This window comes from Amaranthus tricolor, chromosome 8 (assembly GCF_026212465.1).
Source record: "Amaranthus tricolor cultivar Red isolate AtriRed21 chromosome 8, ASM2621246v1, whole genome shotgun sequence".
NCBI lineage: Eukaryota > Viridiplantae > Streptophyta > Magnoliopsida > Caryophyllales > Amaranthaceae > Amaranthus > Amaranthus tricolor.
The window spans coordinates 24,486,851-24,631,029 of record NC_080054.1 but is presented as its reverse complement, the minus strand read 5'-3'; the positions used below and the strand labels follow the sequence as shown (position 1 = coordinate 24,631,029).

Below are 144,179 nucleotides of genomic sequence, written 5' to 3'. Positions count from 1 at the left end.
TCACAACACTGAAATAATTTATGAAACACTGAATTGAATAGTGTTTCTTTGCTTATGAGATTGTAAGAAATATTAAATGATGCCAAATAAAAACAAAGTTTATGAAGTCATCAGTCAAGATAAAGATTTATTAAGCATTCTCAAATGAACATCTCTTTCATTAGTTGCAGAATCACACGGCGTGTTTTAGCATGTATAACTATACCAATGTTAAAAAAATTGCTATTTTCCGCAATCTATCCATCCCCATCCTTTTCTTCTTCTTCGTTTTTGCTAAACACAACCTCCCCAAAAATAATTTTAAAAAATCCTATAATAATCTTTTTCTGACATAATGAGGGAGTGTTGCCAAACAAGATTTCTCTCAACATCACCCTACATGCATTTCCTACATTAGCATAGTCTTTCAATAATCATAATATCTCCATCACAGGAGTACTTCTTCCTATAGACGTTAAACACAAAAGAAATCACATATCCAACGACAGCTCATATATTCATGCTTTTATTGGGCATGAAGAGTAGGATTCCTTTACTAGAAAAAAATCGGAATATGACTTGTAGTCTGTATCAGTCCTGCTCCACAACTTAGTTCAAGAATTAATCAACAATTGTTGTATAACAAACATCAAACATGTGTGCAAGATAACTTCCATGATATCACAGTCCCAAACCCCGTGTACACGGGAGTCACTTGGCATGTTGTGGTATAACCTTCCTCCAACACATGTCAACAAGTTTAAGAGCCATGATACCACTTCCCCAAACCTCGACTAGGCGAGAGCCGTTTAGCATGCTGTATAACCTATGATGTGTTTATCTTTATAACTGCAAGAGCACGTTATAGTTGTATACTTGTAGCCTATGGGTTGATCACGCAGAGGATGAAAAATAAGTATTAGTGATCTTTAGATATTGAAAGCTACGCTATCAACTAAAATGATAAGTATGTCTAATAACTATTCCATCAAGCAATGACAAAATATATGAATAAATGCCTAGGGTATAAATCATCCCAATTAGCATGCATAATTCGTTCACTATTCCGAGCAAAGTCAATTATATTAAGATGATAAGTATGATAAGTGTGTCTAATAACTAATTCATCAAGCAATTTTGGTGATGGAGATTTTCGCAATTTTAGAAGGTGCTATGTGGTTCCTTATTGGTTTATTTCTTTCCCCTACTAGAAATCCTCTCTCACATATCTCATCATTAGGGGTGGAGAAATCATGAGGCATCACCACTAATTGCTACATTTATAGAGCTTAGAATGGGGAAGATCATCAAAGGCATCCAATTTCTTTCTAATTTATCTTTTACTTCAAACTTACATTGCAATTTCAATTCAAACACTATCAGTAATCAAGGATTGTATTTGGGTTTATTGATGATCAATTGATGCTTGTATTTTGGATATTAATTCAATCAAATTATTGAAGAATTTCCTCAAACACATGGTGTGCAATTTGGCTATCATCGTAGTGTTGTTAAGTTGAGGGCGAGAGTCAATATCCATCGATAATCCATGCTTAGAAGTCATTGCATCTCCATGAGAATAGGTAGAGGTTGTTTTGGAATTGATGAGTGTGTGCTCCATGTCAAAAGTTGTGTAGGGGCAGACCCAGGGTTTGAAAGAAGGAGTTACGTAACTTAATCTTCTATAGCCTAACACAACAAAAAAATTTTAATGTATATATAAATTTTCAAAGTGATTCTTAAGAATTTGTATTGCACTTGGCACATGCTTTAAGTGTGTTGCTTGATTGAAAGATCTAATTAATCAACAAAAATTCAGGTCAAAGTCACGATTGCAATTTCTGCAATTTATGCAGTCTAGATCTCCAGATATCTTATTGTGTTGCTTGATTGAAAGAACTAATTAATCAACAAAGATTCAGGTCCTTATTGTGTTGCTTGATACATACTTGGAGAAAGCTTAGTTTTTCCAGCAATTTCTGCAGTCTAGATCTCCTGATATCTTCTCCAATCTCCAAATAATTCCCATAATGACCAACAATGAGAAGCTACATTGCATAGTAGTTGGGCAGCATGATGCAACTAAGCCAGTGATATTTGAAGCCTATAACTACTTAAAAACAATTCTAAATTTCTAACCTCGCAATGGCAGGGCATAGCTCAAAAGGTATAGGCAGACGATAATCTAGAGAGTAGCTTTTAAAAGTTTGTAATAGTGAACTCAACCCTATCAAAGAAGTAGACACATGAACACAAAAATTTCTAAAAGTTTACTTGCAATTCTTTCATCTCTGCATCTTTTCTTTTCTTTTTTCGGTACTAAAAATGACAACAGCAGCATCCACTAAAGATGAAAAGCAAGGAATTACCAAGCTTGTCATAGGAGACAACTTCAGAATGCACTGACATAACTAACATGCCAACTCTACATTTCAAGGTAACAAAATGCACACTTATAAGGAAACCTAGAAAGATCAATTATCACCTCTTCAACAAACATATCCAAAGATATAAAATAGAATCACCAAATGAATCAAGCATATGCTTAAATAACTTTCATTCCATTTGACTAGAAATCATGATTGCTCTGCTAGCTAATTTCAAATCATGTTTCACATTTTGATTTTCGGATAGAATCAATCTATTACTAGAGTATAAATACATAGCTATATATCGAGTGTAGGTGCATAGCTCATCATGTTAAATGACAATATGAAGAACTAAAATCTTAGATGAAAGATTCTAGTCAATGAAATCGTGCAAGCATACACATATCTTTGCTGAAGCAGGAAAGACCATGATTTAAAGAACTCACATTGCTGAAAAGAGAATCCAGATTTGTTTGGGCATTAGGAGTTGCTATCACTTTCAAGTTAGGAAACTTAGCTGAAAGTGGCTTCAAGGTCTTTAAATGGCAATGATCATCCAAGCTCTGTGTGATTAGCAGACAGTCCACTTCAGGAAGATCACTAAGCTACCAAACAACATTTTAAGTTCAGTAAACAACTAAAAAAGGGTGGCAGGGCAGGGTAAACAACAAAATCCAGCTTTAAAGTCGATCAAATTTGTCAGGTTAAAAAAAATCTGACAGAACCTGAAAATTCTTCAAGAACTTCTTTGCAGCATCATATAGCCATGGAATGCCAAAATCCAAATTACCCACCAAAATTGGATCAACCAATAGCTTCATACCACCTACTTCCCACAACCAACTATTACCCTGCAGATCAACATTTTCCAGTGAAAAATTCAGACGCTTGAGCAAAATATAAAATGAGAACAAAATATCTAAATCAAACCATACAGGAACAATACAACATTTCATTACCCCAAGTGGCACCCACCTAGGGTGCGGTTGGGGGCGTCGGATGTACGCAATATTATCCCTGTTAGTGATAACACTAACAAAAAGGTTGTTTATGATTAACCCTTGGTAGCAAATGACATGTGCAACTTCACATAAATGAGAATTAAACATAATTTAATAAGTCATTTGACTGTAGTCTATTATAATTCGAAATAAAAGAACTATAAATTTTTGGCTAATCGAAATAAGGACACTTAAATCAAACTATACATACACTAATTTATTCATGAAGGACCTTAGGCTCTATCGTAAAAGAAAAGTAAATGTGGATGTTCAACTATACTAAGTAATGATTTTGTTTTACATTATGAAATGTTCTGATGTGTAGAAAAATTCAATTTCATAGGAAATACAAAAAAAATGTTTGTTAATACATGTTAAAAAAGTGAAAGGTTGGAACATTGAGAAACTTATAAGAATAATAGGTATGCCGAGATGATCACACATGAATGAAGTAAACAATTGCAATTTGCCGAAGCATATTGTCATGAATGATAAAATTCACTCACGAACGGTGAGAGCAATAACCGCAATTGACAAGGAATGACAAATTCACTCATGAATGACATATCTTACAAATATGTTATCTGTACTACTTTTTTCGTGCTACCACCACTAAATTTTGATATCCACATCCTATACAATGGCTACGCTATAAATCTATGCGCATAGTGTAAATTTGTGGGAACAGTACGGTAATGCAGATACCGTAACGCTTAATTATTGATTGAAACCATAAGATATTCCTTCATACAGCCCAAAACGGTTTTTTTAATATCTTTACAACACATGAAATATTGGTTTGTTTATTAAACCTTTACAATGTGACCTATGCGATGCGATGTGACCTTTTTACACTCTATACCTAAGCCCGACACTCACTAACACTCATACCCAGCCTAGTCAACACCACAAAGGTTTACTGCTGGCATTACACACAGGTCAAGAGATATGAACAATTGGAAAAAAAAGAACATAAGGAGATGATCACTTAATTTATTTTTAGTTGTAGATTACATTAGATAGAACCAAATGAATTATAATCTTTTTCACCAAAAAAACCTCTCGTGTTCTTGTAATAAAGGGAACTAAGTAGAATATACTACATGTGGATACGAAAAAAAAAACTCTCGTGTTCTGATAATAAAGGGAACTGAGTAGAATATACTACATGTGGAATGTTCTGGTTAGTGAGTAAATTTCTTTCTCCATTTGTTAGCAATTAGATGTTGCCAAGAAATAAACTAGAGGTTACTACATATTATCAAGCAAACACTATGTCTCTAATTTCAAGGAAGTTCATCTTCTCATACTTTTTTTTTTTGTCAACCAGACAACCACCAAAACGAGAATAGTTTGATAAGTAAATAAACAAGGACAATTGTGAAGAATATCCCATTAATGTAACAACTAGAAATACTTATTAAATTTTATTCTTATATAGATTCTAGGAAATCAAAAAAACTCAAACATACAGTGAATATTTAATTGGTAAACATTTAAACCGACTAATGAATAGTAAGTCTCTCATAGTAATCAAAAAGTACAAAGATGCCTTAGTGAAAATCCCTACAAATATATAGTTCCTTTCGAGTGTTTCGCATACATCCTATGACAAAATCATTTTTAGATTAACCAAAACACTAAAACGAGTCTAATCTACTATGAGGACTACTGCCATTACAAACATTGAAACGATTGAATTTATTCTGATAGCAAAAGAAAATTTATACTTGTGTTAGGATGAGAGTGCTAGTCCTAAAAACTAAAATTTTTAAACATATAGGTGGTTAGGAGTGCCTGCACATTAATGTGCACATCAAAATCAGCAAAAATTGCAATTGGTCCATTGTTTTGTAGGAAATGAGGTTTTTTGTGAAGTGTTCAATTCTAGTAATTGTAAGACATCACTTCAATTTTCAAATATTTTCTTCCAAAATCAACTGAATTGTTGTATTCCATATGAGCTACCTTTGTCCTAAGGAAACAACATCAAGTGATTAGTAACATACTTCTATAATGAACGCTCATAAAGATTAGTAACATACTTCTATAATGAACAAAATATTTTAAATGTATGGTAAGTCTCAACTCACATTATTTATATCCAGAAACATGCTTGTACACCCCTAAATGCCTCCTTTGAATGACACTAGAAATTTCAAATCAAAAACACATGTTTGGAGATGTCATACCATTCAATTTTCATTGGGATGTTGCTTTCTTGACAATAGTATTTCTTTATCTTTTCTTATTGGTAATGACATTAATTTCATCCTTAATCTTGCTTTTACGGTCTCAATTTACCCCATGTATGCAATAACAGCACCAATGGATAGGGAAGGAAAATTCGGCAGGCCAGATGCCATATTCCTCCCTATATCCATACCCACCAAATTTTTTCATACCAACCACCTACTCATCATAGGCGGATAAAATTTTCATACACCAACGGTCTACATGGGTATGTAGACAAAATCATCCCCACCACCTACCATTCAATTGGGTATATGACTATATGTTATGTTGAACCGGACTTATTGTGAATACAAGCAAATAATGGGGAAAACACGAGGTGCACACACTTCATAAGCCAAGGAGATATCATCTTAAACCAAATAGCAATAGGAGTAGAGGTGTTCATTCGTGCCATCGGATCGATTTCGGGTCATGTGATTCGGGTTGGTTTAAAATCGGGTCTTGTGTCCACATTGATTTTTATACAATTGTAAATTCATTTTAAAGTTGGGTCAAGTCGGTTTCGATTACAATGTCAAGTTCGTTTTGAACAACTCTAAATCGGAGGAAGGACTCCCATGACTTATATCTTTAATTCACTCATCGATGAGGGATAAAGTCCATCCCAACAGTATATCCATCAGGTTATATCAATCATGATTTTATTCCCTTTAGACATGGCTAAAATAGGGAAAAGTTTCCAAAAAATAGAAATAAAAGTAAAAGGAAATGAATCCAAAACACTCACCTCAAGATAAGTGAGTTTGAACCCATTAGCAAGTGAAGGCGAAGACAAAGACCCAGTTGAGCTTTCTTCAGAAACAAGAGCAGAAACAGCCGTCCTCAACCTGTTTTCAACCAAAACTAAATAACTCAAAGCTATAACAACTACACAATGAAAGAACATGTTAAGATAACTACCTGTAAGAAGACGGATTGAACAATGACTTACTGGAGTAGTTGCATTTTGAAGATGATGATAATGGTTGTGTGGAGGGTATGAAGGAAGACAAGCAGAGGGAAATTTGCTTAGGAGTTTTATAGGGTTTATAATGATAATGGTAATTGGGGTAAGGAATGAAATTACATCGAAGAGCAACCATGACTGATCACTTTTTGCAGTGCGTTAAAACACAGGGTAGAAGGGATTGTATTTGTGTAGAAAATTGAAGAAATGGAAGACAGGGAAGCAATGGAGTTTTCAATTTTCAAGCTAAAATGCAGAAAAAAATAAAGCGTGGTGCACAAAGAGCCACTTGGCAAATTAGGGAGGAAACTTTTTGAATTTTTTCTTGTAAATAAAATAAAAATATAAAATAGGGCAATTGTTAAGTCTCACGGTGTAGTAAGAGTACACTATAAAACAAGGTAACCCAATGATATGAAAAATTATCTAGAATAATTTAAATTTTTATAATTTAAAATTTTTATAATTTTTCTATAATAATTTTATTTATTAATTAATTATGAATAATTTTAATTTTAGAAGGTATTTGTCTTGGTAAATTCGAATAATTGAATGATTTGCTATAGTAGTGATTTATCAAAAAATTATACTGAAAATTAATGTAAAACTGGAGAAAAATTTTGAAAATTTACATAAAAAATTATAAACAACAAAAAAATTTAGAAAAGAATTTTAACATTTTTTTCGACATTTTATTTTAATTTATCCTTTGCTTTAAAAAAATAGAACTTATTATAGCAAGTCATCTGGTTACCGGGTTTACTCTAGTAAAATACATCCTAAAATTTGTATTATTCATAGTTAATCAATAGGTGAGATTATTGTAAGAAAATCATGAAAATGTTGAATTATTTTAGGTAATTAAAATTTAAAAGTGATTAATTTACTATTTAGAGTATAGTGTAGAAAGATTACGGTATAACTAGGTGATTAATTTCAAGTTTTACGCTATAGTAGGTAGGTAATAGAATTTTTATTTTTTTTAAATAAGGTAGGTAATAGAATTAATACTTATATAATTAAAAGTTTAGTATATATTCTAATTTACAATTTAAATTTGATTTTATCGTTGATAATGAACTTTTTCAGGGGCTTCAACTACCATATTTTCATATACGAGCTAAGTTTGATTCTTAGTTAATTTTTATTCTGTTAAACTATTCTTAATCAAGAAAAGAATACTAACGAAGATTCAAATAACTTCCATGAAGCATAAATTTTCAGGAGAATCAAAAAAGGCAACCAAACAACTAATTATTTATTCTAAGGGGATGTTTGGCATGTGGGATTATAGGATGGGAATGGAAATTTAGTTCCCAAATTTCATAAAATTTCATGTTTGGTAAATGGGCTTGGGATTAGAAATAGGGATTGAAAATGAGATTATTTCCCATGCAGGTGCTTTCTTGAGAGATCGTCTTTTGTAAAGGCAACTCTCAAAAGTCTAACCTAAATCTAATTTATATTAATTTTTTTAAAAAATTGCTACTGAAATTAAAGAGCGGGTGTCAAGTGGAATGTGAAAAGTCATAATATATTTGGGGTTATAAAAACATTTATTTGAAGTTATAACATATTACATTTGGTGTTATACCAACAATATTTAAGGGTTATAACATAATTTATTTGGGGTTATAACATTATATATTTGAAGTTATAACCCCCAAATATATGCTAGTATATCACCAAATGTATTATATTATAACCTCAAATATATTATGTGACTTTTCACATTCCACTTAACACACGTGCTTTAATTTCAACAACAATTTTTTTTAAAATTAACATAGATTAAATTTGGGCTGGATTTTTGAGAGCTATTTTTATAAAAAACGGTCTCAATTAAGAATGTGTGTTCCTTATGAATTCCCAAGGTTTCAATACCAAAAGGGGACAAAAGGGTGGGAATGAAAATTGGGTTTTAGGTCTTAATTATAAAATTTCACATGTTTTTTTTTTAATGAGGTAAAATTACAAATTAATATTTTATTTTCAATATAAATTCATAATTCTCAACTTTTTCCAATATCATACCAAACAAGAAAATAAAAATATATTATACAAATTCTCAACAATTAAATTTTAATTTTACACGATTAAATTTTAATTTTACATTCTTATTCTCAAATTCCCATTCCTCTTAAGCAATGCCAAGGGAAAAGAGGATAAGAAGGTGTTCTCTTCAACTTATTTTTTTGACTTATTACTTATTCTTATTGGAATCATATCAGATCAGATCAGATCAGATTAGAAAGTTTCAGATCAGACCAGACCAGATCAGACAAAACCAGACCAGATCAGATCAGACTAGACCAAATCAGACCAGATCAGATCAGATCAAACCATACCATTATTATTATTATTATTATTATTATTATTATTATTATTATTATTATTATTATTATTGTTATTATTATTATTATTATTATTATTATTATTATTATTAGTATTATTATTATTATTATATTATTATTATTATTATTATTATTATTATTATTATTATATTATTATTATTATTATTATTATTATTATTATTATATTATTATTATTATTATTATTATTATTATTATTATATTATTATTATTATTATTATTATTATTATTATTATTATTATCATTATTATTATTATTATTATTATTATTATTATTATTATTATTATTATTATTATTATTAATCATTATAACTATGTAGTATGTAATATTAATAATAAGACATAATAATAATAATAAATAATAATAATAATAATTATAATAATAATAATAATAATAATAATAATAATAATAATAATAATTATTATTATTATTATTATTATTATTATTATTATAATAATAATAATAATAATAATAATAATAATAATAATTATTATTATTATTATAACTATTCAGATCAGATCAGAAAGTTTCAGATCAGACCAGACCAGACCAGATCAGATCAGATTAGAAAGATTCAGATCAGATCAGACTGAATCAGACCAAATCAGACTAGATCAGATCAGATCAGATCAGACCTTAGTAAATTCAGATCAGATCCAATCAGATCAGACGAAGAGAACATGTCTTAATTGTCCTAATGGAGTTTGCTAAGTAGGAGACACAATGGAAAAAAACTAAAAAGAAAAAAGCATAAGGAAAATTGGTGAGAGGCTCAACTTCACACACGAGCACTGCACTCCCATCACAATTTACAAACAATCTTCGACAGCCCCATAGGCCATCGGTGTATCTATGAGATTCACATTTCAAACCCACAGAAGTAGTATTAGTAAGTAGTAACACAAACCAAAGCATCGTTAATGGAAACTGCAATCATTTCTAGATTATCTCTCTCCCCCAACCAATACCATGTTATTAACCCTAAATCAGGTACTTTCCCCCCCTTTTTTTCTCTTATTTGTTCCTCCAGTTATTGATCTTTTAATTTCGCATTCTTTCTGACATATGAGTTGATTTTTCAATTTTTTTTTGATGGAATTGTATGTTTGACTTTGTTTGGGCAGTTATTGTTCTGTGTTTGATTCTCTGTTTGCCATAATAGATTCTTATTCCTTCTTCGTGTAGATTTTGTTGTTGACGATTCTTACATTTGAGGGTTTATTTTATTGTGGAATTTGATGTTTATTTCCATTCAATTGGTTTCAACTTCGTCAATTTGTCGACTTTTCTGGGTCCTGTGAGCTCTACCTCTTTTTTCTCTGTTCCAAGTTGTGGTGAACAAATACTTGGCACTCTTAATAGCAAGAATTTGTGTTTTTTATTTATTTCCCTGGCATTACAATATTTTTTGCATTGCCCTGATTCTTGTATTTTAGGGAAAATATAGTTCCCTGAATAACCTCACGTGATAGCCGTAGATAGATTGGAAATTAATCTTTATGTTTTATTTATACGGCTATTGGAATACTATGTGATCAAGGTGTGCCCTTAAAAGTCAACAAAAAAAGTGTGCCCTTAAAGTTAAAGTACAAATCTTATCGAACCGTCATTAGACCGACGCTACTATATGGATTAGAATGTTTGACTTTTAGAAAGGATTATATTAGAAAGATGGGAATAGCAAAAATGCAAATGTTTCGATGAATGGGAGGGCATGTCTTGTGTAATAGAAGTCGTAACGAAGATATAAGGGATTTAGGAGTTGCAAATATTGAGAAAAAGATGAAAGATAATTGTTTAAGTTGTTTTGAGCATGTGCAAAAACCTGTATTAGCGAACCATTAAGAAAGATAGAAAGTTTGAGCTCTGGGGACTTAAAAAGAGGGTGAAGAAGACCAAAGATAACTTGGAGGACAAATTTGGAAAAGGATAAGAATGATCTAGACTTATAGATTGAGATGTTAGAAAATCAAAATGTATGGAAAAGAAGAATTCATGTGGATGACTATTGCAACTAATATATTTGTCATGTAGCCGACCTCAATCTTGTAGTATTAAGGCTCCGGCATTATTGTTGTTGTCACAATTTATATACATTTGTACTTCACTTGGAAAACCACCCAAACAAATGTATGGTTCAATTCATCTTATCAAAGGTTGGATAGAAATGAAAAAAGAGCATTTGGAATTTTAACTTTTATATGGAAGTATGCAACAATTAAGCCATACAATCTAAAGCTCAGGATACAGTGCTAATCCTGAAATTCTTGTTTGAAAATTTGGAGGTACTATCAATTTACCTCTTAGGTCCTCTGTTCTTTTTAAACCATACCATTTCTTGTGGGGTTGCGGAAAAAAAGGATTGAGGATAGTGTTTTTAACGGGGTTGGCCATGTGACAAGGTAGGATGGTGATAGGAATTTTCTTTTTGGATAGAAAAACCTAGCTGAATAGGAGAAAAGCACAATCATGTAGAAAACTTTTCAAAGAGAATATTGTACACTTGAAAAATAAGCATGAGAAGTACATACATTTTACTTGAAGGTAAATCAAAAGATAATTTTAAGTCAGATTTTTTTTTCTGTCGTACTGATGCAGATAGTGATCTTTTATGCTTTTGTCTGGTTGTTCCACTTCCCAAAGAGTGTGTTTATAGGAATGGTCTGTTTGATAATTTATTTTCTCTAATCTGTTTGACATTTTGTTCAGTGATTCTAAATTGAATGATATAGATTACTGTCTTGCGTAGTTGCTTAAGTATGCATATACTCTTCATTGTTTGTTCTTTTGGACCTTTATAAATGTTGGTTAGCATCTCTCATAGGAGTTGTAAACTGTGGCTTATCTAAAGAAATGCTTTCATAATTACTGGAATGATCTTTCTGGATTTATGCCCAGGGGATAAGCATTATTTTTGTAGAGGATTGTGCAACCATCGTGGCTTGCTTTTGCCAGTGTCAGCTACTGGATCTAGGGGAGGAGTATTAGAGAGACCCATAATAGAGAAAACCAATCCTGGCCGTGAATCTGAATTTGATCTGAGGTGCTGATACTGATTAACTTTCCTTGTATGTTTGAAAATTCTAGACATGCTTCTATGACTGAAATGGAGTTTATCTGCAAGTTTCACATTTAAAATTGGTATTAATTGGAACGCATATATATATATATATATATATATATATATATATATATATATATATATATATATATATATATATATATATAGAAGTGGGATAGCTGAACCATCAAAATCTTGGCTGGTGATATTTGCAACACTTTAGTTGGACACAATTTGCAATTTGATTGGTAGTGCTATCTTTGTCTAACTATAACTAAGAACAAGCAATATGCATTGATGGTTGAAAAGTATTCTCATCTAGGCGGAGGGAGTGCATTGTCTTCTGCATTTAGGTGATTTTTGGTGTTTCAAATGTTCTTATGGACTTGTATGAAGCATATATTTCATTTTAAATACATTACTTTAGTGCTTAAGTTACACTTTTTTTTGGGTTGGGTGGGTTCTAAAGCATGAACATTTAAATCCCTTTGATACATGACAAGGGTACATTTTCCAATATGTTGTTTTTGAGATATATCGATGCAAGTGTTCTATAGAGAGGGCTCGATGTTCAAAATCTTTAAATGTGATATTGAACTTAAGTCAACTCGGGGGAAAATATATCATATGTTGTGATAAATAATTTGATATTTGAATGATTTATTCAGAGGAAAATGATTGAACTTTAAATATGTGGAGAGGCTGCTTATGAATGTTTAGATGCAGATTTTACAATGTTTTGTCGCCACTTGAGTTTATAGAAAGATGAGATCATGAAGAATAAAATTTGGGGTTTTGACTGCAAGGAAACAATGAATCACTTTGTGAACTTTTCATGCTATCATTGAATGAATAATGATCACTTTGTATGATTATAGTGAGAATGGTTAAATATAAGTCATTGAATCACATCACAAAATTTATTTAGACTAGTAAATGAGACGTTACATATGCGTAAGTAGAGGAAGCATCAACAATATTTGGGAGGGTTCGCTAGATCTATAGTATTCGAACGCGAAAACGGCCGGTTGGGAAGTCTTAAAGTAGATTTTAGAGTATTCATAGAGGTTTGGATATGGAATAAGAAATGAGTTCAATAGTTTATCTTTAAGTTTGCATAAGTATGTGATTTGTAGGTACTTAACACGTTTTTAATAAAGCTTGTAAACCATTTGATGTCTTTTACATAAGAGAGTGATTGGTCTGAGAAAAAGCACCAACATTTTCGAAAACTAATTTGTTAATATGCTAGGACGAGTTATCGTGAATTGATGCGGCAGCAATTTAAGTAGTAGAAAGTAAAAAAAGAATGTATACATGTGTTTTTAATTCATTTGAAGAGAGCGCATGGCTAATCACCAATAAAAAGTACGTTGGTAGGTAGTTACAAAGAAAGATATGTCACTTAAGTGTATTAGTATAGTCCAAGATATTTATGAGGAAATACTAATCAACGTTAGGACGTGCAAACTGGTGACTTAATTTTTTCACTCACGATTGTTGTTTAATTTTTAGTGATCCTAGATGAGATAATGAGAACATTTAGGGAGAAATTTCATGATGCATGTTGTTTATGAATGACATTTTATTAGTGGATGAAACTATATAAGCTGTTAATAATAGGCTAGTGATTTGGAGACGTACATTATGGCCAAAAGGGTTTAAATTAAGTTGAAATAAGGAAAAGTACATGGAATATTATTTTGGCTGGAATAGTCATTGCAAAGGTATTGTAAAGTTAAATACAAAAAATTGCATTTTAAGTTTCAAGTACCATGGATAAACTTTTCACCAAAATGGAGATATCGATCAAGATGTATAGCATAGAATTCAAGGTGGCTCAATGGAAAATTGTACGTGAATATTATGAGATCGAGGTGTACTGATATGGTTTAAGGGAAAATTTTATAGGATTTTCATTAGACATTACTAGGTCACGAGGATGTTGTGCTTTCGAAAGAGATATTGTAGGATGATATGAGTAGCTAAGATGTGTATTTTAATGGAGGTACTCTAAAAGATAGGATTCAATATTGAGATTTAAGACCGAGTTTAGAGTTGTAAATATTGAAGACAAAATAGAAGAAAGTTGTTTACGTTAATTTTCAAAAAAGGCTAGGCCGAAAATTATCCCAGTTAGACAATTAAAAAGTTGAAACTTGTAGGAGTTTAGAAGAAGAGGTAGTCTAAATAACATGATCGAAGAATGTAATGAAGAATATAAGAATGAATGAAGAAGATAAAGATATGTGATAATGATTGAAATTGATTTTATTAGTTTGTAGATGAGTATAACATAGGCTAAATGAAGTATAATTTTTGTTACTAACCATCTCTCAATTTCATCTTTTTTGGTTCATGTAGCCAACCTCATATACTTGTAGGGCTTTGGCATCATTGTAATAAATGGGACAATACAAATCTTGAGTGAATATGTTGTGTGGGACCAAGTAAATTATATATGGTCTTCTAAGTTTGTGTAACTATGTTTGAAATGTAAGATATTCTTTCTTTTCTTTCAATAGTAATTTTTTTGGTGTCATCATGGTGCTTTTTCGTTTAAATTTTTTACATCTTGCGTTAGTAGTGGATTACAATATGTCATAAGGATGCGGCGTAAAAACGGTTTTTAGCATTCTCATTAGTGTTCTTGCATTATGGGGAAATAGCTTAATTGGGAGTGTTTGTGTGGATATAGTTATGTTAAGATATTCTTAAGGATACTAATAGATTTGCTCTTTACTTTTTGCCTTCTTCTAGGTGGTCAATTGAATGTTGTTTCCCTACTCGGTCCTCAACATGTGTTTGCATTGGTTTTCACTTCATCATTCATATCCTTAGTTTTGTTGATATACTTGAACAAAGCACAACCTACCATAGCACTTTTTCATATGTTGTCTTTAAGTTTACAAAGATCACGTGCAAGTCTATTTTCCTTGCTTTGTAATTCTTCATCAATTGTCTTGTAAGATGAATGACTTTGGTGCTAGACCGCTATAGTGTAAAACCATTTTATAGTGTAAAACCAAAATGGTTTTATAATACTCTTGTACATCCCTATAGTTGAATTTCTGTCACGGTATCGCCCCTTGCAAGAAGTTCATTGTATGACTCATAAATTCCATCCCTTGATAATTTGAGTAGTGTTGTGCATCCCTTTTGTACTTATGAACAGGGATTATGGTCTCTGAACAATAAGATGCTTGAACAATATGATGGGTTTATTTTTTATGGTTAAGTAAACTATGGAATGCTCTTCCCTCTGAACAATATGATGTGCCATATGTATTTGCAACTTCCGAGTCTGAACAATAAGATGCTTCTGTCGCTGTTTATCACAATTTAATACCATATTCTTCTTTGGTTGTAGGAAATCAAGGAAAATAGCTCCCCCATATCGTGTAATACTGCACAATGATAACTTCAACAAAAGGGAATACGTTGTACAAGTCCTGATGAAGGTTATACCCGGCATGACAGTCGACAATGCAGTAAATATCATGCAAGAGGCACATTACAACGGTTTGTCAGTGGTGATAATATGTGCTCAGGCTGATGCTGAAGAACACTGTATGCAATTGAGAAGCAATGGGCTTCTGAGCTCAATTGAACCCGCCAGCGGTGGATGCTGAGAGTGAGAAGAGATGCCTTATGGTTACGGAAAGCCCAACGTATTTGTCGATGTTTCATATAAAATATATCTACATTTGTATATATTTGTTCCAGTGACCAATACCCCCGTCAACCATGGTTCTGTTATCAACTATATGGAGTTTGCAATAGCTAATAATGCTATTACTACTTGAACATCTTGGATTGAAATGCTATTGTGATCCCTCAATGCTTCTATTATCTAGTTCTATGATCCTCAAGTTACCAAATATTTGGTTGTCAATGGATTGGAAAGACATTGAAAGCATTCTTTCCTTTGCCTCAATTTTCATACTTTATAACAACCTTTTATTTTTAAGACATTTTCATACTTTATAACAACCTTTTATTTTTAAGACTCTAATTGTTAAATGGCGAGTGGAGTTGGTCAAAAGGGTAGTGCCGAGCCAGGTTGGGACATGGTATCGATGATTTGAATGAATTAAACCATTATTTTAGTACATCTCATTTTGTATCAATTCTCGAAACTGAAATATTATCAACATAATCCAGGATACCATACATTCAAATTTGCTACTTCTTCATATTCAGAACTATAACAGCTCTTTTTATTACAAATGAAACAATAAACAAGTTGAATTATTTGTGCAGCCATGTCCATAAGTTCATTTAATTCGAGCAACTTGCCCCAGTAAGATTAACTTGGGTCTATGATGTTTCATACAGAATAAGTTGACATTAGCGCAATTCTAGGACATAAGAATGTGTAAAATCTAAAAATGCAGTTCTTTACTAAATAACATCCAGCAAAAATGTGTTGCAAAAACTTCACAAATATAGCTGCCAAGCAGCAAGTAGCTTCTTGTCATTTAACAAGAGTCTTCTTGCTCCCCTGAATTTCTATCATTTCCCTTAAATCTGAATAGAATGCAGCAATGTTATTGTTGGATCAGTTTTAAGCTTCCGCCAACCACCTGTCGCTATATCAAGAAATATGTATAGGCACTTACGATTAAATACTAATTCAAACCAGAATAAAACACACAAGATTAAGTTTTAAATTTCTTTTCGTAGGTGATTTTTCCAATGGCACGCTAGTCTGAGACAAACACGAAGAATACATTGAACAAGCAAAGCTCATAATGCAACGGCATTAGTAGAGTTTGACAAGTTTGCATGTTATATAGGCTGGCTCAGTGTAACATAATTTGTCAGCTAATTTGCTCTATGAATTCGTGATTTGCTCAAATTTGCCCAAGAATAGCCCAAAACCAATCATAATTCATTATTTTCGATTCACGTTTGTGAGGAGATTAGCGAATCATGTGATGTGACATTTGGCTCTGGCTTATGAGAATGCCCTGTTTTTAGTTAGTTCTAAGCCATTTCTAAAATGTTAGGAACATCATAAAGATAAGTTTTACAAACCTTGAGAGAATTTTTATAGCAGATTAGTTGACAGGAGAAAGGAAGGACTGAATCCCAAAAATAATAAAAAGAACCCCACCAAAAAGGGCAACCTGCAAGCACAAAGCAATGAATTGTCAAAACAGGAGGTACAGAAAAACAGCATCGGAGCATAGGACACGCTTGAAGGGTTGAACCCATTACCATTTTCTCGGATATTTGAGATGCCAAGCTCTTTCCACCCATGACAGCAGCTGTGGTGCACAATGTTTGTCCTCTAGAGATAGGAAATAATTAATGTCAGTTGATGTAGGTTCTGATACAAGTAAAAAAAAAAAAAAAAAAAAAAACCAAATGATGCTTTTTAAAAATTTTGCACCAAGCTTAGAAAACATTGTAGGTAAACCCTACCTTGGAGAGATAAATCAAGAGATCAAGGAATTTTATTATCCCATAAATTTCAAAGAATACATTGTTTCATATATCCGCCTCTTTTCAAATAATTACAAGTTTGAATTTTTTATAATTGATAAAGTGGCATGCCAGTCGGTCAATTTTTGCTCTTCATGTTCATTTTTCAAGTCTCAAAGTTAGTAGAATCAATGGGGACTGTCAAAATTTTGCTTTCATATTTTACATCCAAATTCAAAACCAAATTCCATCTGAAGCAAGTCTTCACTTCAAGGGAAATTTGTAGACACTAAAAATTGTAGAATAGTGATGTCAATTTTTTTATAAGGATATAATATCACAATTATGTGATGCAATTTCATAGAGTTAGGGATATAAGTATTTCAGTGGGGTGTAAAATTTTTTTAGAAGATAAATTCTTGAATTTCAATAGGATTTCAAATGGACACAAAAGACCTACAGCTTCCTACAACAAACAAGACACCCTATCCTTGGAGTAAAATCAAGAGATTAACAAAAGTTGTAATTTCATATATTAATTTATTAAATTCATATTTTTTGCTCCTTTTTAAATAATTCATTGGTTTAAATTTTTTTCAGTGAGCTCATTCCCCAACATAAATAGTTTAGTTATAGCTTACCTAGACTACCACACCAGTAGACGAATACACTTGCATGTGATCATTAGGTCATCAAAAGAATAATTTCCCAACAATTAAGAGAGAACGATCAATGAAGATGTTACTTACAGAATTCCACCGAGAACAACACCGAATGGGTTCTCATCGGCAGCTAAACCAATGGTAGCTATCTGAATCCATGTAAAACAGAGTGTGAAGGGGAAGAATGCACAGCATATATATCAAAGATGTCATACAGATATATCTTCTATATACATATGATAAAGAGGAAAGGAGGGAAAAAAGCGTTCCAAAAATATGACAGTTGATTAGTGAATCTGAAGCAAAACTCACCTGGCTCTTATCACCCCATTCACCAAAAAACGTAATAGAGAATGCCTGCAAAATTGGAATCACCAAACTGAGTGTTACCAGCAGTGACATCAGGAAATTATTTTACACTAGAAAACAGTAGGGTCTTCACCTGCAAAAGGATTGGTGAGAAAAATTGTGCAAGAAAGGGCCTCATTGTTTTCTTCTTTTCATCATGATCCTGGTACACAAAAACCATCGACTAGTTGAGTACTCCAATGATCAAAAGCATCGAAAAAAAAGGTTTGTACACCTATTCAAGTATAAGAGGCCGTATGACAGAATACCTAAACCTACATTCTAAGCATTCTGTCTATTAGTTCTTTGTCTAATTGTGTCAAATTGTTGTAAAGGAAGAGAAGAGAGAAAGAAGAAGACAATCGAAGAGGAGGAAAGTTCAAGAAGAAAAAAAGAAATAATTGAAAGAAAACCAACAAAAAGAATTAGACTGACAAATAAACAAAAAGGAAAAATGAAAAAAGTAAAAACCAGAAGATCGAAGATTAAAGAAGCCATAAAAGAAGAAAAAAGACGAAAAATCCAGAAAAGAAAAAAAAAAGATGAAGAATCTACAAAAAGAAGATAAAAGAGAAAAAAAAGAGGGTAACCAAGTGGAGGTGGAAGCATTAGAAGACAAGTTCACTAAATTTTAGAACTATAAGCAAATCCTTCTTTTTTCTTTTTTTTTTTCTCTTTTCCTTTCTCTTCAAAAACAAGAGCAAATTAGTTTTATTTATTTTTTTATTTTTTTATTATTATCTTTCTCTCGCTTCAAAGAAAATGACTTTTATGCTAGGAAAAGTTGTTTCAGACAGGAATATTAGCCTTCGAGGTTTATTGGGTTTTACTTCAATAATTGTAGAACTTTGCATACTAATTTCATCCAACTAACTATTTTATTGTTTACCCGATGGAAATGTAAAACTAACTTGTTTTGAAAATCCCTCCAACAAAAAAGTGAAAGTAACCTTCTTCATTTACTTTCACCTTCCCTCTGCCACCTTCCTCATGTAATCTTCTGCAACCTCCATTAAAATTTTGTGATAATTCTATCACATTGATCATGAAATATGTCGTACACTTACTACTACTTCCATCACAACCATATTCAGATGCAAATTATCTTTCTATCAGTTTCAAGGTTCACTATTTTTTTCTAAATGGGTATTGGGTAATCAGTGTAACACACTATAGGATGATGGGTATAGAATGTAGCAACATCATTAACATTCAATGTTGCATCAATTTCAAACCTGTGAACCAACTCTGGATTCAACAGGGATAGCCGGCCACAAGCTATCAGATCACCTTCAGCAAGGACCTCCACTAATTCATGAATGTCCCTTGATATGCTCTCCTCAGTTCTTTCAGAAGTTCAGCTTCTTTCTCCGTAATCCCATCAGTAAATCTTTCTGCTTGAATCTGCAATGCAGCTAAACCTAGTGCAAGCTGGGCTCAATCATGAGGTATCCATTATCTGAGATGACAGCTGACCTGAGAAGTTTTGGACATTAATGGAGATTGGAGAATATGAAAGGATAAGTTTTGGGCGTTACTGAAGATAGATGTAAGGATGACGGTTTCAGGGAAAGGGAAAAGAAGAACAGGGAGGGGGCTGCAGTGGTAGGGGCTGCCCGAAATGGGGAAGGGATGAGAAAGGGGGAGGGGCTACTGGAAAATGGGGAGGAAGGGGGCTGCTATTTTAGTTTTTTTCAAGTAAACTTTGATTGAAAAATAAAAAATAATTCAAAGATTAAAATAAATTATTATTATTATTATTATTATTATTATTATTATTAAAATTAAAACCTTATTCAAAAATAACTAAATAATAAAAATATTAATTTAAATAAAATAAACAAGAAAAAACTAAATGTATGGATGGGACTTAGACGATGGAGGTAAATACATAGAAGGTCATCAAAGGTAATGCAAATGAAAAAAATCTCATATTTCAAATCAGTATCCTCATTTATCAAAGACATCTTAGTTTGAGATGAAAAGCGAAAGGTTCTCCAAAGCACATAACTCACACAGTAAGAATGCACGCAATCAATACCTTGAAAACCTTGATAAAGTCAGCATAGTTGTAAATCAGAAGAAAAATAGAAGGGAGTTGGGTTCACCAAAGAGCTACAAAGAACAAGTCATGTAAAATTGCTAGGATTTAGTTCTCAAATGCAAATAAATCCCACCTTGTTATCTGTTGCTGCGGTGCCCTTGAAATCAGCATCCTATTTAAATTGTAAGAGTTAAGTTATAACCGAAGTCCTAAAGTAATGCAAGTTAAAGGAGTAACAAGGTAAAAACTGACCAGCTGCTTCTCAACTTCAGCCAACTCTCCAGCATCCCTGCACAAATAAAATTTAATGAGCTATGAGTGGATGAGTCTGAATGTCTGATTTCCTTAAATTTCTGCTCTAAATTGTTTTCATCTCAAAAAAAGCTCAACGTGAGGAACACAAAATGGGGTAAAGTTGAATAAAACCAAGAAGAAAATCATTACCCTTCATCTTTAAATGCATCCCATAGTGACCACAATCCAAACCCAAAGAACAAAAACGTTGCAACATGATGAGTCAACTTACGAGATATCTGAAGAAAGCAACAAAACGGCATCATTAGGAAGCAAAATTCTAAAACAGAAACAAGAGTGACAACTTTTTTCCATAACTGAAAGAATGAGAGAAACAATTCATTCAAAACAAATTGTAGTAGTCATTTTCCTAGATCACTCTTAATTTGTGTTTTATTCTTAATCTATAGGTTAAAGATCTTGTTTGATTCGTCTTAATGTAAATTTTATTGATATCAACTTATTATAATTTTTATTCAAACACAATTGGAGATATTTATGATTGAAATAGTGTATTGAAACGTGCTAAAACCAAATGGGACAATAATAACGAATAAGAGGAAGTATATAGTAAGCATCATGGGGTGTACTCTTCTCTATATTAATCTTCTTACCAAATTAGGAGCAGCCCATCCAACAACAACAGAGAGAATGGTCATCACCTAATAAAAATAGGGAATTAGACAACCCAAATAGGCATCACAAGAACAATTTGCATAAGATGAAGATACACACATAAGGAAGAAGGTTGCACTTACAATCAGAGCTGAAAGACATCCAGTAAGGACAAGTCTTCTTGGATGACGCATGGCTAAGATCTTCAAATAAGTATCAAGGAGACACCAAAAGAAAGCTTTTGTTAAACTATAGGCAAAACTGGACAGAGCAATATGAACAAAAAAGTGGGAATTAGGATGGAGTAGGGGTTGTTTGACATTAGATGGTGTCAACGTCAAAGGGCATAAGATCACAAACCCATTCATTTACATCAGTGTCAACAATGATATTTACTCTACACAAACAAATCCACACAAAATTTACATTTCCAAAATTTAGAACTATAGATTTGTAAATTACTTGGTTTACCTAAATCACATTCATGGTACCAAAAATTATCATTGTCCTCTTAAATAGGTACAGCAAGAAGCCAGAGTGTAGAGATTATGACCGAAACTAAATGCCTTAATAGAGGATTCCCTCTATGGCATAGAAAGTAATAAGTAGAGTTGATAATTTGAATATGTGGAATGAATTTATGTTTAGTAATTAGTTCCATGTCAACTACAAGCTGTTAACAAAATACACACGCTCTTTGGCAGCAGACGAAGAATACTAGTAGCAGATAATGGACTACATTAAACGATTGTAGATTGATGGTTTGTATAAATGTTTTTGGAACATTGATTAAATGTTTATTTATTTGAACAAGTAAAATCACATGTAAGAGCTTGACTATCATGTGTATACCAGGGGTGTTCCATTGTATTAAATGTTTTAGGCAAATTGATTAAATGTTTATTTATTTGAACAAGTAAAATAACATGTAAGAACTTGACTATAAATGTAATTGTTTGAGTATACCAGGGACGGTTCTAGGCCCATTCAAGGTGCTCGACTGCATAGGGCCCTCAGAATAAGGGGGCTCATATATTTAATGCTACACCTTTCATCAGTAATAGCGAATAGAATTTTGTTTTGGAAAAAGAAAAAAAATTCATTCATCCAGAACAAAACAGTACAAAGAGTACCTTTACCAAGAAAACCGTCTCCCTATATTGCATCAGCATGAAAGGAGGGCACACCTTCTAGGAAGGGTTTCCCGTCTTTCACTCTTCATGTGCATAAGGGGAAGCAGAACTCTAGAGAAAGACAAAAAAGATTAACTATACAGTATAATCTAGTTACTCGTAATCAAAAGATTCCTAATCCAAGGGCGTTGTATATTGACACCTTTGATTGGAATATTCAAAACTCTACTCTTGACTACAATTTTTACTTGGCAAGTAACCCTATTTACCATAGGAACATTGAAATTCCAAATAGAATCATTCCGAGCCCTCCAAACCTTAGACGTAAGACTGCATAGTGCAATAGTAGCAATCTTACGCTTAGCTGTACCACATTTCCATTTCCGAGATGCAAAATCAGTAAGAGAATCATTAACCATCCTAATACCCAACCATGCCAAGATGTCTTTAAGACATTGACGACTATAGATACAAGCAAAGAAGAGATGAGTATTAGATTATGTTGTCAAACCACATAATGGACAGACGTCGGTTGAGATAATCCCTATTGCAAACAACTTGTCCCTAGACTTCAATCTCTCATTCACAGCTAACCATAATATAAATCTAGCTTTAGGAATAGAACTTCTATTCCATACAAAAGTTGCCCAATCAACTGGTTGCCCAGCCCCTAAAAGCCCATGATAAACTTCTTTAATGGAATAGGATCCATTATGTACCCATTGGTCAAGCCTGTCTTTAATCTTGCAGATCTTCTTGAAAGCCCAACTTATGGTTATTGGAGCATTAAAGTCCCGCCAATTTCCACCCTTTGTGTAAACACCATGCACCCATCTGACCCACATGGAGTCACTCATTGAAGAAATATGCCACACAAGTTTACCCACAGCAGCCAGATTCCAGACTTCCAGATTTCAAATACCCAAACCACCCACCTTCTTAGGGGTACAAACCCTAACCCAATTCATATTTCCAGGAACATTAGAGTCGTCTTTCCCGTGCTAGAGGTATGCTCTACAGATTGCATTTGCTTGCTTTAACACCTTCTTTGGCAACACAAAGATTTGACACCAGAAGTTTGTAATATTCATCAACACTGAAGAAACAAGTTGAAGTCTAGCTGCATAAGAGAGATTCCTGGCTTGCCAAGATCTAACCTTAGAGGTCATTTTCGCAGCAAGATGTTCACACTCAGCTGCAGAGAGTCGTTTGGATGAAAGCGGAACCCCCAAATAACGAAAAGGCATGGAACCCAAAGGAATGTTACAAGAATCCACAATATGCTGTTTCAGAGAGGTAGCGATACCTGCAAGGTACACATCAGATTTTGAAGAGTTGGCAACCAAACCAGAGGATTTCGCAAAAATCTCTAGATGATTTAGAAGGATTCGAGTAGAAGCCAAGTCACCCCTACAAAAAATCATTAAATCATCCGCAAAACACAAGTGGTTCAGTTTGAGTCTATTACACCTTGGATGAAATTTGAAGTTCACATGCTCCCAGCAGCCTTAAGTAATCTAGATAGATACTCCATACAAATCACAAAGATTAAAGGGGACATAGGATCTCCTTGTCTAATTCCTCTCTTTGCCTTAAATAAAGGCGTAGGGCTTCCATTTAGAATCAAAGAGAATTGAGCTGTGCTAATACAAGTCATAACAATATTGATGAAATGAGTAGGAAAATTAAGAGAAATCAGCATATCTTTAATAAAAACCCACTCCAAAGTATCATAAGCCTTCCTTAGATCAATCTTCAGCAGACTACTAGGTGGGCAGTGTTTCCAACCATATTGTTTCACAATGTCCTGGCACATAAGAATATTATGCATGATGTTGCGCCCTTCCACAAAGGCACCCTAGGTGGGACTAATTATATGACCAAGAACCAATTTGAGACTACTACAAATCAGTTTAGTTATGCATTTATATAGGGTGTGATAGCACGCAATTGGTCTATAGTCACCTGGGTTGTCAGGATTAGGGACCTTGGGAATGAGGTGAACAGCAGTAGTGTTCCAAGCCTGAAGAAGCTTACCATTCCTGAAAAATTGTTGAATTGCCTCAACTACATCATTACCAATAATAGCCCAGGAGGCCTTATAGAACCTGCTATTGTATCCATCAAGACCCGGGCTCTTGGTATCAGGGATACTCCATAACGCATTCTTGATTTCCTTCGGCAAGAAAACAAGAGATAGCTGCTTGTGATGATCATTCTCTAACAAAGGCCCTTCTCTAATGATATTCATGTCAATTCGTCTCCGGCATTTAAGATTATTGCACAGAAGTTGATGATAGAAGTTCATAAAAGACTCTTGTATCTTTGTGAGATCAGGTACAGGAGCCTCATTGTCATCAAGGAGAAGAATTCAATTACCAATTTGTCTTTGTTTGATACATTGATGAAAGTAACGTGAATTCTCATCCCCGAATTTCAGCCAACTCAAATTGGCTAGCTGGCTAATGTAAGTACTAAGATCATTCTTGGCCTTCTTAAGCCTATCAGCAGCTGCACACTCTAGTGATGAGAGCATTGGATCATAAGGGTGCATATGTAGCTCATTTTGAACATTACGAAGATCACTTTCTGCTTGCAACACCAACGCTTGCAGATGATTTGCTTGGAATCGATCTTTCAAAATAGGTTTCAGACGCTTGAGATTTGATAACTTCGACAGCCTTGAACAGTGTTACCCCAAACTTCAAAGACACTATCAATAAAACCCTCCTGCTCAGTCTAATGGTTGAAGAACTTAAAAGTCTTTTTTCCCCTTGGATGTTTGAGGAATTGCATCAGCATGGGTGTATGATTGGAAGTCCCTTCGGTTACAAAGACACTTCCACAGAAGGAAAAACATCCTCCCAAGCTTGATTTCCCAGGACGCGGTCAATCTTACTAAACACACGAGCTTCCCCACTTTTCTTATTTGACCAAGTGAAGAAACAACCATTGAATCTCAAATCATGAAGACCACATGTATCCTTTCATCGGCGCAGGGGAATAGTCTCCTGCAAGCGTACAGCATGACCAGTACATTCATCCATACCAGCTAAGCAATTAAAGTCCCCCAGGACTATCCAAGGGCCATTAATGTGAAGAGCCGCCAATTGATGAAACAAAATAGACCGATTACTAGCACTATTATCCCCATACACAAAAGAGCATAAGAAAGACTCCCCTATAGCAGGATTAATCTCTAAATGAACAATTTGATTGCTCATGAAAAGAATAGTAACATTCATCTCGCTACCTTTCCATCCAAGATGATACGACCACCATGATGATAGGCCAGATTGTGAGAGAAACACCAACCAGGACAGAGGTTTTGATATAAGTGACCAAGGTTAGCCCTCTTCACCTTAGTCTCAAGGAAACATCATGAGCATCAAGGAATCTGGACAATTCCTTTTGACGCTTAACCATATTCAGTCCCCTAACATTCCAGCATAAGATGTTATTCATGGGTTATGGATAGGGAAGCCCCCAGCGCCTTTGTTAGGTTCCTCTTCCACTGATTCACTACCTTCTGCAACACTATCAAGAACGTTAAAACCATTACCAGTAGCTAAAATGCCTGCTAAACCTGACTGAGTCGGAATCACTGGTCTCACAGGTGGGCCTTGCTGCACTAAATTGGTTCGAGTTTGAACTAGTTGAAAACCCTCGCTGTCAACTACTGCTACAACCTTTGGGGTAGGCGGAAAACCAGCTTTACAGTGTTCCTCCGTATGCCCTAACCACTTCACCACAGAGGTTTCTAGTCGTACATGACAGCTTGGGTTACAAGTTCGCCATGTTCATTGAAATGATGTTCAATCTAAATTTGACCAAATATCTATTATGATTTTTTGTTTAATTTTTCTACTCTGGCTTTTCTGGGCGCATTTTTTTTAAGTTAGTTTCATTTTCTTAAATTTTATTGCTAATATTATGATATATCCCTATTGTAGCATTACTCAAAAATAGCTTAATTTTTGTGAATGTAAAGATTTATTCTAAAAGTTGCATTCTTGGAAGACCTTTCTCGAGCCGAGGGACTCTTTGACCGCACTTTCCTTTGTACGTATTTTTAGTTATTTATACGTATTTTATTTATCTTTTATCTTTACTTTTATCTTTTATCTTTATTTTTAGTTATTTGTACGTATTCTATTTATTCTATTTGTAAGTTGCAGGTTTCTCTCTCTTTGAAGACCTTTCTCGAACCGAGGGACTCTTTGACCGCACTCTCCTCTATGGGTATGAGCTGCCGTCTTTCTTCCCTCCCCGGACCCTGACTATAGTTTTCTATAAGCAGAATACATTGGGTATGATGATGATGATGATGCATTCTTGGAAGTTATACACAGTGTATTGGGTATGTTCTTCAATTTACAGCATTTCAATTAATCTAGATTAGTTTATTGTGTATTTTAAGGACATTTTATGTTTTTCTCGTTTGAATTTGAGTTGGGTTTCTGAAATTTGTTGTGTTTAAAACTTTGTCTTTATAATTTTTTTTATTTTTATACTTCAATTGAGAATCTAATTACTGAAGTTATACTAATAGTGCATAGGGTATTTTCTTATAGTTCGAACTTGAGTTAGATTATTCATTCAAACTGAAAATAAAGGGCCCCAATTTTGAAAATAAATGTAAAGGCAAACTCGGCCTCTTTAATCTTTGCTCCGCCCCTGGAGTATACATTAATTAGATGTCACAATTTCAACAAATGTGTTTCAAATTTAAAAGTACAATTCATCTATCTCAGAGTGCTCCTATTTGTAACGGATTAGAAGTGATAGGACAATAGGAATATAAGACTTAATCAAATCCTCCATTCCAATCCTCTATTTACCAAACATCCTCAACATTGAATTTGAGCATTAAAACCTCAAAAGTCATCCCCAATCCTCTCTTTTTTTCTTTTTTTTTTTCCAACTCTCTTTAAACCAAAACAAGGACACAACCATGTCCTATATTCAATTAAACAAAACAGGCAACAGGGAGTTTCTGCTTCTCTTTTTATTTTGTTTTTCCTTCCATTTTTAAGGCTGTTATTGCAAAGTATATCTTAGCAAGTGCTACATAAACCCGTCTCTCTCTCTCAGCGAACTCTTCAAACAGCAAAAAGTCATTCCGCAAACCACTAAAACTTTTCTTCCTAGTAAAACAACACAAGGGCCTAAAATACAACCCCTTCTTTCCAACTTTACTAAGCAGGTGATTCCCTCATATAGCTTTAGAATAAAAGTTTCAGACACGTGATTCCACAAGAATTGTATTCTTTTTAAGCACTAAGCCACTAACTATCAATCAAAGAGCACCTTTGGTTCCACCACTTAGAAAAAAAAAAGGTACAAATTTAAAAGAAAAATTCAACAAAAAGTATATTTACTTCAAATTATATTTTTTTTCCATCAATTTATTTTGGTTTATATACTCGATCCAAACCCTGAATTAAGGCTATGTTGATGGTGTTGTTGAAAGAAAAAATACCAATCCTAATAAATTATGATACAAAAAATCTTCTCTTGTGACCAGCACCTCCATGTATTCAACACCACACAATGGACTCCTAACAAGTCAATAATTCCATATTTCTCAAATCAACAATTAACCCAAATTAAAATCACCACATTTGACAAATTCAAACAAAAATTTTAAAAACACAGAAAACAATTTAAACTTAAAAATAAAAACACACCGCAGCAGCAATGAAGGTCTTGTCACCGATCTCAGAGAGTATAGTCATGGCCAATGATTTGGTAAAACCCTAAATTAGCAAAAAAAAATAAAAATTCAGTAATAAGCATAACAAAAACTAAAAATCAAAATCTACAACTGAAAACAGAAAGATTAACAGATTACCTGAACTATAGAAAGAGTCATCTCTACAGTAGAAGTAATAGTATGTGTTCCTGCGAAAAGAGAGAAAAAACGAGAAAGAGAATCTGAAGAAAAAGGGAAGACGAAATTTCAGAGTGTATTTCAATTGTTCGTCTTTTGCAGCAGCGGATGGAGGCGAAAGACGTTAAGAACTTAAGAAAGCTACTACTGTAGAGAGATGGCGACTGGATTATTTAATTAATTAATTAAATTAAGGGTTGAAGAGAAGGCTAAAATTTTTTGTTAAATTGGGTTGCGTCTGCGTATGGGTTACAAATTGACTTGTGTTTAGTTATTAGGTGAAGGCGTGAAGCTTTTTTTTTTTTTTTAGCAAAAAGAGGTGTTCATTCAGATTATCGGATTGATATTAGATTGGGTGTTTTAGGTCGGTTTATTATTTTTGTGTTCACAATAATTTTTACATAATTGTAAATCCTTTTTAAAGTTGGGTTCAGGTTTAGTTAAAAGGTAAAGTGAATATTGGATCGTCAGATCTGTTTTGTACACCTCATTCAACTTAGGATTTAGCTCCAAGGATAGTAGATTGGTAAAATTTCATAAATTATTGTATGAGGTGGTTATGAGAACATAGACTCTTTGTTTTGAGGTCTTATCTTTAAGAAGCGATTTCTCATAAGAGTAGCTACAAAATTTTATAGATTTTGAATTATAGACTTTTGATTAAGGCGATATGCATTCAAATTATATTTTAGGCTTAGAAAGATAGAGAAAATCATTCAATCTAAGGATAGGAATTTATACTTGATAATAATCTTTTTGATGGCTTGATAGTCTATGCACATTCACCACCATTCATTTTTCTTTGGTGCCAAATAGTTGGTATTGCGCAAAAATTAAGGGACTCTCGAACAATTATTTTTCTAATAGTTTTCTAATTTATCTTTGGAACTCTTCATTTGGCAAGCGAGTCTATTAAGTAAAATGGACCTTGGAATAAAATCAATCTTATGTTAAATATCCTTGATGGATTGGAGGTGTGAGAGAATTTCTTTTGTGAAGGCATGTCCATATTACTTAAGGAGAACAATACGTAAAGAGTGAGGCACCTTTAATTCTATTGTTTTATATGTTTGTCTCATCTTCTTCTTGATTAACAAGAATATAAGATTTTGGGTCATCATCCTTGTTTAGAACAAAAAAAATCCTTTTTTTCAAATTTGATACACTATTAAAGAAAATGTTTGTTCTTAAATCATAAAATGAAAGAAGTTACACAAATATCATCTCACACACATTGATTTTAAAACTAAACATACTATAAGACTTCATTCACAATTGTATGTCATTTAATGGCCGAACTCTAATGAAGACTTGCGCGTCACAAGTCAAGCATTGTTGAAAATTTGCTTTTTGGTAGATCTTTGAAGAAGAAATTTGGTGTGACATAATCTCCATAATGCATGTCATGTGCTTCTTGAGAGACAATGGCTATAAGACAATTGTGTACTACATAATGAGTATAAAACTCCTATACTTTTAAAACTAGCTACATAAAAATTAACCCTACCCATACACAACGTAAAACCAAACCTACTAATAGCTACACCATTGACGCCATCATTCAAGCTGAAGCATGATACTCTAACCTTTAATACTTGATAATCAAAAAGATGTTGAGCGAGACGAACCAAAAGAATTAAAATGTCTCACCTTTGCTCATTAATTCCTCAGCTTAAGTAAAATGAACACATCTTACCTAATAAAGCTGCTTATCAAATGCTACGTTAAGAATTAAGGGAGATTTGAAGGCATGTTGAAGTTAGAAAGGGGTTGAATCAAGAGTCCCTTAGTCCTTGCACAATACCGACTCTTTTATCACCAAAAAAATGATAATGTCGCATGTACATAGACAGAAGGACTGTCAACAAGATAACTACCAAATATATATCTCCTATCCCAATATAAAAATAAAATTTTAAAGCTTAAGTCTTTTTCAAAGTAGGAATATCGTTAAATTTGGATCTTCGAAGAAGATGAGTGGAAAGTGACTTGTAAAACGAATGAAGAACTATATGAATGGCTAGTTATGTCGTTTGAACTCTCCAGCACCCCTAGTGCCTTTATGAGATTAATAGATCAAGCATAGAGATCATTCGTTGTCCAATTGTGGTAGTATACTTTGATGATGTATTGGCGTACAATAAAAAATATAGAAAGAGGCAGAACAACGCTTACGACCAGTATTCAAAGAATAGGAAAAAAAAACTCTTCGTCAACGTAGAGAAATTAATGTCAATTTTTACTAATGAAGTCTCGTGATCTAGGGTTTGTACTTGTATTGAGCCAAGGCATTTGAGTGACAAAAAGAAGATACAAACAAATCAAAATTGTTCCATTTCCACAATCACAACCATTATACAAGTATAAATCTTTCATAAACTTGCAAAGTTGTAAGCACAACACGATATGACCCGCTACTATCTAAGCTACTTTAGACTCGGCATCGACATGACAAACCCCAAGGTCCATCAGGCACGGCTCGATCACTTGCTGCCCAGGATGGCCCTCAGGCGTGGGCCGCTCGACCTCTGCGCACTTTTACCGGGAAGCCAGCGTGGCAACATAGACACGTGTCGCACGTGCCATTGAGAGTTGACTGTTGGGACGTGGTGGGCACCCCATCATTTTCACTTTCTTTCTTCCATTCGTCTTTTCTTCACTTCCTATTTCCTACTTCCTGCTAAATTCAAACTTGAAAACCGTAATCAATACCCATTTCCAAGTAATTCCATTTGCCAAAACGTTGTTCTTTGTATTTCTTTCTTAATTTCTTTCGTCTTTTCTGTTTGTTTGTATCTGCTTGAATTTCTGTGAATTATGTAGTTGACTAACTTGTATCAGCCATTTCAGATGCTTTGTAATAACAAATCAATACTCATTTTTGTTGTTTGCGTAGATCAGTAGATCTGGTCTAAATTTATGATATACTCCTATGTTCTTATGGGTACCTCAAATTTTTATTCTGAAAATTTATGTTGGTTCTGGTTCATGATTTATAATTAGTGGTCTGATGCACTGTTTTTTTGACGATGGTTGTGGCCTTTAGTGAAATCCCACCTAATCGCCTTTTCTATTAAAGTATACTTGTATATTTAGGGTTTGAAGAACCAAAAGTTAATTGTTTTAATTGTTTGTTAAATGTTTAAGAATTATTGATGATGGGTTCTTCTAAATTGTTATAATTGTTAAATAACTGGTCATAATTTCTATGAGTGAACACTGGGTATGATGATGATGATTGTAGTTTTTTGGCTGATGCAGCTTTCTGGTGACTGGTGTAAACTAGGGCTGTTAGTATTTTAGTGATAAATTTGACTTTCTTTTTGAAGTGAGGAAAGATGTCAACAGCCGAAGGATCTCGGGATGAGAATGTTTACCTAGCCAAATTGGCCGAACAAGCCGAAAGATATGAGGAAATGGTGGAGTTCATGGAGAAGGTAGCGAAAACTGTTGATGGTGAGGAGTTAACAGTAGAAGAGAGGAACCTTCTTTCTGTAGCTTACAAGAATGTGATTGGTGCTAGGAGAGCTTCTTGGAGAATTATCTCTTCCATTGAACAAAAGGAAGAGAGTCGTGGAAATGACGATCATATAGCTATTATTAAACAGTACAGAGCGAAAATTGAGACTGAACTAAGCAAGATTTGTGATGGGATATTGAAACTTCTTGACTCACATCTTGTCCCATCAGCAACTGCTGCTGAGTCGAAGGTGTTCTATTTAAAGATGAAGGGTGATTACCATAGGTATTTGGCCGAATTTAAGACTGGAACCGAGAGATCGGAAGCTGGTGAGCATACCTTGTTGGCTTACAAGTCTGCTCAGGTGGGTATATGATACTTCGCTAAGAGGTGTTATGTTACATCATAGAAAACATTAACTAACTTATATTACTTGTAGGATGTTGCGCTGGCTGAATTAGCTCCTACTCACCCAATTAGGCTGGGGCTTGCTCTTAACTTTTCAGTATTCTACTATGAAATCTTGAATTCTCCCGATCGTGCTTGTGCTCTTGCTAAGCAGGTTTTATATCTCAATCTTTTCTTTGTTTCTATTGCATATTTCCTCTTTTTAAGCTTTTGATTTCTGGATCAGATACAATTATATCTTGTCTTTTGTTTATGGTTGTTTGTATAGAATGTGCTCTTAATAATGCCTACTATGATATCCATTGACCCATTGTAAACATATTAGCATTGGCTTTTGTGATTGGAAAACTAGATAACCTAACGAAGACCCCTTGAAGTATTTGAAAAGGCATTCTGAACTATTTTTCTTGTTATGCAAATTGCGGCGATTATACAAGGGAAAATCTGGATTCGCCAACTACATACTATGTCATAAGAGATACTTTTGGCAAAGTACCTTTTGAATTGCGCAATCTACCTATATTTTTTATATTTTTTATAATAACTTATTTATCAAGAACAACAATATCAAAAGTTTGATTTCATCAATATGAATTTAACTACATCAACCAAGATAAATCAACATAAGAGAGCATTGCCGACAAAGATTTTACTTTGTACTTTCTCGCACATATCTAGACTATATTAACGGACTTACGTGGCAAATCACTTTTTGTCATTCCCCATCAAAGTACTCCCATTGAAACTTTGTCATACACTTTCTCTTTATGAATACTAATTATATACAAATTCTTTTTATGTACCCTGAACTCCCACAGAACCAAATTGATTTTCGAATATACTTGTGAAACTTTTTAAGCCGTGATGTATTATCCTCTCCCATAAATTTATGGTATGACTCATAAACTTAATTCCCGTGTTTTTGCACATCTTCTCTATTCTTTAGATGGGTATTATAATGTTTAGCCTACAGTTTTTTCGCATTTTGTTTGTTTTTATACCAACAAATTCAATCCTATCCACTTTTAGAAAGCCTCAATAGAAAGTTGATTTTCTTTCGCTTTGTTTTCATCAATGCTTTTCTACCTCTATTTTCCATATTCGTCTCATAAATTCATTTTTTTCCTTTATCGCTTCCATAGTTCATCAAAATGTCTCTTGTTGCCTTTAGCTGCATGAGTGATACAATTCTTCATCTTTGTCCTAGTTAAATGTGGCTTGTCCAATAAATTCTCCAACACCTCTATTAGCAAATACGTTAGCATTACCTTCTTTTAGGTTCCACCATTTGAATTTTCGGATTTTATTCTTGCACGTGCTAAACTGCAAACAAATTTTTAGGACTAGGATTTTTGTTAGATTAATATGCATTCACCTAAATATTACATTACAATTTCAGGAATTTCCCTATCATTAATCCAACATGAAGCAATTGTTTTGGGTGGCATTCATTTCACTAACTAGTCATATGCTTGTGCAAAATCCAAAAAAGAAATCTCCCTCCTTATTTCACGTTCCATATCAAAAGCCTTTATGGACACTCTAAAAGCCACTTTGTGTTAGTGTATCATCCAATATCTCCTAAAATTTTCTTCCGGTGCTTGTTGGAGAACTTGATGTGTAATATTGTGTATGTTATGATTATATTCAATATCTCTTGTAGGGATAGCAATGGGCAGGTGGACCCGGATTTAGATCCGATTCACGATCAAGACCCAGATCTGGATCCGAACCCGGATCCACAGGTCTAGATTTCAGGACCCATATCCGGATTCGTGGATATTGCGGATTCAGTACCGGATTCGGGTCTAAAACGAGTCTGGCTTATTATTTGCATTTTGTGTAATTTTGGTTTGTTGCGATAAAGCTATATTCATTGACTTATGATAATAATATATAAGTTTACATCATTTATTTTATAACCACTTTACCAATTGCAATTAAAAAAGTATGCTAGTACTTGGCAAAAAATCCTTAAACATGCAGTATTGTTTTGGAGGACTAAAATAAACTTGCAAAAGAGCTATTTGTAAAAGATGCTCAAGTAAAAAAATAGTATCCACATAAAGGACATACCAAAATATCGTCATTCCAGTGCTATATATAAGGCATCATCAGTTGTGTATGAGCTGAGCGGCTCAGGATACCATTAGGTAAAATATTGGGAAGGGAATCTGTATTAGGGAAGGAAGGGTTTTAAGTGGGGCAGCAGTTGGGCTTTGGGTATATTGCCCAATAATATTTAGTGTTTATAAAAAGAAAACGGATCCGGGCACTTTTTTAGATCCGCACCCGGACCTGTGAACTACAAACGGATCTAGATCCGACCCAGATCCAACGGGTTTAATTTTTTAGGACCCTGACACGCGAAAACGGATACGGATCCACGGATCTGGATCGGGTCCAATACCCATTGCCATCCCTATCCCTTGTATATGCATAAGATTTGCCCTCATATAGTTCTATTTTTTATTTTACATACCCCCCACATTATTGGTTAACCACTCATTCATTGTGATACCAAATTTGTGTTACTTTCTATCTCAACCTAAATACCACAAATTACATACTTTCTCCTTTCTTTTAAATGTCATGACCTTTTTACTAACCCACTTTATCATGTGCATGTAAAATAATGTTAATATCACTTTGTTGCATAATATTTGCCAACCCTACGTACTTCATGAAAAGGGTTTTAACTAATCAAAATGACAATCTTAATTTACATCCATAATGTTCTTTGGTCTTTTTTTTCCACCTAACAAACCTTTCTCATTTGACACCATATTTGAGAGGTATTGTGCGTCATTCATGGGCAGTGACCTAGTAACCTTTTTATACTCAACACGAAACTCGGTTCTTCTATTGAAGCATGAGGCCCTTCATCATTTGGTGCCACATTGTGTTGGTGGTGACGACTTAGAAAATTTCACTTTCTTTTTATGAAGATGAAAATTTTTTTTTGTATGTGGAACCTTCTTAGCGTTTCCCATTACATACATTAATAGTGCAAAAATAAGGCCGTAACGCATCAGACGTGTTGTAAAAGTTTTATGAAAAGTGAACCAGTATTTTACCGCACTGTAAAGGTAAAAAACCACGTTTGGACCATGTTAAGAAATATGCCATGCTTTTGGCAGATATTTGGCGTTATAATAATCACATCACTCCCGCTACCACATCACCGTGTTGTTTCTCTGATCAGAGGTGGAGAAATGGTTCAAAATGAACTTGAACCCCACAGCCCACTGTGACCTAACCCAACTCCAAAGGACATGTACATAGAAATGAAATACAATTAACATAATGGATAGGGTGTGGGAGAAACCCGAAAACCACCCTACTCAAAACACTTGACCCAATGATTTGAATACCCACCTATTTATTTAAGGGGTTGCCTTTAGTGAAGCTAATGAATTTGGGGGCAAATTTTATGACATAAACAGTATAGGAGAATAAAATAAGGGGATAAAAGTTTTTAAGGTAGTAAAGTATGTGGTTTGGCATAAACACAGAAGAAAATGAAGCAAGGTGTAAGAGCCACATGAAGATAGAGACAAGTTTGAGGGAATAATTACCTTGGGGTGGACCCCTTATTTGGGGTAAAATTTAACGAGCTTAATTATTTACTTGCAATCCAACCCATTTAAATGTCCCTCTACTTTTTCCCCTCTAGTAACCCCAATCCAGGCAGGCCCTAACTGTTAATTACTACCTTGAAAAACTATTAGTTGAAGCATGTTAGTTGTCTTTCTAAAATTGGCATTCACACATTAACGATGGATACTAACTTAATTAGATAAGTATGTTACATGTAAGACAATATATGGTACATTTGATGTAAATATTCCAAAACATCACTAGGATTATAGTGTTCCTTCTCTAATAAGGTTTTCTGAAGTAATTGTGAACAAGAGAATATTGCAAATTTCTTTTCTAATAACCAAATGGTGCACAATAGGCTTTTGACGAAGCCATTTCGGAGCTGGACACCCTTGGTGAGGAATCATACAAAGATAGCACCTTGATTATGCAGCTTCTCCGTGATAATCTGACATTATGGACTTCTGATACTATGGTACTCTCCTTCCCCTTTAGAATAACACTATTTCAAAAGAAATTGGCTATTTCTTACACCATTTTTTTTTGAGCCTAACAGGATGATGTCGGGGATGAGATCAAGGAAACTTCAAAAGACGGAGCAGCTCCCGGGCAAGAATGAAATGGTTACTACTTACTAAACTAAGTAGGAGTTGGATGAAATGAATTTATTTAACCCTAGGCTCTTACTATATTTGATATGTTGGTTTGTCATCGGCAGCGTCAATTAGACGCTTAATATCATACTAAGACACCGTGGCTTCACTTATTGTTGTCTACTTCATCGGTTTAGACTCTTTGCAGTTGAGTGTCCTCGCCTCCAGATGCATCGACTAATACCAATGTAGTCAATTATTTTTCGATTGTATTTTGCACTTTCCACAGTTGGAGTTCTTTTAGTTTATCACTAAAATTCTGTATTTTCGCAATCTAAGATCGAATACTTTTGTCCTTGTATTGTCTGTTTCTGGAGCTTACATTTGCTTTGGTGTTTAGAAAAGAAAAAATTTGTACATTTTCATGCGCATGATTGGTGCATTCTGCGTACCGTGCTTCTTTGGCGAGATTAAAGAAAGTATGATTCAGCTGGAAATACTGAATATCGATGATTTAGTCAATTATCTATACTCTTCTGTCTCATTAAGATTGTTATATTTCAACGTATTACATGGCTATGTATCTTTCAAATTCTCTATAGTTACTCAATCATAGTGAGGTGAAAGAGCGAGACATCCCAATTATAAAAAACATCCATTAATACATCGAAACAAGCGTAAAATTTAGCCCAAAAGAGCCAGAAAATGGCACTTATCAGACTGACTATAGTTCTACTGAGTCTCATGTATTCATACGAGGAACAATACCGATCATCAAATGCAGTACAGGTATATATACAACCCAACAATTGAACCATCGAAACGATATACAACCCACACATACATTAATACATATACAAAGTGATCAAGAATCACATAATATGTCGGATCATGATGGTAGTAGATAAGGAGGTAATGCTAGCAACGAGCCATACGAGTAGTAATCGGTGGCTCTTTAATTCCTTGACGATTCCATTTCTCCAAATTTCCCGGCCAACCTGTTGTGAGTATGTACAATTTATAATCGTTTTCACAATCTAAACATCGATGTGTGCATAAGTAGTAGAATATATACCTAACGAAGGATCAGCTCCGCGGTTCTTGAGCTCACGATACTCTTGGGTAAGGCCACAGACGCAACAACATTGGTGAACGATACAGTCAGTGTGTGGCTCCTCTGGTAGTTTAAACATTTCCCTCAATCTTCTCCTGTATCCAGCTGCATACATTCCTTTCCATCCAGCAGGAAGTATACTGTAACGGATACATGCTTTCTCCTTTGCTGTAATAATCATCCACCATTACATGATTCATTCTAATGTATTACTATTGGGAGATGTTTTATTAGGTGGTAATGGAAATTTATAAATAAAAAACTTTTTTCTGATCAAAGTTTCATTACCACGGGAATGATGTGGAACTTTTAATAAAATTTTACACTATAAATCATTCCCATTACCACTATTTAATACCACTAACCTAACGGACCATAAGAACATTAGGTCTTCTCAACACCGCTAAAGGGCTAAAGTGGCTCTTACCTAAGCGTGACTTTATTAAGAAATGTGGGTTTAAGACATTTAAAGTGTTCGATGTAATAATATGAAGTAAAACAACTCTGTCCGTGAGTGCTTGTTGCTTATAATCAATCCTAAATCTCAATAAATAAAGGCTAAATAATAGATTAACGACAACCTACTCAATTAAACCTAGTCTCACACATTTAACGATAACTATCATTTTTTAAAAACATTAGTTGACCGAGCATGTTTGTGATGAAAATGTAAGTGTAACCAACTTATTTCAAAATTTAAAATGGATACATTAAAATTAATAGTCAAACCCTGGTTAGTACAATATTCCATTTCGAAAACTTAGGTCTCCGTATCGTATCGTATATCGTATACTAAAAGTGCTTCTGACTTAATGGATAAAGCATCTGCATGTAGAGCAGAAGAATTGGAGTTCGATCTCTACTGGATGCAAGTATCAGTTTGGGGTTTCTTGAATACGCGCATCTCTCTTTACTCCCTCCTTGAGGGAACGAGTACGACTTGTTCGCATCTTTCAGGAAAAAGATAAACCCCCCACCCGAACCCTGCCTTGTGCGGAATATTAGAAGTGTCCTTTAACTTTACCTATTTAATCAATTAGTTCGAAAAATATGAAGGGAAGCATATGAAAGAAAACAAAAGGAGCAGGTTTACACTTTCCATTGCTCTAATGCTATTAAGTGACTCTCATTCATGGGCGAAGCCACATCCAGGGCCGGGGGAGGCCCAGTCCTCTTACTAATATGATATACTGCTATAATTTAAAGAGTGCATAAATATAACATAAATTTATTATAACTCAATGGTTGGGGTAACATTTTTTTAATCTAAGGTGAAGGGATCAAACCCGAATTTAAGTTATTATTTTTTAATAGACTAATAAATTTATATTATAATGTCTTTATTCTTTATCTTTTATAATGTCACATTCATCCTTTCAGTGCGTGTGTTTACAATTTTTCTATATTAATTTTAATAATGTTTTTTTGGAGACTTAATAGGGAAATATATAGAGTAAAAAACACTTATTTTTTTCAAAATTGGTAATTATAGAGAAGCTTCTACTCTATTTGTTAAATATAATTTTTGTTGTGATTCAAATTCTTTCCAATTTATGTGATTTTAAAATTTTTAAAATTTATCTAGTTTTTACATAATAATCCTTCCTAATCAGCACATGTGTCCCATTTTCATATTTAGTCAAATCATTTCAAATGTTCCATTTCTATTTTAGGTATTTTTTTTACCATAATTGAACTCTCTCCTACACATGTGGTCGCATTTGAATATAAATTGGACTTATTCTCCTACACATGTATTAAACCCTACTATAAATTAGATTCTCTCTCCTACACATTTGATCCCATATGACTACCTAAAAATTGGTGAAAAGTAGAATGTGACAAATGTGGTAAATAGGAGGGAGTAAAATAATTTGCTAGTATATCGATAATTTGCCCCCCCCAATTCAAAATCCTGACTTCCCCCTGCTCTCATTTAGGGTGAAGTTTAGAAATACTTGTTAATAATAAAACTAATAAAACTAGAAAACATTTTATAAATAAGAATTGCACGTGATTTAAAAAACAGTTAGCGACTAATGCATATATTCAATCAATTCAAATTATGGTATTGGTAAAGCAAGATGAAACATGAAAAGAGAAGCATGGTGTTAGTTAAATTACATGTAGTGCCTCCATCAATGATTTCAGCAATCTCTCCCATAGTCTCACAAGGGCAAAAACATGTTTTCAAGCCTGCAACACCACAATATTAAACTAAATCAACAAAGTAAATGTTATTCAGTTAGAGTATATAACATTTCATGATAAAAATAAAGACCAATTCAACCAAACCTCAATACGCGTTATATAATAAATTTATTATTGGACTTGTATACTACAAGAATCACATAAGAGGAGAATTGACTGCACAAGAACTTAATGAGGTTTCATCTTAAAACCAATTAATAATAAGTGGAATAGCCCATCAAACTTAAAGGTTAGTCAATCTTTCTCTAATATTTCGATGTGAAATCACACGTGAGTTATTTTTTCTAGAATCCTGATGTATCAATCATGCTTTAAGCTAATGGTTGATACCCAAGATATGTTATATAGTTTGATAACAACAATACCCTATTTTTTCATAAAAGAAGTAATAAGAAGAAAAAATTACAAAGAGAACGATCCTGGCAACAATCGTGAAAGCCAGTAGTCCATTGTCCTTCTGGAGGAAGCTGAGATGACTGATAGTTGTAGGAACTCATAATGATTGTAATTCAAGGTGTTTGTTTCTTCTTTATAAATTAGGTGGCTAGGGTTATTTATACAATGAAGAATGAAATTGGATTTGGATGCCTTGTATAAAGCATGACTATGTTATATGTGGATTGGATAATATAATATTCTCTCTGTTCCTTTAAATTTGCCACTGAAAGTGATATTTTTCCTCAACGTACGAGCTCTGTATATTTGCCTCTGTCATTCTATGAGTCTCTTTCTTTTGCGTATGCGGCACTCCCTTTGGTAGTATCCAGTGATTCGAAACTTAATTTTACAACTGTATTTTGATTGACCCGGACGTCTCTAATAACCATTGGATAGCAAGTGTTTTTCCTTGTTTGGATCCGAACTTGATGAGTGGATCCGTTTACGCGTCTTGCTTTTAGTACTATATTGGGAGTTATTTCCCCCGAATTATTTGACGTTATAATAGAAACAAACTCAAAGGGATTGAAAGAGTAATTAATAATATTAAAGTTGGTCAAAACAAGTTAGTATACGTGCAGATTTTGTTGGATTTTAAATAGAATATTTTTTATGGTTTAATGTGTTAGACTAAGCACTTGATATGGACTTGAGCACGTATAGGACAAGAGCAATCACTAAATATATGAACTGGATTTTTAATTACTTTGAATTAGGCTTGCTAATTATTTTATTGATTAAGATTTATACAAATGAACAAAGAAATAACATAAACAAACAAAATTGAAGAAAACTATGACAGCTACTACTACTCAAACTAAAAACAACAAGAATAACTTGATAATTTGATGATTTGATCGAGTGGCATTGAAAGTGATATAATTCCTGCCCATAACTATGCAAACCAATTTACATGTCTCATTTGCTTGAGCACGGTTATTAAGAATGGTGTGAGGTCCATTAAAAAGGGTAAGTAGTAAAGGATAAGTAGTGAAGGGTAAATAGTGAAGGGTAGTTGGGTAAGTAAGGTATATGGGGGTATATTTGTAATTACTTGTGTGAACTAAGGATATTTAGGTAAAAAAAGATTCACAAAAATAGAAATGGGACAACTAAAAAGACTTTGCCAAATAAGAAAATTGAACAACTGAATTGGTTCAGAGAGAGTATAATTTTAATAGAAAAATCTTTTGACAGTTTAATTATCATGTTTTTTCTACTTCAATCATCTTATTTTCTTCACAAAATTCATTTCAACGCATTATGAATTGAAGAATTAGTTTTAGGTGTGGTAATGACAGGTTATGGAAATTTTTTTTTTATTGAAGAATTGTCATGGAAGTTACAATATTAATGCTCTAAAAGAAAGGTTTAATAGTGTATGACCTTTTATCAAATTGTTTATAGGATTCAAATACTTGTGTTTGTTATGGAATTGAAGTAAAAACAAAATATAATTGCAGAGTTAAAAGTAGGCGAAACAATTAAGTTGTTTATGAAGTTCATAACTAATGATTAATCTTTGTCTAGAGTTATTCAATTTTTGGGATTTCAATCTTTATATCTCTTTATTATTTCAGTTCACTTATGAGTCTATAACACCCTAAAAAAAACTTATACTTGTCCCTTATAATAACATAGAAGAAAATACGTTCATCTCTCTAGTTGCACAACACGCTATATATACTATACTCAAAATCCTTTAAAACTAAAAAGATACTAAAATTTAACTTAAATTTCACTAAACTGAACCTCAAAATAATATTAAGAAGTTATTTGATCTTGGTAATTTTAAAAGTAAAGTTTTCAATTGACTCGAATTATAAAAAAATAAAAAATTCTTTATCTAGACTCGAAAAATAACTAAAAGCTTAAATCACCCCATACTTCAAAAATCTAATACTAAAAATTAAAACACCTTTATATATTTTCTCTTGAAAATAATTGCAAACTTGAGGTTGAAAGTTGTGTTATGTCACCATTTCATTATTACTCCTTCATTTATAGCTTGATTCTCCAACTGTTATTTAGTTTTTTTTTTTTTCTTTTTATTTATTTTTTACACAGTTTTCAAATTAATTTTTATATTTAAATATCTTTAATTACGCATTATTAAAAGTTGTAAAAAATATATAATAATAAAGTATAAATTAAAACGAAGCTAACGAGATTTCAAATGAATATATTATTTCTTTGATTTGTCTCTCAAAATCTATAGTCAAATTTCTCTCTTTTAAAATGAAATATTCTAAATGAGAAAAATATTAGATAAGGGAGAGAGTATAGATTATTTTACAACATATTTTATATGATTTCTAACCTAAAATCTTACCATTAATCTAGTCATATTATCAAAACATTTAAACTCTAATCTGATTGATTTTATGACCAATCAAACTTATTTGAATTTCTATATTTTTACCAAAGCATTAGGTTTCTGACCTAATATCTCAAAATTTAAAATTGAATAAGTTGATTAATTTAATTTGATATCTTATTTTATTATATCTTATTTTTTTAACTTATCTAAACATTTTTGACTTTCACCTTCTATTCAAATGTACAAATTTAAACCCAAACTAAGTCAAAGTTTCAGAAATCTTATTAATATTTCATCACGAGAAGAGGGTCAAGGTGTTTGAAAAAAAAATCTAGAAAATTTGGAGTTGTTCTAAAGGGGTGAGTTTAGGCAATGACAATTCATCACATAATTACTTCGTGGACTCACTCGTGTTGACACACATATATAGGGCAACTATGGGTCTGGGTTTACAAACCCACGGATAATGAGTGTTGATTTGCATACACACTTGATGATGTTTACTCTTTTCCAAAACCATATGATGATAGGAAAATTACCAATCAAGCATTATATATAAGACTACAATCTAATATATATTTTAGTGATGAGAGATCTTTCTCACATGTGAAGTATTTCCAACACTCTCCCTCACATGTGTGACACACCATATCTAAGAACCACCTTTGGCTCTGATAAATGTTAGGCCATGAAAATTCGTCACATAATCACCTCGTGGGACCACTCATGTGGACGCACCCATAGAGCACGTAGACTCGAGTCACAAACCCATGGATAATGAGCGTTGACTTGCATACACACCTAATTAGGTTTACTCTTTCCCAAAATCATATAGTAATAGAAAGAATGGAAGATTATACACCAAGCACTTTTGCAAGTCAACAACCTCCTAATTTAATGATGTGGAATAATCCTCACATATAAAGTGTTTTCAATAGTGAAAATATTGATATTCACAAGAATATTTATAAACTAATTTGTTTTGCCACATTTGCAACCCTAATCATAAAAAAATAAAAAGGTAGGCTCGCACCTAGAGTTGGGGTTTGAAAGGATCGGAAGTATACGACCTTACCCTTGTCAATGATAGCAGTTGTTTTCAATTGACCCACTTGATAGCAAATATCATATGTAACTTCACATAAATAAGGAGTGCACATAATTTTAATAGACATTGAGGTATTTGATACATAAAACACAAATCTTGATTTGTTTCGATTGCAATAAAATTTATAGCAGACGGATTGATCGATATGTTTTGTTGGTCAAATAAGCCACCAACTCCAACTGTAATTCTAAAACGTTCCTTGCAAGTTGTTGTAATAGAAGTAAGTAGGGATGGGCATAGACCCGGATTTGTAGGGTCTGAAAATTTTGGACCCGGACCTAGACCCTTAGGGTCTAACGGGTCTAAGGTCTGGATCTAGGTCTAGAACAAATTAATTTTTTTCTTGAAATTTTTTTTAAAATGTATTATGAAGTACAATTTTCGACTATTCGCATAAAATTATTTAAATATTTTCTACTAACGAGGATCTTCTAATACTTTATACCTATTGAGCGAAATATACAAAGTTTCCAACATTTAAGTTCTTATAACAAAATATTTATCAAGTCTTAAATTTTTAAGGTAAAGATACAATGACCACATTTTAAATTACATGAACCGACAAAGTTCAAAATCACGTAATGTTCAAACATATAACAAAATTTCAAATCAAACAATTAAATACAAATGATAGCTAATATATAATTTTTTTTAAAAAAAGATCTAAATGGTCCAAGGGTCAAATCTAGGTCTCAAACGTGTAGATCTGGACCCGAACCCTTAGGTCATAGACTCAAATCCGACCTGAATTCATAGGATCTAAAAATAGGTAGACCCAAATCCTTAAGATTAGAATCGGTTCGAAACTAGACCCTTAGGGTCTAAGACCCATGTCCATCCGTAAAGTAAGTGATAGTGTAAACATCGTCGTAACAGCTGAAAGCGAAAGATTGCTTAGCGTGGTGCTAATCGGTGCCCAACTGCCCATCTTCCCCCGTCCTCAATTTCCCGCGCAACTGCGATTGTACACTTCTACCTTTATACATTTCTCTCTCTTCCATGGCGCCCAAACCAGACAACGCCGAAGGTGTTTCTGCTTTTTGCTTTCTGCTTTCTGCTTTCTGCTTCTCTTTTCTTTTTATATGTTGATTAAGCTGAAATTGCTTTATGTTCTCACTTTATTTATCGAAATTTCTGTGTTTCTTAACCTAACTATATTCATGTTTGTTCCTTTTATGTTCGGGGATGTAAATTTGTGCAGTTATAGTGCTCAACTTCGTCAATGAGGTAATTTCAATTTCCTAAAACTATTTAAAAAAAATTACTTCCTGTAGAATCAGCTTGCGGAAATTCGATTATATAGGTTTTCAGTTTAAATCTTTAGAATTTCAATTCATCTTTTTTGTTTTTAGTGATTTTGACATCTAAGACTTCTGTGAATAAGCATGATTTGCATAGAATTTTTTCCCAATTGTTCCAAATTTTCATAATATAGCACTTGTAAAACGAAGCTCATCCTTGATTAGGGAAATAACTGCTACTCCTATAAGCGCATTTAGTTGGTGGATGACTGATGACACAAGCGGTTTTAAACTGGATTAAAAGAAATACTGAGCGAATGCAATCTTGGAAATTGCAACAATTTTAGCTTTATTTTGGGAAAAGAATCATTAGCAACCGCAAAAGAGCTGATTTTAAGTATGAAAGATTAGTTTAGAGTTATGAAGATCTCATTGTACATCTCATTGTTCTTCACCTTTGCTCTCCATTTCTGCAATAGCAAAATGATAAATCCATGGATTTTAAGTTGGAGTGTATGATTTACACAATTCATAACGAAGCATATTCTGGTGATATTAGGGTAAATTATCTTTAAGTATGTAATTGTTTTAATTTATATATTAGGATTTCAACGATTTTCAAAAGCCATTTTTTAGGTTGAAATGAAAATCAGTCTTTTAACAAGCCTCTCTTTGAGCTTTGGAGGATAACGTGGTTAAAAAGTCTTGAACATTTCTTCTTTTAGTACCTATTCGACATAACATCGACTAGATCTTCTTTTAGTACCTCTCGGAGGGCCTGACTAGGGATAGAGTTAGTTGGAGGTGCCATATCCATGTTTTAGACTACTGATGTCCTCTTAGATTACCTTTTGGTGTTCTTGCCATCTTGCTTCTCTCGTTTCTTTTATTATTAGTTTTTTATTTTCTTTTATTTTGTAGTTGGTTTTACTTATTTATTTTACTTATATGCATTTAATTTATCTTTCCCGTGTAGCTACGTCTTCTTATCTTTCTCGAGCCGGGGGACTCCTTTGGCCAAGCTCTCCTTTATGGGTATGAGTTGCCGCCGTTCTTCCCTCCCCAAACCCTGTTCATAGTTTTTTCTATAAGTGGGATACACTGGGTAGGATGATGATCGACTAAATTTACACAATTATAGCAATTATAGAAAAGAGCAGGCTTTAGATTCTAATATTTTAAGAGCATTTTTCTCTTGATTGAGAAAATTGTTTGAAATAAAAGATGCAAGATCCAAAGATACGTTCGACCTATTAGCTTATTGTGCTTGTTTGTGTTCCTTATTTCAATGATGTTTATTGCATGTGCTCCAGCAAAATAGGCCATTAAATACTCAGAATGTTGCTGATGCATTGCAAAAGTACAATCTCAAAAAGACTGCAGTTCAAAAAGCTCTGGATTCACTTGCTGATAGTGGAAAGATTTCATTCAAAGAGTATGGAAAACAGAAGATCTACATTGCACGTCAGGACCAGTTTGAGATTCCTAACAGTGAAGAGTTGAGTCGTATGAAGGAAGGGAATGCCAAGTTACAAGAACAGTTAAATGAACAGAAGAAAGCAATTAGTGAGGTCGAGGGAGGTACACTAAACATGCACCTTTTTGTAACTTGTTCCGTTCGTGACAAAATGTATACATTCTTTTACCATATTATTTGAAAGGCGGTGGAAAATTGGATGCGAAGTTTGTGATCTTCTGTGATGACTTTATCTTGATTTGTCTGTTATCTTTTTTTTCAGAAATCAAAACGTTGCAGTCGAATCTGACGCTAGAGGACATGCGCAGCAAGCTGGAAAGACTGAGAGTAGAGGTACAGGGCGTAATTTCTGATGAGTTTTATGACAAGTTTTACAATAGCCATGATTCATGAGAATACTAAAACCTTTTTAATTTACTCTGTATATCTCAACTAGGTTGAGGATATGGAGATTAAGCTGACTAAATTGCGTGGAGGAGTCACCCTAGTGAAACCAGAGGAGAGGAAGGCTATTGAAGATATGTACGAAAATGCAATAAGTCAGTGGAGAAAGCGCAGAAGGATGTTTAAGGATGTTTGGGATACCATAACGGAAAATTCCCCCAAGGATTTGAAGGAATTTAAGGTCCTTATTTCTAGACCTTTTATACAACGTTTTAAATTATCTTCCTCGACATTAATTAACCTCTTTAATGTTTCCAGGAAGAACTCGGTCTAGAATATGACGAAGATGTTGGGCTGAGCTTGCAATCGTATTGCGATTTGATGCCAAGAAGTAAAAAACGAGGTAGGGGTCAGTAAACTCACTGCATAACTTGATGTCGGCGAACTGCGCGACAAGGTTCGTGGTGTACATTCGTGCCTCTGAGCAGTGTTAATTAGTATACAATTTCTAGGTACCTCGATGAGCTTTAATCTCTGATTATTAAGGTATAAACTACATTACCTATTGTAGTTTGGTGGGATATTGGTTTAAAGGCCTTTACATGTTTAACTAATCGTTATCAAATTAACACCAACAATTCTTATACATATCTCTTCCAATTGTAGCTTACTGATCTGTTTCTCATAGAGCTGGAAAGTGAAAAGTGGTTATGTTTATCCTGCAGAAATCTCATCAATGCAAGTTACTGAATTACTTCTACTTCATTGGTTGCAACTTGAACTTGCAACTACTCTATAAAATTTATATATCCTATTTTTAAATTTAAAGGCCGAAGACCAATGCGACAATACCTTATTGGTCAATCGAGTAGCTTTACACTTACTAATCTCATTTTATTCATATTAAAATTTAAAAACACTACAATTTCTCTTTCGCATGTCAAATTTTAACTTGTATATATTTATACAAATCTTAATTATTCATGTCACTACTCACTCTTTTTATGTATGTCATCCATTTCCTTTTTAAGCATCTCAATTTTTAACCTTTTAATTTCCTTAACATGTATATTTTTCGAGCTGTTTTACAAATGACCAACTGGTGTATATGATTTTCTTCCATTTTTCTTCAGTAGATGGGACTTTAAGATCCATTTATATGTTTTCATTTTGAATTTTAATCTTTAAAATATATCCACTTATTTATTTTAATATATAAATCTCAGCTTTCCAAAACCTTTCTATTTCGGTCTTTTCTAAAAGCCTAATATTTTAACCAATTTGGTAGAACACTTATGCATAAAACTTTGGCCCTTGCTCCATTTAAGCCACCCACATTGAATCTTATGCTAAACCTTTAGATGATCTGAATGAATATCTTCGTTCTTGTGAAAGTTTAAGCCATGATATAACAAATTAATTTTAGTGTTACTGATAGAGGTGTATTTAACGGTTGTTGGATACACTAAAACCGCTCAATCAAACAAATCCATAATCATATAGCTAACCATCAATAGCTAGTAATGGTGACAAGTGTCGAATCCACTGGGATGCTTTGCATATGTAGCAGAATTTTTGATTGGTTTCAAGCTGGTTGAGGATTAATTTCAAAACAAAAACTAGCTAACTGATAATCAAGGTGAAGATTAGGGTTTGGAGGTTTAGACTCACCAATATATTAGGAGCCTTGGTGAGGAACTAGCAAATATGGATCAAAGTTAAGTCTTTGTGGCACTTACACATATTTGAGGAACTAGTTTTCGGCTAATGCTGAGTTTACAAAAATTGCATAATATGACTATTTACAATACTCCTCATGATATGGAGTCTCATGGAAATATTAATGGAAAAAATCATAATGTGACTATTCTTATTTGGATGGTTGAAGGGGCTGGCGTGGTTACGCATCATGAAAAATTGTAAAAATTATATATGGATTAAAGTTCTTTTCATCAATGCGTATCTAATAAGATTTCACATGAATATATTTTGTATTTAATATATACTTCATAAACAAATTTAGATTTCTCCTTTGATTTTTTTTTCACAAAATTAGCTTCAATACACTTTTATTCTTTCTCCTCATTCAATCTCACTTTTTACGATTCTCTACGTTCCTTTAACAATCACTATTTTTCTCGTTGATTCAATTCTATTTTACCCCAAATACTAATTTCCAAAAAATTAACTACTTTTCTACCATTAATAATGTTGGACAATAAAATACAATGCATTTACTAAAAGAATTTATATTATTTATAGAAAATGAGAATATCAATGTAACAATCAAAATAGCTAATTTCTTGAAATCCATCTTCAAAAAAAAAAATTAAGAGTTGAAGTATTTTAACTCCAAACAAGTTTATATTTCATCTTTATTGATGCAAGTGATAGGATGCTTTTATGAGTTCTTCTCCAAATGTATAATAATTCAAGTGTTTGATGATCCAAACATCCACTTAATTAAAGCAATTTTGTTGAACCCATCTTTTTGACGCTTCATTATATGTTTTTTTGGGGGTTTCAACAACCCCTTACAAGTTATTACCACCTTCTTCTCTAACAAATTCACCACCACAGATTCTGTTTCTGTTTACAAAACAACCATAAACATTGAAGTAGAGATTAACAACACCAGCAATATACACTGTTTTTATATGTTTTTTTCAAATATAATTTACAAATTCCTGCATCAAACTTTCACTATGATTTATCATCGATCTATAAGAAAAAATATATTCATGTCGAATCTTGTTAGATTCGTCTCAATATATACTTTCTAAATATCAACTTTTTAAAATTTTTAAAACTCATAAATAAAATTATTTGATATTAAAATTTACATTGGAAACTGCGAAAAAAATGTTTGGTAAATATGAATGTTGGTTGTAAATGTTTGCGTTTTAGTTGATATGTTTAAGTAGCTGAAAATTTTTAATTATTTTTGTTGGTTAGCTTCAAGCTAGTAGCTTAATAAGATAATCCAATTTAATGAAAAAGTTAAGTATAGTTTTTTAATTTTAGCTTGTTGAAAAACAGTTATCAAACATTTTTAATTGTTTGATGGTTTAACAAGTCAATACAAGAGCCAACTATCAAACATACTGAAATAATTTACAAGTTTAATACCCTATATCTATTATATTTCCTATTTTTCAAAATGAATAAACCAACTTTACCAAAAATTTAAATTTATATTGAAATTCTAAGATATGTTATATATTTTAACACGTCCCCTCACACAAGAGCCCTTTGAGTTAGAAGTGTGAATACAACACAAGCCCTCCTCATACTTGGCGCTTAATATTACACTTTAAATGAGGGGTGGTTGAGATTTGAATCAGTGACCTCTTGTCACGCTGGCTTTTGATACCATATTAAAATATTTAGCTTGCATGATTATTATTATTAATTAAGGTGTATATATAAATACAAGGTAAATCAAAGCTAAGAATTAGAATAGAAATGTAAACTTTATTAGAGTATATAACATATTCGGAATATATAATATATGTTGTATACTCTAAGAGACTAACCTTAACCTAGTTATTTGCTCCACTGATTATGGTAGAACAAAAGTGACATATGACATATCATAAGAAAAAAATGGCATTTTTAAAAGCAAACTCAAAGGTTGAGATGAATCACATAACAAATAACTGACCATTGAAGCGGGAAATCATGTCACCGATTCTCTTCTGACATTCTATGCACCTTACATCTGCTGATAAAACAACTTCCTGAACCTGTTATGTTAATTACCATTAACCAATCAAACATTTTACTGTTTGGCAAACAACTGATAATTATTAATAATAGTTGATTAGAGTGACTAATTTGACCAGTAAATTTAATTAACTGGTTTGACATGTTGATTTTAAACCAGCCACTAGCAACAATTTGTTCGACAACAGCTCATTTATAAAAATAACTTGTCTTTATCGGCTAATTTGCCAATAATACATTAAATAGTTTCAACATTCAACCTGCTTATTATCTCAAAATATGTTAAAATTATTCTATTTAAATTAACACTCCATCATTTTTTAGAGAAAGATGATACTACCTTTATTATGAAATTGTCTCATTTACTTTTTTACGCTATCCAATAGATTTATTCAAATCCTTAATATCTCTTATTATACATAACGAAATATTATAAAAATTGGATATTAATAATCTTTGCATTGAGATGAATTAGACAAGATCTCACTTGACTATGTTTTAATTTATAGATTAAGAATAAAATATAAATTAAAAGTAATAAATGAATAGTATTAAAAAGTAAATGAGACATTTTTAGTGAAATAGACAGAGTAAGAATTTAAATGACTAACTTGGGGCATCGTTAGTGACTCCAAAAAAGCCAGACTATATTGAGGTTGAGGTTGAGATTGAAGACGAGAACGAAGAACAATATTCTCCTTTGTTGATTCTTCATTGACATAGTCAACTTCTATTTCCATCTTTTTTTCTATGTATTGTGGAGATGTAGCAAGTATTAATAGTAATATGAGCAACACTCCAAATACTAAGATTACATGCTGAAAAACATTTTAGATCAGCTTTTCCATCATTGAATTTTTACTTTTCTTTTTATATTTCCCCTTTTTATTTATTGGAAAACTTGTGTTGTAAATATTTTTCTTAATTTATGAATATTGCATAGTCCGTATAAAACAAAGGGCAGTTAAAAGAAGACATCTAAGTCTTGTTGAGACGACCGTCTCATCATAAATGAGCCCATATAATAAGCGCATTTTTTTAATTGATCGTTTGAAAGTTGTAACTTGTAAGTGTACGTTTCACTTTTAACAGTCTTGTTTTTTGTGTTATCTATCAAAAGTTTCAACTTTACAGCATTTTTGATATTAATAGTTGATTTAACATACCATTTAATTATCAAAATACTATTTTTTTTAAAAGGTATGAGTTCAATTTTTACATTGTGTTTTCTTTATCTAAGTCTAATATGTAGTAAAATATGTCAAATAATATCATTAGTCATGAGTTGATGAAATATAAAAGTCAATATTGAAATCATCACATTAGATTGAACAATGAATATGAGGGTAACGTACCAAAGCGGGTTACTCCCTTCGTACCTCAAATTGAGCATCATTTTTAATTTTAAGTTGTTTCTCTGATTTTGTCCGATTTCTTTTTACAAAAATAGATATAATTTTATTTTAATTTTATTTTATATTATAACTCTTTTTTTTTTAATTTATCTCCGTAATTTAATTTTTTACTTTATTTATTATCAGGTATTTACTTTTTAAAAATATTTTATTTTCTTTTTTAATACTAAATTAAAATTTAAAAAGACAAAAAAATTAGATAATTTGATATAGGAATACAACCTCAATGGAAAATTCAAAGTATGTGCATAGTAGATAATAGATGCCTTTGAAAAGAGTTTGGAATTGGATGGCCTACAATGTACAAATGATTGAGAAACCACTATAAAAATCCATTTCGACTATTGGATACTTGTATACTACTCTCTCTTATTCATATTCTTGTTACTTGTGCTATTTATTTTTTTTTATTATTCACTAATTATCTTTAATTTGTATTTTATTTTTAATTTATAAGTTAAAATATAATCAATTGAAATTTTATATTATTCGTCTTAATGCAAAAATTATTAATATCAACTTTTTATAATTTTTAATTATGTATAATTAAAAATATTAAAAGTTAAAATATTACCTCGACAAGTGTTAAAAAGTTAAATGAGATAAATAGACTGAATAGGAGGAAGTACATTTTAGTTTTTAATATCTTGAGTCATGTATAATTACAACTTATAAAAAATTTATATTATGAGAGTATGTAACAGGATGATTCAAATAATATCTCTCTTTCTTTTATAACATTTTGGATAATATTTTCACCACTTTTTTTAAATATTATTTATATAATTTATTTTATTTTTTTATTTTCAATCTTATCCTTAAAATTTAATTTTCTTCGCCATATTTTTATTTATAGTACGTTGCGTGTCGTCGAAAACTCTTGGAGACGAAGGAGTAATTGCTAAACAGCTTCCCCAACTTGGATCATGATTTAAGCTTATTTATATTTATATTTAATAAAAAAGATATTTCAATAAACTTTTTATTTTAAGCTTCAAAAGTGAAAGGGTATTTATTTGTATTCAAATGGAAATTGGTCAATAGTCAAAATTCTACAGAAACTGAAATTTGATGGACAACTTTCTAAACATTATTTTACTCCTTACTTTTAAATTTCTTACTAAAATTGAATTGATTACTATATTTTAATTTCTTAAATTTTCAATATCAGCTCATATCACAAATTTATTATATTTAATACAATTCAAGCAAATGTAATTTATACATGATAATCTTAAATCACTGCATTATGAATATAATGATGATTGAAGTAGTAAGCAAAAAGAAAGGAAATACACGCTTACTTAATGATAATTAAAATTATTTTCTATTATAATCAAATATTCGAATGATTTGCCTTATGGGTGTTGGAAAATAAAAAGAAAATTCAATTTTGGTGTTTTCGAAAACTTAATCTCATAATAGTGTTCTTATAGGTAAAGAATTTTACCAAGCTAAAATATTTGGTTCGGAAATCCTATCCTAACAATTAACTTAATAAATTGTAGTCATGATGTTATTTATCTTGTATTTTTTGTCTTATGTTTTTAGATCTCAATGAATAAGAATGTTATTGTGTGACTTGTATAATCACAAGTTTGTCAATTGGCTCAATGGTAAACGGTTGATGTTACTATGCTATGTCAATAAGAATATTAACATATGCTATGTTGATGTTTAATTTGTTAGCCAATCTGCCAATAAGAATATTACTATATTATGTTGATGTTTACTTTGTTAGTCAATTTATCAATTGACATTGTTAGGCAATTCAACAATTGTCAGTAAACGATGATTACTATTACACTTTATAATTCATTGTCACAGTTTATTGTGATTGACAGTAAACAAAGAAGATGGTAGCATTCACATCAAATTTCTACTGTACTTTATCAAAGCTTATGATTCACATCAAATTGCAAATCAAGGATAGTAGATTCGACAAACATTTTTATTGATTTTGACTTTTGGACTTGAATGAGATTCTAGGTTGTATGTAGAAGTATTTTTTGGACGTTCAGCTCTTTTTGTAAGACTTATGAGATTTTTTTAATTTGTTTAACGCATATATTTGCTTGATATAACAGCATTATCCTCTTACAGGTTTGGAATTACCAAAACAAAAAAATTGTAGCTTAATAAAACTATTATATGAACACCATTTTGGAAAGTTTTAGGGAACACTAAAATTGAAATTTTTTATTTTTCAACCCCAATTAGGCAAATCACTCCAAATATTCAATTTGTTTTTTGGCACTATTTACTAGATTGTTTTTAATTTGTATTTATTTGCTCTTTTTAAGTTAAATATTGTGAAATTAAATTCTATTTGATTCGTTTTAATGTAAATTATTTATCAATATATCAATTTTTTAAAAAATTTACCCAAACAATTAAATTATTCATAACTAAAATAATATATTAACAAGTATGAAAAGCCAAATAAAACATTTACACAAAAGTAGGGTTATAAAGACCATTTAAATTTTCAATACATTCACTGTAAAGGCAACAATCTCGTAGCAGAGTATTAAATATTATATACTAAGTTTCTATAAGTGAGCCAAAAGACAAAGAGAATAAAGCAAAAGCTAGACCCTCATCATATTTTTAACGAATCTTTTCCCATAATATTGCAAAAATGAAAAATATTTCTCACTTAGCATGAAATGAAAAGGTATTTTCCACAATACCGTCCACATGGCAATTTTTTTTTTAATATTCCAGACAAAACCGCCAAATGAGATGGCAGTTTGCATTAACCAGTAAACCGCCACATGAAGTAGCGGTTTGGTTAGGGCAAACCGCCATCTCATTTGGCGGTTTTATCCTTGTAAATCGCCATATCATGTGGCGGTTTGCTCTGTGCTCGTCCAGCGTTTTACTTTTTTCTTTCAATTTCCATATAGTTAGCGCAACCTGCATTAAACTAATTCAATACCATCTATTCCATAATAATCAACTACGAACCAGCTTGATTTGAAAACATTAATTATGAAAATAATGCGAAGATATATTACAATCATGGAAAGTGATACAAGAAGTTCAAATCATATAAGTTGATACAAAGTTTGTTAAACTATAATCCCGAGCGTTTTTTGTTGTGCGCATCGGTGGATTAAAATGGTGTATACTCGTATCTCTACAATGAATTTTTGATATGTGATGAATTTTTGCAGAGGCGATGGCTGTGGAGGAGGAGTTGTCATGGAAGCTGGAGGAACGAATGGCGACATAGCGCCGGATGTCGATAGGGATCTGGAAGACCGACCTCGAGTAGATGAACGCTCGCGACCTCTTGTGGACCGAGTACTTGATCCTCTAGAAGAGCTACCTCGGTGGGCTGAACTCCGTGGAGAAGGAGTGTTGAATGTGTCATTTACCTCGCCAATGATGGGTGGAGTCGGAATGAGGTACTCATACCCCGCCTGACTCAATGTATCGGTCAATGACGTGTTAATGGAGCCAAGGGTCTGAGAACATAGCCGATACCCCACATCAACTGGTGATGTAGCGGCCCTGTGAATCGTGTCATTGCATTGTATGAGCACCGATCGGATGCGCTCAGCCTGTATGTTATCATTATATTGTTAAAAGAATCACATAAAAGTATTACTATATGTTATGAGTGTTAAAAGAAGACGTACCAGTAACGTAGATGTCGGATGTTAATGTGATCCTGGCTGCGCAAATGTGGTGTTCGTTAGGCGTAATATGGAGATACGCATGTACCAATTCATGTACGTACCAGAGCTATGACCGGTGTGGTTATCTCCTCGAACCAATCGAGATGCTCGGTCATTCCATGCATCTACCTGCGATTTATGTCGTACGACGTAGTTCTTGTCCCCAGTCCTCCGATCAATCGCAGGTAGTTGAGGTTGGGAGTCATAGGCATGTGGAATAACCTGCTCTAAACCGAATTGACGCATGACACAATCCGGGAGATGTAGCTCTACGATGTCAAAGCAAATAAGTGGACAACGCGATCTCCAAATCTCGTGGCCCGATGTACATATGTGTGGTAGAGCGTCCATCTTAGCCGTTGTGTAAGACTGCCATGTCATCTGTAATAGAAATCAATATACTTAGTAATATATACAATTTATTCATAACTAATACAAATAGTAAATGTTAATAACCTGCTCGTCCCGTTGTCGATCAAGTGCGTCTCTGTAGTAGACGATAGTATGTGGGGAGTGGGACCTCGAAAGATATACACGAAGCCAGCTGCAAACAAATGAACTTGTTTAATATTTTCATGTATCATAAAATAGTGAAAATTTGAATTTGAATAGTGAATTGAGTGTTGCTAACTTACTGCTAAAGGATCCATCCCACGACGATGCTGTGAACCTAACACCGGTTCAAAATCCTCCGCGTCATCTTCTTGATCATGTTGCCCAGCCGGTCGAATCGTCCGAATTATAGGCCTCCCTATATGAATATGCTCCCACGACCATATTTGTAACAACATCAAGCAGCCTCCAATGCCCTTGGCACCCTTACGAGATGCTCGACATAATTTACGATACAGATACGTTAGGGTAGCACTTCCCCAACTATACTCATCTACCCGCTCCAAGTCTCCTAGTAGAGGGAGATAGATCAACTGCACCGAGTCACCGCTCTTGTCTGGAAACAAGATGCATCCAAACAGGTACAAAATATACGCTCGCACATGTCTATCCACCGTAATATCATCCGCGTCATTCTCTAGTGCGCTAAAATGCTCTTTGAGCCAAGTCAACTTCAACAACGATCTAGTAATGATCTTCGGCTGTGTGGGGTCTTGAGGGTTTTCTGGCCAAACCCCTAGTAGCTCATGAACTAATGATGGCCAATTTCCCTCTCCATGACCTATCACTGCTTGTCCTTCAATGGGTAGTCCCATTATAACTGCCACATCTTGCAACGTGATCGTTGCCTCGCCAACTGTAACATCTCGGAATAACTCGGGTCGTACGAAAAGAGAAGATGACCTTTTAAAAACGAGACAACTATAATCCGAGTCAAACCGGGATGTTAGAAAACAGTTTTAAACGGGTTTGAAGTTAAGGAAAACGTGCGGATCGAGTTCTATTAGCGTTATTATGAACTACTTGATAAGAAATTCTTAGCAGCGGATAAGAACGAAAAGTTAAATCCACTTATTACAACTTGAGAACGATGATCGCCTCATAAAACCAAATGTTCTTTAAACTTAATTTTGAAGTTCTTATCAAGACTTCTCAATCCTAGTAATTTATTTCTTCAAGGGACAATCCTCACTCCCCAGACCTGCAACTTAACTTACTGCTAGTCATTGCCCAGATAGGCAACAACATCATCGCAGGGTCGTTAAGACCAAAAGTACACGTCAGCAATCGTCGCATATCAAATAAATAATAACACAAGAGTAAGTTTTAATTTAATAGCTGACAATTCACAGAACTGTACGCTTCGATCATGCTAATTAAGAATAATTATTTTCATGTAAAGATTAGTCAGCCATACTGCTGTACTATCCAGCCATACTGCCGGTACACTCCAATCTCCATAAGTGAGACAATACATTAGGGGGAGCTAACCCCTAAGCAAGTCTCTACCATAGACACTCGCCTTACTTCGGTGCCTATGGTTAAGTATGCATACCCCCGCGGTGGCTCATAATGCCCCCATATACCGCGAGTAATTCATTTCCACCAATTGACGTCATACTACGTCCACTTTAAGGTTAGTGAGGTCATACTACCTCTGCTTATCAAAACAATATATCAAAATTATTTATTCGAAAAGATAACATTATTCATACTATATATCCCTACTTTACTTTTGTATACCATTATTATATGATACATCGGTCTAAATGCGAACTTCGCTGCGTGTACATACCTTAAGCAAGATAACCAACTCACAAGCGTCTTAATCAATTCCCGGTCACGAATCGACTTCCTACAAGGTTCAATCGTATTCGGGAAATAAGCACACATACACATTTTCCTCAAATCATCCATAACACACACATACAATTACATCCATACCTTTAACATCCATCACATACTAAAACATGGCAAATACACAAAACAGGACAGCCTATACAATCTGTCCAGAAACTCAACTTAAAGCTGTCAAACTGAAAATTCGACTTCACCGTTGCGTCTGGAAGGCATCAAAACCCTCGGGTACCAATTTCCATAATTTATAACATAGTATAAGTATTTTTAACCTAATTTCAAAGCCAAAAATGTTCCAAAAACACTTTATTTTCACCATTTTCCAAACCTACGGGATTTTGTCATTTCATTTTTTTTTATCACAAAAATATAAATTTCAATGCTTTATTTCCTATTTAAATCTAAACGACAATATTTACAAAATTTTCATGACCATCTATGAAATTAATTTTTATTCCTCAAAAATAATTCTTTTTACACAATGTACACACACACACTTCACATATATATATTTATATATATTTCTCTAGCAACATTATAAATTCCTCCTATTAATCAATAAAATAAATATCTAACACCACTTACATTTTTCTATGAGCATCCATTATATATATATATATATATATATATATATATATATATATATATATATATATATATATATATATATATATATATATATATATATATATATATATATATATATATATACTTTACAATCATCCATCAAACAAATCCTTCACACACATATAAACATATCTAAATCCCTAAAAAGAAACATTCTTCATCAATTTAGATAGAAAAATACATCTCAAAATCATACATGAAATTTTAAATTCATAAATTAAATATGAATTATAAGATAAAACATATAATAATCATAGATAGATTAAGAATTACACTTACAATTGTAAAGGAAAACACCAAATGATGAAGTGTAATGGAGTTAGGAATGTGAATTAGGAGAAATTTTGAAAGGATGTTAAAATGAAAATGATTAAGGAATTAAGAAGGGTTAATTATATGGGATTAATGCCTTGATCCTTCATTAACCTAAGGGAGTTACAAGCTCCACCAAAAGTCTCTCTTTTATTTATTTATTTATTTTTTTTTGAAAATAAAAGATGGGTTAAGGAAAGGTTTGGGCCCAAATAATTCTAATTGCCAAAAAGGATTACAAATCTCATGACCAAGCCCAATAATAAATAAAATTTATATATAGAAATATTACTAGTGAATTATTAAATATATCGGGAAGAAAATATCGGGGTGTTACACCAACCGTGAGGTGGAAGGTATGAGTCTCCGGCCTCCACCTCTCCACTAATGCAGTGATAAGAGCTCGATCGAGCTCTAAACCCCCGCCCAACAACCTGTGAATGTAACTAAAACCAGCTAATTCCACTACCTCTAATACTATGTCATCGACCTCCCAATGTAACGTACTCGCCTGGTAGTGCTGACGAGTAACCAACTGGGTAGTGTTTAAAATTCACAAAAATATTATCAGTGCTGACGAGTAAGCACTGATGGATCAATTGGGCCCGGCATCGCCATTATCGTTGTTACATACATAAGTGTTATAAAATTCACAAAAATATTATCAGACTCAACATGATTACAAAATATTAAAAAAAACATACTTTGTTTACCTTTGAGGACATGTTTTCTTATTATGACAACTAAATCCACAAATGCTACATGTGTTACAAGGACGCGTGGACAGTGCATCCATTTCGTTTCGTATACGAGTTGATCGCGGACGACCCTTTCCACTCTTAGTTGAGGGATCTGGAACAACTGTAGGACCATTCCAAGGATCACAGGTGAACATGTCTGGAACAGGCATAAAGGTCTTCTTATATGTGGATACGTATTTTGTACTGTGAAACGAAGGGTCCACAAAAGCATTATACGAAATGTTACAAGCTCGACATACTGCAAGAACATGTGAGCACGGTAACTTGAACATGGTTGGTTTCTGACAGGAGCATGATGTTGCTGTGAGGTTAACCATGTAGCATTTTTCACCTTTTCCTGCTATCCTGCTGCCACAACCAGTGGTGACCTCAAATATCCCACGTACTGTGTCATATATCCTAACATCATGAACGCGTGCTTTTTCACCATTCTTATCAATCATATTAGTTGGTTTCTTGGCATACACATGTCCATTCTCTAATCTGTTTCTCCCTAAATCCCTCCTTGTGGCAAAGTATTCGTTAACCCGGAAGAATGTCATCCTAACCAATGAAGTGATTGGGAGACACTTGGCACCTGTCATTACGCCGTTGAACGCTTTAGACATGTTTGTAGTTTTCACTCCATATCGATGCCCACCATCATGAATCAAAGTCCATTGGCGCTCAAGAATATAACCATCCACTAAGTGCTTATACGCGTCCTCATTAAACTCTTTAAGGCGATTCATGTAGAAATTACATTTCCGAATCTTTGTCTGATCAGAAGCTTTTCCAAATAAGTTTTTAACTGCTATGTTTTTGAACTTCTTATGCACGTTCGAAGCTAGATGATGTTTACAAAACCGATGGAATGCAAATGGCTCTTCCCAACCTTTTCCAACTCTATTCATTGCATGCAAAATTCCCTTGTGACGATCAGATATAACACATAAGCCGTCCCTCTTAGTAACATAATTCCTTATAGGCAAAGGCAAGTGGGAACAACTGAGAATTTGCATCTATCGCCATAGCAATCATAAGTGTGCCTCTTTACTTTCCGTACAAATGTGTACCATCTATGGAAATAAGGGGACGACAATGAGGAAAACCCTTAATGGATAGTCCAAAAGCCCAAAAAATTCTCTGAAACATCACTCTGGTAGGATCCATTGTCTGTTGGACTTTCCATTGCACCACTGTTCCTGGATTAGATTGCATTAATGCCTGCAAGTACCTTGGAAGCTCCTCAAAGGACTTATCCCAATTCCCAAATACTTTTCTTATAGCCTTATTTTTGGCCAACAAAGCTCTTTTATATGTTATAACAAATCCGTATTTATTTTTTATAAAATTAACGATTGACTTCACCTTGAACGCTGGATTAACGCTGATCATATCCACGATAAGATCAACAACAAATTCAGAACTAAGGAGGGGATGGTAGTCACTGTAATGTACTGAGCAATCTTGACTATGACCCTTATATCGCACAATCTTAAATGATCCCGTGGCGATCATAATAGCTCGCATCCTCCATTCACAATCTATATCCTCCGCATTAGTGCATTGGATAACGTACTTTGAAGGCTCCGACTTAATTACACGGAAGTTTCTATTGTTAGAAATCGTCCATGCTTTAACATTCTTCTTAAGGTGGTCTAAGGAGCTAAACTCTTGTCCTATCCTAAAGTCTCCATTTTCATTCATGGAGTTGTCATCGTTCCAGGTCATCCATGCATCAATCAATCTTTGATCAACCTCATCAATTCTAAGCCAATCTTGAGATGGAGCACCATCTCTAGTCGCTGCATCTAGAGCTTCTCTTCTGTCATCATCCTCCTCTGAATCAGAATCAATATGCTCATCCTCCTGATCTAACAGTCAACCTCGTTCACATTACGCCTACCCAAGTGATTCGTGGAAAAGGTGTTCTTTGATGAGTTGGAGAGGTAAACTCATCAAAGTACTCATTAACGTAATTTGGGTTACTTAACATTTCTGTGAATGTATCATGGCGTACACTAGTTACTGATTCTGGAAGTTCTATGCTAGTCATGACTTCCTCGCATTATCCAAATTTGCAACCAATTCAACATAAACCTCCATTATCGTTCCAGGGGCTTATGATGCCGCATAAGTAAGAGCATTTATGCTTTCATCATTCTTAATCGGGACTAACACATTTTTCCCAGTCACCGGATATTTCATCTCCATTTTTAACATAAAAGAGTTGCGATCACAACCAATTACATCACAGATTTTGCTATGAAACACCTCAAAATTAATATTCTGACGATGGATAAACATCACTGTATTTAATCCTTCATTATACACATCGGATCCAGTATAACTTACTTCCTCACCCCAATACACTATAACGGGATAATGATCCATATTCTGCAAACACAAGCATGTTTTTCATGTGATTTCACATACACTTTATTGTTGATTGTGAGTAAGGGAAGTGTAAATGTGAATATAAGAATTTGTGATATTAAGGTATTAGAACACTTATTAAAAGGTTTAATTCAAATATAAAACTAAAAATACCATGAATTTATAACCATTAAACTAACCCTACAAAGTAATAAACTTTCATTGAAGCATTTCATTAAACACTTTATATGCATACAAACCAAATCATAAAATTCAACTACAAATGTGTAAAATGTAAGCTTAAATTATGAAATCAAGAGAATGTAACAAACAATCAATGTATTTATAACTTCAAATGACAACATTAATGAACAAAAAAACAATTTGCAAATTGAAAAAAATTAGGGTTTTATTCATACCTTAAATGAGGATGAAAATGAACAAGTAGAGAAGGAGAAGATGGGAATGTAGTTGATTAGTTTAGTTGAATGAGAAGAATTGTAAATATGAAGTAAATGAGAGTGAAGAAATTTTTTTTTTTTAAGAGAGCAGCGGCAGAAAGAAGCAAAGAAGAAGTGAAATCAAATGAGAAAAACAGCAAACTGGTCACGTTTTGTACAGGTACAAAACCGCCATCTCAAGTGGCGGTTTACTCAAGCTTCAATTTTTTTTATTTTTTTTTAAATGAAACTAATAAAAAATCGTCATTTCATCTAGCGGTTTAGTACAAACTCCTAAACAAAACCGCTAATTGATGTAGCGGTTATATTAAAAAAAAAAAGAAAAAAAATTTTCTCACACCTATCCTACGTAGATAGTATTGTGGGAAATACTTTTCCATTTCATGCAAAGTGGAAAATAATTTTTCCTTTGGCAATATTTTGGGGAAAGGTTTTATTTTTAACTCCAATTTCTTTAAGTGAGTAAAATAAAGGCAATGGGTTTGATTGATAAGGGCAAGGGTACCCAAGTTCTCCCAGTAGTATATACTAAGTTTAAATACAAGAAAAAAATATTATAAATGATGGAGTACAATATTTTGTTAATTCTCAATAATAGTAGCAATTTTTTTTAATTAATCATGAATAATAATAAATTAAAAAATTAATTTTCTAAAATAATACCAACTTTTATGTATTAATATTAACTAATTTATTATTTTTTGTTCACATAACCTACTTTGGTTTTTTAACATGTTGAAAATACTATTCGAAAATACCACTTCTAAGTTGGTATTATTCACAATAGGAGCAGAGCAAAAATTAAAAGACTTTTGAAACGCCCTATGCAATTTCAAAAATTTCGATATTTTTTTTAATAATTGAGTCTTTAGACACTAAATAATAAATATATACTACGTAATTTAAAATTAAAGCTTCTAATTTTTCAAGGTCTTATACGGTCGAACATGCTCAAAATTCACAATGAATAAAAATTAACATAGTAGTAAAATTAGCAAATAATTTTATAATTCACTATAAATTTTGCTAAATATAAGGATGACTAACATAGCCACATCTTGCCTATCAAAATACTACCAAACTTCCAGTCCAGGGCACTGCTTAAAACCATTGCCGAGGAAGAATACTTGAAAAGAATTCTCAAAGTGCAGCATACAATTCTCATACATGAAAAGGAAGTTGCGACCCAGTCGCACGAGCCAAAGGCACAAACTTACGAACAAGAGTCTAAACTCCGGTCTTCAATAGTCCGTTTCTCGCTCGACAGCAGCTTCTCTAATAGTCCCTTTCTCGCTCGACAGCAGCATCTCTTTTGTTGCACCTGCGTTATACATCTGAGACTCTAAAGCAAGAGCTTAGAATAGCTAGAATAGACTAAATCCTCTAATATCAGTCGGAATAATCGACACGACAATAAATTTTATTAGCATATGAAGGAACAAGAAAAAAAAAACCAAATTACAAGACAAATCAATCAAATGCACAAATTTATCACTTCAAAGGAGAAAAACTGATACAAGAAACAATGTGATCTTTTATTCCTACATATTTATACAGAACTTGCAAGCCACCCATAATACAACAGCCTTCAGAGAATAAAGCCCACATCAGAGAATCACGGGAAAAAAAAGAGTAAAAACTAGCATCCTACCTAAATTAAATTTGTTCTAAATCTTACTCAAAACCGATGCCCAACTGTTAAAAAAGCTTTCTGCCACATTTGGGATTTGCCGCAACTTGTGGGATAACAAGGCTTCTTCTTCTCTAACACTTGTGTCAATGAAGAACGAACATTTAAGAAAAAGGTTATGATCTAAAAGCCTGATCGATGATTTCCATGCTTCGCACGAAATCATCGAGACATAACCAATGATCTTGGTACTACCGGCGGGCTGAAAAGAGAATCGGATGCATACTTGCACTTATCATGGTCCACTTTAACAGACATACGATTCTCTTTACCAATTTTGGCAGTAGAAGAAATTAAGTACTCCTGATGGTTCTCAGGAGAATCCTCCCTTTCAAAGTTGATCCCGTAGCTTCTATGTTGCTGCAGCTTCCGAACAACACATTTACGCCTTCTTTTACATGTTGATTCCCACTTCAACTGTGTAAGCACATTGTCATTCAAAAGATCAATTACAGCACCCGTTGAATGTGAATTCCTAGATACCGGAATTACAATCGGGTTACTAGATAAAACTCGAGTATCAAACAAAAGGTCTTTCCCCTCGTCACATTCAAGATGCTGCTCACTGGAAACATGATCTTTCAGACACTTATCACTGCCATGCTTTCCGCTTCGTCCCTCTTTCACAAGGTCGGATAAAATGGATACAATATCTTGCCTTTCGCTCAATTCTTTCCAAGTTCCACCAACCCATTCATGGGAACGTCTCAGATCAGCGTGTGTAAAGCCAGCTACAAGCTTTTCACCTAAAATTGAGCAAGAACGCAAAAGGTATAAACATTTCAGACAATTTCATAGGAAAGAGAGGAGAAAAAGGAACTTATTTCAGAGATTTTACCAAAAAAATTATACCTGGAAAATAAACTTGGAGCTTCCCACAAGATTCTTTTTCAATAACTATACCCTCCCACCAACCATCATGCCACCATGCATCCACTATAGTACTAACACTGATGACTGCCGATACTTTGGCATTGTGTGCACCGGAAGGCCTAATCGTTGTCCTACCATTAAGTCGAACGCCCATCTCATCCTGAACAGCAATTCTCGACGCTAAGACCCATTCCTGAAGAGCAAAAGGAAGACATCTATTACCTTAGCATTCTCATAAAACCAAAATAATAAGCCATGTCATCAGAAATGAGCCAGTAAAGGGTTTTTCCATCAAAAAGAATGTTCAAGATATGTTCATCAGATGTGAAGAGGACAATTTTTAGCTTTGTTTTGAGTGAAAATCTGAAGATTCATAAGTCAAAATAAGTCACATAAATAAAATTTCAATATTAATGTAGCAAGTCAGAAAGGACAAAACACATTCCAAAACATTTTTCACTCTTCTCACAAGCAAAAGATCTTGTTCATTTTCTTATGTTCTCAAAGGGAATCATCTAAACACAAGTTTTTGAAAGAAACATGAATATACACCTTGAGATTTTTAACTTAATTCTTTGCATCCATATTATCGAATCATATTACTCCATGTTCACACTTTTGTATTACAACAATTTTAATCATAATTAGTAACATTGCTCTCTTCTGCTTTTATTAGATCAAATTATGTTTCCGAAACACCAAATAAACGTTTCACAGCTCTCATTTTATTCTCGTATGGAATCAAATTCATTTTTAAGTAACATTAATCTCAACACAAATTTCAAAAAGAAATACAAATGTATACCTCGAGATTCTTTTCTTCATTCTCTGCATCTTTGATGTCACAATAAAGTAGCTTGACTTTACTTTTGTGCTTCTTGATGATAGTTGCTCTAAACCAGCAGCCCCTCAATCCACTATCCTGAGATAGAACTTCAACCATTGAACCCACATTCATGTGTTGAGCTAAACTCTCTATATTGTCCTTTTTACATATAGAGTCAGGGCCAGATACAAGGTGAGGTTTGGTTTGACGGATCGCATCAACATCATCCAAGGCAGGTCTTACTGTAGCACATGGCACATTAACTTTGCGTTCTCTTGATAATCGCAATCTCTTTCTTGGTTTATTCTCAAAGAAACAGTCGACAACTTCCTTTTTCCGGGATGCATCACGTAGACATGCCTTCTCCGTTGTCCTAGCTGAAGGAATAGAAAACATGTATTTGACAACATCCTGTTTCCAATATCCTCTCACTTGAGTTATGTCCAAAGCCGTGGCACCATCGTTGTCATATTGTTGGCAACACACATATGGTTGCAACAGAGTATTCGCAGCTTCAGACACAAACTTAGCATAATGGCTTGGACTCAAAACAGTAGCCAGTCCATCAATGCATTCAACGCTGAGATCTTGAAGACAAAGAGAAAAGAAAATTTCTCTCTCATTATAATTATGAGGCAAATCAATACCAACCTCATCAACTTTATGAAACCAGCGTACCACAACCAACTTTCTTCCTTTGGTATCTTCATACATATCATCCAAGTAAGCCACAAGTCTCTTGTTCTCCTCAGCCAAAACATGAACAAACTGATTCACCTGCAGAAGGACAAGTAAATATGTAAGCTCATTCCAACCACATCAAATTCTTCTAAAAAATGAACAGATTCTAAATAGTTATCCCCACATATCAGCTAAACAGGTCTTACCGAGATTTTAATTCCATTACGAGAAAACGCTTGATAGTGTTTCCGTCTCTTTTTGCACGTCCATTGGGAACCTAGCCAAAGGAATTCTTTTGTGTGGTTACCTAGCTTCCTCAGTTGAGCAGTCTAGAACAAGAAATTTTGAAAAAGAAGAATATAAGCCAGAGGGACAAAAAATTTGCAGAAATGCACATCAAAAATCAACTATAAGGTAATGACAAGTACCTTCATTGTCTCCACATCTGGCTCATGCTTTTCATTTCCATATGTAGAACAACCATTCATCTGCTGCAAGGCAGGGACAGGTGACTCTGTGCCCAAACATAAAGAAAAAACAATCAGCATAAACGTTATAACTCATCATGCACATATAAAAACATAGATGAAAATCACACAACAAACAAAGCTACACAATCCCAAAGAGGGGATAAGTGGAACACTCAACCAACAAAAAGCTTTAGCCAAAAACTAAGAGGCTATATCAATTACAAAATAGTTAAATTTATCAGAAATTTTTATTAGATGCAGACAATTGAATTTGAAATTACATAAAAAGGTTACATAAGAGAGAACATTTACATCGTAACCTACATAAGATGAGGGCATGAAGATGCCAATGCTCTCAACCAGCTCTTAAATCCTGCAGCCCAGATCACGATCAGCCATCGTTAAGTGCCAAGGAATGTGTATAAAAACTATGAAAGCCTATTTTAACTTTCAAAAATCAGTGGCAAAAAAAACAAGCACTATTAACCAGATTTCGCATAAAAACGTTATTGACCAAGGGATCCATTAATTTATCAAATTAGATGAAACGCCAAATTTCAAAACATGACAAAACCCAAGTCAAAGCAAGAATTCTAAACAAGACTTATTTAAAAAAAGTTTAGGTATCATAATCTTTATACAACTAACACAGCCAAAGTTCACAAGAAAAGAATCAAATCATTAAATTAAAGCAAAAGGCACAAAGCTAACAACCAATAGCTACCACCATCAGCACACAACCATCACCCTGAAATTGAATATACAGGACAGGATTTACTTTGTTCAAATAGCATACTCAAAAATTAAATGCTTCAATAGAAAAACAAAGTTCTATATTTTCTTACAAGCTAGAACAATGATCAAAACAACACAAAATAACCATTTATTAAATAAGATATCACCAAAAATGAGTAATGAGATCTTCATAAACACACAAAAAAAAACGTTTATGTATTTTCTCCATGAAATTTATTTTCACCTATTATCACTTGAGAGGGCGATATTATATAGATGGTAATGAGAGGGGTTAGTAGTTGAGAGCTTTCCTTTTCAATGTTATGATAGAGGCTCAATATTCAACCTAACGGGAATTCTCTAGCCTACCCCAAATCAAAAGTAATGAAAATTTGTGAAGAAAAATGTTTCGAGGACAAGTGCTGTATTAGCACATCTCATCAAAATATAACAACCATTGTTATTACCACCATTAAATACCAATAAATAACAATAAACAGGGTGTTAAAAGAGATAAAATTTTCTAAAGATTAAAGGTCAAGTTCAGAAACAACCACATATGATAACAAAAATATCACAGCTCTAACTCTATCAATTAAAGTTTTGAACTTTTGGAAAATGATAAAACCAATAACAGAGAAGAAACAATAGCAAGAAAAATTGGAGTTTCCATCCCGTGAGGCTAAATCAATATTAAAGTACAAGCAAACTTTTCAACAGAAAATAAAAACACGAGTTTTGCAGATTCTCCATAGAAAAAAAAATCGTTTTCCTTTAAAATTTGTCTAAAAAGATATAATTCCTCTAAAAAATAATGCTTATACCTTTTCAGGCCAAGGTTAGAATTCAAATCTAGCAAACAAACTCCACAAAAACCATTAATTAGCTTAAGACCTTATTAGTTGATACCCAAAAATATAACAAAATATACTCAGAAAATATTAAAAATTACATATACATAAGAAATGGAGCTTAACAGATCTGAAATCATAGATCCTTTCGAATCAAATTTAAATCAAAAAAAAATTTCTACAAGAAATTCGTATCCCAAAACATTCAAATACTCCTTATCCCCATATATTTTGAAAAGGTAGATATGGTAAAATTCACCAAACCAAAAACCAATAGCAATTTTAAAACTGTATTGAAAATAATGAAAATTTTCTCAAATATCCAGATCTGAAATTCCCATTAAGCACATCAGAAGACTCAAATTCACATCGTATGAATTGAACCCCCACACCACACAAGAGGGAAGAAATCAAATCAAATTAAGCTCAAACCCACCCAAAAAGCAAAATAAAAGAATCAAATAATGAAAAATACCTGGAATGAAGGAGTTCAACCAATGAATAACCTCCTGCTTTGACTTAGGCTTATCAAACGAAGAAAAATCAAGCAAAAAACGGTAAGTAAAATGACGCAAAGTCTTCTCCTTAGCAACAACAGCAAGATCAGAACCTCCATCAATTCTTTTCAACAAATAGTGAATCTCTCTTCTTCCTTTCTCGGTACACACATACACCTCTTCCCAACCTACATACACCACCTCTTTTTCCATTTTTTTTCTTAAGAAGAATCCAGAAGCTTAGGGAATTAAGGAGGGACTATAGAGAGAGTATAGAGAATTCTGAAAATTGAATAAATGGGGAAGGAGGTAAGAAAATAGAAGGGGTGGCCGATTGGGAGCGTTTTATTTTGGTTTGAAATGGGAAATTAGGGTTTGCAGATTGGGAGTGGGGATAGATGAAAGGAATCTGACGGTTCAGATTTAAGGTTGCACAACGATGACACGCACGAAGCTGCGTAAGAAATTGCGCATCAACCGCCTAAAAATTGAAGTTTAATGGAATTTACTCTTTTCTTATTTCTTAATCTTAAGGAATATATGAAAGAATATTATATTTAATTTATGTAATTTTATAATATTTTTGCCTTGAAAACATAAATATTTAATTATTTTAATATTTATTATTTTCTTAAAGTTAAAGTGGCTATATAAAATATTTATTATTTTTCAATTTCTAGATTAGATTCCCTTAAAAATTTAAAATTATTAATAATAAAAAAAATTTATTGATTTTTATGTACAGCCTAAGGACTGTAAATATTTACCAATAAAATAAATACCTCATTTATTTTGAAAACAAATAGAAAGTCACTATAATAGGAGTACATCTATGATCTATAATAATATATTAATAGTATATAAGTGAATTGGGAAATAAAGGTATTACTAAATAAAGAAATTGAATATTTGATATGAAAAATAGATTATGATGTTTAATTTGATGTTATCTTTGTTTCTATCATTAAGGTTTATTTTTAATTTTGGATTATCACTTTAATCTGTCATTTTTTAATCTTATTCATATATAAAGCGATTATTTATCTTTCAAGAAAAAAAAATGATTAATTAAAAGTTATAAAAAAAATCAATAAAAGATTTCAATTTTGACCGAAAAGCGATTAATTTCAACAATTAAATGCTTCTTACAAGTTCATAACCTTAAATAGATTAATTATTTTGAACTCTTCGATTTCAACGATAACGCGATCAATTCAATTTTGAAAGTGATAAAATTATATATAAAATGATCAATTAAATAATCAGTTATAACTTATAACTTATAAAAAAAATTAATTTTGACCTTAAAGGTAATAATTATGAACTTAAATTGATCAATTTTTTATCGTGTATTGGAAAAAATTATAATTGAACCCATTAGACTATTGGTCTCAATCTAAGATGATCGCTTCCGAAACCTACTGATCTTTTAGTTACATCTATATAATTTATCTTCCGTGTTTATTTACTATCAAATATTTCTATGGTAATACTTACTATCAAATACTTCTATGGTAATGCATAGTATATAAGTGAACAGGGAAATAGTGATATGAATATGTTGAAAAATAAAATATAATATTTAATCTTATGTTACGCATCTTCATTTCTATTAGTAAGTGTTATTTTCTATTTTGATTTAATTCTTTATTCCACAATTTTAATCACATTTATATATGCCTTTTAATTACATGATTATTACATCCATATATCCTTTTCATTTATTATCAAAATTATATATTTTTCTTTAAAATACTTCAATTTCTCTTTATAACAATTGAAGTATCCTATAGGAAAATAGGAACAAGAGGGAGTATTGTTTTATCCTTTCAGATGGAGACCTTCGATTCCTTAATTCTACTATAGTCTTGAGGCTAGTTCTTACTTTTTATTTATCTCTCTCATTTTGCATTAATTTTATTTTAAAAAAATAATTTTCTATATTTTTTAAATCTTATGTATACAATAAAACTCTCATTTAATTTTATTCGTATAATTTATTTTTCCTTTTCATTTATATATCAATTAATTGGATTGAAGTATAATTTCATAGTTTTAAATGTTTTTAATTGATTATAACTAACTTTTATTGATTGTAACTAATTTGTAGTTATACATTATAACTGAATTTTACTGATTAAAATTGATTTTTCTGATTGCAACTGATTAGTGATTATACATTACAGCTGAATTTTACTGATTAAAATTAATGTTTACTGATTGTAATGACTAATTACAACTGATTTTTACCCATTAAAACTTATTTTTATCTAATAACTTATTTTTTTTAAGATGAATTAAACTACACTTTAATGCTAATGAATAATGAAAGAAGACAAAAATGTAAGGATCATTTAAATTTGAATGAAAGTAGATAAATGCAAAATATATCTCAGGTGAAGAACCCAAATCGAATAGGTTTCAACCCATTGACTTAACATTTGATTTAGTTTTTGTAAACTTTACTTGTAAATAAATTTTTACTAGCAACATCATAAGGATAATTCAATTCAATTAACATCTACAATTTTAATTCGATTAACTTAAATCGTTAAAGTTTAATAAAGTCATTTTAATTTAAATTTTATTATAAAATAAAATTTATTGGTGCGATTCAGGTTTTTCGAGCACAACTTGTTAACTATATTTGTTTAGTGTTTTAAATTTTTTAATATTTCTTAAAAAAATAAAAAAAATATGTTTTTTAAATATAATTTGCATGCACCCATATAGGCTCAAATAGAAACTAGATAGCAAGTAATTATTTCAAAGTTATAAATGATTACTTTGAGAATATAAGTATATATAGAGTCAGTTAAATAAAAATAATCAAATTTAATTATAAGATTGTCTCATTTAAGAATTTGTGAGCATAAAAGGAATTAATGGGTGTGACTCATTCTCAAAACATTTGAAAAGCAATGTTTCATAATTTGTAAATTACGACTCATTGTTTCCGGTCAAATCTGGATTGTAATTGTTACTAACTATGACTTAAGATGAAGAGAGACATTACCGGGAAAAAAAATATGATTTTTTTGCCAATTCTTAAAATCTAGTAAAATAGGTAGATCATTTCGAAATGAAAAAGTGTAGCAAAATGATTGAGATGAAGAAACTAGCCAAGAGCCTTCCCCTATTCGCCTCACCCGAGCCCTCCCAAATGATTTTGCAATGGATACCAAGAGCATTTGAGGTAGCCATCCTAGCACACATTCGTGACAATATCGTCGGGTGATATAGATACATTCAGCTTTTTTGGTGGTGTACTATCTTATGTGTTCTTTAATCACAAATTGTAGTTGGGGCTATTTTAGTGTGAGACGCGCCACACAAATGAATTAAATAACCCAATCAATACAAATTATGCGAATATGAACATCTGGTTCACAAAAATTCATGCTAATACACTTATTTACAGAGATGTAGTACCACAATCGGGTATCAGTAAGCTTACGTATACAAGAATGTTCTTAGATGTCTAAATAATTCTCCTATCAACTAAAAATGATCTTCAAAGTAAATTAAATACATTAAGCTTGAATGAGATGGGAGAAAGATATATTGCTGAAGAGAGGAAGGACCCTATATCTGATCTTAAATTTAAAACAACAATGCTACTATCCCTTATCAGCATCTCGATCATTACAATGACTCCACTGACTAAACAAACTAGCTAAGATTTCTCGCGGCTTTTCTGAAGAACGAACTCAAATAAAACCCCGCATTACCAAAATGAATTTTACCAGTCTAAACTTATATTTCTGGAAATATAGAGTTTGTCGATGTATTGTATAACAGGAATTGCAGCTTTCATGTACCGTTTCATTCTGTACTCTGCCGATTCATCTGCAAAAGTTTGAAACTAAATCAGTCCTGTTTTCTGTTGTTGTGAGGACTTTTCTTAAAACTTGCTTGTTTAAAAATGTGATCTTATTGATGCAAATACAATTAGGGGTGTTTGGTACATGACTTTTGGCTTAGCTTTTTGGTTGGTTTTTTTGGCTTTTGGCTTGTTGGTTGGATAAACAGCCAAAAATAGTTTTTGGTGGCTTTAAAACCAGCTGAAATTTTGGCTTTTAAGCCAAAATAAAAAAGCTGCTCCAGTTAGCTTTTTTGGTTGGCTTTTGGCTAGTTGGCCTATTTTTTTTCTAATAAACGGCCAACAGTCAATATTCAAATTTACCAAACTATCTCTACAAATAGCTGGCTTTTTTAGTTGGTCAAACAAGCCAACTAAAAAAGCCAATCGACAACGGCCAATTGCCAAACACCCCCTTAGTTTGAATGAATTTGTAGAAAAAAAATTGATGCCAAACACCTGTTTCATTAAGGCTTGACAGAAGTTGGTCCCTAGAAGGAAGAGCATACATTCCAGCAGTAGCAGCTGCCCTAACTGCCCATGAATGGTATGGCGCACATGTTTGTGCATAAGCTGATGAAGCTGCTTCTCTTAATGAGCAATCACTAAAATTCAGAATATAATTGACATGTTTATAAGTTGTTTCTAAAAAATTTGTCGTGTCAATAAATATCTAGACAGGACACAAACTACAACCATAGAAGAATTCAAGAAAGTGATTGAAAATCAGTTGATGCAGCAATACGGTGTATATGTTTTCAGAATAACGACATAATAAACAAATGAGAGAGATAGAGAGAAAGAAACACGTACTAAGTCGCTAAAAATCCTTCGAATAAGGCCCTGATAAGGTCTAGACCTTGTCTTACTCTACGGAGGTTACGGGAAAGGCTTCCTGGACATTTTACTCTATCATTTCGAACATCAATGTCTAAGATATTATGTAAGGTGGGATATATATTTGCTGCTTCTGAGAGACCACGAACCTGTACCATTGTAATGATTTCAATTCAACAAATAAGCTTCAACCAAATGAATATTCTAGGAAAAAACAAAAACAGAAAGAAAACTACTCTTATTCTCAAAATTGTACACACTACACGCAGGAACACCCAGTAATCTATCCCATGACACTATTGAATTTCATCAAACATTGCAAAGTCATAGTAAAAGAACAATTTTGCTTCCATATTAGGAGGGTGAAGGGAATCCTGTAATACCAATGTGAAAGCGTTAAATATAAGGTAAGTTGAGAAAGAAAGGAAATTTATGGTCCAATCAATGAATTTGGTTAATATGTAAGTAAATGATAAATTAAAGCAATGAAATAAAAGCATTAACCAACTATGACACAAGGAACGTCAAAGCAAATGATAGAAGATGGTTGAATACATCAGCAGCAGTCTGCTCGTTGAGCATTATTGTTGATCGTTCAAGCAGGTGCAGGGCATAAGCCAATGGACGCGTTTTTGCTTCTTCTACGTATCTTCTTGATCCCCACTTGCTCCAAACAACTTCCTAGACTTGTCCTAGCATGATTCCATTGCTCGCCCCTCAAGTATTAGACCTTCCAATCATCATTCTTGAATGTGTACTATCCAAGTCAGAATCTTTACCATGAACAATCTCAAGTCTACCCTTGGGCCCTTCTATCTACCATGAACTATTCTAATTAATTATTAATGCTGGTGCCATAATCCTAACAGGGACTTTCACATCCGACCAAACTTCATAATTCATATTCAACATCCTAACACAGATTTCTATTCAAACTCCTTATTATTGTGTCTTCAGCAGATTCTCAAACTATAGTTTGGATATACCATGGTCAAAAACTCATACCAAAAGTATCCACACACAACCTAACATCATTCTAATGCCAATTGACTCCCACCAAAGGAGGTTTAAAGGGTCCAATATATGAGATCTTACACTTAAAAGAACCAAGGCGTTGTTTTAGATTGGTCTTGGATTGCCAAATAAGAATCCCAAATAATTTTTCAAAAATGAATAAATTTTAGATTACATCAAAAACGTGCACACAACAAAATAGGTCATTATTTATTGCTAAAAAACAATAATGTGATGCATGATAAAGACACGCCCAGCTTTACTCAAACAAAGTTGTTCAAACCTATCAGCATGTTGATTAAAGGATGAAAAATTTGACGAATCGAATGCGGAAACTCTTTTCTACACCCGCACTATGCTAAATTCCTTTTCCTTTACCCATCCATACCTTTGACTTCCCATCCACAAGCTTAATTTGAATTTATTTATGCTTCACCATGCTAGATTTTGTTAATATGGCGAATTCAAAATCAAAATTATGAGTATTTTGAAAGGATCATCATTATAAGAAACAGATTTGAAATATTAAAATAGAAAAGGTACCTTAGCGCAATACTCCAATTCAGCAAATTTAAAAGCGAGACCTAAAGAATTGAAGAGAACGGAAACTAAAGCACAGGCATCACAAAATGCATTTAAGCGGAGTTCTTGTTCGCCATGTTTGATTATGTGAGCCAGATCTTCAAATGCCTCAGCTATCGAGGATAGAGGCGTTGCTTGCATCTCTTCATACGCCATTATTGCTCCTCTTTTTTTTCACCACCGCATTCTTATTCTTACAATATTCCTCCTCTCTGTTTTCTTTCTAGAGAAGGAATTTGAAGATCTATATTTGCTAAAAGGACAATTATATGTTTTATTTATATTTTCAAATGAGTTTTCGAGAGGAAAACGGCCAAAGGTTCGGTAATGTGATTTCATTTGTATTAACACTAATCTTAGTTATTTTTTGACTATTAAATCATTGTTTTATTACAATGATACAACTCTTGGTAATATAACAAATAAAAAATAAAAAATATTATAATCAGAATAAATAAATAAAATAATTAATATAATTATCAACAAAACTTAGTTAATAGAAGTATTTGACTTTGCAAGTATTGCCATCATCATTCGCATATAAATATTCAATTTGAAATTAAAATTACTTAAAATAACTTAAATAGTAGAATTCAAAAGAAAATTTTTTTGTTGTAGTGACACGAGTTTAAGTTTTCTATTACTTCAATATATGGTATGCCCTTCTTGGAACCGTCTCACAGTAAAACGACCTCAAAACAATGAGCACGTAAGCTAAAAGTTTCTATTATTGGGCTATAATTAATCTAAGTATGAAACATGTCTCATGGTGAGACCGTCTCATATAAGAATTTGTGTTAAGTTATTATCTGACTCTTAAATCATTTTTTATCACAAAATTCTCGATAATATAAAAAATAAAAAATATTGTAATCAAAATAAATAGATAAAATAAATAATAAAATTATCAATAAAACTTAGTTAGTTAACAAAAATATTTGACCTAAGTATTCCCACCACATCAAGCGTATGAATTTCCAATCTAAAATCAAAATTAGTTAAAATAAACTAAGTAGTAGAATTAGAAGGCAATTTTTTTGTACTAACACGTGTTTAAATCTTCTCGCTTTAGTATATAGTGTGATATGATGATTGCAAGTATTATCAACCATATGAATTTTCAATCTGAAATTAAAATTACTTAAAATAAAAAGTTTTTCTCGTTGTAGTGACACGTGTCTAAGTCTTGCTTTAGTATATAGTATGATACTAGATGATACCCGTGCGATGCACGACTTTATTAAAATTACCGATATATTATTATCATTTAAAAAAAAATTCAAGAAATAAAATTTAAATCAAAGTTATATCTCATTTCACTCTAAATAGTCATACACATTACATACATTGTATGATTTGTATCATACTTTTTGCATTGTGTGAGCAGATGATTGTGAAAATTCATGATAAAAAAAATTTAACACACGAAAAAAATTTTGATGATATATTTAATATAATTATATTTATACTTTTATTTTTTTATTTTGTATAAAAAAATCAGATGGTTCGTACATAAAATATACAATAAAAAATTCTGAGTATTTTTAATAAAAAAATGACAACCAATTTATGCTAACAAAAATAGATATTACTATAATTTATATAAAGTATTATAACTATTAATAACACACTTCAAAATAAAATTTTACATAAAAATATGTAAAATTATTTTAGAAAAGTTTAAATAAAAAAATTAATTTGTTCGTCATAAAAAATGGAGTATAAGTGACTTGCATAAAGATAGTCACAACCTAAATCATATAAGAATTAATCATTGCATTCAAGTAACCAATAGCAAAATAGAAAAATTTGAGGAAAATTTTGTTGAGGATGTAACACGTAAGCAATATAAATAGTGAAATGTTAGCAGTGATTAGTTTTAGTAATAGTTATAGATAGTTAATACTTAGTCTGTTCTGAAATGCTTGTTACATCACGGTTATTGACACTATTTATCGTTCATGCTTATTTTATATATTGCAGTTAATGTGTAGGAAAAATATAGTCAAGTCATAAGTAAGATTTTTTTTGAATTGTCTATGTAACAACCCGAGATTTTCATGACGTGATTATTTAATATTATAATAACTTTTGGAGATTTTATAATTATATTAAATTATTTTAAGTTAGTTTTAGTAGATTTCTTTCATATATGAATATAAATATTAACACATTATATTAAAAATAAATTGTGATTTCTAAAATAAAGAGGTTCAAATTATATGATTATAATTTTATTAAAAATATATGAACTAACAAAGGTAAGTTGTTCTTAGTTGGGCTTTGTAAGAAAGTTAATCTAGAAAATAAATAAATAAAATAGCAAAATAACTTGGGGTTTTTAAGTGAGACCAAACCCTTTACTAACCTAAACGAACCGCACGCCTCCTCTCCTCCTTTTCTCTCCCTCTTCCTCTTCTCCTTGTGACATTAGAGCATTTGTAATGGTGACCCAATATTGGATCACATGACCAACAAAAAGGAAAAACTTTATTATGGTAATCTAATTTAAGATGGGTCATGGAAAAGGTTGGATGATTGTGTCTTTGGATGACCCGTTCAATAGAACGGTCATCTGAATTTTTTTTCAAATCATTTGCCACGTGTCAGTCCATGATTGGTCGCGAAAAGGAAAATGCATCAGCTTGCCCAGTCAATCCTGCTGCACGCCACTTGTCCTGTTTTGATTGGCTATGAAAAAATAGCCATTTTTTCCTTTAACGGCTATTTTCGCATTAAAATAATTTTTTTTTAAAAAAAATTATACCTACGGTCATATTTTTTCGAGATCTATAAAATGAGACCCATATTGATATATTTTGACATAATTTTTTTTTACATATTTTGTTCTTAAATATTAAAAAATATTTATTAAAATTATATTTATATTTATATTTATTAAAAATATTATTTTTATTAGAAGAATAATTTTTTTTAATTATAAAATAGTAGATGTATTTTAATCAAATAAAAAATTATATTATCTTTGTACATGAAAATATTATTATAAAAAAATAAAAATAAATGTTAGATAAATTAAGGGAGAGAAATTATGGTGTGGTAGAAAAAAAGTAAGAAAGAGAGGATGATGACCTTTTAAAAGAGGTCATTGTTAATAAAATTAGGTTGAAAGATGAAATTTTAGAAGAGAGAAAAATTATGAAATAATTTGATGACCTTTTTTTTGGGTCATGAGTAAGGATGGCCTTATACTCCCCAAACCTTACCTCTGGAACCTCCCCACAGCATCACCAGCCTCCCTCACGGCAACCAGCAACAGGAAAGCTGCGTCTCTCCTCTTTCACGGCAGCCAGCAGCATGAAGGCTGCGTCTCTCTCCCTCACGGCAGCAGCAAGCTGCAGATCTCCCCACCACCAACAGCAGCTTGGCTGTTGTGCCGCCAGCAGGGGACAGTCCACGCGACCCCTTCTCCCTCATTATGCACAGTGAGTCACCACCACCACAAAAACCACCTACCTCCTTGTCCATCTTCTGGTTTCACCCTTGTGAGCCATCTTTTATTTCCCCATTTAATTAGTTTTTTGTTCTAATTAGAATTTACCAAGTTTATGAGTTTTGAGTTGATTATGTATTAATTTTATTAAGTCTTATTGTGGTTAATAGTTAAAGATGTTATTTTTGAACAATGGATTAATTAGAGTTTAATTTAGGGGTGAAATTTTAATGGTGTGTGCTCTTATGTTATATGTTGGTAGTGATATGATTAATTGGATAATTTTACAAATTGTTTTAAAACCTAGTTGTCTTAGCTATGATTATGATAGATTTAATTGGTAGTTGAACTACTTTTGTGTTTTGAGGGTGTTTTATAATTTCATAGATTTGTAGAAGCTTTGAAAATGTGATTTTGTTGTGAATAGGTTATAATAGTTGTTATAATTGAGAGTATTAGTTATAAAAAGTGGTGTTAATTGTCACTTGTATTATAAAGATGATGGTGGATGTTATTTATATTACTAAGTATTATTGTTAGTTAGTTGTGGTGTAGTCATAGTTATTAGAGTTGAATACTATCATTGTTGAAGTAGGTAGAAACCATCGTTGTCATTATTGTCGCAAATTATTAGAGGAAGTGTTTCTTTTCATGCTCTTTGCCATCATGAGTAATTTTGTATGTTGTAGTAGATTATATCACAACTTGAGGTTATCACTAACATAAACATTGTTAAAAATTATTAGTATTAATGTTGTTGTACAAGTGTTATTAGTTGTGACATTTCAGGTGATGTGGTCTTATAACATAAGTGTCATACGTTTAAAGAAATAATCATAAAGTACACTTTGTTGCTGCGAAAGCTCATTTATTCATTGGTTTAGTGGATGTGAAAGCTTCTTTAATTGTTAAATTAATGTCATAACTTATGAGCAAGTATAGATTGAATCTGTGAATTGGTTTAGTATGCATTAGAATAATTGGAAGTTACTTTGAATGGGTGAATGATAGCTTGTTTAAGCATCTAGATGTTTTTAGATGGAGACAAATAGGCTTATTAGTTCTACTCCTAATTTATATAGGTGCCCGTTTGAAAAAAAGGAAGGTAGAACTTTAGTTGCGTGATTTTTTTTGTGACGTGTGGTCGTGCGGTGACGCTTATAGGTACGTACACGTAGTAACTAAACCTTATATGCAATTTATTTTAAGACATTATTGTTTATTGTGATAATATGCATTGTATCGAAACTATGAGGCACTAGCGAGTACACTTTGCATGAAGAGCTATCGATTATGAAATCCTTGCGCCTAGAATAGTTTAGATAATGATAGTGTTAATAGAAGGCGGGGACTATCCCCTTATTTATTTAAGAATTGGTTTATGTCTTACTTGGAGGTAGAATGACTCCTTTATAGGTGAATTTTGTATTTTGTTTGAGTTGCTCAGTGGATTTTGGCGTTCTGCTATCCCAGGGCATTCATTAATAGTAGAAAGTGGGAGTTATTCCCATTTGAGCTGGCGTGACTCAACTGGATTATGTCCGGTTGATTTAATAGTCCCCTAGGTGAGATCCGAAGGGATCACCGTATGGGGAGTATGAACATACTTTTGTCATTGGGCGCCGGGTGGCCGATACCGCCCCTTGACCGAGGTGTTACCATGCGGGCCTTACAAACCCCAATATGGTGGCCTCTTCACTGGATTGGTACCCAGTGTGTTATTTTTTTGAAGGTAGGATCCGAGAGGGTCAGCTGGAGAGGGTATGAGCTCATACTTTGCCATGGGCGCCGGGTGTCCGATAACGCCGTTGGCCTTGTCACTATGCCATGAATAGAGAAAAGATTCAATGAAAGAAAGTTTATTCATTGATAGAAAGCTTACACATTGATAGAATGTTTACTCATTGATAGAAAATTTATTCATTGATAGAATAGTTTATGGTAGTGAAAAGTGCGCCAAAGTTAAGTTACCTTAAGGGAGTTACCAATCCCAAAGATAGACTATGACAACAGTTACTTTAGGATAGACAAACTCTATAAGGTCATGTGTTAGGTAGTTTGTTAATGCCTTGGTTGAGTTGATACTACGCGCGTTTTACAAGAGTTTATGTTTTGAGAAAAGGAGTGTCAAGACTTGCGTTCTACCCGGAATACATGGTTCGGGTTGGAAAGGTTGGATTAAGAAGTATAGGTGGATGATAAATGGTTACCATTTGTGTTTGTGTCTTATGTAATCATCTTATGTTGTTGTATAACATAATGTTATCTAGTAGGTTAGCCTTATTATATTTGATGTTAGATACTGACGTGTGCGTATGCGTGTTTCTGTTTGATTGTTGATGATTTTGCTATGATTGTCCTGCTATGACACATTGGCCTTTGGTCTGATGTTGAACAGCTGGAGGATCATAGACCTGTGTCATACTATTATCTTCTTTTGCATTGCATTGCATTGGGGGGGGGGGGGGGGGGGGGGGAGTAATGAGGGCGAAGCATGACCTGTGTCATACCATTATCTTCTTATTTTGTAGCTCTTAGTTATCTTTTGTGAACTCTGGTTTGTATACGTTTTGTTATGAGGCCTTGTATCCTTTTTTGCTTATTTGTGTTTTACGCTATGTAGTTTATAACTTTGTATGGTTTTGATCCATGCTTGGCATGTTGATTTGAGAAGCCAGCGATGAATCATTCCACCGTGGTGTGAGATTTTTAAAGGCAATGATGCCTTTGACTAGTTTAATGTTTTTATTGTTTTAATTCTTCTACCACATCTTCTATTTTCAATAGAGATACTGTCGAAATTTCTACTCGCATTTATAAAGTTTATTATTATTTTATTTATTTTTATTTTAATGTAACACCCGAATTTCCTCCCTTCTTTTACGGTTTTGGTTCCGTATAAAGGGTCGGAAATTCAAAGGTGTTATAGTCTAACTTTCATAATATAAACTTATTCAAATTTTTAATGTGCATTGTTCAATATATAAATTATCAAAATAACACATTGAATTGCATAAAAAGTCAAACGTAGCAAGTATAGTAGAACGAAAGAAGTATATAGTTCCTTATTGAACTAATTGTTTACAATTCTTCTACTCAATCTACTCTTAATATATTCACAAATTTTTTTCTATTCACATTAATTGTTCCATTTTTTTTAGCACAATTTACTCATCACATTTTGGGCTATTTAGCATCCAATTTTTAAAGAAAACTAACGGAAAGACATAACTCAATATGTTACATATTATTTGTTTTGACTCCAAAGTAATCATTTACGTTACTTTCAGAAAAATAGAATTCTATAATTTATTGCCGCTCGTAATAGTGTTATAACAAATTTCCTTACTTCCAAACTTCTTGTTTCCAAAATCATGTAAACTCGGATTCCGCTAATTCAAATAGATTGGAAGTAACAAAATGATGTTGCATAATAGTCTTATGCTCATATCATATGTGCTATCTACCCATCATTTTTCTCATGCTCTTTGCTCTTATCATACCAAATAAATAATAACAATAACACTTATCATTATCCTTACCTCTATTTATATATTTTCTTTCTATTCCATTTTAACTTATCATACCAAATACCCTCTTAATTTGTATTTTATTCTTATTATAAGTAAATAGCTGGTCTTGTATACGACCGTCTCACCATGAGAAATGCCAATATAATTATCTCATTTATCTAAAAGCTCACTCTAAAATTGCAAATAATCACTTTAAGATTATAAGTGATCACTTTAAGATCATAAAAAATGCAAACTTTTAAAATTTATAAGTGACCACTTTAAGATTATTACTGATCACTTTAAGATAGTAATGTACATTAGACTAACCCAATAGAAATAATCTTACTATGAGCTCATCTCATTTAAGATCGTGATGAGTAAAAATATATTCAAGTGAGATTTTGTTTGAAACTACCTCCACTTCAAATTACTTGCAATATTAGTTATATTACACTATTTATTCATTACTTTTAATTCGTGATTAATTTTTAATCTATAAGTTAAAACATAGTCTAATAAAATCTTGTTTAATTCGTCTCAATATAAAGATTATTAACATCAATTTTTAAAATTTTTTAATTATATATAATTTGAGATATTAATGATTGAATTAATGCATTGGAATTCTTAAAAAAGCAAACGTTACAAGTAATTTGGAACGGAGGAAGTACATTTCAATATCGATTTTTTGAAGTTTTTAATACTCCCTCCTATTAACCCCAACTGTCCCATTTGACTTTTCACATTTGCCGAGACAACATTTTAACCCTTAATATCTCAAATTATTCTTAATTAAAAATAATAAAAAGTTGATATTAATAATCCTTGTATTGAGACGAATCAAACAAGATCCAACATGACTATGTTTTAACTTATAGATTAAGAGTAAAATACAAATTAAGAGTGATAGGTAAATAATGCCAAAAAAAATGGGACAACTAGACTGAATAGGAGGTAGTAATAATTTACAATTAGACATATTAAAAGTTGAAATGTTACTTTCGCAGGTGTGAAAAATAAATGGAATAATTAAGCGGAATAGATGAAAGTATTGATATTGTGATGGTTCAAGATCAAATAATTAAACATCTCTAGAGTTCAACGGGCCGAATACGGGCTGAGTTGACTTAACTTTTTTATGGGCTGGACAAGATACAAGCTTTATAATTAATGCAGTTAAATATGGGCCGGCCTTTAAAGCCAAGTCCAGCACAACCCAGTCCGTTTTCAACTTAACATTTGCTGCTATAAAATCAGTCCCATTTTCAATTAAGGAGACAAACGAGTATTTGTTCGAGGTCACAACCCTTTCTTGTTTGGCACAAATCAAATGTTAGAATTATAATAGTTAAAAAGAGATAGTTTTTCGGTAAGATGACCTTAAACAAGGAGCCTATATTTTTATGTTATGTATGAGATGAACTATTTAATCCATGTATAAGGCACGTCTTTCGGTAAGACAGTTTCACGCAATAATTTGTTTTAGATAAATAATCAACATCATCATTCTGGAATGAGGGTGTCACTCGTTGGACCCTACTTATCTCTTTTAATAAGGATATGGTGTACTGTCATTCAACCATTCCAAAATTTTGATTATAACATTTATAAGCGAGATATAATGACTATGATAATGTTTATTATGATGATGTGGTCGATGTTTCTCAATTCACTAGATAACATTTTTGTTTACTTAGAAACTTAATTATTTGTTTAATTTAAAACTTGACTAATTATTTTGTTGGTTGGTGTGTTAGGTTGAGTATTATGTAACAATTTTGTAGCTTGAAGGTCGAAAGGCATGTACCTAAACATTGTTGGTTTATATATTTTTTTTCAATATCTCTCAATTATAATTCTAACCTTTAGTTGTAATTCTCTCATAATTATTGGTGTTCGTGATTATACTTTTGATTTGTGTTTTTACATTAGATTTTTAAAATTCTATGATTGTTGATTTCTATCATAAATTTAGGCTTTTTATTGGTCTTGGGAATTCAGGATTAGTTGATTGAATCATAAAACTACCCTTATTCACTTCAAAATGTCAGATTACTCTATGAGGAAAGAATGCGTGCGAGTAGAATATTTTTCATATAAGATATTACTTATCTAATTACGTACTTGTTATCTTGTTATAGTAAAATATTTTAATTATTGTATTTTATTAAAATATTTTAATTTGATGATGATAATATAGATGTGCATCATTTTAATATATATTTACATTTTAGGGGTACATATTATTTTAAGGATACATATTTATTAATTTAGGGGTAAATATTATTATTATTATTATTATTATTATTATTATTATTATTATTTTAGGGGTACATATATTGTAGTACATATTGTTATTTTAGGGGTATACATTATTATTGTAAGGATATATATATTTACGTACTGTTAAGAATAATTACGTACTCCCTCCGTTCTTTTTTATTTGTCCACTTTAAAATTTTTCACTTTATGAGAGAAAAATTTTAAATTTGATTTTTGAAGTATATATTCAAGGCAAAATATATTCATGTGGGAAAAGAATTTTAATGCTGTATATAATTTTTACAATTTCTTATTGTTAACTATGAGATATTGAGGCTCAAAATTTGTGTTGAAATAAGTAAAAAAGTAAAGTGGACAAACAAAAAGGAACGAAGGAAGTACCATTCAAAAACAATTGTGTACCACATATTGATCCAAAAAAAGTATGATATTTTTGCAAATACATTTTTATGTTTATAGGGTACATATAATTTTATAAGGAGTACACATTTTGATGAATTATTTATAGTAAAAAAGAAAGTAAAAAAATAAATACAAATAAAAAATAAAAAATTTTAAAAAAATTTAAAAATATTAATAAAAAAATATTAATAACAAAATAAAAAAAATAAAAATTTAGAAAGTAAAAAAAGAAATGAAAATAAAAAATAATAAATAAAAATAAAAATATTAAATAAAATAAAATGAAAATTAAATAAATATCAACTTTTTGAAATTTTTTAAAACTCACAATTAAAATTATTTAACTTTTAAATTTACAGTGAGATCTGCGGAAAAAAGTAACTGGAAAGAAAAAATGAAAAGAGAAAGAATAAATACTAATAAAAGAATTGAACAATAACATATGACGACTTTTTCTATAGTTTTCCTAAATAAATTTAAAATTAAATTAGGTAAATATTTTTATTAAAAGCCATAATTGATTGCGCAAAAATTTATTTTCCTCAATAAATTTAATACTAATTAAGATAATCATAAATACTAATAAAAAGATATTTTACACGTAAGTAAAAAAATATTTTTAAAATATATTTTTAATTAAACTATTAAATGCTGTTTGAATTAGTTTATAATAAAACAAAATAAATTAGTTTAGATCGACTCAAAATAAGCTAAATTCATTCTTAAACAATTAGTTTATTTTATTTAATTGAATTTTAGAAGACTATCAAAAATATCTTTTAGTCTCATTTACGAGCTAAATTTAATTACATGTTTTAGCAAATAAGTTATATTATTATCCAAAGTAATTATTTTATTAGAATATGTACATAGTATCTGTATATTTTTCTTAAACAAAAGAGTTTTTTTTATGCATTATACATTGAAAATTTTATTTAGTCTCTATATTAAACTCCGTGCATTAACTTCAAAACTAGTTTTACATAAATGGAAAATATTGAGATTTTATACATGTTGCCACATTATATATTTAAGATCACACATCACACAATTGTATTGCAATATCAGAACGTATTGCCATAACAAATTGAAATATCCAATAATTTTGCTACATTTGGCAAATATCTATTAGATTGTCAATTGACATTTAATAATAAAATTATATTATTATCAATAAAATATTCTAATGCACAAACAACTAGAAGGACGTGTCACACTCATTAAAAAATTTTCCGCCTAATTTCTATTATTGACGTGGAAATTTTTGATACTTGACTTTATATTTAAGGAAATAATTATTATTAATAATTAATAAAATATTTTAATAAAGAAACGACTAGGAGCACATGTCACACTCTCATTAAAATTTTTCCACCTATTTCTTATCATTGACATGGAAATTTTTTATACTTGACTTTATACGTAAAGAAACAATTAACACATTAAAACATGTAATGTTTGTTGATTGACTATAAATATATGTGATATAAAAAATTAAAACTTGGTTCATTAAACCGTTACCAAAACTGAAGTGATCCAACCAAAAAAAGACAAAAAATAAAATATTAATTTTCTATTTTCATATACACAATCTTAAATCTTAAGCTCAAAAATTATATTATAGTAGTATGTTATATTAAGTTTCTATATTTTATGATTCATTTAAAATTTTTTAATAATCAATCATAAATGATAAAAATCTTCAAATTAATTTAAACATAATATATTGATGAAAGATTAAATAATCTTTCGATGATAGAATCATAAAAAAATATATTTTTTTTAATCAATAGAGTATTCTATTGTATGTTAAAATTACAGTGATTGAAATTTAATACTAAACTATTTACGGACTTTTTTTTGACTTACTTGGATTTTATGATTCATTGATATATAGCTTAAGGATAATCAATTTGATAAATTTTTATTGATTGATGGTATTCTTTTGTCTATTTTTTCACATATATTTTTAATACAATTGTTTAACAAATTTTTTTTTCGCTTTGATAATTATATTATTATAACAAATACAAAAATTTAATGATTAAGTTTATATTCTACATAAATTAATATTATTAAATAATATTAATATAAGCATATCAATAAATATTTATAGTATTTATGTTTTACACGGAAATCTATCTAGTATTATACTAATTTAAATAGTTAGATGTATTTTTATTAAAGAAAAATAACTAGATTTTTTGTATTTTAGTATAATATTTTTAGAATAATAAGATTGTAATCTAATGTATTAATTTTAAATAAATTTTTTTTATATAAAAGGATCATAGTGAGATTCTAGCATGTTGCCATGTTATATTTAAGATCACATATCAAATAATTGTATTGTCATGTGAGATGGTATTGCCATATCATATTTGAAATATCCTGTAAATTTGCTTTATTTGGCAAATTACCGTAACACTGTCATTTGTCATTTAGCAAAAAATTAATATATATTATAATTATGAATTATAAAATTAGTAATTTAAATAGTTAGATTTTCTGTATTTTTAAGTATAATATTTTTAAAGTAATAAGATTATAATCTTGCAATGATTGAATGAATTTCAAATTAAAAAACATTTTAGATAAAAGGAAAATAGCTGGTGAGATTCTATACACATATTTACACATCAGACAATGCACTGTCATATTAAATTGTAAGTATAATATGATATGATATGAACACCAAAAAATTATAAATCTTTCCTCTTCGTACAAATAATATGTAAGGTAGAAGTTCAACAAGTTGATGATTAAGGCAGTTTAACTTATTTCTTTTACCCAAGTACTTTTTCTGGTTTTTTTAATAGTTACTATACTTTTATTTTTTACACTATCGAATGCATACTTTTAATTTTTAATATAAATAATTTTAAATGATAAAAAATTCTAAAAAGTTAATATATGCATTAAGACAAATCAAATAAGATCGTAATTGACTATGTTTTACATTATATAAAAAAAAATATATACAAAATAAGATCAGCTGATGAACAATAATTGCTACAGAAACTATAGCAGTTATTAAAATCTAGGGAAGTATATGATTATCAGGAAGAAAATCTAATTATTATACATGGGTAATAAGTTGTACCTGATTGTTGTTACCATCACTATCCTTCTTTAGTTGTATTTCAAAAGGCTTGTAAGTATAAAATTTAGCACAAACTATATAATACAGAAAATTAAGAACCTGTAAAAGAGTAATTAACCAATAAAAATACTCTAATTTTCCTTTGTTCAAGTTATCATCAGGCAACCAATTGGACCCATCTTTACCAGCAGAGAGCTTATGAATAAGTGAAACCAATATAGAACTTAAATAATTTCCCAAAGAAATAGAAGTCCAAAAGAAAGCCATTGCAGTACTTTTCATACTCTCGGGAGCTTGATCATAGAAAAATTCTAAATGCCCGATTGACATAAAAGCTTCAGCCATACCATGAAGGGAATATTGAGGAACTAACCAAATAAATGAAATTGGGATTGTTTGATGAGGATGATCCACTAGTCCATTAAGTAATGCAACCTGTTGTTGGAAAAATAATTCACATGTAATTTCACCTCAAAAAATTAGAGATTGATTAATATATAAGTTTGATGGGCTATTTCTCCTAATATCAATTGCTTTTAAGATGGAACATTATCAGGTTGTTTGCAGCCAATTCTTCTATGCGGGTCTTATTGTTTACAAGCCTATAACAAATTATCATGGTATTAGAGTCGATGATTGTCGATCAATTGAAAACAAAACAATCGGTCTTTGATAAAAAAAATGTGCGAGTTCGAAAAGAATGACGTTCCCGTCCAATTAAAAAAATGGGTTCACATATAAGGGGGAGTGTTTGAAAAATAACTCATATATGATCCCACATCAAAAAATTAGAAACATGTTGACTAACATATAAACTTGACGTACTACTCCTATGACCAAGTGATTTTAGAATAAAACCTTATCAAGTTTATATATAGTCAATTCTCCTCTAATTAGAGTTTCATTGTGTACAAACTCAATAACAAATTTATTACCTGTTTTCTCCTTTTCTCAACGAAACCAGCAACCAAAGTTGCAATTACAGATATTACTAATCCGATTCCCATTCGATGTAAGAAGGTTATACCGCGATCTAGGCCAGTGAATCTACGCGCTATAGGGATAAAGACGCGATCATAGAATGCTATAGTGAGTAGCATTGTTGAGATTGTGAAGACTGTCATTGAACCTCCCGGGATTTGGAATGATTTTGTGATGTGTCTGTCCATGGTTTGGGCTTGTTGGAGAGAAAATGTGCTCTGTTGGGCATAGGCTGTGATTAGAATTATTCCTGATGCCCAAATGGGACCCATTCTAATGATTGATTTTAGCTCTTCTACTCTATGGATTGTGTTTAGCTTCCATAGATTTGGTGCCTTTGGATTGTCTTCTTCGGTTATTATTGCTGCCTTGTCGAGAAATCTGCAATTCTCTTTTGATCAATACACCAATGTTTGTTGTATATTATAATTCATTGTTACACGATTCACTAATAACATGGTGAATTGTGAATCGAAAAAAGCAGATTATAATCTGTTTGGAGTTATTTTTGGGTTATTTTGAGCGAATCATAAATATGAAAAGCGGATTAACTAGCGAATTATGTTACCATGCTATATTCACTTAAACCGAATAACTTTTCTTAAAGTAGAAAACCTATAATATAATAATATGGGGGTCACAAATGGATAAGCCAAGTGGTTAAGGATCTTGAGTATTAACTTAGTAGCTCGTAATATATAGGATATGTTTGACATGCGACAATTGACGATAATTATTGGATGGAATGACCGGCTGAGAAGATTGGCTGATATGCTGATTGTTGAGGACTTGTGCGATAAAAATTAATATTTAATTATAAGTTATTTATCGAAAAAAATATATTAAAAAGCGAAAAAAAAATATTATTAGGCGAAAAAGCTAATGAAATATTTATTTGCCAAAACCAAATACATCCAAATTAATAAGATCAAGGGGGATTTTCTTATCAAACTAATTGTTTATATGTTGGTTAGACCACTAGCTTATACAAAAGAGTTTCTCAATTTTAATTTTCGATGTGGATAATTTTGGATTTATTAGCATGTGCGGTGCATGAATGAGATGTATTTCGTGTTAAAATAAAAACAAAATATACCCTATAATTTAAAATCATATTTCTTGAAATGTCCAATTTTCTAAGCAATTAAAAGAAGTTTGTAAATAATCAATTATTATTAAAAAATGTTAAAATCCTTACAAGTATTCCTATGTTGAAGATAGATCTTATATTATTGAGAGCTATTGATATTTATGCAAGAATATTATCCACACTTATATAAGGAGATAATTAATTCGAGCTTTCGTTTTCCTAAATCCTACCTAATTCAAAATGTTTGATTTAGGCTAGGGATAAATCCACACGTAATAATATATTATGGACAAACTTAAGTCACAATTTGTCAAGCTAGTCTTTTTTTTTATTTTATTTTATTTTATTAATAAATATAATAGAATTGTAAAAGTCTTGTATAGATTTAATCCACACTATTTTAGGATGCACCAATCTAATAATAACAAGTATTTTGCAATAATTGTAATCGATTTTACTTGTTAATTTAAATACTTATTATTTTTAAATCTTTTAAAATTGGTACACGCTGAAATAGTGTAGACTAAGTCCAAACAAGATTTTCTAATTGTTATATTTATGTATTAGCTAGGATAATAGTCTTTTAAAGCGTGAAGCAATTACATTGAATTATTAAGATTTATGTGGACCTTATTAGTAGAATTAACGTCATTTGCTACTATACAAATGTGCTTATTTGCTGCTCAATTTGAAATTGCTGCAAATGAAGGGATAGTAAATAACCAAAAGCTTTTTGCTGTTAGTTAAAGAACCACAGTAAATAAAAATTATTATGTGCAAATGAATCAGAGTAAATAAAAGGATAAATAGAAGTGTAAGGTTTTTCAACTGAGAGAAAAAAGGAGGGTGAAGTAGGTGACTTGTGTTATAACTTTGTTCAATAGAAAAACAACAATAAGATTTTTTATTTGCTATTAATGTTAAAAATAGTAGCAAAAAAATATTTTTTGCTGTGAATCGTCAAAACAGTAGCAATAATTACATTATTTGCTATGTTTGAGATTTAAGTAGCAAATAACTAGCAGCAAATTAGATTTATTCTACTAGTATAATATTGTTGTCATGCGTATGCCCAGCTAAAACTATTGTATCCACCACTTATCTACTACTTATATATAGTGATCATATGTAATTTTTATACTCATGCCTATTCCCTAAATACATATTTAAAGTCATCCCACCCATTTGACTAACTAGGTATATTCTTTACGGTTATATTGATCTTATACCCATTACCCACCTCATACGCACTTATTATTTGTGTTGTAACTTGTAAGACATCATACTCTCCACATACGCATCTCATATGCAATCATTGTCCGTGTCATAAGGTTTCATACGTATTAAAATTTTTTTGTCAATTCAATAAATAATTTATAATGGATAAGAGGCAAATGGGTATGAGGTGGGATGTGTGGTATGAGGTCGGGGGTATGGCCCCGTATCCACCACCTACCCATTACACATAACTGGTTAGACTTTTCATACTTATACTGATCCACTAGTACCTGGCCACTACCCACTAAATGACTAAATTCATATCCATACTCGTTTTAATTAAGATAGATATAAAATGAAATCGTAAAGTTATACCCGTCTTTCATCCCTAATTATATGCTGCGTACTTCTTTTTGTTCGAGTGTTGAAAAGTCGTGTGAATAATTGTAGTGATACAGAAGTGTATACAATAAATACTGCAAAGAATCTTTTGGGTTTGATATAGAAAAAAACAATTATTGTTAATTGATGGTTTTTAAAGTACATTTATTTGTTTATTATATAAGCATGCACATTAAGATTTTTATGAACATTTTAGTAGTTAATTAATGAAGACTTTTCTTTTATAGTTTCCTAAACATACTATGAATACCTATTATTTATTATATATATTACTTGTACGAGTCAAGTATAGCTATTAAGATTTCCGACAAAATATACTATCTTTTTGATGTTATGACCTAGCCAAATGGTTGTGGGATTTCTCAATTATCCTTGTAAATTGTGCTAGAATCTGATTCTTACTACATATGAGAAAAAGCTTAATTCCTAAATCTTAAAGAAAATAAAAATAGTATTATTTCTATTTAAATTTATCTCACTTAGTTTGCATTATTTTTTTATTTACCAAGTGTCTTACTATATTTCATTAATAAACTTATTCTTTTCATTCATCTCATCCAATTATTTCATCTATTCACTTGTCTTTAGTTTTATTCTCCAACTACAAATTAATAACCTTATCAGTAACAAGAATATCATCATGGTTGGAGTAATGAAATATTATTGTCTTTGTTAGTGAAAAGCTTAAAAATAGCTATAAATGTTCAAAACGCACTCGATGACCAGATGGTTACTTGATTCAAAAAATAAATTTATACGTAAAAATCAATATGGACACATACCCAACTTTAAACCGACCCAAAACACCTAACTTGAAACCAACCCAAAAACGACTCATACTTAAAAGGGAACAAGAACATGGAGACAAAACATAAAAGGGGGCTAAAGTAATGAAAGATATAGACAAACCTTAATTGGTTGGTGTGAAGGAGCTTTCCCGCAATAGAAATAGACCCATCAAGTTCCTCATTCTCATATAGTAACCAAGGATCACATACCATGGGCAAATTCCTCTTCCTAAACGCAGCCACACAAACCTGAATTATCCGAGTGAACGGGCTACCCGATGGATCCATATGTCGGTACATCCGATACCCGATTACGAAACTAATAATCGAAATGGACATAAAAATAGCGGGTACACCAAGTCCTATACCCCACCCAACATTGTCTTGTAGATAAACCAAAACAGTGACTGCCACTAACATTGATGCTCCCATTGCAAAATAGTACCAATTAAAGTATTTCCATGTCCGATTCTTTTGTTTTGGATCCGATTCGTCAAATTGTTCTGCCCCAAATGCGACTACACAGGGTCGGATCCCACCCGACCCGATTGCTAAAAGGTAGATGGAGATGAATAAGATTGCTAGTTGTCCTCCACTTGCTTCTTGTCCGGTTGGTGGTCTTAGCTTTGGTAATATTGCTGATGTTGTTAAGATTATCATGCCCTACTTGTTTTTTATGGACAAAAAAAATTTAAAACTAATTAATGCAATAAAAAAATTAAACTGTAAATCAACCTGACATATAAACCAACATAAGTAGAGAACATAATAAAAAAAAAATGGTAAACGTACAATTTGGTAGATAATGGAAGCGAGTGTAATGACCCAGAATTTTCCAACATAAGAATCGGCAAGAAAGGCTCCAAGAAGTGGCGTAAGACTACCGGTACCATTGAAATTTGTAAGGATGTTTGCAGCTTTGGTTAAGGGTATGTGAAGCTGCTGTGTTAAATAGGTTATCATATTCGTCTGAAATCCTACTACTGCCAACTTCTCACCTATTTCATTTCCTGCAACATTCAAACCACTTTCTTATTAACACCAAATTCATAAAGAAATTTTATTCTAAAACCAAATGGTCATGGACTCCTTGGAGGAGTAGCTCATCAATCGAGCTGTCAATGAACCAACTCAACTAAAAGTGTAAACTGATGGTTGAGGTCCCGAGGTCCAAGATATGTTATATATGCTTTAACACACCCTCTCACGAAGCCCTTTAGACTAGAAGCATGGATGCAGTACAGGTCCTTCTCATACCATGATGCTAGATATTTCACTTTAAATGAGGGGTGATTGAGGTTCAAACCCGTGACCTCTTATCACGCTGGCTTTTGCTACCATGTTAAGGAACCATTTCAACCAAAAGCATAAACTAATGGTTGTTATCTTCTTTTTAATTATTCAAAATGAGATCATATCAGTTATTTTTCCAACACAAAATATTATACTATATCAGAAAATAAATATAAGTATACAAAAAGACGATGAATATTCTTTCGATCTCTTTTGAATTTGTAACATATGACTTAAATATGCGAGATTTTTAAGAGTCATGTGTTACAAACTCAATGTAGCGGATATTGATCAAGAGTAAGAAGAATTTATACCGAAGATGAAGGGCATTGTAATAAGGCCGCCCTTAGGCCTTTGTTGTTTAGATTTGGTGCATGGTTTATCCACATCCATAGTTTCCATATTTTTGGGTATTATCGGTGTTGCAAGTTCTAAAAGTATGGTCCGACTAGTAACTTATTTATAGGCTCTTTTAAGAGATGCTCCCTCATTTCTTATGATATACATAGAAGACGACACAAAAATTAAAAAAGTGGTTGAAACATTAAAATTGTATGGTAGAATAATTAAAGATATTTTTTTTAAAAAATATGTGGATAATAATTTAATAAATGGTGAGAGATATTATCTAAAACAAAAATATTACAAAGTAAAAGAAAATTTTAAAATAAAAATATTGACAAATTCATAAAACAGAAAGAGTATATATTTTGAAAAGTCTGCCTAATAATGCTATATATTACTCTTGATAATCGTGGATACATATATACCAGTGTAGATGATTTAATAATACATGCCATGTATATATAAAAAATTAAAAGATGTGTGGGGTATGTATTATTAGAAAAATGTAAATGAAAAAAAATTATTTATAGGTGTCTAGTTGGTAAAATAAGATTGTAAAAATACCACCCTTATATATATATATATATATATATATATATATATATATATATATATATATATATATATATATATATATATATATATATATATATATATATATATATATATATATATATATATATATATATATATATATATATATATATATATATATATATATATATATATATATATATATACATACTAATGTTAAAAAGCTTAATATTTTTACTCATTTATTTTGAGGTCATAAACAATACTAACCTACATTCGACTTGTAGGGTAACTCAAGTTGTGGTCACCCATAAACAAACTAAAGTCGACATGATGTTGACATGTTTCTCGATATAAATTAATCAACTGTATTGTGGTTAACAACAATCTACACTAAATCTAAGAACAACTCATACTAGATATTAGCTTGAAAATGTGGTTAATTAAACCCAACTCTTGTATACAACCCCGACACTCGATAAGTTCCGACATAAGTTTACTCAAAATGCTCCGAAAATTGCAATCGACCCAACCCACAATTAATCCAATCTAGTATCAACTAAACACGCATATGAGCTGACCTATCTACAATTAACCCACCTTGGGTTAATTGTAGTAGCAAAATTTGGACCCAAATCACAATGTCGTAGCTAAATTTGACCTAGATTTGAATGATTAATTTGGAACCAAATCACATAAAATTGATTCATGTAAACTCAATCTAAAATATCATATGTTTGTTAGATATAACTTAAATGAACATGAACTTGGTGTCACTCGTAAGAGTAGCCTTTGTTATCGGTGAGGTCTTGCTCTCTTAATATGAATTTCACAAAATATCAATCAATAAGTTTAAACTGATGATTGAGACCTTAAAAATATGTTATATATTCTAACATGCCCTCTCACATGAGAGTTTTTTGGAGAATTGTGGTCTCTTCATAATACATGGTTCAAAATATTCCATTTGATCATTTGAGGGTAGTTGAGATTTGAACATGTGATCGTTTTGTCACATTGCTCTGATGCCATATCAAGGAATTAATTCAACTAAAATTTAAGTTAATGATTGAGACTCCATAATATGTTATATAAGCTAAATAAAGTAATAAATAAAATTAAAATTAATAAGTTTAGGTAGCAATTAAGCTTATAAACTTAGATTCGGATTAATTTACACTTCCATTATTCCATCCAAAAATTGTTTGCAAAGCAAAAGTTCCTAAAATTGGTATAATTTGATGAGGGAACCGACTAACAAAGTGTTCGGTATGCTCAACGCATGGAACGTTAAAACTTGTATTATAAAAAAATCCTTTACGAAAACCCAAAGATTAGAATGCAAATGAAATTTCTCCACTCAAATGGGCATGCGATGAATGAAAACCTTGCAAAGTGCTAGTCATTTTCATACAATCCTCATAATTCTTCTTTTTCTTTGATCCACATATCAATCTATTACCAATTATTGCTTTGTATATTACTAGACAATCCCATAATGAAGTTACTGTAGAAAATCATAATGCGGAATTCGGTATGGGTTTAGTCGGGTGAATACTGGATTTGTATTATAATTTTCTACATGGTATCAGAGCCGAAGGTTCGATCAACAAATTAAAAAGTTACTATCAATTATGAGAATGGAATCTTATTTCGATAAAAGTAAAATACTACTTTTTTTAAGGTTACGTGTTAAATTTTTACCTAATAATTATCTCCTTCAACCCACTCTATAATAATAAAAAGTTGCTGTTATTGATAAAAAGACTTTGAAACTTTTTTTTATTATTAATCTTTCTTAATTTTTGAATATGATTAATTTTACAAATTAAAAGTTTGGGGTGGTATGTAGATTGATTTTGCTTTTATAATAATTAGGGTTCGTTTGTGGTGTGAGAGCATTTTGTTTTAAATGCAAGAAGAGTAAGTTGTTATTTTTCCGAATGAATTAGAGTAAATAAGCCTAATTCAGTTATGTAAAATAAATTTAAGATAACTTCTTATAAATTAGGCATTTTGGTGAATTTATAGTAGTTGATCGTCTGAGATCTTTAGAAACCCTAGCTCAGATCTATATGTGTGAATTGAAATTAGTTTTTATTTTTAGTCATTTGATCTTAGTTATAAAAATCAAATCATCATCATATTCAATATATCCCGCTCATAGAAAACTATGATTAATGTATGTGAAGGAGAGAAGACGGTAATGCATACCCATAAAGAAGGATGCAGTCAAAGAGTCCCTCGACTTTAGAAAGATCCTTAAAAGAGAGGTTATTGCACAAAAACGATTAAACTGAGTAAAGTTGGAATCACAAACTCGCATTTTACCACAGAAGCATGACCCTTAATCATATATAAAAAAAACAAATGTTGATCTAAGCTTAAACGTCGGTTTTTTTAATTACAAATTTATATGTGCCCTTCTTCTTCGTCACTTTGGAGTGTGGGGTTTGTTTCGTGTCTCAACACATGACGTTTAAACTTGATCCAAATTGAACATAATTAGACCCAACTTGAAAAGAACTCTATATAAAATTCATAATTGGATTCTTAAAGGTTTGTTTGGTCTTATTATGATATATATGTATAATAAATATAGTGATGATTTTAAAAACTGAGTGGTTTTCTAATTTTGTGTCTAATCTTTAAAATCATAATAAGCACACCTTAAATTATTGGAAAAATTATGTAGAATAATTTAATTTTTTATGATTTTTTTTATAATAATTTAATTTATTGATTAATCAAGAATAATTTCAAGAGAAAATTTGGGTAACTCAATAACTTGCTATAGTAGGTAATTTACCAAAAAAGTAAACTGAAAATTAATGTAAAATTGAAGAAAAATTTCAAAACTTTGCATAAAAATTCTAAACAAATAAAAATTTCTTTTCAATATTTTTTAACATTTTTTGGACAATTTATTTTAATTTATCTTTTTTTAAAAAAAGAACTTGCTATTGCAAGTCATCAGTTTATCGGGTTTACTCTAAGAAAATACTCTTCAAAGTTGGGATTATTCATGATTAATCAATAGATTGAATTATTATAGAAAAATCATGAAAAGATTAGATTATTTTAGATAATTTTTTCTAAATGATTTACATATACTTAAAAAAAATTCAAAAACAACTCAATCCTATAGATTATACAAGAAATCTATCCACATATCCTAATGAACATCTATGGAAATACTCAGAGGTGTTTTTGAGGGTGTGCGTATGCGAGTTGATCGATCGCTTAGTGCCCCTTTTTTTCCCGTTTATGAAAAAATAAATCAAAAAAAGAAATATGTTAAATTTATTAATAAAATATATATTTATAATAAATAAGACGCAAAATAAAAATTTAATATAGACCCTCTCAAAATAATCATGCTTGGTACATACTCCATCAATGTGTAATCATGCTTGGGTGCTTCTCTTTCGTTTTTCCTTTCATGGCTGAACAAAGTGGACTTAATGGGACCCAAAAATGGACCATGTTGCTCATGTCATGTGGCCCTGGCCCAGTTGTGCGGCTGGAAACCTTGCTAGGAGTAGCAATCTCAAATTAACTTATAAGAAGTTTTAGCGTTTCACACTGAGTTTGACATAGCTTTATTTTTTATTTTAGTTTGTTTTAAAAAATTTGTTTAAAAAAATTTGTTTAATTTTTATATTTAGACGTAATCTTATCATATTTAATTTTTATACTCCATCATTTTTCTGATTTTTAAATATCCATTACTTTAACTCAATATATCTAACTTTTTAATCTCCGTACTATTTAAAAACGGGATAATCTATTTAAAACGGAAGAGTATTTCTCATTTATTGTTGGGACCAAAAATGCTACCGCTTAGGAGTGGTGCATGAATCCCGCAAGGATTATTATCAACAATGTAACCTACGATAGTGAAGCAGCGCAAGATGATAAGAGGGTCACTTGAAGTTGTCACTCGTCGGTTTGAGATTTCACACTAGTATAATTACAAATTGATCATATTAGTTCATCTTCCCATTTCCTTCTAGAATAACCTAGTTATATATCACTCGATGTTTAACACCCAATTTCATAGAGGGATTTAAAACAGATTCGATATCCAAAATTGACCCGACTTTGTAATCGAATCCGATTTGACCCAATTTAAAAAATGATTTACAATTATCTAAAAAACAATATGGACATAAAATCCGATTACCCGAATGAACACCTCTATGACAATATACGTACGTGGTGGGTCCTTACAAAAAAAAATATTAAATAAAACAAACATGACTATTAACTACATAAAGACCATGCGTGAACATAAAAATCGTGCAGTATTAGACCACCTACATCATATCCCGTTTCATGTCGTGTCATGCCAAATTGCCGTTTGTACTTTGCCACAAGAAAAGGAGGCCAATACACAGCCCATATACATGTGCCATCGTGTCACACACTAGACGTGTCGCATCGGCGTAATAATTAAGTTTTCTTGGTTTTTGTTTTAATTTTTGTCACTATAAATTACATTACGATAATATATTTTTATTTTTGTATATTAATAATTTTATAACATATTAATTAATAACTCAAGTTGTTGTGCGACAGTGAAATTAAATATCAAGAACAATAACGTAAAGCAATAAAAATTCAAACAAACAATAAAGAAATCACACCGAGAAATTAACGTGGTTCACTATCAATGTGATAGCTACATCCATCGGCACCGAAAATAAACGTTTTACTATAAACTGGGAGATTATAAGATGAACGAGAAACCACAACAATGATTCTCCAAGCTTTTTCTCTCTTAGTTTTCCTCACTTTGTGTTTCATGCATCATACCCTAATTTTAATTACAAGAGCGGTTTATATAGTACGCCACTTAATAAAAAGAAATTAGGTTAACAATTACTAAGAAACCGGCCCAAAAACTAAGTAACTGTGAAAAGAACGTGCAAAAACTGAAAACTCAGAAAAGATTGCACAAGTCACGGTTCGCGTACTAGGTTGCGGCCCGCGACCTACCTGCTTTCCAAAACAGTAATTTTTCTTTCAGAAACTCGTGACACGCGACCAAACGTACGGCCCGCGACCTGGGCGTCATTCAATCCAGCAGCTACTCCGCACCCCACTCACTTCGACCCATCTCTTAATTTCATCTTAAAATCCGATCTTAAACTCAATTCGAGTCACCAAATCCCAACACAAGTTATTTTGTAATTAGTCACTAGCAAGTCATGGGTCATACTGAAGTGGCCAACTAAGAATCATTGAAATAAATAAGATTAATTAGCATTTTAATTCCAAGTATAAGATTGGGAAAAACTTATGTCCCAAAATAAGCTTCCGTACGTCCAAGCCTAGCCTCGGGTAAGTCGCTGTTAGTAACAGCGACTTAAGGGAAAAAATAAAAAATAAATAAAAAGTTGAAAGTCGCTGTTAGTAACAGCGACTTATAGCTTTATTTTTATTTTTTTTAAATTTAAAAACTAAACTAGCCGTTGTTAATTAGAAAAATAGCCGTTAGAATGTGAAAATAGCCGTTGTAATGTTGTTGTATAAATAGGTCCATCATTTCTTATACTTCATTTTATCCATTCTAGATCATTCTTATTCTTTTCCATCAATTGTTAAAGTTAACATAAGGTATTTTGTTAGTTTTATTATTGTAAATGTAAACATTATTTTTGAAAGTTCACTAACGTTAATATATTATATGTATTATGTAGATGTCAAAGGAGCATTGTATTGAAGAGCTTTGTGATTGTGGTTATGAAGTTGAGATTAATACTGATTGGAGCGACTTCGATCCAGGGCGTGAATTTGTTGCTTGCCCTTTCTACTTGGCTAACGGATTAGGATGCACATACTTTCGCTGGATTACTCCGGAGGGTACAAAATGGCAGAGAGACTTAATAATAAGGCTTGAGAAGGAAAAACAAGAGCTTAAAGATGAGGTATTTAATCTAAAGAGACAAATGGATGATATGGCACATAGGAAAGAAGAGACTGAAAGAATTATGAAAAAGTTAACTAAGCCTTCTTAGTTAGCGACGGTAGTTTAACTTAATGCATGAAGTATGTAATTGGATTTGGATTTGTTGAACTTGCTTGAAATTGTGTTGAATGCTGAATAGCAACATCCTTATTTGAATATGATTGTATGTTTTTGATTAAATTTATGCTGCATTGTTCGCGGAATGATTCATCGCCCAAAAGTTTGAGTAGTTAACATCAATTCACTCATAATAAACGTGCCATACTACGGTAAAAATATATACATGTACATATATGTTACAATTTACACACAAAAGACCAACAGTTACAAATGAGTATGTACAAATGTTCAATAATTACAAAACTATTGTAATGCTAATCCTCCTCCTGTACCCTGTCTAATTGTGACGGTTTACGACGCCTTCTACGATAGTAAGATGCAGTCGCATGACGCTCGGGTAGGGGAGGGGATTGATAGTTTGATGATGTGGCACCCTGTGAGGACCCGACACCGTAGTCCGGACACGTTAAGTCGACCTCCTCAAGATGAACGTCGGGTTGATGAGCAGATGACTCGTACGCGTACGTAGTGGTGTGGGGCGCAGTTACTTCCGGAATGAAGTGTTGAAACTGCGTGCCTTGGAGTATGCCTTGGGCAATCTCCCGTACGGGCTCCTCTTGGGAGGAGCCGATGACTGATGCAATGCCCTGTGCCTGCAGTAAGACTTAATTATTAATGAAATGTTTAAAGTGTAAGTTGTAAGGATAATAATTAAAGTTGAAGAATACTTACAAAGTGTGTCATCGTCGGTGCTGCGGGATTGTACTGGGATGCCGCCAAGATACCTCGTGGTGTCATCCATCGGCGAGTAATGGAGAGGAACCACGGCATGTAATCCGCCGTAGTAGGTGCGCCTGCAGCCTCGATCGGCGCACCTTGGGCAAGCAGATCTAGCCTGTGCTCCCAACGAGCGACATGCCGCCAGTTCACCTCTAGCCAGTTCTTGGGATCCCGGCTCCTCCATAGTTGCTAGAATGCCCGCATGCCTATCGGAAATAACGCATAACCCTGGACTATGCATCACATGCTTACGAACACAGCCCATAAACCAAGACCACGCGGCTATGCATTCTTTTTCGACCAAAGCAAAGGCAAGCGGGAATATTCCCTTGTTCCCATCTTGGGCAATCGCAGTCAACAACGTATGGCGATACTTACCATACAAATGTGTTCCGTCAATGGCAATAACGGGTTTGCAATACTTAAATCCCTCAATACTAGGTTGGAAAGCCCAAAACACGCGTTGGAAAGTTCTAATACTAGGACGGACATACACACCGACATCATTATCTTCCTTAAAGAACCACTCAACTACGGTACCGGGGTTTGAAATTTGCAGTGCCCTCAGGAAGCGTGGAAGAAGAGGATAAGAATCTTCCCACGTACCATAGATGGAGAGAAGGGCTTGCTGTTTAGCACACCAAGCCCGCTTATAGGTCACTTCCACACCGAATTGGTCTTTGACCATTTGCCGGACAACAAAAACCTTAATTGATCGGTCTTGAGCAACACAATTTCTAATACGATTGTTAATCACGGAAGATGTCAAATGAATGTGCCCAGCTGACACGTTTTCAGTACTTAAAATACAACCCCCGTGCCTCCCTTTATAAGTAATTATCTCCCATGACGGTGAATAGGAGGTCTTCCTAGCCCTAAGCCTCCAGCCACACCCTCTCTTACACTTCAACGTGAGCACGGTTTGATTTGAAGTCTCAGTTCTGTACTCAACGTTCCTACGAATATGATACAATCTAACAGCGTCTAACAAGGCATCCTTGTTGTCAAACATCATACCCTTTTGAAACTCTCCTTCGTCGGTGTAGGTTGTATCACAATCCCAAGACCTCCAAGAGTTGTCCTCAATGTGTTCATCTAGAGGGGGAACCAGTGCATAGGGTGTAGGGGCAACGATTGTTGGAATGTTTCCTAAAGTCATGTCATTAGCTAGAGCCTCCTCGTCAATACCCACATCATCCTCAGAAGGAGCTTCAACGAATTCATTACTCTCACTATTAACATCATCCCAAGGCTCATTTGTATCTTGTAAGTTAAAAGTAACATCATTTGACACTTGAAATTGAACTTGATTGGGTTCATTACAAGGATAAGAGGAAGATGGCATAAAGGGATTTTGGGTTTCTTGGGTAGGGAAGGGCGTATGAGAAGGAGCAGAAGGAGTTATATTCATAAATGCATTTGTTTCCACTACGTTCACATCTTCGTTCCCTAGGGGTACCTCTTCTACATATAACTCTAAAGAAGGACTAGGGGTAGACCTTGAATACTCCCACATTGCATCTATAGCCTCCTCATCCTCAACCGGAAAAGCTAACAAATCTCCACTCAGATTGTATTTAAAACTTAAATTAACAGTACTTCTTGTAGTGTCAATGCCAATCCTAGAGCATATAAAATGTTTAAATTCATTCAAATCCATGTATGAGTTGCATGCAAACAGTTTACGTTTTCCCCCAACATACTTAACATTATTACTAGTTGATCGAATTGAACCATTCCGAAAGCATACAACGGTGACACGAAATGAAGCCATTTCTACAACAACACATAAAAAATCAACATCACCATCAACTTCATAAATATATGACCACTATACATTTTACATTCAACTAATAATTCTGAAACAAACTTTTAAAAGTGAGGATCAATGTAAATAACAACTACATTTGACATAATCGTAGAGCTCAAGTGTAAATGCCCACTACACATGAAATACATTTTAAATTCACCACCAAATGAAAAAATTTATAATAAAAACGAACCTCAATTAGCTGTAGATCAAGAAGAATTACGTAATTGGAAGCTTGTCAACCTACATTAATGTGAAAATTGATTAAAACACAACAAACCCTAATTTTTCGAATATTGAAAAAAAAACCAAAAAAAATTACCTTAGATCGATCTAAGAAGACTACAGCACTAATTACTGGTACAAACTTGAAACTTGATGACCTTAGTTGAAGGAATGAAGATCCTTACAAGGTTGGAATGAAGAAGGAGAAAGTAGAGAATTTCGGGAGAAAAGTAAATCGTGAAATGAAGTGAGGAAGAAGAAGGATTCTGGAAAAATATAAAGCTATAAGTCGCTGTTACTAACAGTGACTTTCAACTTTTTATTTTATTTTATTTTTTTTTCCTTAAGTCGCTGTTACTAACAGCGACTTACCCGAGGCTAGGCTTGGACGTACGGAAGCTTATTTTGGGACATAAGTTTATCCCAATCTTATAATTGGAATTAAAATGCTAATTAATCTTATTTATTTCAATCTTTTGCCAACTAACATGTATGGCTCGTGGGCCATTCTCATGCCACGGGTCGTGTTATGCCTACATACTCAATTTGTTGTGGTTGGTTCGAACAAAAGCCCACCTACACTTTTTTGTAGCGTGCTAGGCCATGACACGGGTGTTGCCTTAGGCAGGTTGTGCTGGGGTAACCAGCGTGCCAGCGTGCCCCACTTCTTTCTAGGTTCACGTGTGACACTATCACCAATTCACCATGCAAGATAAATAATCTTAATTGTTTTTAAGCTGAATTCTCTATTGGTGAAAAGTTGAATTTTTGTCATTTTTCTATGCCTGCAAATCCTTCTTAATTTGATTTTTTATGCTATGGTTATATGCTTCGGTATTGGTCCCTCCTAGTTCATGTATTACCAATTAGTCCCTTAAGTGATTATTTGTGATTTTAAAATAATCAATTAGAAAAATAAGTTGATTGTATGAATTTATCTCATAAGATTTGTTGCCCACCTACCACCTTCCAACAATTGCCCATATCAGGGGGAAGTACCCTAAAAGCCAAACCTAACTTATCAAGTAAAATTTAGGTAGTGTTCAAGCTTAGACTGTGACCTTGCTTGTGTCATTTGTCTAAGGTCTAGGGAGACTAGTTTAGAAGCCAAATCCCGTTGACGTCAGATTGAATGTTGTGTGTATGTTGGTCCCTTTTATAAGGTTTTAACTGATTCTTGAGTCTTGCTCGATTTGTATGTTGATTCAGTGCTACATAATTTGCTAATCGTCTCCAGAATCCTAAATAAAAAAAAAATTGAATTATGATCGATTTTAGGCTATTTTGGAGTCATTTTGAGCGAATTGTAAATCTAAAAAATAAACTAAATAGCAAATTATGTTTCACTACACTCACCCCTTCTTAACCCTTTTTCCCTATGCCACTACATTCTCTCAAATCCCACGGTCTATAGAAAATGAATAGAATTCTGAATATTTTAAAAAATGCTAATAAATGCTCGAGTTGAGTTCTTCACAACTCAAAACTAGATGTATAAAACATCATCCAGATAATTTTGAATCAATGGTATTCAAATGCTTGAAGTTATGCTAATTTGAAGACAATAGTCCATTGAAATTAATTTTCAATTTATTTATTTATTTATTTATTTTAGAGAGAGTAGGGTGGTAACAAATTTGAAAGATGATGATTGTGATGTAGTTCAAAACCTTACATTGGTAATACATGAACTAGAAGGGACTAATTAGATATGTCAAATTATAACCCAACTCGAAAATCCGACTGAATGCAACTCAATTTATCTGTTCCACCACACCCATTTTTCTGAAATTTGGTAAATTTTTAAATTCTACATCAATATTTTCAAGTAATAATTATTTTTTATGACAATTTTGATCGTTTGAGTCAATATTTCATAATTATGATTTGAAAAATTATTTTTAGCTCTATATGAAAAAAAATCAATTCAACTGAAAAATTTACACAATATTTTTTGACTTTTTAAATTTTAATAGCAATAAGAATAGATAATAATAAAATTATGACCCCTTAGGTCAAACTCGACCGGATCAAATATAATGAAAGGCAAAGATGGAAAATATTTATTTTCAATTAATCCAGTACAAAGTAGCTGGGGTGGGCAACATAATATAAGTATCTCAATATCACTTGACAGTACAAGCTTAAGCTTTTTAATAAGATATACAGGTTATATGGCCTCAGGCATAAGCTATATATGCAACACTTACATGGATAGCAAAATACAAACTGCAGAACTCGACGAGCACATCGTAAGGACTAAGGAATCATCACCAGTCGCACTATTTTTTTTTGGATTACGGGAAAGGCTTGGGGAAGGAGGCCAGATGAGAATCAAACCCGAGTCTTTCATGGAAATGTTACTTGCTCTGCAAATGAGACAAGACCCGATTCTCACCGGTTGCACTATTTAGTCCTCGAAGTCGTGCATATGATCAACAAGGTAATTAGCAGTGAGCTCCTCGTTTTTGTTACAGGCAAAGTATGCTTCTAATACACGAGACCGATCAAAACCCATAGCTTCAAGCTGCACAACAAAGGGATAAAAAAGAAACAACTCGTGTCATTATTTCTTAATCATCATCATCATCCTAATGAGTCTCGTCCAAGGTAGGGTTTGTGAAGGGTGGAAAAGAAGGCAGACCAATACCCTCATCACGAGTAGGCTGCGATCGAATGAAGCCCCTCAACTCATCTTATTATTTTCTAAGCTTAAACCTACTATGGGGTTTCTCCCATTCGAAAACGACTAAAAGAAGGCAATGTAAGTCGACGCGATATAAGGAAGTTCGAAAAGCACTAAAAAATAATAAGCATGATTATGCAAAATAGCATATGTTAATGGGTAAAACAAATTATAAGACAACTCAAACTACCCTTTTTCCCAAACCTTCTTTCCTTAATGCTACAAATAAAACAGTAAAATTGTTTATTAGTCTTTATTTCAATTAATTAAATTTTTTTTCTGAATCTTTTAGAAAAAAATGTGATATTAATGTGGATTTCAACAGGGTGCAGCATATCCTGTAGGCATTACACCACTTGCTAACAGTAAGTAAACAGGTACCCGCTTCCTTTCCCATTTTACCCACAAATTGTCTAGTGGTGACTACATTATCTCCCTTGATCTTTAACCTGGAGTAAGTGTGAATAGCTGTTGGGGTGCCTTGTTTCTGATTTCCCACTTCCTTTCCCACTTTACACATAATTCATTAAACATGATTTCAGTCACAATTATAATAACACAGATCCTCAAAGGAGACGGTCCCACAGCGAGATTGTCTTTATTGGGCTGACCCAATGTATACTTAGTATCTTAAAGTGATCACATATAACCTTAAAGTAATCACTTTTAACCTTAAAGTGATCACTTTTAACCTTAAAGTAATCACTTATAACCTAAAAAATCAAATAGAGAAATGGGCTAATTATATGGGATTGTTTCATGGTCAGACGGTCACCTACAAGATTTGTTATAATAATAGTCGTGATGTGATGTTGTTGTCATATCTTTTATATAGAAGCCAAGACCATGAGATATTCCTTGAACACAGTTCTCTTTCACCTTTGATGTGGATAGTATCGATTCGGTAAATTTACAAACCTTTACAACTCGACCGGTAAGATACCATGTTTTTGTACTATGCACACACAAAGACAACACAGTCGCTGTCACCATCAGAAAGGAGCACTAATGAAGTGAGTAAATGGCTGGAAAAGAAAAGATACGAAAAAGTATCTGAAAAAGGTCTTTAATGAGGGGAATTTCCATTTGCCTCCCACAGTCATGCCCTTTCTAAACAGCTCGACTTGTACGAGTCCGTCACCATGAGATAAACCCATATAATTAGCCCATTTTTCTAATTGATCACTTTAAAACTGTATGTGATCATTTTAATTGCTTAAATATACATGAGCCAGATAGTCTCCATGCGACCGTCTTATTTAAGAATTTATGCTTAGTAAAACACACTAAGGAACTACATTTAACTCAATGCTTAAACCTGACCAAGAACAATCAGAACATTCTTTAAGTATTGATTATTTTGTTATCAAAGGATCTATGTATTAGGGCTTACAATTATGGAGAGTGTTTGTACAAACATACTCTCCGATATGCAACAGAAAGATTCAAATTATCTTCCTGAGATCTATACATACATATTTTATTCGGATTTCAGATCAAACAGATACAAACATCCCAAAAAAGCCAATGAGGACTTACCCGTTCTATGGCCGCATGTTCATCAGTTGTAACTTGTATAGCATGAGGCATTGCAGCAGTAAGTTCCTCAAGTAACTTCCTGAAATAAGTTAGAGACTCGAATCGCCAAAATGTTCAAGGGCAGGGAAAAGTGGAAAGCTATTAGCAAATGACAACCAACTTCAGTTGGCATTCTAACCTCTAAATGACTAACTCAAGATCCTTACCGTTCTTCACCTTTAACGGGCTCATGTAGCAAACGATGGAATTCAGTCTGATGTTCTTGTATAAGTTTCATCAGGTTTGGATTTTGTTTTCCAAAGTCTTCAAGCATGGGCTGACATGAATAAGGAATTACCCAAGCATCAGCAAGAGCAAGAGACGAGTGATTATAAAATGCTTCCTCCTTTTCTAATCAAATGTCCATTTGATAATGCCCCAGTTTTAGGAAAAAGGCGAGGGGAACCATATGGGGGGAGTAAGTAGGGGAAAAGGTAATAATTTAATGACAATTGTATAAATAGTTAGATCTCATAAGGGCATAAGGGAAAAATTTTGCTAGATAAGGAAATGAGACGTTTGATGTAAATTTCCCAAAAGAGGAATAAAGAGAAAATGATATTAACACCATTGTCGAATCATTTTTAACGAAATACCTGCAAGACCTGTGGATTAGCTTGCACCATAGCTCGTAAAGCTTGAAACTGAAAAGAAAATATTCAAATTACATAAAATGTCAGCTTTTCCCGCCTCAAATCTCCATTTTACCTAAGTAATGGAGATGACCAAGTAATGAAGTAATGTATTCGATGAACATTAAAGATCAAACTAATTTCGACAATTAGACAACATACTTGTTCACTGTTACGCAGAAAATCCAGCACGCCAGTGGGAGCAGCAGAAGAGCCCCGACTGAAAAATCCCTACTTCCAAATTTGAAGTTGAGAGTTGAGACCCAGAAAAAGCCTACAGCAGAATGACACACCAAATCATCAAACATAACATACCAGAGGAAAGATATTTGAAGAACCGGCATTAGATCTTCTGGAAGGTACTGATGTAGGCAATGTTGGTTGCTGAGACACGGATGGTGTATTCGTATGCAGTCCATCTCCAGCAAATTGAGCAACAGAGGGAGCTTCTGCTTTCTCAGGAATACCCTATAACAATAAGCAACTAAGCATACCAGAAAGAACAAAATGTATGAAAAAAAATTAGTATACTCTAGCAAACACAAAGAATTCCTGAGATCATCCTTAGTTAAAAAGGGGGGGTGGTTCGCTTTGAAACGTGTTTTTCCTTCTTCAAGACCTTGAAAAGCTCATGGCACAACCCTTTGTAGGTTTCTGGACAATCATGAACTAGTCCATGAACAATCATAAGGTAAAGCAAAAAATGAGCAGCCAATGAAGCAATAACGCCCATGAGCGAAAAATGCTATACATGCCACTTCTCTGTAAGTGTAGTATTTTATAAAAAAAAATTGTCGAAAGTTATCCTAACTACGACTTATCTTCACAAAATATTCCAAAATGTGGATCATCCAAAATTTTCCCAACTTGGGTGTCTTCTCGAAACAATCCCAAGTGACTGCAAAATATTTCAAAGCTTTGAACTTTGTTTTTAAAAATAAAACTTCATTTTTTTCTCTACCTCCAATCATAGTTTGCTAAATAAAGCTCGTTTCGTTTTACTAAGAAAAATTAGCTCTTTTAGGTCTCAGAATAATCTTTAATTGTGAATTGATTATTGTGGAAAGACCATTTAGAGTTGGGATTGTTCTAGTCAATTTTCCTTTTTATAAAGATATTCAAAATAGGTACAACAACTACAACAACAAGAGCCTTGATCCAAAAGATTGGGGAAATTTGAAAATAGAACAAAAAATTGATTGTAATACCAACACAAAAAACTTTTCATGCTTGATACTTTAACTCACATTGGGCTATGTCGAGAGATTCTTAAATGATAGGTAAGGCCATTTAAGTAAAATAGATTGAATGATAAATATAGTAATTTTAAAAGAAAATAGGTCATAGTCAAGGACAGAATCCAGGAATGTGTTGTGAAGAGAATGTAGGAGAGCAGCATAACTATTTTGGTTCTGATGAATGATACAAAAAAGAATGTCAAATATGCTTTACCCAACTGAAACTGGGCACTGGACGAGTTTACACAAGTGCGTGAAAAGATGCAGCCGGGAACGATAGGGATCTTAACTTACAGAATATAGATATCCAATAGCTCTCTCTGGATTATTAAATGCAGCACGAAGGGCACGTGTAACAGTGTCTCGGTCCCATGTTCCTCCGCCTATATCAATTATATGCTGGATTGTATTCTCAAGATCATTTGCAGATTGAGTACCTGAAGTTGTTTGACCCTTGGCATCAGATATTGACCTGCATCAACAAAAGTTTCAAAACAAATAAGATACTTTTAATGAAGACAACAGAAGCTCTTGAATTTCGAGTTTGAAAACTATAGATACTTACGTAGAAGATGAAATCAAAGGAGCTGAAACTGATGTAGGCATGGAAGCAGGGCTGCTAACATTTGGAGAAGCTACACCATAAGACTAAAAACTTCGAGCTAAAAATGCTGAAAGAACTATACAACATCTAACTGCAGAACTCACCGGGATGCATCAGTCAAAATCATCGGAGGTGCATTACAGGTTACTGGAGGATGCTTGGGTATTGAGTCTATTGACAATGATTTAGACGTATCAGTAGCACTGTCAAACATGCAGACCTACACCATCAGACTATGAACTTCAACCAAAAATGTAAAGAACTAAACATTAAATAACAGCAGGACTCACCGAGATGCAATAGTCACAGTAACTGGAGGTGTAGAAGATGATTCCTCAACGGAAGGAAACTCAGGTGTTGATGCTGATGTAGGTGATAATGCAGGGCTGCAAACATGCAGATGCTACATGATAAGACAACTAACTTCCTGCCAAAAGTGCTGAAAGAACTAAACAGTATAGAACTGAAAGACTCACAGAGTTGCATCAGTCACAGTAGGTGGAAGTTTATTAGATGCCTCAACAAGTGTCATAGGTGGTGCAGGATCCTAAAGGTAAAACACATATTTCAATAAATAAAGGTACTTTATAGTAGCTTTCAAAATGGAGACCAAAATAAGGGAGAAATGGGTGAGAAGGGAGACAACATATGGCATGAAAAACAGAAAGTTGTTCCTACCTTGGTTGTAGGCGTAACTTCTGCCACTACCGAACTTCTCCCAGATGAACTCTTACTCTGATGTCCTCAATCATTCAGTATTAATGGAAAAGTGAATAAGTACAAGTAGAAAATACAACATTAAATGCAAATCCACTCTCAATGATAATCCCCTTTCACATTGCTGTTATTTCAATCAACTAACAGAATGTTAAACACATAGCACAAATTAAAACCTTAAAATGTAAATGCACCAATGCTATATTTACTTTACCCTGATAAATATCTTCACCAGCATTTAAAAAACGTAGAAGCCTTGCAGGATTTTTCAATAATCGTTGCACGCATTCCAAATTATAAATCTAAGTTCTATTTTCATGTGATGTAAATTACTAAAACTTGTAAATATTTAAAAAAAAATTCAGAGCATTATCAAGCCAAAATATCATGGAGCCTCCATGGCATCAAAACCATTACATTGTTTTAGCACACAATATTCCATTGACTACGTAGAAATTCTTAACATTCTACATAAACAAAAAGTATGTCAAAATATCATGTGAGGAAGCAAAAACATATCATGAAAATATGCCCAACTTTACTCAAAAAGCTTGTTGCTTACTATGTACAAGAAAATATTGAAACATTGAAATAACCTACTAAGAGCACATATCCCAAATTAAAATTTCCAAACATATTCGCAATAAATATTTGCAATCAAGAGTCTATTCAAAGTAACCTTTTTTAAACAAGGATAACATGGTATACATGCAACGATCCTATCCCTCCTAAATCTACCTAAGTGATAGCCATTTAGATCTTATGTGCAAGAATGAAACTGGTTCTACCTGAGATTATTTGCAATCAAGAGTACTCGCTAGGACTACTAGGAATAACCTAAGACTGATGAAGATTCTAATTACAATAGAAATAAGAGTAGTCCTCAACAGCACCACAAATTCCTAGCAACTGAATCAGAAGAATCACACATCAGTTTGTTGATTGAGAGCAATGAAAAAACAAGATACCTTAAACAGCATGACAACAAGAAAACTATTTTCAGCAACTTTATTTTCCCGCAGTGTAGTTCCATCTATGAGTGTTTTTCCTTGATAAATAAGCATCTGCTGTGAAGCAGGATAGGCTTTTTCTCCTTGGACAGATTCAATAGTTTTCTTGACAGCACCAACCTGGGAATATTCATGACCATACAAACAGCAGCAAGCAATATAAAATAAATCATTAGTAGTGAGTAACACAAAAAGGTTTGCATATGCCATGGAGTAGCGAATGATATATCCCGAAAACCATATGTGACATGATGAGTATCAAAAGAAAACACATTCAAGGAAACCTACGACGGATAATCTTACCGTGCTCACCTCTTTGTTTGGAGATTGAACTTATTTCAAATCTACCACAAAAGTTTTATCATTAAAACGTGAGATTACATATGTTTGAATATGAACATTATTTCTTCCGAAATTAGGTACAATTATAAAGTGTGTACAACATGGAAATGAATGGTTTTCGCACCATCAAATTTGACTTTGCAACTGTAGGCAGAAATAACCTCTTTGTCATGACTACCAAAAAAATTAGAGAAACACAAATTCTCATTTAGGACAATCTCACCATAGGTCAATCCTAAAATTGGGCTAAATATTCCAACTAACATTGATCAAGACATCAAATTTCGTAATAAAATACTCACCTTTAGTTGTTTAATGTTTAACACGTCATTTTGGATGTTAAAATTGACACTTTGGTCACTTTAGTTCTTTAAAAGCGCCACTTTGGATGTAAAAAATACTTACTTTAGTTGTTTAGCACCAAGTTTAAAACCCAAAGTGACTATTTTAACAAAAAAATGAGGATATAAAGTCAAACAATGTGGTAGTTTACAATTCAAAATGACTATTTTAACTACAAAGTGAGAATTAAACTAACAAAGGTCGAGAATGTGACATTTAAAATCCCAAGTGACTATTTTAACTACAAAAGTGAGGTTTCTAAAAACCAAAGTTGAGAAATGAGATCGTGTCAAATTTGCTGAAAATGTGTGCCTTTTCTTTTCTTTTATTAAGACTCATTGTGTGGACCTTTCTACCCATGCAAAGGTCTCGTATGAGTTACTCTTAGAGTAAGGTTGTCTACATTGGACCAAAAAACTCCACCATAGAAACCAGTTTGTGGCATTGGTGTAATTGGGTGTATGTAGATTGTAGCCAAGGCTATAAAAAAGGATCCTACACAGAGCAGGATAAAGTTTAAATATCACAGCACAGAAATTCCTCATTTCTACACATTTCTTTTCATTCTTTTTCTTCTAGGGTTGTTTGGCAATTGACGGTTTGATGAGAATATCAACTAACATTGTCTACAAATAATCTAACTTAAGTCATTTGTTTTCTTGTGTTTGTTGCCAGCTCATCAGTAGCTGTTGTATTCAGTTAGTTTCACTAACTGACTAGGCTATATATTCTTCCTTTTTCTGATTTTTGTAATATTGTATTGTATTCTTTTAATCAATAATACTAATCTTCTTCCTAAACTCTCTCCTAAACTGTCTAATTTTGTCATGGTATCAGAGCAGCTTACCACAACCTAAGTCTCTCTTTTCTGTTTGTATCTTCTTTCTTTTCTTTTTTCCTTTCTTGGTGTTTCTTGAATAGTTATGGCAAAAATTCATGAGGCAGACACTACTCCTTCTCACAATGATCAAACACAAAATCCATGTAGTGTGTTTACTACCTTCACCCCTCAGATTCAGCAGGTACAAAATTGGTTTAAATGGTTTTTGATGGTACATGTTACACTGACTGGCAACGATCAATGGCTATCAGTCTTGATGCAAAAAATAAATTCTGTTTTGTTGATGGATCTTAGGTTTGGAAAAGGCTTGTAAAAGATGTAACAATATGGTCATAGGTTGGTAGATTGCTTCATTAGAAAGGTGCATAGCCAAGAGTGTAATGTATTTTAAAACTGCAAGTGATATTTGGAGTGATCTTGAAGGAAGATTTGGGAGTCCTTCCTCTTCACAGCTATATAGATTGCAAGAAAAGTTGATTAATACCATTCAAGAACCCGAAATGTCTATAGCAAAATATTTCACCAAAGTAAAAAATCCTTGTGGGATGAGATGGATGACTTAAGACCTTTACCTATTTGCAATTGTCATCCTAATACAAATTTCATCAAAATACAACAAGATCTAAGAACTATGACTTTCTTGATGAAATCGGATCAACAATACCATCAAGTTAGAAATAATTTGTTAATGACAAAGGAACTACCTGACATTGTGGAGGTATATAGGATGCTTTTACAAGAGGAGAGTCACAAGGATTTGAGTAAAGTTTCACCAGTCGTGGGAGAGACTACTGTCTTCGTTGCTGATAGAAGAAGATACAATGAAAGGTTCAACAACAGAAATCAGAATGCCACAGGATCAAAGAAACCGTATTATTTTTGTGAGCATTGCAAAGTTTCAAGACGCTCAATTGAGAGATGTTTTAAGATACATGGTTACCCGGGTAAAAACAAAAATACACAAGCAAGGAAGTATGCAGCTGCTGCATACTCAGATGCCTTGGAAATCTTGGATGAAAATAACAAAGGTAAACAGTATGGTATGACCTCTGAACAATTTTCTAAACTTCTGAATTTTCTTGGCAAGGCAGAAAAGCAAAATGATGATATTACCAAGGAATATGGTGGGGAAGGCAGTTCTGTCAATTTAGCAGGTACCACTTGTTTTAGTTTAAATTCTCACAAAATACAGTGGATTGTGGATAGTGGAGCCACTGACCACATCTGCACAAACTTACAATTTTTTTCTAATATCCAAGATATCTCTAATATTAATCATGTTATCACAATTCTAGATGGAACTAAACACAAAGTCTTTAAAATTGGAGATGTTAATCTCACCAATAATCTTGTTCTAAAAGATGTTCTTTCTGTTCCACATTTCCATTTCAATTTAATATCTCTTTATAAACTATGCAAAGATAGGAATGCATCTGTTATGTTTTCTCAGGAAAAGTGCTCTCTTCAGGACCCTTTGATGAAAAACTCCGTGCTTCTTGGTAATTTGGTTCAAGGTCTATATTACACTGGAATACAAACTACAGATGTTGCCTTAAAGACAGATGAAGTTGTTGTTGTCACTTCTAAAACAATGCTTGATGAAGCAAAATTGTGGCATGTTAGACTTGGACATGTTCCCTTCTCGAAGCTGAAACTTCTTTTTCCTGATATGAATACTATAGCTATAAAAAATAACTTTCTTTGTACTATATGCCCAGCCTATAGACAAACTAGGTTGCCTTTCTCTACTAGTCATACTACTACTGATTTTCCTTTTGATTTACTACATGTTGATGTTTGGGTTCCATATTCCCATGAGACATATAATATATGCACCTTGTCTCTTACTATTGTAGATGATTTTACTAGGGTTACTTGGGTATATCTTATGAAGAAGAAGAATGATTGTGTTCATATATTGCAAAATTTCTTTTCATACATCAAAACACACTTTGGCAAAAATGTTAAGTGTATTAGAACTGATAATGCTAAGGAGTTGTGTGAGGGACGGATATTGCAAATCTTTAATAATCTTGGCATTCATCATCAAAAGAGTTGCAGTGAGACTCCTCAATAAAATGGTCTTGTTGAGAAGAAACACAAGCACCTCCTTGAAACTGCAAGGGCATTGTTTTTTCAGTCTAATTTACCTTACTCCTTTTGCGGAGAGTGTATTTTATGTGCTACACATATTATTAATAGATTACCTCTCTCTAGTATTGCTAATATGTCACCTTTTCAAAAACTCTTTAATAAAGAACCTGATACTAACCACCTTAGAGCTTTTGGCTGCCTATGTTATGTTAGCACTTTGAAACAAGGAAGAACAAAATTTGAACCTATGTTATCTTTCTTGGCTACCCTTGGGCAAAAAGCTTATAAAGTATACAACATCAACACCGAAAAGATTATTATCTCTAGGGATGTGATCTTTCACGAGAAACATTACCCATTTCATCATAAACAACAAAAAACCTCACCATATGCTACTTTTTACCTTCCTGTTTCTACACCTTTTCCAACAGATATTACCCAAAGGTCTTTCACACCCCCTATGCAACAGGGACCTATTGCATACCGCCAAGATTCACATGTGTCTCCAACACATGAAAACTCTACTACACATGACAATAGGCAACAGGACACTAAGCAACAAGATAATGCTTCTTTACATAATGAACACATGAATGCTTCAGAAAATGATAACGCAATTGATGTTGACAACACTAATATTACTACTAACCTATGTAGGTCTAGTAGAGCTCACAAGCAACCAGAGTACTTACTGATTATATTTGCAATGCAACTCAATGGTGTAATTTAGTTTCTTTAACTACTTTGCCTAATTTCTCTCAAGCTTTTTTGATTAAACAGTCTCATTGGCGTGAACCCACATCATACAAGGAAGCAGTTAAAGACACACAATGGCAAGTAGCTATGCAACAGGAACTAGCAGCCTTACATCAAAACAATACTTGGGATTTAGTGCCTCCGCCTCCTGGAAAGAAGACTATTGGGTCTAGATGGGTATACAAGATAAAGCTCAAATCAGATGGTTCCCTTGAAAGATATAAGGCTCCTTTAGTTGCAAAAGGGTATAACCAGCAATATGGTATTGATTACCAAGAGACTTTTTCTCCTGTTGTTATAATGACAACAGTTAGGTGTTTAATTGCTCTTGCTGCCAGTAGACATTGGCCATTGTTTCAGTTGGATGTGAACAATGCGTTCTTACACGGTGATCTTCACGAAGAGGTATATATGAGAGTTCCAGAGGGCCTTAATACTCCTCCAAATCTAGTTTGCAAACTCAAAAAGTCTCTTTATAGGCTTAAATAGGCCTTGAGACAATGGTTTGCCAAGTTAACCATGGAGTTGTTCTACCAAGGCTTCGTCCAGTCTGAAAATGACTATTCCCTATTCATCAAACACACACCTACTTCCCTCACTGTTGCCGCTATTTATGTAGATGATATTATCATCACTGGGAACAACAATTCTATCATTCAGTCCCTCAAAACCCACCTTCACAATACCTTTAGCATCAAAGACTTAGGGAGACTTAATTACTTCCTAGGTCTTGAGGTTACATATATTGATAATGGGATTGTTCTAACTCAGCGGAAGTTCACTTCTGACCTCCTAAAGAACTCAGGGATTACTCAATTCAAACGTGTTGCCACTCCACTTCCTCTAAATCTCAAACTCCACGCTAACAACTCTCCACTTTTTCATGATCCAACAAGATATAGGAGCTTGGTTGGTGAACTGAATTTTCTAACAAACACACGTCCTGATTTGTCCTTCACTGTCCTGGCTCTTAGCCAATTTATGCAGAGCCCAACTGAGCTCCATTTCCAAGCTCTTACTCATACCCTTCACTATGTTGCTACCACATATGGCCAGGGAATCCTTCTTCAGGCAGCTGACACACTTAAACTACATGCCTATTCTGATAGTGATTGGGGTGCCTGTTTAGACACTAGGCGGTCCATCACTGGGTATGTTATTCTCTTTGGGAATGGTCCTGTTAGCTGGAAATCCAAAACGCAAGATAAAGTCTCTCGATCATCCTCTGAAGCTGAGTACAGGGCCATGGCTGCTGTAGCATCAGAAATTGTTTGGTTAGTCCGGTTGCTTGAAGAGCTTGGTGTTGACAACTTAAAGCCTGTTTCCCTAGAGTGTGATAATATTTCTGCTTTACACATAGCACAAAATCCTGTGCTCCATCAAAGGACCAAACACATTGAGATCGATTGTCATTTTACCAAGGAGAAAGTGTTAGATGGCATTATTGCACTCAAATACATCCCCACAACACAACAACTTGCAGATGTCTTGACCAAAATTATTCCACCTGTGCATCTAAAGCCTCTTCTGAACAAGCTTGGCATGTCATACACCACCCCAAGCTTGAGGGGGGATGATGAGAATATTAACTCAACATTGCCTAAACTTAAGTCATTTGTTTTCTTGTGTTTGTTGCCAGCTCATCAGTAGCTGTTGTTTTCAGTTAGTTTTCACCAACTGACTAGGTTATATATTCTTCCTTTTCCTGATTTTTGTAATATTGTATTGTATTCTTTTAATCAATAATACTAATCTTCCTAAACTCTCTCCTAAACTATCTAATTTTGTCATGGTTACTTGTTGGTTGTTGGATTTTTTAGTTGGCTTGTTTCACCGGCTAAAAAGTTTTGTGGCTTTTAAGCTAGCCGAAAATGCCAAATGTTTATGGAGATTTGGTAAATTTAGATATTCAATGTTGACCGTTTATTAGAAAAAAAGTAGGTCAACAAGCCAAAAGCTCACAAAAAAGTACATGGAGTATTTTTTTTTGGCTGTTTGACCAATCTAACGAGCCAAAAGCAAAAAGCCAGTATAAAAGCCAACTACCAAATCTCCATTCAATCAACCAACAGGGCTACATAGATACTCCTCACTCCCCAATGGCCCAATCCTCAATACTTTCACTACAAAACATGTAGAAATCCTTACTTTTGGCATCGCAAATGCGAAATTTCCCATAATAGTAGCAGAATTATGGGGTTAAGCAATAAAAAAGCCCATCAAACACAATGTGAACCCATAAACCACAAAATAGATACTTTCTTTTAGGGTATAAAGTATAAACTATGAACAAATGTAGCACAGTTCTAAAGAATCAAGTACAAAAAGCAGATTGTGTGAAAATAATGCATTTCAATACAAACAAAATTGAGAAATTGGGGGAAAAAATGAAATCCGAACCGTATCATCTGGATTCACTTCAATCTGAAAATGCTTTCCTTTCAAAGACTTGATGAAAATCTTCATCGACATTGTTAATCTGCTTTAATGGTGGTCGGCAGGACAGCCTCTTCACTCATTCACTCCGTTACCTTTTTTTTTAGAAAGTGATCCGGTTAGAGAATGGGATTTTGTTTCGGCTTCTACGGTTATCAAAAGCCCAGTTATTATGTTAATTTAAAAAAAAATTGACGCATGCATGTTATTGTAATGTGAAAAGTCATATAATATTTATTTAGAGTTATAATAATATTTATTTGGGGTTATAACATAATATATTTGATGTTATATCAGTGTATATTTGAGGATTATAACATAATTTATTTGGGTTTCAGTGTATATTTGAGGATTATAACATAATTTATTTGGGTTTATAACATAATATATTTGAAGCTATAACAATATATATATTTGATGTTATAACATAATATATTTAATGTTATAACAACATATATTTGTGGTTATAACATATTATATTTGGGGTTATAACATAATATATAGTTGGATATATAATGGTCTGTGTTTGAGGATATAGTATTTTTATAACACCAAATATATTATGTTATAACCCCAAATGTATATTGTTACGACTCCATATATATTATACATTACTTCAAATATACATTGTTACACTCTAAATATATTATGTTATAACCCAAAATTATAACCCCATACATGTTATGTTATAACCTCAAATATATATATTGTTATAACTTCAAATATATTATGTTATAATCCAAAATAAATTATGTTATAAACCAAATATATGCCGGTATAACACCAAATATATTATGTTATAATCCCAAATAAATATTGTTATAATCCCAAATATATTATGTGACTTTTCACATTACACTTACACGCGCGCGTCAGTTTTTTTTTTTAATTAATATAATGGGCTGGGCTTTTGAGAACCATCTTTACAAAAGACGGTCTCAAGTAAGAATTGTTGATTTTGTTTTAGTTGTAATTCTTCTGTTCTATATGAGTTGCAACATTAGAAATATGACACTATTTATTCACCTATCTTAATTTGTAATTAATTTTTTATCTATAAGTTAAAACATAGTCAAGTGAGATTTAGTTTGATTTGTCTTATTGCAAAGATTATTAATATTGCATTTTTTTAATTTTTTATTATACATAGTTAGAGATATTAAAATTTGAATTAATGTATTGAACTGCGTGAAAAAAACAAATATTGCAAGAATGAAAGAAGCGTAATTTACTCTCTACATCGTCGGTAATAAGTGAACACAGTGAATGAATTGTGTGAGTGAAATTAGAAGAGAGTAAAACGGTGCATATGAAATTAGAAGAAAGTGGTGGGTCAGATTGATGCAAATTAAGTGGGACGAACCAAAATAAAAAATGATGCAAATAATAAAACGACTAAACGAGAGAGTATTAAGTATTTTTTTTGCGGGTAAGGTGAATCGAATCCCGCCTATCCCTCCTTCTAAGGCTACTCTTAAATCCAAAAAAATAAAATTGCGTAGGTGGTTATTTTACTTTTGCTAGTTAATTAGAAAAATAAGGTACAAATTAAGAGTATAAACTATTTTAGTGCTGAGTTATATTTAAAATTAATACTTGTTCCATCTTTGAAAACTATATTTGTCGTGTCTTAATAAAATTCGTACTAAACTAAAATTATTCTTCGTGTTGATCTATATGTGTGTCGTCATATTTACACACTCTCAATAAAAAAGTTACCATGTTATTTCTTGGTTGAAGTTAAATTTTTGGTATTGATGAACCCAAAGCTAGTAGCCCTTCGGACTGTGTGCTGGATAAGCTTCCGATTTGTAATCATAGTGTTGGTAAAAAACATGAGCTGTTGAACTAATTGAAAGATCGACTCAACTCAAATGATCAGGAGGTGCCATTCTCAATCTCTCTAAAAGGCGAATATGTTAAATCTCAAACATATAATTAAATTATTATTAATTAAAATAATTAATTTTACAAAAGCTAATATGTAAAATCTTTAAAATAAGCTTTTAAAATCTCTATAGATCATTTAAATTTATATTTTAAATATAAAATCAACATTAATCTTAAAGTCGTTGAAAAGAATATAAATGACAAATTGAATTTAATCTTACCTTGTATTATTGTTTGTTCTGGTCGATTTTACAAGGTCCTTACGGTTGGTGTATAGAATGTAGACTAAAGTTTAAGTTAAAAAATTATATGTAATGTCATAACTTCCAACTAAATTTTCAACACAATATGAATTCATTCCACGGAAAAAAGCTTAACTCGAGAGTATTAACTAATCCTTTGATTTTTATATGTTATTCTTTACGAATTTTAGTGAAAACTTACAATTAAAATAATTTAATTTTTAAGTTTGCATTAACATCCGTAATAAAGTAAATGTAAAAAACAAATAAAACAAAGGAAGATATATCCGATTATTTTAATCACTTCAATCACTACTCTCGCTCATGGTGTTAGAATGTTAGTAATTTTAATTTTTAACTTTAATTTCTTGTCCAAAAATACTTGTGGCTCAATGAATAGAACATTTGCATGTTGAACATTTTTAACTTCAATTTTTAACTTTAACTATTTGCTTGAGGGACACAGATATGACTTGTCCGCATCTTTCAGAAAAAAAACATCCCTCACATAGACTCTGCCTTGTGCGAGATGTTGGGAGTCTCCTTTACCTTTAATTTGTTGTCCAAACAACTTTTTTACATGATAAAAAAAATCCAAATTTAATAAAATCAACTGAAAACTAAACGAATAACCAAATTACAACTCTTTAATACTTATTTCGTGTATTATACTTGCTACATATGTTATTTGACGATTTAAACAAGATCTCATTTCACTATATTTTTTCTTACACGTTAGTCGTAATTATAAAATAATCTTAATCGATGAATAGTGCTTATAAACGTAACATATCAAATATTTCGAAAATGAAGAAGTAGATGGCTAAGCAAGCAACCAAGACTAAATTGATGGAAAAAAAAAAATATAATTTGAAATAACTTTTTTTTTTGAAATGGAAATAACTGACATTTATTTTCCTTTATCATAAAATCTTTAAAACATCCAAGTGTCAAAATAGAATCAAAAGAAAATTAAAGACAATAAAAGGAAAAGATATTCCGAGACCAGGGGCTCATTACCGTTAAATCAGTTTATATAAATAATGGTTTTGATTACCTTTTTCAAACTACTATTTTCTAAACAGAACTAATTTCCTTGACGGCTAGACTCAAATTAGGGTTCTAATAATTCCTTTTGAAATTTCATTTCTTCTTCTAAAAACTTTATCAACCGATTGGATTATTATCTCAAATTCTAAAAAATCTGTTGCAAACTTTACCGCATCCAAAAACCTTAAATTTTGATTTTGTGTTTTCAGTCAATGAAGACTTTCCGTGTGTTTTGTGCAGACCCAGATGCCACAGAATCATCATCAAGCGATGAAGACGAGAAAATAGGTGAAAAATCCTCGAAAAAGAAGTGTTTTTCACGGGAGATTACCATCGGTAGCGGCCGAAATGACCCGGAAAAATCCATGGATCGGGCTTCTCCCACGGAGGAAAAACCGGGGAAAGTGGTGAAGTACCGAGGAGTTCGAATGAGACCTTCGGGAAAGTATGCTGCTGAGATTCGAGACCCGTTTCGAAAGGTGAAAATTTGGATAGGTACTTTTAATACTGCTAAAGAAGCTTATGATGCTTATTGCTTGAAGAAACAGGAATTTGATGCTTTACTTATGATTAAGAATTCTGAAATAGAAGGGGAAATTGGGGAAAAACAAGGGAAAATTACTGATGAAGAAATTGGTGAAAATAAAGGGAAAATTGATGAAAAAGGAATAGAAATTGACGATAAAGAAGGGGAAATTGATGAAAATGAAGGGGAAATTGGTGAAAAAGAAAAGAAAGCTAGTGCTAGAATTCGGTTGGAAGCTTTTGATACTGATGAAAAGGATATTAGGGTTTATAAGCAGGAAGAAGATAAATTTGATGAGAGGTTTAAGGGTAAGGAGAACAAAGGAAAGATTCATGGGTTTGAAGGTTCTGAGAAAACAAAGGGACGTTCAATTGTTAGGAATTTGGAAGGCAGATGGGAAGCTAAAGTTCAGAACCCGAAAACGAAGACGTATGTTTCTTTGGGTACATTTAGAACTCGAAAACAGGCTCAGACTGCTGTTAGGGAGGAGAAGATGGTTCAGTTTCGGACTAAGTTTGAAGGTGGTAGTCGATCTAATAGACATTGTTGTGGGTGTAAAAACAGTGATGATCCTCGAGGTGTTGGTTGTAAGGAGATTGTTATCGGGCTGGCTGCTCCTCAGTTGTTGAATGATGGCGATGCTGCGACAAATTCGGAGTTGCCTGCTGGTGTAAGACTGGCGAAATCTGGTACTTTTGGTGCTTGGATCACTTGTCCTGTGTCGGGGATTGAACGCTTTTTGCATACGTATAAAACCCCCGAAAAGGCGATGAATGCTGTTAACCGGGGCAAGTTTAAGGAGCATTTTAAGTCTAGGACTACGAAAAGGTTCAGGCCTGTTGAGGATGTAATTCGTACGTCGAAGAAGACTAAATGTGATGTTATTCATGGCTCTCCAACATCAGTTTTAGATGCTGAAAATGAGAACATTGCAATTGCTTCTTCTTCCATTGACAATCAATTTGAGACTCAGACAAGGGTTGTCCTCCCTTTCACTTTCGATGAAGGCGTGAAGTTGGGAATAATGAACGAATACGGACAACTTCTTGGGGAGTATAGCAAGTGTGACGAACCAATGTATTTAAGTACCTGCGATGAAGACGATGCTGCCATAGATTAGGCGACCTTGACGTCTTAAGTGTAGGCTGCCACAGATGACTGATGGCGATCTGCCAATCTTGACGTCCTAAATGTAGCCTGCCACGGACTACTAATGGCGATCTTGACGTCTTAAACGTAGGCTGCCACAGACAGACTGATGGCGATCTTGGCGTCTTAAATGTAGGCTGCCTGCTGCCGCAGACGACTGATGGCGATCTTGGCGTCTTAGATGTAGGCTGCCATAGACGACTGATGGCGATCTTGTCGTCTTAGGCATTTAGCTCATGTATGATTAACCTATTTCCTGTGTTTTTTGTTCAGGGAAGAATAAGGTTTGGAGCCTCCAACTAGGGAAAAGAATGCAAGGTGACACTGATCAGTGATCACTTTGCAGGCTCAGGTGTTAACTCATTTGTGTTGAGGAGTCGACACATATGTTTGCTTGGCTATTTTTGTACATATTTGATATTGATATGATACCTTGGTTCATCCTGTTTTAGTGCATCCCAACTCTAAAGTTATTAAAGTAATAAATATTTTTACTTGGTATAATCATTAGTCAATATTTATTATTACACGCTAAAATAGCATGGATTAAATCTATACAGAACTTTTACTATTTAGTTTGACTTTAATGAAGGATTTGCTTTCTTAATTGGAATTGATGAAAGAAGTTTTAATGTAATTTGTTGGGAGTTTGTTTTTGTTGAGACTCGTCATCATATTCAATATATATTTGTCCAAGAAGGTGATTTCTTAGATTTAACAACAATGAATTACATAAAACATCGATAATAACGTCCTACTAAAGAAACTTAGCAAATGATTATTGTTAAACTCAAATTAGTTTTTGGCCTTGTAATTACTCTAGGAACTACTAAACTCTAATCATCAAAGATATTGGATTTGATTGATGGACATACGTTTTGACTCAATACTTCTATGTTGTTGAGAAATTTTTATATTTTTCTTTTTAATTTTAATTTGTTTTTTTATTTTGCTATAATTTCTTTATACAGAACTGTTTGTATTTTTTATTCTTATTTATATATTTCAATTCTTTTCTAATGTCATCAACGCAATTCAAATGATTCTACTATTTTATAATTTTTGTACAACATATAATTGTGATAATTTCTTAAATTGAAAGAGTGTTACTTGAGAGTATCTATTTGTTCCATTTACTTGCAAACTAACCAAAATAAAGAATCAAATGTTTGGACTTGTTTGAATTTTCATTCAATTGAGCTAAATTTATTTTTAATTATTTAACAAATATACATGACAAGTCTAAACAAGAAAATTCTGTGTGAAAATTATGAATGGATTGATGAATAAGTGAAGACAATGGAGGAAATATCACTTCCAATAAATGATGAAAAATAGTACATAAAGCTTCATTAATCTATTTTAAGTAATTATCTCCAAAGCCCAAACTCCTTTCACTAGTAAATTACTTGCATTTTCTCCCGCCCTAATGCATTTACAATATCTCCCTGCAAAGTAAACGTTTTTTTATTTGTCAATTACAATTTACAAGTACACCCCATAGCTTAAGGAGATCACATGATGCAAAGTGAAAAATCTGTTATATCGTAATTTAAAATAATTTTTAAAATTTATACTTCATATTCAATAGAAACTATAAATTTTAGGATTATTTTTCTTCATTATACATTTTTTAGATCAATTCAAAATTTTTAGGAAATATTAAAATAAATTGTAATAGGTAGCAATTAACATCATCATTATCATCATATTTAGTATCCGGCCAGAAAGCAGGATTTAGGTGAGGTAAAATAATGAATAATTCATATCTGTAAATCCTTTACAGAGAGAGCTAGTAGCAATTAACATAGAAATTTTAAATTTCAGAGAAGTTAATTATTACAACTTGTAGTAATTGAATCACCATGTTGCCCCCTTGATAATTATAAATTTGTGTTAATTTAAAATTCATAAAATCAACCAAAAACTGTTATTTATTTCCCCGGAAATTAACTAGGGAATTAAATTCCTGAGCATTATAATTTCTACGGGATTTAATTTCAATGCCAACCAAACGGGACCTAAACATTTTATTTATTTTGATATAGTTTAAAGTTAATTTTATAATATAAGAAATTCAACAAATAAAGCAATGTAAGTTCGAAAAAATTATAGAATTTATGAAAATGGTTTTAGATAATGGAATTAAGAAGGAGAAAAGGTAATTCACTTACAAATTTAAATGCGGTTTATTACTAAAACCAATTGATCGTAATAAGAGTTACTCTTCACGTTTATGGAGTGACATATATTTTGTCATGGAATGTATATGAGACTATTACAAAGTTATGCGACTTTGTACCACATCGGTTCTATGGGCAAATGTGGGGTTTATAGAGTAAGTAAACTCTCTCACCTAGTAGACTAGTCTTTTAGATGAGTTTTCTTGTTTATTCTATAACAATGGTATCAGAGCCAACTCGGAGTGGTGGCCTACGCGGTGGAGAACTGAGTTAAGCCGGTCGTGAGCAACGTAGCCGTGACCAACGAGGATCCAACTCGAAGTATTGGCCTGGGTTAAGCCAATTGTGACCAACGAGGACGTTGGAACTTATGGGGTTTGAGTATCATGGAATTTGGAACTTTGTTTCCATCTGTTGTATGGGCAACTAACGTGAAATTTGTAAATAAGCTCTCTCATTTACTAGATTAGTCTTTTGGATTATTTCATTATTGATAGTATAACAAATTCTTATATGATTTAATTAATAGTAATAGATTTGGAGTACCTCAATTGAGAGGGGGGCTGTCAATAAGCCATAACGTCCGATAACTCTGCCATCTCTGTCGATAAGAAATTTTGTGAAGTTCCACCTTATACGATTTGCACATTTTGTCCCTCCCCTACTTGCTTTCAAGTATTTATATACGGGGGCTGTCTTTTTTCCATTTACACATACCTACATATTATAATAACTATTATCAAAACACTAAATTAATAATCAGAAAAATATTACTTAACATAATATTAAGTTTTTCTATGTGGGTTCGATTCTCGCCAGTCCCTCCTCCTCAACGTACCCAGTAACCTCAGAAAAATAATGCAACATATTTATGACTATGTTTCTGTTCAAACTCGATTTTACCATATTACTACATTTCACCTTAAGCGCTTAAAACTATCGATTAGATATAAAATTCTTAAATGAATGAAATAGAGTGAATATTTTTAGAGAAAATGTCATTCTTATTCTTAAAAGTGTATAATTGTCTTTATTATTTTGAATTTGCTATATATTGTAGAAAAATATCAAACATATAAATATACAATTAAGATATAATAAATAAAAAGAAATAAACGAAAATTATTCAAATAAAATATTCTGAATAGAAAAACATTAGAGAACATAAATAGTGAATTACTCCCATCATTTGTCCATTAAAAATACACAATATCTATAATTCTTAATAGATTGTTTCATTTTGTTATACAATTTCTTATATTAATTAATGTAGGTTTGTTTTTTAGTAGGAAAATATTTTGAAAATTATTTCTTTGTTGCTATTATCTAGTTTAATAAGTAATTTTTTAATCATAGGATAGGCTAAAAAACAATACGCCTAAACAATTTTAGAGATAGTGTTTTCCATTCTTTTGCAAAACTTTCTAAATTGATTGAACCAAACAATAAGAAACAATTTATCGTTTACATTTTTGATTATTAATTAGAAAATTAATCTCTTTGTTGTGATTTGTTCTTTTAATGTCTTTCTTTTGTTACTAGAAAATACATTTATTACCTTGCGGAAAATGGGATACTCCGCTTTGAATCTTTCACAAGCAACCTTTTTTTGGTCTTCACTTGATCCTGGAGATTGCATTAGAAATTGATTGCAAGGAAATGCCAAAACTACGAAACCTGTTATGGAAACATTTGGGTTGGTAAATTCAAAAATACAAATATAGGTTCTTTCAATCATAAGTTAGCCTATTGATTGAGTCGTTAAGAGCTTTTCATTTCAATCTTATAATAAGGGTTCGTTCGATTCTCATAACCTATAGAAAAGATTACAGGTGTTCATTCCTGGTCATCAGATCGATTTCAAGTCAAATATTTCAGGGCGAAAAAAAGAGACTTATATCCACATTATTTTTACATAATTGTAAATATGTTTTAATTTTAAGTCGAGTAAAATCAAGTTTGGTTACAAGTTGGGTGTATATCAAATTATTGGGTTTGAAAAGATGATTTCCCTTTTCCTTTACCCCAACCGATTCTTTAACCTAATCTTAAATGAGAAAAATAAATATATATCTACATTTGAGTTATAATAATAATAATAATAATAATAATAATAATAATAATAATACCTTGATCATTGTACTTATTGTAAAGCTGTGTCAATTGGGGATATTGTATATTGGTGAACCCACTTTTTATTTACATCAATTATGCAAACAAAAAACCCACAATTAATACAAATTAAATTAAAGAAGAACAAATAAAATAAAGGAAAAAAAATCCAATCTTTTATTTGTCCGTTATTAATAATTCCACCTTTAAATTATTTTCTAATAATCCAACATTGGCGTTTAGTTCGCTGTGAATAATCCAACCTTTGTTTTAGTTTGCTAACAACATACCCTATTATTAACTATTATTAGTAATATGGTATGTTGTGGGCAAATGTATGACAAAGCTTAGATTATTAGAAAATAATGTAAAGACGGGATTATTCACAGCGAATGGGTAAAAGGTTGGATTATCAGTGTCAATTTTTCCTAAAATAAAAAAAAATAAAGCCTATAGATAAAGAAAAAAAAAATAATTATAAGATAAAAAAATAAAAATTGGTACCATTTTGTGGCAACATTAACAACAAGGAGAACCTTTCCTTTATAGATGCTAAGGTCAACCTCCTTCCCCTTACAATCCTTTACAACAAATTCATGTATAGATGTTTGTGGAACAGATTGAACAGCACCCATTGAAGATAAAAGAAAACAAAAATTGTTTCCTCTTATCCAATTATAGGTGATTTATTATTGATTAAATTGCAAGGGGAGAATTTTACTTGTTTAGATTTTTTTTTTGTTTTTTAATGAAATAAAATAATTATTAGATATATATACACACATAAATGATACTCCTATTTTTATTCACATGTAATCTAATTATAGGTTTGTTGTAAAAGGTTGGCAACTTGGCATTACTATATTTATATTTTATATATATATATATATATATATATATATATATATATATATATATATATATATATATATATATATATATATATATATCCCTTTCTTTATCATATTTTGGATTTATTTTTTTAAGAATATAAAAGTGATTTGTAATAGAAAATGAATTTTGTTGACTTAAACAAGATAATATTCTCTCCTGTCTAATCAAAAGTCTCATTTGATTGTGCTCACTTAATACTTTAATTTTGTTCAATTACAAATTATAAAAAGTTGAGGAGTCTAGGCTCCCGTCAGAAGGATAGAAACCATTATAGTGGAGGGTAAGAGGAGTCGAGGAAGACATAAGAAAACACGAGTTGAGCAAATTAAGGACAACTTGAGTGAACTGCAGCTCTCCGAGAACCTGACTAGAGATAGGAATGGTTGGAGACGCCAGATTCACATTCTAGACTAGTAAAAGTTTCTTTAGTTGCCTTTCTTGCCCTGATGCCTAACTGTTTACTTACATGCCCTTTTGTACTTTTTTATCCATCGGGTTTATTATTTTATCCCAATCCTTGTTTTGGCTATTGTGGTTCTTCTACAAGTAGTTTTTGACCTTCAAGCAAAAGTGTTAATCACATTCCTCTCTATGCAGGGTTCTCACCTTCTAGGGTTAAAATTGATCGCTTTCCTCTAGTACTCCCTCTTAAGGGAGTACGAGTATGGATTGTTCGTTACCTTCCCTCACCCAGACCCTGTTTTCGAGCGGGATATTGGGTTGATGATGATGAAACTATAAAAAGTTGACATTAATAAATGTACATTAACACAAATCAAAATCATGTTTTAAAAGGATTGAAAATAAAATACAAATAAAAAGTGATAGGTGAATAGTGTTTATAAAAAAAGGTACATTTGATCAGATTAAGAGGAAATACAATATTGTGTGCAAAAATAATTTATTTATCGATCATAAAGAAAATATATTTTCAGGAATAAATAAAAACCTGTGCTAAAATTGTGGTATTCAAACATGATTGTGGAATTAAACTATAAATCACAAATTTACAAATAATATTTTATCAATTTAATATTTTAGAATAATACGTTTGAATTTGAAATTGAAATAGTTTTCTGGGAGGATGTACAACAAAAACACCAATGTCAGAGCCTTAATTTAAAAAAGTAAGATCAACCATATAAATTAATATATCAATTTCAATGGTTGTCCGTATAAATTTTTCTTCTCTATTCACTTCATTTCTTTACCATCTCAAGTATTTCCATAAAAGTTCCAAAAAACAGAAGGAAAAAGATATGAATTATAATTATACTTCTTTTATTTTAATATACTTGCTATATTTTATTATTTTCAACCCAACATACAATTCATCGACCAAAATACTTCTATTAAAACTCTAAAAGTAACTCTTTTCAACCCCAACATACACATACATTGTCGGAGAAGTATACTATTTTTAGGATATCGTATCATTATAATTATTGTGATTTTATTTGCTTCCTAGTTTAGATACTCAAATCCTGTATATAAGTGGAAGTCTGTCATTTATGAAAACATACAAACAAATCATTCTAAACCCTAACCTTAGTCTTTATCATAATTCTGCGTTTTATCATGGTATCAGAGCCTAAGGCTGTTTTCCGGGACCGTCGACCTTTTTCGGTGAATATCATTTACCAGTTGAAACCTTACCTACAATGGAAGACACAAACCAAGAAATCAATACCAATCAAAACACAAACACTAGCCAACAAATCGTTACTGTTGCCCAAACGAAATTAATTTTCCAAATGTTCCAACAATTCAATAAAATTAATCAGTCTAATGAATCGACTTCACCAGATCTCAAAATTGCTGAAAAACTTACCTATCACGATTACACAAAATGGTGTAAATTAATCTATATTGCTATCGAAGGTAGGGGACGGCTCAACCATATCACTGCCGCTCCCCCTGAACCCTCTGACTCGACATATTCTCAACGGAAGCAACGTGATTCAATTTTTTTTTCATGGATAATAGTAAATATTGAATCAAACCTCGTTAATCAATTTCTTGATTATACAACCGCATGGGATCTATGAAAAGGAATAGAGACACTGTTGAATAGTGGGCGTGATGAGCTCCAAATTTTTAATTTAAGTACCAAAGTAGCAACACTCAAATAAAATAGTGACTCCATTGAAGAGTACCTTAGAAAGCTTACCACGATTTGGAAAGAGATCGATCGCCATATGCCGAACCCAATGAAATGCCCTGAAGACATCACTACTTTTAATATTTTTATTCAAAGGCAACGCCTTTATCAGTTTTTAGCCGGAGTACAAGACTCGTTTGACAAAGAAAAAAGAGATCTCCTCAATTTAGACCTCTAGGCGACACTAGACGTGGCCTACGCCACCATACGCCGGGAAGTTGCACGGCGAGGCATAATGACTGCCGTCACATCATTGGAAGTTTTTCCCTCGGAGCTCGGTCAAGGGTTAGCCATGAAACACCGGTCGAAAACTTAATTCCGGCGAGACATTGACAAAGACAAGACTCACCTCAAATGTAGCTACAGTGGTGGATCGAGACACACTAAAGAAGGATGCTTCAAGGTCATAGGGTATCCAGAGTGGTGGGATGAATTCCGGCAAAGAAAAGGTGCCGCCACCAAGGCCCGACTGAGTAAGACCGGCGGCAAGGCACACTTAGTCACCAAAAAATCCACCAATGGTTCACATGATCAAGAGGGAGGTTTGTCTTTTGAACCCAGTGACCCACGAGAAATGGCCATTTTTTCCGGTGAAAAAATTAACACAGAGAACACAAATGGGGACGGTGAGAGAGAAAGGGGGGTACATGGAAAGTTGCCTTTAAAAGATATTTATATTGGGAATAAGGGTTACAAAGAAATCCTTGAAATACCCACATGTGAAGAATCTGCTAGCAGATTACTTGAAATACCTAAGTCTTTGGTCCCATTTCCCTTGAAATTACTTGAAATGCCCGTCCAACACCGTGCCCCACTTCCCTCTTTGGCCCAATTAAATACTACACCCAGTCTTCCACTGGACTGGGTTTGATGTGTCAACCGTCCACTTTAAAGTGGATTTTCGATTGTGGGGCTACGGATACGATGACCAATGATCCCGCTGATCTTATTAAAATAACCCCGACACCCCGTTCAAAAAATTTTAGACCGCCAATGGGGAATGTGTTGATATTACTAAAGCTGGAACTGTTGAGATTTCTTCGTTTATTCATTTAAAAAATTGTCTCTTAATCCCTAGTTTAACCCATAAATTGTTGTTTGTGAGTCAATTGACTAAAGAGCTGGAGTGTACTGTTCTTATAAAATCTGATGGTTGTGTTGTGCAAGATGCTCAGGCAGGGACGATCATTGAGCATGGTATTGAGAGAGGAGGCTTATATTATGTTGATGAGACGACTCAAAATGGTCAAGCTATGCTTACTCGCGGGTCTCTTGATCATCAACTATAGATGTGGCATCGTCGTTTGGGTCATCCCTCTTTAGCTTATTCTTAGGATAATATTTTTAGGATATCGTATCATTGTAATTATTGTGATTTTATTTGTTTCCTAGTTTAGATACTCAAATCCTATATATATGTGAAAGTCTGTCATTTATGAAAGCATACAAACAAATCATTCTAAACCCTAACCCTAATCTTTATCATAATTCCGCCTTTTATCATACATCATCGACCAAACTAGCAAAGAAGCTATGAAAAACTTATACTAACTCATTTGATTGTTGATCATGTTCCTGATGTTTCCTACTAAAATTACACTAATTTTTTAATTAATATTCTCACCATTTAATACGTACAACTAAATGGGTCATAAGAAACTATTGTTTTTCTTTTTAGAACAGGGTTTTCTACTATCATAAATTCTTGTGTGAGACATCTTCATATAAGGGTTGAATAGCTCAACTAATACAATTATTAGCATATGAATTTCTTGTTTTGAGGTCATTTTACTAATAGACGATCTTTCATAAGAGTGATTCTTTTGATGTTGGGCTAAATTAGAGATTAACAACATCGGGAAATACAATCAACCTATGGACTATCTTTAGTAGGACTTGTAACATCTTTTAAACATTTCCAAACAACACTATTACACTTAAACCCACTTCCAAATCCAATTTTCCATGCTCTATCTTTCTTCTTCATCCTTCCTTTAGCTTCAATGTATGCCAATTCATACCACAATGAAGAGGATGAAGTATTCCCAAATTTATGAAGTGTCATTCTAGAACCTTCTACATGTTCATTAGATAATTCTAGATTCTTTTGAAGCTCATCGATCACCGCTCTTCTACCAGCATGAATACAAAAATATTCAAATGCTTATTTGAAATTAGATATGTTTCGGTAATGAAACGAGGAAGTGCGAGACACTTGGAATACCGCAGATGGAGGCGTTATCGGAAGTAGCAACTCGTGGGAGGAAGCGACCTGAATTCCTGCAACACAACACGTTAGCCTTGTCCGGGGGGTGATCTCTCGGAAAACCCCTCCGACGCTCAAGTCAGAACGTAGATCGGAAATTAATGAATGACAGATTGTAGAATGAATGCAAGAAGGAAGGTCGGGATTGGGATTGCTAGTGCTAGTGCTAGTGTTTGGGAAGGCTAAGGAAGTAATGTAAGCAAGGATACTAGGAAAGCTATTTCAGATGATCCTCCCTCCTTGATGGTAGCCCCTATTTATAATGGTGAGGAAGGGAAGTTGCAGAAGAAGTGAACTATCATGGGAGTAGTGGGAGGTGGACTGGTCATGGGAAGAATGGACAGTTATTCTTCTTGAAACAAGGAGAGCCTTTCATTATGGGAAAGTGGAGAGTTAGGGTTTTTTAGAGGTAACTGGCCCATGGGCCATTCAAGGAAAATGGTAATTCCAGAAAAAGCCCATTGACTGAAAGTCAAGGTCAACTGAAAAGGTCAAAGGGTATTTTAGTAATATGATGCTAATAATTTAAAATAAATAAGTAAATTAGATAAATGATACCATGACAAGATATATAAGGTTTGCATTTCGGGTTTATGAGTTTTCTCCCTATAAGGTAGAATAGAAATAGGAGTTGTTCAGTTGCTGGAAGAATTAAAGGGCCCATTACTGTAATATTAGATTTTAGTGCTTCCCCTGCTATAGTCATTTAAGTCTTTTGAGAGGGAAATCCCAAGAAAATCTTCTTTGTCTTCCATTTGTTGATCAGACCCTTTGTGGATCCGATCAAGGTGTAAAAGTCGATATTTAGCTTCTTTTTTTTACCTTGACTTGTTTGATAACAAAATAGTTACTCCTCCCATTTTAAACAAATAGCTTGGGAGGAGCATTGCGCGCTCACTCCTGTGATAGTAATTTGGATTGAGTATCTCCGTACTAACTATTATCGCGTTGGAGTTGTGATGCGCTTGGAGGAGATATTTGACTAAGCCCACTGATATCAACCTCGCCCTACATCCCATACCTACGGCGGTAGATAGAAAATTTTAAAATTGAAGGTCCTATGTTACAATACATAATTTATTGAGTTTATGAATTATCAGTTGTTAATTAAATTCAAAAAATATGCAAAATAAATAGTCTAAAATTTTGATAATAAACTATTTTATCCAATCTGCTGAAAAAAATATGTTGTTTATCTTTAAATAACTTCAGCTATTAGGTATAATTATTAATAAATTCACTTATTGTTTATGACGTTTTCAAGCCTATTTTATAAGTCAAACAGTTAAGAATAAACAATAAGTAGATTTATGAACTCATTTTTTATCAATAAAAAAATCAAATACATCAATGTTTTTCATTATTGAGGATGCATTGCATCCCTTGCACCTATACCAAATCCCGCAACTAACAAACTTAATCCGTTTTATTATAATTACTATTTTTGACTTTTTACGCAATTTAATGTTTTATTTTGATAATTTATATATTAAATTATGCACATCTATAAATTATAAAAAGTTAATATTATGAAAGTATACGATTAGACGATTTAAACAAGATTCCACATAACTATATTTTTCTTACACATTAGCCGCAATATATATAAACTTAAACGATAAATAGTGTCAATAACCATAATGTAACAAGTATTTCAAAACGAAGAAAGTACCCGACAGATTAAAACATTTGATGTTGCTCCTTAACTTGTATTTATTAACAATCATTGAAGATAAAGATGGTATAGGAGAAAATAAACTACAATTCAGTATCAAAATATGAACATCCTTTGGCTTTATACTTGTGTTTGTGAATAGTTTATCTAGGCACCTAAACATGATTTCTTTAGCTTCATTTTGAGCTGAAATCATATTAATATTTGGTGGGATGTAATGAATAAACAAGTTTCTTCTCCTAATCCCGAACGTCCCAAGATTTTCATTTGAAAATCTAGACTTTTCTTGTCTTTTACAAGGATTCTGGAATGTTCTAAGAAAGATGAGAATGGAGCTCTAAGCATGGAGGGGGGGTTTGTAACAAGCGTAGTCTATTAAGTAGACTAAGTGAGGCCGAGATAAGTAATAAACGTTAAAAGGTGTGATGAATATAAAAAAAGATAGAATTTGAAAAGAAGTAAATTGTTGAAAAGGTGTAAAAAGGTTGATAAAAATATTATTTGGATGGTATTGGAACATTTGAATAGTGATTGTAGTATGACTGAAATTAAAATAAGGATAATGAAAATAGTAGCCAAGTTTTACATATTTAAGCTTGTTTGAGGTTAGAAAGTTTTGTAATATTGTGGACATTTTTTTTAATGATGTTTTAGGAATATTATGATGTACAAAGGAGGAGGAAGGGAGATTTAAAGGCAAGGGGGCTAATGGGGAGCAGAGCCGTCACTAATCTTAGGCAAGATAGACATTAACCTAGGTCCCAAAGCCAGAAAGGGGTATAATATTTGATTTCAACAATGTTGCCATGTGAGATGTTTGCTAGTAAAATTGTAATTTGATTTGTCAAATACCCATTAAAGACCGAAATCGACCCTATATAGAAATGAACCATCTCTTTCATAACATATCAGGAACCATAAAATATCAGGAACGACATTGCTGGGAGCGGAGGTATGTATTTGGGTATTTCGAATATGATATCTCATAACAAGTTAATGTCAGTTTTAGGGCCTGTTTGGTATAAAAATTGTGGGCCCAAGTAAGGGAATCATTTAAGCCAATCTGTAATCCAATGTTTGGTATAGAATTATTGTAACTCAATTCATTACCTCAAGAAATTCATTACCCTTATTTTGTTAATGGTCCATTTACTCCAGTAACAAAATGCTTTCCTTTCTATTTTCAATATGTCTAGAATTGATCGAGTAAACTTAAATCGAGTATGACTCAATCAGAACTAATTTAAATATAAAAGTCAAATTAGATCGTCAACATGGAAATATCAAGGGCAATGAAAGGGAAAAAGATGAGGGTATTATACGAAGTTCCAGCGTCATTTAACGCACTCTTTTGATTTGTTATAATAATTCAATGCCTCTATTTATTCTTTCCTCTTCCAGAACGGAAGGGAAATTTGCAAAGAAACACCTTTTAAAACCCCTTTTTTGTAAAGAAACACCTTTTATAATTTTTTTTGTAAAAAAACACCTTTTAAGAGATTTTTTTTAAAAAAAACACCTTAAATCAGTTTCCGGTGACTTTTGTCAACTTTCCGGCATTGACTATGCCAGTCAACGGACGAAAAGTTGACAAAAGTCACCGGAAACTTATTTAAGGTGTTTTTTTTTTAAAAAAAGTCTCTTAAAAGGTGTTTTTTTACAAAAAAAAATTATAAAAGGTGTTTCTTTACAAAAAAGGGGTTTTAAAAGGTGTTTCTTTTAAATAATAAAAAAAAATTAAAAAAAATTATTATTTTTTTTGTTATTATTATTATTATTATTATTATTATTATTATTATTATTATTATTATTATTATTATTATTAATTTTTTTTTAAAAAAAAAATTTTTTATATAATAATAAAAATAAAAATTTTTTTCAAAAAATAATATTAATAATAAAAATAAAAATAAAAATAAAAACAAAAATTTTAAAAAAAGTTAAAAAAAATTAATAATAATAAAAAAAAAATAAAAATTATAAAAAATATAAAATAACAATAATAATAATTAAAAATAATAATAATAATAATAAAATTAAAAATAAAAATAAAAATAAATTTTTTTTTTAAAAAAAAAAGAATTATTATAATAATAATAATAATAATAATAATAATAATAATAATAATAATAATAATAATAATAATAATAATAAATATTATTATTCTTTTTTTAAAAAAAAAATATTTTTTTAATTTTATATTTATTTTTAATTTTATTATTATTATTATTATTTTTAATTATTATTATTGTTATTTTATATTTTTTTATACTTTTTATTTTTTTATTATTATTAATTTTTTTAAAATTTTTTTTAACTATTTTTAAAATTTTTGATTTTATTTTTATTTTTATTTTTATTTTTATTTTTATTTTTATTATTAATATTATTTTTTAAAAAATTTTTATTTTTATTACTCCCTCCTATTCAGCTGAACTGTCCCATTTCCTTTTATGGTCAAGTCAGCTTAAATGTCCCATTTCTATTTTTGGCATGAATTTTTGACTATTATACCCTTAGTACTTTATCCTATTTTCAATTATACCCTTTATTACCCTTACTAATTTTCCCTCCCTTATAATTAATCAACATAATTAAATCTTAATTAATCCCACCCATTTACACTCCCTCCCTTTATAATCCTAAAACCCTACCCATTCCCCATTTGATATTCTGCCGTTTCTCTTAATCCTCCATTGAAACCTTCACCTTCTTCCTTATCGTGCTTCTTGTTCTTCTCTGAAAACCCTACCCATTCCCCATTTGATATTCTGCCGTTTCTCTTAATCTTCCATTGAAAGCTTCACCTTCTTCCTTATCGTGTTTCTTGTTCTTCTCTGAAAACCCTAAATCATGGCAAACTCCAGTTCGCCATTAAAATCCCCCCTGAAGAATCCTAACTCGAAAATCGACTCACCCATGAAAAACCCTAAGTCGCATACTTCTTTACTTCTGAGAATCCCCAAATCTCCTTACAAATCGCCTTCTAAGATAGACTTTAAGGGGTTCGATGATGGAAACCCTAGATCTGGACTGAAATCGTTTGAGGAAGAGTCTTATGATTACAATGATGACTCAACTTCTGTTGAGACTGATCCTAAGTGGGGAAGAGAACTTGACTCTGAAGGTGAACCCATTTACACACCTGAGCCTGATATGTATCCTGATCGTGAATATTCTTCCATTGATGCTGTTTTTTCGAATACTGATTGTGAATAAGAAGATTGGCTTGATAAGCTTGGTCCTTTCTCAAGTGAGTTTCTGTTTGTGTTGGTGCATGTTCATTTTGACTGATGATGATTTTTAAGTTAAACGTTTTTTTATGCATTTAATTTCATTGCTCTGTGATCTCAAAGTGAGAGCAGTTTTAGCCACCAAAAAATCGAACAAAGGGGGTTTGGATTGTTTTCCAACGTTTACTGCACAAAGATGTTCGATTTTATACTCAATGATTTAAAAAAAAAAAAAGAACTTTACCTGAGAGTTCTAAAACAACCAATTTTTTTCATTAATGTATATTTGAATAAAAATGTTTCATTGAAAACAACATACAATGTTTGTTGTTTGCTTCTGAAACATTCCATGTTAAAGATCCCAAAAATATGTCCAAATTGAAAAGGAATTTACATTTGGTTAATGAAGCTGTGCTGGTTATGCTTGTGTTTGATTCTGTGCTTCAGTGCTGTTGTTGCTTCTGTGCTGTTGTTGCTTCTGTCCTGTTGTTGCTTTCTTCTGTGTCCCAAAAATTGTTGTTGGTTGTTGTTCTTTTGCTTAAACGAAGGTTGCTGTTGCAACTGTTGAAATTTGATGACTTTGGTTGTTGGTTACTTCTGACATTTCTTCATTCAAATCCCCTTCTTCATATCCCCCTGCATACCCAATGACTTCCACAAGCTGATTCATTTTTTCATTACTTAGCTTTGTGAATAAATATTGAAGTGAATCCACAACCAATTGTTTGTCAATAGTGAGGTAATCTGGTAAAGTCCCTTCCCTTGCTGCCTTTGTTTTGTTCATGTGAGGAATGTGATAGTCAAACCCCCCCTGTTTTTTCATGACCTCTATCATACAAGCTTGTAAAGTTATGAAAACAAACCTTAAACATTGTGGACTCAGATTTTGAAATGCATTATTCACAGCCTTAAGCAACTCTTTAACATTGTAAGCTGATTTTTGATATTGCAAAGCTTGAATTGATCTAAAAAAACCTAAATCTAGCACATTCATGTCAGGGGAATTTGGAGGTTGTTGCACTAATTGTATATTAAATCCATCTTTCATTGCCTCTTCTAAAAACCCTCTGTCATTGTGTGCTATATGAGGTTTGGCATTGTCTTGTTGAATGTAAATACGCTTGGATAATTCAGCAGGCCATTTTGCCCTAATGGTTGGCAGCACATTAGTGATAAGCATTTCTCTAATGTGCTCTTTTGTGATTGACTGTATTGGCTTAGTTTCCATCTCCCCCCTTTTCCTGTTCTTTGAGCTTCTTTTTGCTGGCTCCTGTGTAATAAATGGCCAAATGCCTATCTTTCCATCAAAAAAAACATCACCTTCAGTTGTAAATATAGGCTTTGTTACAGCACACATAAACATTATTTTTGGTATGAACCTTTTTGATTGACATTCTCTATGTGGTTCTACTTCACCCGGAGCTAGATAATAACTTTGTGTCTCTCGGGTTAGATAGAAATGTTTTTCATCTATGTGAACAACGTTAGTAAATGGCTTAAACTTGAACTGATCATTTTGTTCATTGTATTCACATTTAGATAATGCAAAGCTTAACCTGTGTAACTTGTTGTTTTCATTCAAAGCTGGTTTGATTGCGTTTGTGTGCCTTCTTATTACTTTGTTCCTCTTCCACCTACACACCGTTGATTGTGACACTTCCATTTGCTTTGCTACTGAATGCTGTGTACCCTTGAGTTCATATTTGATTGCCTTAAATTTTTCTTCATCAAACTTTATTTTGTTTGCTGCTTCTTTCCCCCATCTCTTGCTGTTGAGGTTAATGATTGTGGTATTGGTTGTCATCTGCTTCTTGACATCATTCCACAATCGTGTAATTGTTTTCCTACAAACCTCAAACTCAATCGCAAGTGCGTTGATTGTGCCTAGTGCTGGTTTGCCCTTCTTATTTAATGCAGACAGTAGCTTCTGCATTATGCTTTCTCTTTGTTGTGTAGTTAATTGTTTTGTAGGAGCCATTGTTTTAGTTGATTGTGTAATAAATGAGCTTTGTCATTGTCTATTTATGCTTTCTGTTTTGTAATGTTATGATTGATTTTTTCTTCTTGTTGCACATTTCATTTTTGGCGCCACACTTTCTGTTTTCTCAAATTTTGGCTGTGTGCTTTGGGAATTTTCTTGAATTGTTGGCGGCAGTTTCTGAATATGTATTCAATTCCTTCTTTTTGGACATTTTCATTTTGGGTTTCAAAATAATGTGGGTACTATGATGATATTTTCCATTTTGAAAAATTGGTTGTTTATAAATTGGAGGCTATTTAAGAAATTATTAATGCATTTTTTTGGGTAATTTGGAAAATCTGAAGTCAATGATCGCAAAAAAATTCGCACTCACATGATCAGTAACGACTGCAACTACACCGAAGCTGTTGAAGAATTGAGAAGGCTCTCCGAGATACCGTAATTGATGTTTTTAATTTTTAGTACTCTTGACAAACTTATGTAATTTCCAAAAATTATTGTAAACGTAATTGTGGCGCAATTTAGGACTTAATTATGTAATTTAGGACTTAATTAAATTATCGATGTAATTGTGGCTCAAAAAAATTTCAAACTTTTGGTGCCAAAAAAAATCAGCTTTTAATTTGGTGGGAATCATTAATTCCTTAATCTTTACAATTAAAAACCCATAATACTACTCTCTCTCCTCTCTTAGGGTCCCATTTTGACTTTTCTTAAAATCCGTGAAAAGTCAAATGGGACATCTCATCTGAATAGGAGGGAGTATTATATAAAAAAAAAATTTAAAAAAAATTTAAAAAAACATTAACAATAATAATAATAATAATAATAATAATAATAATAATAATAATAAATTTTATTTTGCAAATTTTCCCAATCCGAAATTCGTCCTACATTTTTATTGTTAAGTTGTTCTTATTTTTTTTACTTCCTAATATTTTATATATTTTTAATTTAATTTAATTTTTTATTTTAGTCTATTTTAGCGATTTTACACTATTTTCTTTCTTTGCAGTAGTTTCACTCTCATTCTTTTAATCTCATCAATAAACTTATTCTTTCTTGAGAAACTGTAAGTATCCAGTTAGAATCAAGGTAATCCTTGATTGTAGATGAACAACAGAGAGGAAGAAGAAGAAAGGAAGCGTTCTCTGTTCTACAAAAACAAAACTCTCGTTTTTACCCAAAACCGTAAACCCAAAAATATATCCCCTTTACCGACAAACAAAAAACAAAATGAATACATACATACTTGGTGAGTTGGCAATCACCCTAATACCCCCCCTTCAAGATGGACATGAAGGATAGTGAAGAAGTCCAATCTTGGAACAAAGAAAATTATGTTGAGCAGCCCCTAATGGTTTAGTCATCAAGTCAGCCAATTGTAGAGTGGAATTGACATGAGACAAAGATACAAACCCAGATACAACATGATCTCTGATATAGTGGCAATCAAGTTTGAGATGTTTTGTTCTTTCCAGGAAGACTTCATTTTCAGCAATGTATTGAGCAGATTTATTATCACAAAAAAGGGATATAGGTCTTGGAACAAAAACATTCAGATCTTGTAATAAACTTTCCAACCATACGATTTCACTTGTTGTCTGACTCATAGATCGATATTCAGCTTCTGTGGAACTTTTAGAGGTGACTTTTTGCTTCTTTGTCTTCCATGAAATAAGAGAATTGCCAAGGAAAACACAATACCCAGTGAGAGATTTGCCAGAATAAGTACAAGAACCCCAATCAGCATCACTATAAGCAAGTAGCTGAAAATCAATGTTAGAACTATAGAATAACCCTGTATTAAGAGTACCCTTAAGGTATTTCAGGACATGTAAGGCAGCTGCAAAATGAGGAGCCCTGGGAGCACTTAAAAATTGACTAAGTTGCTGCACAGAATAAGAAATATCAGCTCTAGTCATGTTCAAATAAAGAAGTTTCCCAATAAGTCTTCTGTATATTTCAGGATTATCCAATAAATCTCCAGTCAAAGTACTGAGGTTGAGGCCTTTGGGTAAAGGGAAAGGGGAAATTTTGCAATTTTCCATTTTGGTGTCTTGAAGTAAATCAAGAATGTATTTTCTTTGATTTAAGAAAATGCCTTCTGAAGTTCTGTGAACTTCAATTCCAAGAAAAAATTTCAAATCACCTAAGTCCTTAATAGTGAAGGTTTGGTGAAGTTGAGATTTAATATGAGAAATAATTAAAGTATTTGAACCAGAAATTAAAAGATCATCCACATAGGCAACAATAACAGTAAAATCAATTCCATCTGTTTTTGTAAACATGGAAAAATCTTGTTTGGATTGGATAAAACCCAAAGAATGAAGCAAGAACTTTTTAAGTTCAATGTTCCATTGTCTGGAAGCCTGTTTAAGGCCATATAAAAATCTGTTTAGTTTACATACCTGACCAGGAAGAGCCTTGGAATACCCTTGAGGGGGTTTCATATATATGTCTTCTGTTATATATCCATGTAAGGAGGCATTATTTATATCAATTTGTTGGATAGTCCAGTGTTTAGCAGCAGCAAGTGCTATAATAGTTCTAACAGTAGTGAACCTTGCAACAGGACTAAATGAGAAACTACTTGGTCTAAACTACTCATTTTTATCATCAATTTTTTTGTTTTATTCAGTATTTTCAAATCCTTTTCACTTATTTTCACCCCAAGAAGTAACATATGTATAAATGAGAAAGAAAGAAAATATTATTTATTTATAAAAAGGAGAATATTATTTATTTCCTTCAGCCATGGGAATTCGGCTCTTGTGTTAAGTGAACATGAGTATATGAAAATGTTGGAGGCATAACTTTAGCGACTTGGCATTAATTGTAATCTACAGCTTGGTGTTAAAGGGAGGATTGAGCTTAACGTACACATCATCTTAACTCGATGATATGTGATGCGAGTTTGAAGTTATCGCAAGCATACGGGTGTTGAATACAGGTCGATCATATAAATGGAGATGTAGTATATTAATTATTATTTTCTTCATTTTAATTATTTTTTTCTATTTGTAAATGATATGGAGATTAAAAAGTTAAGTTTTATGGATTAAAATTATAAGGTTATTTAGAAATAAAATGAAGAATATATAAAGTAAAAATATATTAAAGTGATGAGAACCAATAAACCATATCTATTTAAGACAAAATTATTAAGATAAACTAAAATGAAAAATTAGAAAAATTTATTAAGACGAAATTACTATAAGTTATAAGAAACTTTTAAGTTTTGAAGTTACAACAACTCTAACTTAATTGAAAGAGACACTAAATTATTATGCCTTATTATATTTCCATCTCAATCCCGAGTTTGATATTGTGACATACAATTCAAATTTACCCTAAGGTTAGTTTTTTAAGGTCATGAGATAAACTTATCTTTTGAAGAAAATTTGAAAAGAATAAGTAAATTAATATAAAAAATTTAAAAAATAAGCAATTTTTTAATCTCAATTCTTAAAATAAGTACTTTTTGTTCAGAATATATGTTTGGGGTTGTTCGCTATTAATCACAACGAACAAAAAAACTTGGTGAAAAAAGATTTTGACCAAGCATTTCTGTTTTTAGGCTTTTAATTATTAACTTCCTTATTTTATTTCCTAAAAATTTGAAAAAGTTGATAATCATGTGATTAAGGGTGATTTTATTCAATTATAGAAAGTTGATAACAGTAGCTTTTTAATAATTAAAGCCTAATAATTTTAAATTTTAATCGCTACAGTTATTTTAATTAATAAAATTAACTTTCCTATTTTATTTCCTAAACAATCGGATAAGCAAATTAATATAAAAAATTCAAAAAACAAACATATGACTACCGCACGGATAAGACAGAACTGATTTAAGTATACATAACTAAATTTTAGGAAATGAAATTTTTAGGAAATAAAATAGGAAAGTTAATTTTAGGTTTTAAATTGAAATAGCTTAAAATTTAAAAATTTTAGGCTTTAATTATTAAGAGCTAGGTTTATTAACTTTCTATAATTGAATAAAA

General features: G+C 32.3%; 14 protein-coding genes and 1 pseudogene across 21 annotated transcripts in view; 4 read left to right on the top strand and 11 right to left on the bottom strand.

The window, feature by feature from the left end:
- Positions 1-6,836, bottom strand: part of LOC130821434 (uncharacterized) — an 11,480-nt gene extending 4,644 nt beyond the window's left edge. The window contains exons 1-4 of the mRNA XM_057687204.1: positions 6,506-6,836; positions 6,333-6,432; positions 3,074-3,199; positions 2,795-2,953 (exon numbers count right to left, since the gene is read on the bottom strand). Coding sequence (XP_057543187.1) covers positions 2,795-2,953; positions 3,074-3,199; positions 6,333-6,432; positions 6,506-6,687 — 567 coding nt within the window. The 5' untranslated portion in view covers positions 6,688-6,836. The remainder of the gene's footprint in view (positions 1-2,794; positions 2,954-3,073; positions 3,200-6,332; positions 6,433-6,505) is intronic.
- Positions 6,837-9,685: 2,849 nt separating this feature from the next.
- On the top strand, positions 9,686-15,921 carry LOC130821433 (ATP-dependent Clp protease adapter protein CLPS1, chloroplastic). The gene is made up of 3 exons (XM_057687203.1): positions 9,686-9,913; positions 11,822-11,966; positions 15,355-15,921. The coding sequence occupies exons 1-3, from the start codon at positions 9,844-9,846 to the stop codon at positions 15,614-15,616; spliced, it is 477 nt and encodes a 158-aa protein (XP_057543186.1). The 5' UTR covers positions 9,686-9,843; the 3' UTR covers positions 15,617-15,921.
- Positions 15,922-16,131: 210 nt separating this feature from the next.
- On the bottom strand, positions 16,132-28,830 carry LOC130821432 (GDT1-like protein 5). Of its 3 annotated transcripts, none has more exons than XM_057687201.1 (13): positions 28,365-28,830; positions 28,201-28,269; positions 21,521-21,580; positions 21,377-21,424; positions 20,913-21,001; positions 20,721-20,757; positions 20,602-20,640; positions 18,519-18,587; positions 18,389-18,433; positions 18,164-18,225; positions 17,208-17,280; positions 17,025-17,116; positions 16,132-16,576 (listed from the first exon to the last, which is right to left on the bottom strand). In XM_057687201.1, exons 1-12 carry the CDS (start codon positions 28,383-28,385, stop codon positions 17,048-17,050), a joined length of 681 nt encoding a protein of 226 aa, XP_057543184.1. In that variant the 5' UTR covers positions 28,386-28,830; the 3' UTR covers positions 16,132-16,576; positions 17,025-17,047. The 3 variants fall into 3 exon arrangements, with proteins under 3 accessions (XP_057543184.1, XP_057543185.1, XP_057543183.1); XM_057687202.1 differs by having other exon boundaries at positions 16,132-16,570; positions 28,365-28,644; XM_057687200.1 differs by having other exon boundaries at positions 16,132-16,514; positions 28,365-28,644.
- Positions 28,831-30,813: 1,983 nt separating this feature from the next.
- On the top strand, positions 30,814-36,998 carry LOC130821430 (14-3-3-like protein). 3 transcript variants are annotated; one of them, XM_057687197.1, is made up of 5 exons: positions 30,814-31,125; positions 31,733-32,227; positions 32,303-32,425; positions 36,233-36,349; positions 36,431-36,998. In XM_057687197.1, exons 2-5 carry the CDS (start codon positions 31,742-31,744, stop codon positions 36,491-36,493), a joined length of 789 nt encoding a protein of 262 aa, XP_057543180.1. In that variant the 5' UTR covers positions 30,814-31,125; positions 31,733-31,741; the 3' UTR covers positions 36,494-36,998. The 3 variants fall into 3 exon arrangements, with proteins under 3 accessions (XP_057543180.1, XP_057543179.1, XP_057543178.1); XM_057687196.1 differs by having other exon boundaries at positions 31,665-32,227; XM_057687195.1 differs by having other exon boundaries at positions 31,110-31,145.
- Positions 36,999-37,145: 147 nt separating this feature from the next.
- LOC130821431 (protein PLANT CADMIUM RESISTANCE 9-like) lies at positions 37,146-40,289 on the bottom strand. The gene is made up of 4 exons (XM_057687199.1): positions 40,199-40,289; positions 39,706-39,777; positions 37,543-37,749; positions 37,146-37,465 (listed from the first exon to the last, which is right to left on the bottom strand). The coding sequence occupies exons 1-4, from the start codon at positions 40,287-40,289 to the stop codon at positions 37,386-37,388; spliced, it is 450 nt and encodes a 149-aa protein (XP_057543182.1). The 3' UTR covers positions 37,146-37,385.
- Positions 40,290-44,475: 4,186 nt separating this feature from the next.
- Positions 44,476-47,706, top strand: LOC130821428 (homologous-pairing protein 2 homolog). The gene is made up of 6 exons (XM_057687193.1): positions 44,476-44,685; positions 44,860-44,885; positions 46,213-46,480; positions 46,639-46,709; positions 46,813-47,001; positions 47,079-47,706. The coding sequence occupies exons 1-6, from the start codon at positions 44,658-44,660 to the stop codon at positions 47,175-47,177; spliced, it is 681 nt and encodes a 226-aa protein (XP_057543176.1). The 5' UTR covers positions 44,476-44,657; the 3' UTR covers positions 47,178-47,706.
- Positions 47,707-47,979: 273 nt separating this feature from the next.
- Positions 47,980-51,409, bottom strand: LOC130821429 (uncharacterized). The gene is made up of 3 exons (XM_057687194.1): positions 51,098-51,409; positions 50,425-50,506; positions 47,980-49,349 (listed from the first exon to the last, which is right to left on the bottom strand). Exons 1-3 carry the CDS (start codon positions 51,224-51,226, stop codon positions 49,192-49,194), a joined length of 369 nt encoding a protein of 122 aa, XP_057543177.1. The 5' UTR covers positions 51,227-51,409; the 3' UTR covers positions 47,980-49,191.
- A 12,405-nt stretch (positions 51,410-63,814) lies between these two features.
- On the bottom strand, positions 63,815-69,364 carry LOC130821427 (uncharacterized). 3 transcript variants are annotated; one of them, XM_057687191.1, is made up of 7 exons: positions 68,958-69,097; positions 67,209-67,269; positions 66,855-66,940; positions 66,633-66,755; positions 65,725-66,522; positions 64,899-65,112; positions 63,815-64,792 (listed from the first exon to the last, which is right to left on the bottom strand). In XM_057687191.1, the coding sequence occupies exons 3-7, from the start codon at positions 66,912-66,914 to the stop codon at positions 64,209-64,211; spliced, it is 1,779 nt and encodes a 592-aa protein (XP_057543174.1). In that variant the 5' UTR covers positions 66,915-66,940; positions 67,209-67,269; positions 68,958-69,097; the 3' UTR covers positions 63,815-64,208. The 3 variants fall into 3 exon arrangements, with proteins under 3 accessions (XP_057543174.1, XP_057543175.1, XP_057543173.1); XM_057687192.1 differs by having other exon boundaries at positions 67,221-67,269; XM_057687190.1 differs by lacking the exon at positions 67,209-67,269 and having other exon boundaries at positions 68,958-69,364.
- A 3,011-nt stretch (positions 69,365-72,375) lies between these two features.
- On the bottom strand, positions 72,376-75,601 carry LOC130821426 (ACD11 homolog protein). The gene is made up of 4 exons (XM_057687189.1): positions 75,236-75,601; positions 73,655-73,827; positions 73,301-73,446; positions 72,376-72,828 (listed from the first exon to the last, which is right to left on the bottom strand). The coding sequence occupies exons 1-4, from the start codon at positions 75,428-75,430 to the stop codon at positions 72,722-72,724; spliced, it is 621 nt and encodes a 206-aa protein (XP_057543172.1). The 5' UTR covers positions 75,431-75,601; the 3' UTR covers positions 72,376-72,721.
- A 12,260-nt stretch (positions 75,602-87,861) lies between these two features.
- On the bottom strand, positions 87,862-94,486 carry LOC130821425 (protein NRT1/ PTR FAMILY 3.1). The gene is made up of 5 exons (XM_057687188.1): positions 94,118-94,486; positions 93,303-93,520; positions 92,632-93,173; positions 88,967-89,393; positions 87,862-88,466 (listed from the first exon to the last, which is right to left on the bottom strand). The coding sequence occupies exons 1-5, from the start codon at positions 94,203-94,205 to the stop codon at positions 88,008-88,010; spliced, it is 1,734 nt and encodes a 577-aa protein (XP_057543171.1). The 5' UTR covers positions 94,206-94,486; the 3' UTR covers positions 87,862-88,007.
- A 6,710-nt stretch (positions 94,487-101,196) lies between these two features.
- Positions 101,197-102,329, bottom strand: LOC130821424 (uncharacterized). The gene is made up of 2 exons (XM_057687187.1): positions 101,449-102,329; positions 101,197-101,369 (listed from the first exon to the last, which is right to left on the bottom strand). The coding sequence occupies exons 1-2, from the start codon at positions 102,182-102,184 to the stop codon at positions 101,197-101,199; spliced, it is 909 nt and encodes a 302-aa protein (XP_057543170.1). The 5' UTR covers positions 102,185-102,329.
- A 3,242-nt stretch (positions 102,330-105,571) lies between these two features.
- Positions 105,572-118,956, bottom strand: LOC130821423 (ubiquitin receptor RAD23d-like). Of its 2 annotated transcripts, none has more exons than XM_057687185.1 (14): positions 118,772-118,956; positions 111,955-112,116; positions 110,948-111,004; positions 110,746-110,816; positions 110,560-110,655; positions 110,374-110,472; positions 110,231-110,284; positions 109,960-110,137; positions 108,743-108,895; positions 108,590-108,658; positions 108,392-108,439; positions 107,963-108,072; positions 107,757-107,835; positions 105,572-106,058 (listed from the first exon to the last, which is right to left on the bottom strand). In XM_057687185.1, the coding sequence occupies exons 1-14, from the start codon at positions 118,841-118,843 to the stop codon at positions 105,942-105,944; spliced, it is 1,365 nt and encodes a 454-aa protein (XP_057543168.1). In that variant the 5' UTR covers positions 118,844-118,956; the 3' UTR covers positions 105,572-105,941. The 2 variants fall into 2 exon arrangements, with proteins under 2 accessions (XP_057543168.1, XP_057543169.1); XM_057687186.1 differs by having other exon boundaries at positions 110,231-110,281.
- A 3,017-nt stretch (positions 118,957-121,973) lies between these two features.
- LOC130821422 (uncharacterized) lies at positions 121,974-124,323 on the top strand. Its single transcript, XM_057687184.1, has one exon. The coding sequence runs from the start codon at positions 122,202-122,204 to the stop codon at positions 123,633-123,635; it is 1,434 nt and encodes a 477-aa protein (XP_057543167.1). The 5' UTR covers positions 121,974-122,201; the 3' UTR covers positions 123,636-124,323.
- Positions 124,324-124,869: 546 nt separating this feature from the next.
- On the bottom strand, positions 124,870-128,690 carry LOC130821421 (probable glutathione peroxidase 4). Its single transcript, XM_057687183.1, has 5 exons — positions 128,464-128,690; positions 127,977-128,038; positions 127,406-127,524; positions 126,394-126,564; positions 124,870-125,112 (listed from the first exon to the last, which is right to left on the bottom strand). The coding sequence occupies exons 1-5, from the start codon at positions 128,592-128,594 to the stop codon at positions 125,062-125,064; spliced, it is 534 nt and encodes a 177-aa protein (XP_057543166.1). The 5' UTR covers positions 128,595-128,690; the 3' UTR covers positions 124,870-125,061.
- A 4,197-nt stretch (positions 128,691-132,887) lies between these two features.
- Positions 132,888-137,830, bottom strand: LOC130821681 (3-ketoacyl-CoA synthase 5-like; annotated as a pseudogene).
- Positions 137,831-144,179: the final 6,349 nt, after the last annotated feature.

Excerpts from the sequence above, each read along its gene's own strand:
- LOC130821422 (XM_057687184.1), top strand. The coding sequence starts at position 122,202 with ATGAAGACTTTCCGTGTGTTTTGTGCAGACCCAGATGCCACAGAATCA.
- LOC130821428 (XM_057687193.1), top strand. The coding sequence starts at position 44,658 with ATGGCGCCCAAACCAGACAACGCCGAAG. Across the intron at positions 44,886-46,212 it reads TGCTCAACTTCGTCAATGAG|CAAAATAGGCCATTAAATAC; the intron begins GTAATTTCAATT and ends CATGTGCTCCAG. Across the intron at positions 46,710-46,812 it reads TGGAAAGACTGAGAGTAGAG|GTTGAGGATATGGAGATTAA; the intron begins GTACAGGGCGTA and ends TATCTCAACTAG.
- LOC130821427 (XM_057687190.1), bottom strand. The coding sequence starts at position 69,192 with ATGGAAAAAGAGGTGGTGTATGTAGGTTGGGAAGAGGTGTATGTGTGT. Across the intron at positions 66,941-68,957 it reads GTTGAACTCCTTCATTCCAG|AGTCACCTGTCCCTGCCTTG; the intron begins GTATTTTTCATT and ends GTTTGGGCACAG. Across the intron at positions 64,793-64,898 it reads GCTCCAAGTTTATTTTCCAG|GTGAAAAGCTTGTAGCTGGC; the intron begins GTATAATTTTTT and ends GCTCAATTTTAG.
- LOC130821431 (XM_057687199.1), bottom strand. The coding sequence starts at position 40,289 with ATGAGTTCCTACAACTATCAGTCATCTCAGCTTCCTCCAGAAGGACAA. Across the intron at positions 39,778-40,198 it reads TTGCCAGGATCGTTCTCTTT|GCTTGAAAACATGTTTTTGC; the intron begins GTAATTTTTTCT and ends GTGGTGTTGCAG. Across the intron at positions 37,466-37,542 it reads CGGAGCTGATCCTTCGTTAG|GTTGGCCGGGAAATTTGGAG; the intron begins GTATATATTCTA and ends TACTCACAACAG.
- LOC130821425 (XM_057687188.1), bottom strand. The coding sequence starts at position 94,205 with ATGGAAACTATGGATGTGGATAAACCATGCACCAAATCTAAACAACAA. Across the intron at positions 89,394-92,631 it reads CTTCACACCAACCAATTAAG|ATTTCTCGACAAGGCAGCAA; the intron begins GTTTGTCTATAT and ends AGAGAATTGCAG. Across the intron at positions 88,467-88,966 it reads TTGAGAAAAGGAGAAAACAG|GTTGCATTACTTAATGGACT; the intron begins GTAATAAATTTG and ends TTCCAACAACAG.
- LOC130821423 (XM_057687185.1), bottom strand. The coding sequence starts at position 118,843 with ATGTCGATGAAGATTTTCATCAAGTCTTTGAAAGGAAAGCATTTTCAG. Across the intron at positions 110,285-110,373 it reads ATTTTGACTGATGCATCCCG|CAGCCCTGCTTCCATGCCTA; the intron begins GTGAGTTCTGCA and ends TCCAAATGTTAG. Across the intron at positions 108,896-109,959 it reads CTATTGGATATCTATATTCT|GGTATTCCTGAGAAAGCAGA; the intron begins GTAAGTTAAGAT and ends TTATTGTTATAG.
- LOC130821421 (XM_057687183.1), bottom strand. The coding sequence starts at position 128,594 with ATGGGTGCTGTTCAATCTGTTCCACAAACATCTATACATGAATTTGTT. Across the intron at positions 127,525-127,976 it reads CAATAAGTACAATGATCAAG|GTTTCGTAGTTTTGGCATTT; the intron begins GTATTATTATTA and ends TTTCCATAACAG. Across the intron at positions 126,565-127,405 it reads AGTATCCCATTTTCCGCAAG|GTATGTGTAAATGGAAAAAA; the intron begins GTAATAAATGTA and ends TATAATATGTAG.
- LOC130821430 (XM_057687197.1), top strand. The coding sequence starts at position 31,742 with ATGTCAACAGCCGAAGGATCTCGGGATGAGAATGTTTACCTAGCCAAA. Across the intron at positions 32,426-36,232 it reads CTTGTGCTCTTGCTAAGCAG|GCTTTTGACGAAGCCATTTC; the intron begins GTTTTATATCTC and ends GGTGCACAATAG. Across the intron at positions 36,350-36,430 it reads TATGGACTTCTGATACTATG|GATGATGTCGGGGATGAGAT; the intron begins GTACTCTCCTTC and ends TGAGCCTAACAG.
- LOC130821426 (XM_057687189.1), bottom strand. The coding sequence starts at position 75,430 with ATGGCGTATGAAGAGATGCAAGCAACGCCTCTATCCTCGATAGCTGAG. Across the intron at positions 73,828-75,235 it reads AATTGGAGTATTGCGCTAAG|GTTCGTGGTCTCTCAGAAGC; the intron begins GTACCTTTTCTA and ends ACAATGGTACAG. Across the intron at positions 73,447-73,654 it reads GAAGGATTTTTAGCGACTTA|TGATTGCTCATTAAGAGAAG; the intron begins GTACGTGTTTCT and ends TCTGAATTTTAG.
- LOC130821429 (XM_057687194.1), bottom strand. The coding sequence starts at position 51,226 with ATGGAAATAGAAGTTGACTATGTCAATGAAGAATCAACAAAGGAGAAT. Across the intron at positions 50,507-51,097 it reads AGTCACTAACGATGCCCCAA|GTTCAGGAAGTTGTTTTATC; the intron begins GTTAGTCATTTA and ends TTAACATAACAG. Across the intron at positions 49,350-50,424 it reads CATGATTTCCCGCTTCAATG|AAACAGAATCTGTGGTGGTG; the intron begins GTCAGTTATTTG and ends TTTTGTAAACAG.
- LOC130821432 (XM_057687201.1), bottom strand. The coding sequence starts at position 28,385 with ATGACTCTTTCTATAGTTCAG. Across the intron at positions 28,270-28,364 it reads TGACTCTTTCTATAGTTCAG|GGTTTTACCAAATCATTGGC; the intron begins GTAATCTGTTAA and ends TTGCTAATTTAG. Across the intron at positions 20,758-20,912 it reads GATGCATTTAAAGATGAAGG|GGATGCTGGAGAGTTGGCTG; the intron begins GTAATGATTTTC and ends TTATTTGTGCAG.
- LOC130821424 (XM_057687187.1), bottom strand. The coding sequence starts at position 102,184 with ATGGTCAAAGACCAATTCGGTGTGGAAGTGACCTATAAGCGGGCTTGG. Across the intron at positions 101,370-101,448 it reads CACCGACGATGACACACTTT|GCACAGGGCATTGCATCAGT; the intron begins GTAAGTATTCTT and ends GTCTTACTGCAG.
- LOC130821433 (XM_057687203.1), top strand. The coding sequence starts at position 9,844 with ATGGAAACTGCAATCATTTCTAGATTATCTCTCTCCCCCAACCAATAC. Across the intron at positions 9,914-11,821 it reads TGTTATTAACCCTAAATCAG|GGGATAAGCATTATTTTTGT; the intron begins GTACTTTCCCCC and ends ATTTATGCCCAG. Across the intron at positions 11,967-15,354 it reads GAATCTGAATTTGATCTGAG|GAAATCAAGGAAAATAGCTC; the intron begins GTGCTGATACTG and ends CTTTGGTTGTAG.